At 45.0% G+C, this 139,068-nt stretch overlaps 14 protein-coding genes, 3 long non-coding RNA genes and 1 other non-coding gene across 22 annotated transcripts; 8 read left to right on the top strand and 10 right to left on the bottom strand.

Annotated features, from left to right (window-relative positions):
- Positions 1-3,604: 3,604 nt before the first annotated feature.
- LOC112903110 (laccase-15-like) lies at positions 3,605-6,424 on the bottom strand. The gene is made up of 5 exons (XM_025972325.1): positions 6,288-6,424; positions 5,782-6,029; positions 5,550-5,660; positions 4,453-5,448; positions 3,605-3,965 (listed from the first exon to the last, which is right to left on the bottom strand). The coding sequence occupies exons 1-5, from the start codon at positions 6,422-6,424 to the stop codon at positions 3,826-3,828; spliced, it is 1,632 nt and encodes a 543-aa protein (XP_025828110.1). The 3' UTR covers positions 3,605-3,825.
- A 3,219-nt stretch (positions 6,425-9,643) lies between these two features.
- Positions 9,644-12,656, top strand: LOC112902866 (laccase-15-like). Its single transcript, XM_025972050.1, has 6 exons — positions 9,644-9,762; positions 9,871-10,022; positions 10,287-10,534; positions 10,647-10,766; positions 10,848-11,882; positions 12,367-12,656. Exons 2-6 carry the CDS (start codon positions 9,886-9,888, stop codon positions 12,567-12,569), a joined length of 1,743 nt encoding a protein of 580 aa, XP_025827835.1. The 5' UTR covers positions 9,644-9,762; positions 9,871-9,885; the 3' UTR covers positions 12,570-12,656.
- Positions 12,657-14,614: 1,958 nt separating this feature from the next.
- Positions 14,615-16,838, bottom strand: LOC112903087 (protein DETOXIFICATION 19-like). Its single transcript, XM_025972301.1, has 6 exons — positions 16,476-16,838; positions 15,816-16,360; positions 15,646-15,732; positions 15,455-15,511; positions 14,969-15,326; positions 14,615-14,879 (listed from the first exon to the last, which is right to left on the bottom strand). The coding sequence occupies exons 1-6, from the start codon at positions 16,737-16,739 to the stop codon at positions 14,751-14,753; spliced, it is 1,440 nt and encodes a 479-aa protein (XP_025828086.1). The 5' UTR covers positions 16,740-16,838; the 3' UTR covers positions 14,615-14,750.
- An 8,627-nt stretch (positions 16,839-25,465) lies between these two features.
- Positions 25,466-30,698, top strand: LOC112902804 (laccase-15-like). The gene is made up of 6 exons (XM_025971985.1): positions 25,466-25,685; positions 25,815-25,966; positions 27,536-27,783; positions 27,989-28,108; positions 28,373-29,437; positions 30,275-30,698. Exons 1-6 carry the CDS (start codon positions 25,557-25,559, stop codon positions 30,466-30,468), a joined length of 1,908 nt encoding a protein of 635 aa, XP_025827770.1. The 5' UTR covers positions 25,466-25,556; the 3' UTR covers positions 30,469-30,698.
- LOC112902805 lies at positions 28,796-31,645 on the bottom strand. Its single transcript, XR_003230671.1, has 3 exons — positions 31,377-31,645; positions 31,119-31,250; positions 28,796-28,931 (listed from the first exon to the last, which is right to left on the bottom strand). It is a non-coding gene; the product is annotated as an uncharacterized LOC112902805 (long non-coding RNA).
- Positions 31,646-43,541: 11,896 nt separating this feature from the next.
- Positions 43,542-45,364, top strand: LOC112902810 (tryptophan decarboxylase 1-like). The gene has a single exon (XM_025971989.1). It carries the CDS (start codon positions 43,645-43,647, stop codon positions 45,190-45,192), a length of 1,548 nt encoding a protein of 515 aa, XP_025827774.1. The 5' UTR covers positions 43,542-43,644; the 3' UTR covers positions 45,193-45,364.
- Positions 45,365-49,058: 3,694 nt separating this feature from the next.
- Positions 49,059-53,280, top strand: LOC112902854 (laccase-15-like). Its single transcript, XM_025972040.1, has 6 exons — positions 49,059-49,193; positions 49,356-49,507; positions 50,730-50,977; positions 51,176-51,295; positions 51,555-52,616; positions 52,912-53,280. The coding sequence occupies exons 1-6, from the start codon at positions 49,074-49,076 to the stop codon at positions 53,118-53,120; spliced, it is 1,911 nt and encodes a 636-aa protein (XP_025827825.1). The 5' UTR covers positions 49,059-49,073; the 3' UTR covers positions 53,121-53,280.
- Positions 53,281-55,123: 1,843 nt separating this feature from the next.
- Positions 55,124-58,563, bottom strand: LOC112902086 (laccase-15-like). Its single transcript, XM_025971001.1, has 6 exons — positions 58,352-58,563; positions 58,051-58,202; positions 57,526-57,773; positions 57,218-57,337; positions 55,834-56,868; positions 55,124-55,427 (listed from the first exon to the last, which is right to left on the bottom strand). Exons 1-6 carry the CDS (start codon positions 58,457-58,459, stop codon positions 55,231-55,233), a joined length of 1,860 nt encoding a protein of 619 aa, XP_025826786.1. The 5' UTR covers positions 58,460-58,563; the 3' UTR covers positions 55,124-55,230.
- A 5,902-nt stretch (positions 58,564-64,465) lies between these two features.
- LOC112902808 (laccase-15-like) lies at positions 64,466-68,792 on the bottom strand. The gene is made up of 6 exons (XM_025971988.1): positions 68,658-68,792; positions 68,403-68,554; positions 67,001-67,239; positions 66,685-66,786; positions 65,557-66,594; positions 64,466-65,014 (listed from the first exon to the last, which is right to left on the bottom strand). Exons 1-6 carry the CDS (start codon positions 68,760-68,762, stop codon positions 64,830-64,832), a joined length of 1,821 nt encoding a protein of 606 aa, XP_025827773.1. The 5' UTR covers positions 68,763-68,792; the 3' UTR covers positions 64,466-64,829.
- Positions 68,793-71,229: 2,437 nt separating this feature from the next.
- LOC112902887 (laccase-15-like) lies at positions 71,230-73,988 on the bottom strand. The gene is made up of 6 exons (XM_025972078.1): positions 73,766-73,988; positions 73,497-73,648; positions 73,165-73,412; positions 72,884-73,003; positions 71,746-72,804; positions 71,230-71,545 (listed from the first exon to the last, which is right to left on the bottom strand). The coding sequence occupies exons 1-6, from the start codon at positions 73,853-73,855 to the stop codon at positions 71,343-71,345; spliced, it is 1,872 nt and encodes a 623-aa protein (XP_025827863.1). The 5' UTR covers positions 73,856-73,988; the 3' UTR covers positions 71,230-71,342.
- Positions 73,989-75,279: 1,291 nt separating this feature from the next.
- On the bottom strand, positions 75,280-78,780 carry LOC112902253 (laccase-15-like). The gene is made up of 6 exons (XM_025971220.1): positions 78,610-78,780; positions 78,310-78,461; positions 77,596-77,843; positions 77,267-77,386; positions 76,155-77,159; positions 75,280-75,645 (listed from the first exon to the last, which is right to left on the bottom strand). The coding sequence occupies exons 1-6, from the start codon at positions 78,712-78,714 to the stop codon at positions 75,437-75,439; spliced, it is 1,839 nt and encodes a 612-aa protein (XP_025827005.1). The 5' UTR covers positions 78,715-78,780; the 3' UTR covers positions 75,280-75,436.
- An 11,138-nt stretch (positions 78,781-89,918) lies between these two features.
- Positions 89,919-91,156, bottom strand: LOC112902256. The gene has a single exon (XM_025971223.1). It carries the CDS (start codon positions 90,869-90,871, stop codon positions 90,215-90,217), a length of 657 nt encoding a protein of 218 aa, XP_025827008.1. The 5' UTR covers positions 90,872-91,156; the 3' UTR covers positions 89,919-90,214.
- Positions 91,157-91,243: 87 nt separating this feature from the next.
- On the bottom strand, positions 91,244-96,500 carry LOC112902252 (F-box/LRR-repeat protein 4). The gene is made up of 8 exons (XM_025971219.1): positions 96,081-96,500; positions 95,224-95,487; positions 94,417-94,823; positions 93,709-93,894; positions 93,063-93,255; positions 92,831-92,907; positions 92,575-92,725; positions 91,244-91,802 (listed from the first exon to the last, which is right to left on the bottom strand). The coding sequence occupies exons 1-8, from the start codon at positions 96,399-96,401 to the stop codon at positions 91,506-91,508; spliced, it is 1,896 nt and encodes a 631-aa protein (XP_025827004.1). The 5' UTR covers positions 96,402-96,500; the 3' UTR covers positions 91,244-91,505.
- Positions 96,501-96,730: 230 nt separating this feature from the next.
- TRNAL-UAA lies at positions 96,731-96,813 on the top strand. The gene has a single exon. It is a non-coding gene; the product is annotated as a tRNA-Leu (tRNA).
- Positions 96,814-106,689: 9,876 nt separating this feature from the next.
- LOC112902257 lies at positions 106,690-107,328 on the top strand. Its single transcript, XR_003230526.1, has 2 exons — positions 106,690-106,770; positions 106,856-107,328. It is a non-coding gene; the product is annotated as an uncharacterized LOC112902257 (long non-coding RNA).
- An 849-nt stretch (positions 107,329-108,177) lies between these two features.
- Positions 108,178-114,122, top strand: LOC112902251 (laccase-15-like). Of its 4 annotated transcripts, XM_025971216.1 has the most exons (13): positions 108,178-108,312; positions 108,405-108,605; positions 108,702-109,092; positions 109,162-109,275; positions 109,349-109,675; positions 109,755-109,865; positions 109,946-110,024; positions 111,259-111,493; positions 111,701-111,852; positions 111,937-112,184; positions 112,346-112,465; positions 112,545-113,603; positions 113,804-114,122. In XM_025971216.1, exons 8-13 carry the CDS (start codon positions 111,371-111,373, stop codon positions 114,004-114,006), a joined length of 1,905 nt encoding a protein of 634 aa, XP_025827001.1. In that variant the 5' UTR covers positions 108,178-108,312; positions 108,405-108,605; positions 108,702-109,092; positions 109,162-109,275; positions 109,349-109,675; positions 109,755-109,865; positions 109,946-110,024; positions 111,259-111,370; the 3' UTR covers positions 114,007-114,122. The 4 variants fall into 4 exon arrangements, with proteins under 4 accessions (XP_025827001.1, XP_025827003.1, XP_025827000.1 ...); XM_025971218.1 differs by having other exon boundaries at positions 108,405-109,041; XM_025971215.1 differs by having other exon boundaries at positions 108,405-109,092.
- A 7,558-nt stretch (positions 114,123-121,680) lies between these two features.
- On the top strand, positions 121,681-126,581 carry LOC112902255 (laccase-15-like). Of its 2 annotated transcripts, XM_025971221.1 has the most exons (6): positions 121,979-122,014; positions 123,126-123,430; positions 123,541-123,788; positions 123,994-124,113; positions 124,378-125,442; positions 126,232-126,581. In XM_025971221.1, exons 2-6 carry the CDS (start codon positions 123,339-123,341, stop codon positions 126,423-126,425), a joined length of 1,719 nt encoding a protein of 572 aa, XP_025827006.1. In that variant the 5' UTR covers positions 121,979-122,014; positions 123,126-123,338; the 3' UTR covers positions 126,426-126,581. The 2 variants fall into 2 exon arrangements, with proteins under 2 accessions (XP_025827007.1, XP_025827006.1); XM_025971222.1 differs by lacking the exon at positions 123,126-123,430 and having other exon boundaries at positions 121,681-122,014.
- LOC112902258 lies at positions 124,796-125,624 on the bottom strand. The gene is made up of 3 exons (XR_003230527.1): positions 125,514-125,624; positions 125,187-125,402; positions 124,796-124,936 (listed from the first exon to the last, which is right to left on the bottom strand). It is a non-coding gene; the product is annotated as an uncharacterized LOC112902258 (long non-coding RNA).
- Positions 126,582-139,068: the final 12,487 nt, after the last annotated feature.

Here is a 139,068-nt window from a genome sequence, read left to right as displayed (position 1 = left end):
GAAGTGGTACTCTTCAGGAGTTGGTGACTAGGGTTTAGCCGGGAGTGGGCAAGCTAACTCGATTGTGGATCGAGGGCTTGGGGTGTGTATCTTGGCACACCCTACGGAGTACCTGTGGCGGGTACAACTTTGGTTACGAGCTTGAGGTGTTAGAGGCACCCGTTAAGGGTGCAGTTGCGGACCACCGTGGTGGATACGCTTTTGACGAAGATGCCCGCTTCGGCAGTTAAGGACCGGGTGAGAGTAACGATGATCTGTGGGAATCTGTTAAGTGTGCACACCACTTACCCATTATGAGGGTGGGCCCGGTCCGGGGTTAGCAAGCGCGGTACCAAGCCGGTAGGAGGATCGAGTATCGGTGCAGGGGAAGGAGGTGCTGACCTCATGTTCCCCGAGACGCATGGGAGGCTTCACAGTCCCGGGGCGACCTCCCGTGGGAGGATGCGCCCAAGACCCGGGAAAGCCGGATGGTGCCGTGGCTCCTAATTCCGTTTCAGTAGACCGGTGTTTCGTATACTAGTCGGCTGATCTCCGGCTAGTGTCGATTCGAGTGGGTCCAGGTGTACAACCCCTGCAGGGTGAAAACTATACGTATAGCCGCGTCCTCGGTTATGGACATCCCTACTCCTCTATTGCTCTTATTAGTTAGTGTTACTCATGATTTCTACCTCCCTCTAGAATAACTTCCTGCCAGGGGGCAGTTGAGATGCGAGGAGAGGGAGTTCTCGCATCGACTTGGTGGTTTTGGAAGGTGTGTGTTGACCGGGAGTCCGGGATGCCGGAAGGGCTCGAGTCGGGAATGAAAGGAGATGTGTACACTTATATATATATATATATATATATATATATTGCATGCATAGGGAAACCCCCAGCTTTACCTCTTGAATTCTGTTATACCCGTAGTATAGACCACGATAAAGCTTGCATTCAGATGGTGACGTGAACCTATCCCATTCCTTGGGGATAGCCTGGTACGATGCAGGATCCGATCCGGAGTTCGACCCCAACGACGACGGATGGTACGACTGAGGCCCGAGCTACGCTCAAGTCGCCTGTGGAGGAGGTTCCCGAAGATGACGAACGGCTGAAGACCTAACTACCGTTTTACGCCTTCTGCTTGTTCGACCTAGCCGAGAGGCTTGTAATAAATTCCGTACTACAGATCCTTTGGATTTATGTAATAATTAAACCCGTGTTTGACCTTTTAATGAGTATGACTGTGATATTATGCCTGAAATGAGTTCTGTATGTGATAGCGCTTGATCCAGGGACTATCACGATGATACAGGGAGTCGGATTCCTCGATTCGGGAATCCGGTTCGTTTCATGAACAGATTAGCAAGTTTAGGGACTTCGATGTGTATTTTCATAGTTTGGATACCTGAATGACACTCGGTTCATGTACCGCCCGTGAATTTTACTTTTTTTTTTACCATATCCGTGCATACAACTTATCATTTGTTCACGAAAAGAAGATGCATACAACTTAGATACTACCGCAAGACATCTTACCATTACTAATTGGAGGCTCCTTTTGAATCCTGCACGTGAAGCCACCTAGGATTTTAGGTGGACACTCTAAGAAAATAGAGAAATCCTAAAAATTCTCATAAAAATTAGAAACACCCGGCCATCAATCACACGACTTTAATCGTAATAATCATTGGATCTGTTATCTTTTCTAATAAATTACCCACCTCTACCATTATGAAAATAAAAAAAAATCTAAAGTAACCCCCTAATCTTCGTGTAAATTATCCACCTATGCCACTATAAAAATAATGCAAATAACCCCCTAAATCTGAATCTAAATTATATAATTATAACAAAATATTAAAGTGCACCAATATTAAATTCTAAATTACTATTTCTATCATTATTAATATATTATTTATATAAAAATACTACCCGCGGTATGTGTCACCATGTATTCAGATATGATGAAAAAGATAAGAATACCAATTCACAAACAAATGCTTCAATTAAATATATATCAAACACATATGGAGGTATGATGCAAAATAAAATTAATTGCAACTAGATAATGATAAATATGTATTTTAGAGTATGTGTTAGAATATTGAATAGATGAAAGATGGTGTGAGATAGATAATTATAATTATTAGCTATAAGCCTTATTTTTATATTAGTTCTAATTTGCCTTCGCGGGAGCAAAAGTTGATAGGGTAGTCGTTAGAATCTAACGGGAAACTACTTCGGAGAGGTCTCTTTCCTTAGCAAGAGATCCCATGTGAGAATCGCTAGATGATGGCCGACGGCAGAGTGGAACGTGCGCGGTTTTCCTTCTCGTTTCTTCATTCATTTCTTATGCCACCAAGCAAATTCTATTGAGGAGCCAACTCTTTTCCCATTTAGGTAGCTGCCTCCTTCCCGGCATCTATTACAAGTAGTTTATGCTACTTGAAATAATCGCGTAGCATGTCTCCTCTCTCGGAACATTTTCTTCCACTGCTAGAGTACTTTTTGCTGTTTTGTAGAACATTCGTATGTATCTACTGTTGCAACATCAGTTTCACCGGAAAAATTAAGCGGAAAATGTTCCAATAGAAGAGAAAAAAATGTTCAACCAAAACGGTAAGTGAAAAATGTTCTGAGATGGAAAACAATATTCCACCGGTGGGAAACCCATTAGAAACGTCGTGATTCCCCATTGCCGGATTTCATAATATTGACCTGCCTTCCATGGATTTCTGTCTTCCTCTCTGGTGCCTAGTTCCGCCCTGCACGATCTTGCCTCCGTGCCACCGCCTTTCTCGTGTGAAGTACGCTAAGATATTAATCCCAATGTAGCATCAGGCGAGTGCAATGGGTCAAAGTAACAGAGGGGCATTTGTGTTCTTATCCCTACTTTGTAATCTTACCCTTGTTTAATTTTATGATTTTACCTTTTACTATTCACAAGTCAATGCGATTTTAGCCATAGTCAATAGTCAAAATAGGGTTACATCCGTAAATGCCAAGGGAAAAATCGCATTAACTCATAAAAAATAAAGCGCAGAATCATAAAAATAAAAAACAAAGGCAAATTCATATATAGTTGCACTTCAAAGTAAGGGCTAGAACACCAAAATAAGGGCAGGAACCTTCTTCCAGATTTGAAATATTTTTTTAAAATTTTTTTGAATATTTTACGCTTTGGTACCGGTTGGTAACCGGTAATAAAGGTACTTTTATATCGGATCATGCAACCGGTACTGATGACCGAGACTTTTAGTCTCGGTTGCTTAGTACGGGTTGCGAAACCAGTACTAACGAGCCTTATAACCCGATAGTGATAGCCCATTCTCTAGTAGTGATCTTACATAGAAATTTAAAACTCTTATAAAGGCTAAAAACCTTTTTTTTTGCAAAGAGCATTGTAATAATCCTGATCAAAGGTAATTGCTTGGTGATTTCAATCAGCCCAGTCCCTGCAAGGTTTGCATAAGTAAGGATATATATATAATGTCCAAACGTCATGTGGACAGTCTTGTGTTCCTAAGATCACCCTTTTACCGATAAGAGAGCACTTAAAGCGTGGCCATATCACAACTATAACATGTGTCCGATATAAAGGATCTTGAAATACAGATGTTGACGAGTGAATACCGTACAAACATACAAACTAAATGTATATGTATTAGCAGACAACCTCCTGATTAACATTATTTAGACCAGCTATATATTTTTGATATTTCATATCAAAATACATGGTCATTATTTGTTTTCTGGCTTCTTTGAAAGCTAGTGCTTGGAGCCACCTTTTAGACTGCATCCATGAATAATACTACAATTTCCTTGGATATGGTAGAATTCATGTCATCCTTAGATATGGCCACATGATGGAAAACCCGCAGGTGGTGCCGGGAGGGATGTGCCGGCAGTTAACCCATCCTCTACGATGAACAAGGCTACCATGCCCATCGACAGATGAAACCCAAAATGGCAATGCATGTACCATATCCCTGCATACCATTACAGACCAAGTATTAGATACTGGGGATGCTGCTTCAAAGCTAGCAACAGAAAGTACGACGCACATCTAAACAAATCTACAGATTAAATGAAATGCAATAGCTTCAAATTCAACGGAAATTCAACATTAAATAATTTTCTTCGAAAGAGTTGTTAATATCGTCAAAGCTCAACCCTTGAAAATTTTAGACTTCATCAGGAGCAAATTGTTATTTCTTTTGGAAAAACTATTGGACTTATGGTAGTTATATTCATTAGAGCTATAGACTAATAATTACCAATATTTTCTTCGACATGATTTCCTTCTTCAAAATTGGCAGCTACGATGCTGAAACAAGTGTTCATGAGTCTAGCCGTGTTATTTGCGTGTGACAACGAGCTTATTATAGGATAATTTTTTTCCTAGAAATACCAGCTAATTAAAGGAACGAGTTTTCAAGTCACACAAGTAATACTCTAAGTCCTATATGTACGCACCTGGGTTATCCGCGACGAAGCGGATAGCGACCCACCCAAGCCTTGGGACATGCACGGTGTTCCTGATGGCTGGATTCACAAGGTTGTACCTTGCCACATCCCTCGCTGCATCATAGTTTCCTTCCCCCTGAGCGAGCACGAACACATCATGCCCGTGTAGGTGCATCGGGTTCGACTCACTCTGCAGCAGCGCGGTACCCTGGAACACCACCTCCACCACCGTGCCTTGGCGGAAACGTCGTGCAAGTGTCGCCTTCGATGTCGGCTCCAGCTTCGCCTCCTTGGGTCCTTGTGGGATGAGGGCTGGGTCGGTGTAGTTGAACACCCTCGGGGCCTTGTCCGGGAGTGCTTGCAGCATGCCCATGCGGTTGGTGTTGTGGTAGTGTAGCTCCAGTAGTGGCGTGGCTACCGACGGATGCTCGAAGGAGATGTTGTTCATGGTCGCCACCGTAATGGTCTCGTTACTCTGGCTCCTCTTGCAGGACTGTCCTCGCCGGCAGATGGTGCCCAGACCGAGTGTGATGAACAAGCTCTCATCAACTTGTGTCGGTACCGGTGTACGCTGAGGATGGCGTAGTAAGCTGGTCAGGTTGCGATGGAAGTGGAATGATGCTCTCAGGTCATCCTGGTCAGGCATCTCAGGTGACACTGGAATATCACTGGGGGGTGCTTGTACTCCGCGGTACTGCACCATTCCTCTTGTGATCAATACCGGGCTCTGCGGGTCTGGCTTTGGCGACTGGTTGGGCAGGGCTACCAGATAGTATCTGCCGGGAGCTGCGTCGGCGACCACAAGGGCATCCATCGTCTCGCCAGGTGCAATGGCGATGACGTCTGTGGTGTAGGGGCTAACATAGTTGGCGTCTGCGGCAACCACCGTGAACTTGTGGCCGGCGATCTTTAGGTAGTACTCGGCAAAGAGCGCGGCGTTGATTATTCGTAGCAGGTAGGTTTTGCCGGGTTCCACATCCAGCATGTATCCATCTTCAATGGAACCTGCAGATTTCAATTCAAGCGCAGTGAACATGGAGTGTCTTTCGACATGGTTACATACTGATACGGAGTTATATCCAAAGTAATTGACTGATTACCGGAGCAGTTGTAGAGATCTCCAAGCTTTCCATTTATCGTCGATGCACTGAAGTAAACATCGACGCCGTGCGCTATTGCCCAATCTGCCTGTGCAAGGTCCATCTGCCACCACTCACCTGCCATTACCAAGAACACAATAACAAGAGTTCAGCCAGAAGCATATAGTAGCATCATGCCTGCTAGGTACTTCTACAACAGTGCCGAATTCAAAAAAAAAGTTCAGCTTTCATATAGAACCTATAATGATGGGGATCTCCTTGTGAGGCTTTGGAAATGGATACGAGCTGGCCCCGCGTCTTGGCCGGATGACTATGGCGCCATGCACGGTTGCCCGGAGGAAGGCAACGTGAGCATGCCACCACAGTGTTCCTTCCTGCCCAGCAACGTTAAACCTGTACGTGAAGTTGTGGTTCGGTTGAATTGGGCACTGGGTGATCATTGGCACCCCGTCTGCCCAACAGTTGAGCCGCTGCTTCACGCCATGCCTGCATCGCAAAACATAGAGGAAAAGATTCAGATCGAAAATAAAGATGAAACTAGATTTTCCATTTCTCAAGTGCCAGAAATTAACCTATTTTTCAATCCTATCTTAGGCAGTGGATCAACGCTGAAGTATTTTTCAAGCACTTACACACTGACCAGATCATTCAAAAGCGGTGAAAGTTATGTACTGTTTTCTGCCATGGCGAAAAGTGTGTTGCTAGGTTGTTTTTATTTGTGACAACCAAAGGATTGGCAGTTACCAGTGGATTGTTAAGTTGTAGGGTGACATGTTGACCACATGAACGGTCACCGAATCTCCCTCTGTGACCTCTATTGCCGGCCCTGGGAACTGCCCGTTCACCAAAGTGACCAGCGTCTCATTGCACAAGTGCGACATTTTCACCTGGCTCACCTACATACATGCATGTTCCAACAAATCAAGCATGCAAATGTACATCTTCAGTACCTTGCCCAAATTTAGTACTGGTTCTGATCAATGACAAGCCGAAATGTTAGATTAGTGGAGATAAAACCATGGATGCTCATCATGCTTACAACAAAGGTGTGTTCGACGACGGCGGCCATGGCCGCTGGTGGAATAATGGCATTGAGGAAGAAGACAGCAGCAGCGGCGATTGCGACGGACATGCCTGGCAAACTCCAGCACTTCATTGTTTGCCAGTTTGTCTGGTTTGTTCTGCAGTGCACTTCTATGCAGTACTACATACATGTCTATATATAGTACTTCTCGGTAGGTATAAGTGGTCAAATAGCGGCTGTGTTTGGAAAACTACTGAAGTAATAATAAATGTCTGCCGTGACTTTGTAGTTGTTTCCAGCGTTGACGAAGATCTTGTAACCCTACCAAACCAGGATTTTTTTTCTTCTTATTTTAGCATGCAAACAAGCTAATGCTAGGTTGGCAGACGCCGTACAACACAAGGAGTTGCATGTTTGGATTGGCATATCCTCACTAGGTGTGATTTCAGATTGATGCATACGCAATGTTGGATTAGATTATTGCAAAGGTAGAATCAATTGATGGTCATTTTAATTTTGACATGTAATAACCTGGTCAAGTATAATGTTGTTTGCTGCACACCGAGCTTGTGCCGAATATTCAGCTGCATGACAGATAATGGAAACTTAATTGTATACTGATTCAGTCAGCACTGCTCATGCTTTCAAAATTTTTAAATTGCAATGAAATTAATCTTCCTTGCAAAAAACCGGCGCTAGAAATGAACATTTATAGAACCGATTACATAGCCCTAAAGCCCGGGCCTAGAAACACTTTTTGACCGGCCCTGGAAATGCTTTCTGGCATAGTGTTACAGAAAGCAGCTCAATCCCACAGCGGAGTATGGTTTTTATTGAACTGAAAACTGATAGGCACTGTACTGAATCCACCATCTTCTCGACTGCACTTTCTCTGAATTTGAATTCAGCAGAAGAGATGCATGGCGTTGCTCAGACGTGCGACCGATGCAAAGATCAGGTGCTACCAGTTGAGCTAGAACAAACTATAAATTAATCGCATTCTAAAACAGACAGATGTGTAACTATTTTAGCAGCTGTGACAATATATATAATCAGAGCTTATTTCAAATGTTTCAACAACATTACAACACCCGCCAGTTGAGTTTTGACTCTACAACTCAAACGAACTCTGTTTTCCATCACGAGCCACATGCTCAATATAATCAGAGCTGTTACCTCCTGTGGATTTAAACTTGAGTACGTATTGGTATTTGCTCAGTAACTGTTTCTTTGCAAGAAATCAAGGCCGATTACGGGTAAGAACAAGATCTAATGGAAAGCAGATAGAGATCTCAATACAGCAGCGGCAGAGAGCAAAATTAGTCAGAACTATGGGTAAATCCAATGTAAAGCATGAGTGGCTAATTAAATTTTTGATATACAGGTATATTACAGAAAAGCTGTTGAATTCTGGATGGAGTGTGTTTTTCTTGGTACTGAGAGCTGATATGAACTGTACTGAATCCCATCTTCTCGATGGTACTTTCTCGGAATTTCAACATTCATGGCGTTGTTCATGTAAGACGGATTCAGAGACCAATTGCTACCAGTTGAGATTTCACAACTATAAACTAATTACATGCTAAAATGGCATATGTGGAGTTGTTTTAATCGTTGTGACAAGCTATAAGTCGTAACTTGTTTCACACATTTTTCAAGTTCCAATCACGTCTGCCTTTTTGAGTTTTGACTACTCTACCACTCAAACTTGAACACGTGTTTTCCGCTACAAGCCATGCACGATACAATCTGAGATTTTACCAGTTGTGGATTCAAAATCCAGTAAGTATGGTATTTCCTCAGTATCTGTTTCTTTGCCAGAAATCTAGGTTATGAGTATGATGAGGTCAGAACAAGGTATGCTGGAAAGCAGATAGAGATATCAAATACAGCGGCGGTAGAGGGCTAAGTTAGTCAGAATTGTGGATAAACCCAATGTAAAACTAGGTAAACGCTTTCAGAGGTCAGCGTAGTGAGCTCCCTAATTCGGCCGTTACTGCAGGCGTGCGATTACAAGAGAGCTAAATTAGTCAGAAATGCAGATAATTCCAATATAAACTAGGTAATCACTTTTGGAGGTCCGGGTCCTGTGGGCGTGCGATACAAGAATTTCACCTACATGGGTGAAGATTGATTGGATCATAAGGAACTTTGTAGAAAATATTAATATCATATATATACTTTTTGGACAAAAAACTAGCATGATGTGAAGGAACTCCGATCCAAGTTGATCAGATATCTTTTTTTAATTTTCACCATGTTGAAATGTTGACAGGGCAGGACGCGGACAAACCACGGGCAGGTAGACTTGGCTCAGCAGGAAACTGGGAGAGGTAAACTAGCTTTTACCACACCCATGCAGCGAGCATACACACAAAATTTTAACCTTGTCAGCTGTTCATGAAAAGAAGATGCATAGAATTTGCCTCCTCAGCGAGCATACACACAAAATTTTGCGTAGCATTTGACAACCATGCTGCCTGGCAAATATGGTCTATGGACTCCTGTAATAAGCCTGCTTAGCCCAGCCAGCCAAGCTGTTCCAGACATGTATGCATGGTTTCTTTTTTTGGGTCCTATAAAACAAGATAAGATCGAACCGGCAGTAAATACATGATGTTTAGGGCACGCTAATTAATCCTAGAATCAACTAATTTATTACTTTAACTGTTTAAAACAAGATCTATGACCAAGAAAACTTCAAGTGGTACTGATCAGATCCGATCTGTTTCCGATATATATGTGATCGATTTTTGTAGTAACCATGCTGATGGAGCTGTTTGTTTAAATCAAGTTTGTGGACAAGCATCATGTGGTAGTGATCAAAACGAGTTGAAGATACCATGTGGCTGTTGTGGTATGCACAAAATTAGGACGATGATGTGGGTTGGTAGGGTGACACACACACTTAATGCTGTGTGATCTCCGTCAACGCTCAGGCACAATCTTCTATCTAAAACGCATCCACGATGTGGCCACTTGCCTAAAACGCATCCACAATGGCGTATAGATCACAACTTCATTGTAGGATATATCATCGCTGAGGAAACCGGCCAGATTACCATGTTGGGAACTATGAAGAGCAGGGGTGTCCCAGTGGTGCCTGCAGTGGCCGCCGCCGCGGCCATCATCTTGTTCGTCTTCACAGCAGGTCAGCCAGCGGCCACGGCCGCCATTGTCGAACACACCTTCATTGTAAGCATGCCGAAGTTCCATGTCGTCTTTGATCAACTTATTAAGGCACCGAAGAGTATGTTTGCAAGCTTTATATGTTGGGATATATATGCATGCATATATATGTAGGTAAGCCAGGTGAATATGACGCGCTCGTGCAAGGAGACGCTGGTGACCGTGGTGAACGGGCAGCTCCCGGGGCCGGCGATTGAGGTCACTGAGGGAGACTCGTTGTCCGTTCATGTCGTCAACAAGTCACCCTACAATATCACAATCCATTGGTAATGAAATAAGTGCCTTAATAATAAATCTTTCATTTGTTCTAAGCATAAAGCTAGGCATCCTACCAATTACAGCTGTGTAAAATTTTCACCACCTTGTCTAAGAACAATATACAAACTTTCACTACTTGCTGAACAGGTCAGTACTCTGTCCAGTCCTTGAACTATAGGGTCGACCATGTGGCTGGTTTTCGGCACTTGAGAGAAAGATCATTTCAATCTTAACTTCATAGTCCTTCCTTTCTTATTTTGTTCTTCGATCAGGCATGGAGTAAAGCAGCGGCTCAGCTGTTGGGCTGACGGAGTGCCGATGATCACCCAATGCCCCATCCGGCCGAACCACAACTTCACCTATCGATTCGACGTGGCCGGGCAGGAAGGCACACTATGGTGGCACGCTCACGTCGGATGCTTCCGGGCAACCCTCCACGGCGCCCTCATCATCCGGCCGAGACATGGAGCGAGCTCATACCCATTCCCAAAGCCGCATGTGGAGATCCCCATGATCATAGGTTCGTGAATTGTATGACATTTCTTGACAGCAGGGCATAGTTTTTCAAGTCAGCAGAGGTACACACCATGCTCTGAACTGAACTGTTGGATTGTTGTGCTCGTTGACACCAGGGGAGTGGTGGGACATGGATCTTGTACAGTTGGAGAGGAACATGGTGGATGGTGACTTTCGTGATAACCCAACTGCAATGACAATAAACGGCCAGCTTGGAGATCCCTTCAACTGCTCTGGTACTTCATACCTTTTATTTGACAACGAAAGTCATTATTCCTTCTTTACTAATTGATCATTGGAGTGCTTCAACTATGAAGGGATTGTAAAAGATGGCTTCGTGCTGGACGTGGAGGCTGGAATGACCTACCTGCTACGGCTAATCAACGCTGCGCTCTTCACCGAATTCTACCTCAAGATCGCCGGACACAAGTTCACGGTGGTGGCCTCCGACGCCAACTACGTCAACCCCTACACCAGAGACACCATTGCGATTGCACCCGGCGAGACGATGGACGTGCTGGTGGTTGCCGACGCGCCCCCTGGCAAGTACTTCATGGTTGCCGTAGCGCTACAGACGCCGAAGCCTGACCAGCAGATTCCGTTCTTCATGACGAGTGGCATGGTGCAGTACAGGAGCGGACACAGCCACAACAATGGCACCACAGGCCACCACAATGTAGCCCCGGTGGTGCCTGAGCTGCCTGACCAGCACGACACCATCACCACCTATTACTTCCACGGCAACCTGACCAGCCTACGGCATCCACGGCGACCGCAGGTGCCGGTGCACGCTGACGAGTACTTTTTCATCACACTTAGTGATGGTTCTATCTGCCGGCATGGTCGTCAGTCCTGCAAGAGGAGTGGTAGCAACGAGTCTATCCTCGTGGCGGCCATGAACAACGTCTCCTTCCAGCTCCCTGCATCGGTGGCGGCGCCACTGCTGGAGGCACACTACTACCACCGCAACAACACGGCTTCCATCGGTGGCGTGGATCTGTACATGCTGCCTAACTCGCCGCCGAGGGTGTTCAACTTCACCGACCTCTCGCTGGTCCCGTCAGGACCCAAGGAGGCGCAGCTGGAGGCGACGAAAAAGAGGATGGTCGGACGGCGGTTCCGGCATGGCACGGCAGTGGAGGTGGTGTTTCAGAACACGGCATTGATGCATACCGACTCCCACCCGATGCACCTACACGGGCACGATGTGTTCGTGCTCGCCCAGGACCACGGCATCTACGACCCGGCCAAGGACGTGGCAAAGTACAACCTTGTGGATCCACCAGTGAAGAACACCGTGGTTGTCCCCAGGCTTGGGTGGGTCGCCCTTCGGTTCGTCGCCGACAACCCAGGTACCTACACATATGTGCTGCTTCAGACTATGGTCAAGCATTTTCTCATGGACAGGTTATTAGATAACATAAAGGCATGCAAAATGTAAACGTCATAAATTTATGAAACGGAAGGTACGTGTAGATCACTATGCACTTGAGACACGTCTGCATCTGCTAACTCGGACTTATTAGAACCACAGGTTGTCAAATTCAGCACGCACCAAGATCCTAGCTAACCAACTGATGATCTTGCCGATAACGTCTGTCAATGCAAAACCTTAGAAATTCAATTCAAACATGAAATTTTCACTTGTGTTCTGATCAGCGCAACTTGAAATGTTATCCTTTTTCAGTTTTTCATGATGAATTCAGGACATATTGAAAAGGATTTAAATTTCTAGTTAATCTGCAGCTTTATTTGTTTATGTTTTAACGTTCATTAGAGTCTCCATGGTGGTGTTAAAAGTTTGAGAGATCTTATGTATTCTCTTTTATGCTACAGGAGTGTGGTACGTGCATTGTCACTTTGACTTTCATATGACCATGGGCATGGCTGCTGTGTTCATCGTAGACGATGGACCTACGGTGGCTTCAATTCTTCCTCCACCACCTGATGATCTTCCAAATTGTAACCATGGCGATAGTCATGCGTCTAATGAATTATTATACCCCCATGAAGGAAAAGGTAGTGTCTTGCAAAGTTAAAAAAATATATAGTACTATAAAATATGGTGTATTCAAATGATTGGCATAGCCCAACTGATCTGACGGATTGCATTAACCATTAGCTTATTAACAGTACAGTACAATGATTATGCATGCACTAGCCTATCAACCCGTGCTCCCGCACAGGCTAATTAGAATTAATATAAACTAAGACTTATAACTAATAATTATAATTATCTATCTCACGTTCTCTTTCATCTATTAAATATTCTAGCACATACTCTAAAATACATATTTATTATTATCTAGTTGCAATGGATTTCATTTTGCATCACATCCCCATGTGTGTTTGATATATATTTAATTAAACCATTGATTTGTTTGTGAGTTATTATTCTTATCTCTCCCATCATACATGAATACATGGTGACACATATTGTGGGTAGTATTTTTATATAAATAATAACATAAATAATATATTAATAATGATAGAAATAGTAATTTAGAATTCTGTATTGGTGCACTTTAATATTTTGTTATAATTATATAATTTAGATTCAGATTTAGGGGTTATTTTAACTTTTAATAATGATATAATTGGATAATTTATATACAAATGTAGGGGGTTATTTGCATTATTTTTTTAGTGGCATAGGTGGGTAATTTACACGAAGATTAGGGGTTTACTTTGGATTATTTTATAAAAGCAGTGGTGGGTAATTTAGATATACGTTTAGGGGGTTACTTTAGTCTATTTTCATAATAGCAGAGGTGGGTAATTTATTAGGAAAGATAACAGATCCAATGACTATTATGATTACACTTGTTGGGATTGAAGGCCAGATATTTCTGATTTTTGTAAGAATTTCTAAGATTTCTCTATATTTTAGAGTGTCCAATTAGGATTCTAAGTGGCTTCACGTGGAGGCTTCAAAAGGAGCATGCAATTAGTAATAGTAAGATAAGGCTGGAACTGGAAGGAAAAAGAAAGAGACAACAATAATGCTAGTAAATCAGCACGGTGCACTACTTCATAATGCAGATTACCTGCTGAACTAGTGGACAGTAGAACACAAATGCCATAAAAAATGCAGATTATATTACATCAACGGAATGACAGAACTATGATTCATGTCCAGCTACCATGGCACATTGTAATAACACATTTATCTATTCACGTCAATGCTAACACATGTTTCATCAGATCAAAAGGTAATAACACACTAAGAATTGAATCTCATCACATCTATGAACAATAATGTACATTGTAAACAAGTGCTCACCGAACAATCAATCCCAAATGGTTCATCGTCGTCCTCAGCATCGGTTTGCTCTAGATGTATTTCACTCCCTTCAGCTCGGGTAGCGCTTCCACTCCCTTTATAGCTCCATCATTAGCTCGAGGGGTTCGGGCACTCCTTGAGGCAGATTCGGAACCTCCACGCGCCTCTCTGGTACGTGCTCCAGCCGTAGGAGCACGGGACGGCGCCACGGACTTCCCCGCTGCATCTCCAACGGAGCGCGCAACCGCCGCCATGGCCATTAACAGATTTGCTGCCACGACGACTGCCGGAGCTTTGGTTTCCACCGGCAACCTCTGCACCAACCTCGGGCGATTCAAGAATTTCTTGGTACACAGATAAGTAGGGGAATTCAGCCCCCTGCGAGTTGAGGTGGAAGGACCATGCCCGTAGCCTTATTTAAACAGAGATGCCATCTATCGCTTCTTGATGCTTGCATGTGTATTAGCAATTAAGAGTGATCTATTTAATAAGATAATAATATCATTGGTCGATCTTGCAACAGCATCTACGTAAGTACGTATACTTACTCTAGTTTGCCAATAAGATAAGATACTGCATCTCTACCACCAGCAGCTCTGCCTGCTGTGTCCATGGCTGGAGCCGTCCTCCAAGATCGGTGCACGCGGTAGCACTGCTCCTCGCCAAATCTTATCGTTCAATTATTGGCAGATTTTGTTTGATGGGTTAGATCCAGCCAAAATGTCAAATTTAAGATTTAACATTATAATGCACGTTATAAATAGGTCTAGTTGTCCATGAACCACTGCAGACGCACTTGGCTTCTCTAGATAAGTTTGGTTCAATTTTGATACAGTTTTCGTAGAAAACAAAATTCCCAGACACTTCTTACAGGTCTGATCACGGCGTAGAATACAACTCCACTCCCCTTTTCGGGTCAAGTAAGATAGCACATGCGCTAAGCGACGTAGTTGGCTTTCTCCTCCTGCATGGCCTCCACGAGCTTAGACCACTTGGTGCGGACGGTGATCACCAGCAACGAGCAGGCTTGGCATGTCACCCCACAAATCAGCCCCGCCCACAAACCCTGCAGAGATAGCAGCAACATGTACAGTGGTTATGCAGCTGGGACATTGTTGGCAAGAGATCGAGGCACCTTAACTTTTACACGAGTACCTTGGTATAGAACTTGAGCTTGAAGGCGAAGAGGATGGCCAGCGGCATGCCGACCAGGTAGAAGGCCACCAGGTTGGTCATGGCCGCCAGGTGCTGCCACCCGCAGCCCCTCGAGACGCCTGACAGGACGCCTTGCGCCGAGTCGAGCACGATGGAGACCATCATGAGCGGCGTGATGGCCGCGAACCCTGACACGATCGCCGAGCTCCCGCTAAAGAGGCTCGCCCACAGGTTGTGGCCGAACGCAAGGAGCAGCACGAAGGAGAGGGCGAGGAACACTGAGAGCTTCATCGTCACGGTCACCGCGTTCCTCGCCTTGTCCACGTTTCCCGCACCGATCTCGTTCGCCACCCGTGTGCTGCAACCATTGATTATTCAAGCACCCACATTGCATAAAAACAATGTATGAAGAAGAGAGGAACTGAGGCTGCGAAAGCCGCAGAAGAATGCGTCTGACAAAGCCGATCGGGCTGCCATGTAACGCACCTCACCGCGGCACTGAACCCAACTGAGATCATGCAGGTAATCGCCTCCGTGCTAACGCTGCACACATCATTTTGCAGGATAAGTGATCAGTAGTTTGTTTCAAGATGATGAAACAAACTGATGGTACAACGATATTGTCAGTTTAATTTTCATCCAGAGATCAAGCAGTAGCGAGAACACATTTAGTTTACCACATGGCGATCAGCGGCGTGTCGACGGTGGGATGGGGGAGCAAACCGGCGATGAGCACCAGGAGCTCGAATGCCCATAGCTCCAAGCTGCAGCCGAAACGTCTCCCAGTCATGACTCAACAAGGAACAGGGTACTGTACGTGATACTGGCAAGAATTAAGTACACTGACCACACCATGATGGCGGACGGCGTGGCGAGCTTCACGGTGGGCAGCACGTACTTGAAGGCGTCGGCGGAGAACCCCCTCCACGTCTCGCTGAACTCCTCGGAGAGGAGCACGTAGGCGAGCAGCATCAGGCAGGACGCCCACAGCGTCGTCGAGACCGCGGCGGACGCGCCGGCGAGCCCCAGGCCGAGCACGTTCACCAGCAGGTGCGCGAGCAGGACGTGGAGGGCGAAGGGCGCCACGGAGCAGGCGACGAGCGGGAGCACCACGGACTGCGTCTGCAGGTACCGGAGCAGGCACTGCAGGAAGGCGAAGGCGAAGAGGCCCGGGATCTGGGCCCGGACGAACACCGCGGCGGCGCGGGACACGTCGGGGTCCTGCCGGAGGAGCAGCAGCACCGGCTCCGTGAAGCACCAGAGCACGGAGATGAGCGCCGACGCGGCGGCCGACATGATGAACGACGACTGCAGGTACAGGCCCAGCATGCGGTACAGCCGGGCGCCGTACGCCTTCCCGCACAGCGTCTCCAGGGCGCCGCTCAGGCCCATCTGGAGATCGAATTGCAGTGATCGATCATATCACACTTGGACCAGAGAATGAACTAACAGAGACAGAATGGTGAGCAAGAATTTCATCAGTTGTGGGTGGCTCCGTGCTACGTACCACGAAGGCGTAGCCGGTGACGGTGGCCCAGGAGTTGCCGAGCGTGGCGCCGGCGAGGTGGACGTCGCCGAGGTGGCCGGAGAACATCACCGACACCAGCGGGATGCCGTAGTAGGCCATGTTGGTCAGAACCATCGGCACCGCGAACCGCAGCTGCGCCGCCGCCTCCTCCGTGTCCACCACGCGGCCCAGCCACCTTGACCACCACGGTAGCTGCTCGGCCTGGCCGCCACCTTTGCCGCCGAGCAGCGGAGCCGACGACATGTCGCCGGATGGCTGGCGAGGAGGAGGAGGAGCTAGTGGGTGGATGGCCGGATTCGCCTCCTACGAGCCCTGCTACTGGCAGGCCACTGATCAGAGTTGCCACAATAGATGGTGTGGATGAGCACTTGATGAGCTCTCTCATGGACACGGCATGGAGCACATTTCTGTTACCTTTGCTAATTTTTTATTTAAACTGTTTGTTTATGAAGCTGGTCAACGTTCATTTACGTCGATTAGGATGCCGCTGGTGCGCTTGGCCCGCAAGATCAGGCCACTCTCACGCTTCTGTTGACCAGCATCTCGATTGGATCATCCGCCTCACGTGTTGGCCGATCTTCTCACGTGCCTCGGAGCCTCGTGGTGTCCTGATCATCAAAGGGGATCACGCTGGGTTTATTTATTTATATATTTATATGTTGCACATTCTAGAGAAAATCGCATTCATAGGACAGTAAACATTCCAAGAAATATCATCCGAGCTTATATTGTTAACAAACTAATATCAGTGAATGTGAAACAGTATATATGTGACTGTAGTGGGAACACTATAATTGTGCATCCAATGAAGAAAAAGCATGAAATAAATCATGAACACTCATGGGGCACAAGTTTATAAATATGAAAAGAAAGTTGTACACAAAGAACAATTGGTATAAAAATTCATGGAAACAATATACACATAGAATAAATGATAAACAACCATGAAACTGAATTTTATGCAGTTAGAATTAAAATTTATACACCAGGAAGAATCTATACAAACTCGACATGAGACATGCAGGAGAAATCATCAACACTTGTAGAACAAAATTCTATACATCTAAAAGAAACATTTCTACGTCAGGAACAAAAAAATTACAAACTCGGGGAAAAACAAATGGAACAAATCAGGAACTGTGGAATATCTAGCGCTCTTGCTGGCATCGAGGCACCTGGGCTCTTGCTGCAGTACGCCGTGGTTAAGGATTGAACTTAACTGCCCAGTTTTTAATCCACGGGCAGCAGAACTTGACATGGGCCTCCCGTGTACTGCTCTAGGGCCATAGCCAGTTTGGGCTGAACACAATATTTTCTAGGCCTACACGGTGGTTATCATTTTTTTTTGTTTTCTGGCTGCTGTTTCATATATATAACTCAGGTTTCCAATTGTTTTAGCGCTGTGAGTTACCAATAATCTGATATGATTTTTTTTTCAAATTTTGTGGTATGCACGAATTAGACTATTTTCTAGAAAACTAATCATCACAAAAGTTATGAAATTAGTTCACGGAGTCGGAATGTGCTGCTACTCAAGAAGGGCATACACGGATTTGTCCATGAACAACATCTTTCGAAAGATTTCTAGGCTATTTTTGTAAATGCGTCTAGGGCCAAAACTTACCGGACTTAGGCAAATACTTATGGGCTGCGCATAATGATAATTGACCATAAGTTCCTATAGCCCAAATTTAGTTTTGGGATCAAATATTATATTTATCATTTCCCTTTTTAACTCTTCAAAACAAGCAACAAAATTTATAGTAACTGTCTTCTAAAAATAATATCAACCATAGCAATGCACGAGCACTATGCTAGCAGTTATTACATGTATAGCAATATGATAAAACCTACCGTCTCTGGTCTACCGTAACCTACCTTCTATTACTAGCTAAAATAATCGTCGAAATACTGAACTAAATTTACCAAATTACTGAAAAATACTTAGTACTAAACTACTAAAAAATTATTCAGTAATTCTGATCAGTTTAGCTATTGGTGTAGAATAAACTGCTACACCTAAGGTGTAGAATAGCATTTTGCTATACACATTTAGATTATGTTTAGTGTATAGAAATTCTAACATGACCTGTATAATATCTAGAATGGAGGGAGCACGGGCCAACCAATGAATTAATATGATACAATGCCTAGGGATTGACTTTACGTACCACAATCTCGTAACATGTACTCATTAATTGCGCTTCAGTCCACAACCATCAATGATTTGTGTGCGTGGCTATATTACTGCATGGCGGCTAAAAAACACATGGTCCTAGGCATTATATTTGCGACTGCGCTATGCTCTATGCGTGGACAATGTACACGGCAGCCACGCGGATGAGCATAATAAAAAGGAACAGCATTCGAATACCGGACCCAAAAAAGGTCAAACCAAACATAAAACTCTAGAGATTCTAGCAAGATGCTAACGTTGAAGGTGGCACGAATTTCTCGCACATGAGTGACGAGCGTGGCTGGTCGATCGATGGTGCAAGTAGCAAGCTTGTGCGGGTGATCAATCAGAAGCGATGGGTGTGCATGGTGGCGTAGTTCGCGGCAGGGCCACGAGATGGACTTGTCCATTGTGGAAAGAGAAAGGAGTATGCCTGTTGGACTTGTCCATCGTGGACTCAGAATTTTCATTGCTGGGTGTTCAATGCTGGTGCTCAGCGGTGATCGGTAGATGGAGTCTGGACTCGACATGTCACATGTGGTGGTATGAGTTTGTGCATGCATGATGATTCCATGCACTATCGGATTCAGGCCCTTTGCCGAGTGTCCAGACACTCGGCAAAGCCCCGATTACACTCGGCAAAGGCTTTACCGAGTGTAACACTCGGCAAGGGGCACTCGGCAGCGATTTTATCGGTAAAGACGTCTTTGCCGAGTGCCTTTTGTCGGGCACTCGGCAAAGGCTTTGCCCAGTGTCCGGGACGGCACTCGGCAAAAGAAAGTAGCCGTGATGGCGTTTGGGGCCATGACGGCATCTTTGCCGAGTGTCCTTGAGTTGGCTCTTTGCCGAGTGCCTGGGACGTGGCGCTCGGCAAAGACTAGGTCACTTTGCCGAGTGTCTGCCCTTGGCACTCGGCAAAGTTTAGGTCACTTTGCCGAGTGCCTTTCCTCTACACTCGGCAAAGTATTTTTTAAGATTTTATTTTGTTTTTTCTCCATAACCGGATGGGGAGCCTCCATTTTACACAGGCACGTATTCACACAGGCATATTATTTGAAATTTCACATACACAACCAAATTCACCCAAGTCTTATCATCACACAACCAAATTTACCAAAGTCTCATCATCACACAACTAAAATCACATACACAAGTTCACCACACAAGAGTTAACAACGATAAAGGTTCTCAAATGCCAAGTCTACAAAGTGCAATATAAGTTTTACAACAACCAGTCTCTTTGCCATCGCCAACAAATCTTTCCAATGTCAAGTGAAGGTTCTCAAATCCCTCTCTTTCCTGCATAGACAGTGTACCAATATATTACGAAATTAAAAGGCATTGACTACAAAAGATTTCATACTCTTTTTGACTAACAAGCATGCATAATATTAGGAATGCAGATTTGTAACCAAAATGATAAGGATATACCGATTTCGAGAACCATCACCAAGGTGGCAGATTTGGAGATGGCTGATTTGGAGTTGCCTGATTTGTAGATGGCGTAGCATGCTGATCATTTGATGCCGCCGATTGTCTCTACATAGAGGAGAAGAGATTGCATATGAGACAAGATAAATGATGATCATACATAAATACAGCTTATCCCCACTCATAGGAGTAGAGTACGGATCAGGTGGTGGAGGTTGCGCAAACAGAGAAGCTGGCGGAGGTACACCCGTTGCAGCTCTAAGACTCTGCATGTAAGTAAGTACATCACTCATCCTTTGCTCCAACTCCTGTCGTTTCCTCATCTCTTCTTCCAGCCGGCCCTGCACAGTTTTCACGCCAATGTTACAATAATGCAAAGAAAAGGTATGTAATAATCAACGAACGATGAATAAAGAAGGAATAACCTGGAGTGCCTGTATCTGATGGCGTGAAGTGTCCTGCCGAGGTCGTATGGCTGGGCTCGCACTCGTGCTCCTTGCTCGAATCTGAGAAAGAGTAGGAGTAGAGGACGAGTCGATTGTGCCATCGGCAATCCAGTACCGTCCTTTCTTCTTACCTCCTCCGACCCTCATGACGATCTCTGTGTCAAGGTCCTCTGTGGTGGGATCATATTCTGGGCCATGGACCTCCCTTGCCATCAATGTGTACTCACTGAGGCGGGTGTGGATGCTCGCATTGCTGTATGCCTCGGACCCGTCCTCCAGGTTGTAGCTGATGTCGGAGGTCGCCTTTCCCTTGTGGGACAGAGCAAATGTCGTGAAGAGGTTGCAAGGCTAGCCACCATGTGACGATGACTGCGAGAAAAGCAACAAGGTGATTAGAAAGCATGCATAATTGAGTGTTAGATGAAATAAATGTATTCGTGTAGCCATGCTTCGGTGTATCCGCTGAGGTTGCGGCTGCCTTGATGGTGTGCTACACCTGGCATCATCAAACGTCGCTCCCGAAAAGCAACGTGATTCTCCTCCCACTCCTCGGAGCACCACTTTTGCACTATGCGTCACCAGCAATCGGGATACGAGATGCACCAATTAGGAGTCACCTACAAGATACCAAATACATGCATGACGTATTAGAAGATGAATTAAGCCGTCCTAATGTAGAAAAAGAATCAAGCCACGGTGTTCTGTTCTTTACCTGTATGTACTGCTCCGGAGTCAAATAAATTGTTCTTGCTTCTTCTTTGGTGACCCTCAGTCCAAGGATGGTGGCGTGGTAATTTCTGACGGCTTGGATACGCGCCTCATAGTGCATCTCCAAGACTAGTTTCTTGCAGCAGTTGGTGATCACCACATCTGTCTCACCCTCTTTACCAGCCTCGCATCTGAAGAAATCCTACATATACAAACACAATGGATCTCATTCATTTATGGTATAAAATTGTGCAATTAATATGCGATTTATTGAGCACTTACCCACAACTCTTTCTTCACCCGCTCCGCCTTGTTGCTGAATACCCTGCCCTCCCGATCTTCAGCATCGGGGGCCGCGGCGCAGTGCTCGAACGTATAGGCCGGCTTCCACACTCCGCCGTATTCAACCATGCCAGGGAAGTGTTGCCTGCATAGAACACCGATGATGCCATTGACGGTGCGCTTGTGAGAAGCTCCAGGGTGCACAATCTTCCAGCCCCTGCACAAGTGATTAAGAAAAATCATTAGTTTCGATTCCAGATTTGAACATATAATATGTAGAAGCGGTGAAAACATTTAAAGTTACCTGTCCTTATCGGGAGTAATCAGCGGGCGCCTGTCACGAGGTATCGGTCGGTGAGGGAGACTCGAGGGACCTTGCAAGTAGACTCTCAACGAACCAGAGGCTGTGGAACCAGAGCCCGCGGAACCAGAGGCGGTGTGCTGCGCCTCCTCGTCCTCCTCCTGCGACTCCTCGTCCCTCTCCTGCACCTCCTCGTCCCTCTCCTGCACATCCTCGTCCTGCGTAGGCAACTGTGCCTCCTCCTCCGTGTTGTCCTGCGAGGGCCCCTGTGATCTCCCCTCCCCCTCCCCCTCCCCCTCCCCCTCCGTGACGACCCCTCTGCTACATCGGATGGTGCCGGGGCACTCCTTGCCCTGGAGTAAAGGGACCGTACGTTCCTCAAGTAACAACCGCCCACCATCTTTATTCAATCACCTAAAATTAAGAAGAGTAAACCAATAAGTACAGATAAACATGACATACTTAGAAAGAGATGCAAAATAATTGAAATATAATTATATAATAATATAGTATTACATTGATTAAAAGTAATCTTCATCATCATGATTAGCTGGATCATAAGTCTCATCATCACTATCAACCATATCATAATTAGCATTATCCGAAGCATAACTATCATCATTAACATTGCCTAAATGTAATGCTTCTAGCATTTGTAAGTCTTTCGCATTTTGCACCTCCTCCTCCTCCTCCTCCTTATCAACAACCATTGCAACTTCTGTTCCGATCACTTCGGTTAAGTCTATCTCAAATCGCCCTTCTAGCCCCTCTTCTTGAAAGAACTCTCCATCATATGTGTTTGGGTCTAAGTTGTAATCCTCATCGATTGGGACAGGTACTTTGCCATACGGTGATACCTCTTGCACAATGTACCAACCCTTAAGATGCTCCTTGGTTTGGCACGCATATGGGAGATAATAAACTTGTATGGCTTATTGGGCCACAATATAGACATCGTCTCCTGGTAAGACGGAATCCTGTCGGACCTCCACTAGCCCAAGATTAGAATATGTCCGTCTCGTTACCTCTGGATCAAACCAATGGCATTTGAATATGACGGGATTGAGAGATTTGGAACCATGAAAACTGAGTTCGTATATTTTTTTAATTCTTCCATAATACTCGACATTATCAAGGCCGGGAGTAAAAACTCCAGAATTTGTGGTCTTTCGATTGGGTCGACTTGCCTCGTGGCTTCTCGTCCAAAAATGATATCCATTAACGTCATAACCAGAATGCCCCTTGCAGCAGCTGCTGGCTAGACAGGGGGTCCAGCTGCTCACACGCGCATCCTCTGCAGATGCTGCAGGCCGGCCGGACAGGGGTGGAACTCCTCACGCGCGTGTCCTATGCAGCAACTGCAGGCCAGATAGGGGGTGGAGCAGAGGAGCTGCGTGGAAGGTTCGGCAGGGGCCAGGCCGGCGCCAGCCAGGGCACTAGTGCGCGGTTGCGACCTTCGCAAGGAAGAAGCTAAGGAACAAGCGCCGCTGCCGCCGCCGAGTCCTTCGCGTGCCTCGTGCCTGGAGGCCGGAGGGTGGGGATTTTAGGGTTTTGATGGGCTGGAAAGGTAAATGGGCCGGCCTCGGGTAAATTTTGGACCAGGGCGGTCGAGGGCGCGGCGTGTCCTATCGAGCGAGTGAGCGGTGTGTGAGCGAGTGTGTGGATAACGTCGAGTGCGCCGGTTCAAAGTCACATATTCACCCTCTTTGCCGAGTGCCCCAGATCTAGCACTTGGCAAAGGCCCCTCTTTGCCGAGTGCCCGGATATGGCACTCGGCAAAGAAATTCAATTTTTTTTAAATATTCACATTCTTTGCCGAGTGCCTTGAGTGCTACACTCGGCAAAGGACCTATTTGCCGAGTGCTTATCCTTGCACTCGGCAAACAATTTTTATTTTTTTCACTTTTTGGCACCGAATTTTTTTTGTTGTGATACTTACATTATATGTAACAGTATGTGCAATTTGTGCCCATTGCTCGAAGTATTTGCTATATTTTGTTAATTTATTTCATTTTATTAAATTTTTTGTAATTATTGAAATTTGAACTACAAGTCACACGAATAATGGAAAACAATGAATGAAAAAAATGATATTCACGTTCTTGAAGCATGCGTTGAGACCTTATCGAGAAAAAAACCAAAAATTTCAAACTTCTTGTCCACGAAACATGACGACGAACTTCTTGTGCAGTTGTTTTTAAAATGTATAAAAAGCAAATATGGTCTGAAAATCATGAAACTTGTCGAGATATAATGATATCATATGGGGAAGCTGTGATAAAAATCTAACGAGGTTTCATGAAAGTTATAACATACGATGCTTACAAACTGAAAGTTCTCCAAAGAGGCGTATGATTTTACGTGAAGCCCGATTAGGTGTTAAGCTTCGTAGATGTCAAACTTTCATGAAATCTTATAAAAATTTTATCACAGTGTCCCCACATGATAACATGACATCTCGACAAGTTTCATAATTTTCCAACCAAATTTGCCTTTTATACAATTTAAACAAGACTTGAACACAATTTAGTCACCATGTTTCATGAATAGTAGGTTTGAAATTTCTGGTCCTTTCTTCGATAAGGCCTCAAAGCATGCTCATTAACATGAATAATAATTTTTCATTTATTTTTTCCATTATTCGAATGACCACGTAGTTCAAATTTGAATTATTCAAAAAATTCAATAAAATAAAATAAATTGATGAAATATAGCAAACACTTCGATAAATGAACCTAAATTACATATGTTGTTGAGAAGAATGTAGGATGACAAGCTTGTGCGGATGATCTATCAGAAGCGATGGGTGTGCATGGTGGCGTAGTTCGCGGCAGGGCCACGAGATGGACTTGTCCATTGTGGAAAGAGAAAGGAGTATGCCTGTTGGACTTGTCCATTGTGGACTCAGAATTTTCATTGCTGGGTGTTCAATGCTGGTGCTCAGCAGTGATTTGTAGATGGAGTCTGGACTCGACATGTCACATGTGGCGGTATGAGTTTGTGCATGCAGGATGATTCCATGATGACACTTCAATTTTCTGGCACAGCCAAATATACATGGCAGAAAAGTGGCCTCATATTAGATAAAGAATTTGTGACACCTGGTAGACGCATAGGAAATATGGACGACAGGATCGATGACCTTTCGTGTGTAGTAGTAATGCACAGTACATCTGTCACACGCCAGTACGTAGTAGCATGTTGCTGCGTCGACTTGACCAACAAAAGAACTCAGTTCTCAAGAATTGATAACTAGCATCTTTGTTTACAGTGGAGTCTACGGTCGAGCTCATGAATGCAGCTGTTTGTTTGTTTTTAAACAAGTTATAGCCTGAATAAACAATATGACGTGATAACATGGTCCGATCCGGGACCAGCCGTATCAACTACGTGTACCTATCCATGCAGCCAATGCATACAAATGGCTAAACAAAACATTGAAAATATAGAGCTGTGGGTTGTTAGGGTGACACTCAATTAATCGTGTGCTCTCACCGTCAACGCTGATGAGGATCACAACATTCATTGGCCACAGATACCATACCTATCTATTGTATTCTTCTTTACGTAGCAAAGAATCTATGGTCAGGCCACTTCACGTGCCAAGCTGCTATAGTACTACTCCTACATACAGGTATACCTTGGAAAGCTTTCAATGCTAGCTGCAGCATTCCGTTGAAGAACTTCACAGAGCAAAGAAAGCAGCCAGGGCGAGCATGGAGGGCCGGATCAGGAGCCTCCCCGACGCAGCCGCGGCCGCCATGGCGCTGGCAGTCGCCATTGTCTTCCTCTTCTCCGCCGCCGCACCACTGGCGTCCGCGGAATCCGTCGAGCACACTTTCGTCGTAAGTACGGGGGATGCTTTTTGATCTTGCCTCTATTTGATCCATCTCTCTACCGTTAATCGTATCCATAAGCAATAATCCCCGAAAGAATAATACTTGATTTGTTGGAACATGCATGCACACATGTAGGTGAGCCAGACAAAGATGACGCGCCTGTGCAAGGAGACGCTGGTCACCGTGGTGAATGGGCAGCTCCCAGGGCCGACGATTGAGGTCACAGATGGAGACTCGGTGACCGTTCATGTCGTCAACAGGTCACCCTACAACATTACGATCCACTGGTAATCTTCGATGGCTTAAAAATAAGCTCCTCCGTTTCAGAAAATACGGCTATATATTGTGCTGTTTGTAGAATTATATTGTTAAGACAAGTTAGTTAATTGTAGGCTCCCTCCGTTGTAGAGTATATGAATTTTAAGCTAAGTTGGTTAGTTAATTTTCTAAACTACTTAGCCAGCTTTAAGTGTTATATCTTTGTAAACAGAGGAATTATATACATAAGGATTAACATAACTAGTTAGCAATTACATAATCAGATGTTAAGGTAAACTGCACAAGTTTTTTTATAGTAAGATATTAAATTTTTTCTAGATATTTATAATATGGTTTGGATGGTCAAACCTTCTTGTACAAAAAGGTACAGCACTCCATGAGATCTAAAAGTTTGTAGTTGACAATTGACAACATTTGAATCGAAGTCATTTAATACCCAATTAATAGTAGCAAATAAGGACCCTAAAGAATAAAACTTAGTATGCAATGTTTTATAAGAAAGATAATAAAAAGGACCGTGTGAGGGAGGGATATGGTTGTGGGTTTGATTCCTGGGAACACATACGTGTGTATTTCGCATGAAAAAACAATTAATGACTTGCGGTACTTGCCCGTGAGTAGTTTGGTGGCGGTCTGCAGGTCTAGATTTTTTTTACTAATAACCTTTTGATGTTTTATAAGAAAAAAAAACCTAGCGATTGTTCAAACCTCAAGCTATGAGAGAGATGAGTTTCTGTCATAGCTAGTTATCAGAATTAGAAAGAATGGGTTATCACTAGTTACCTTATAGAAGAGAAGAGTTGCGACCCGTGGCAGATGACACTAGCTACATTTATGCACCGAGAGATTAAGAACAAAAATAATATAGCTGTACAAATGCTAAACCACTCGATCAAACAGGAACTTGTATGCTAATTTGTCTTGACCGCAGTAAAAGAAAAAAGAAAATTTCACTTAGGGAAGCAGTCCGACTCCGCATGAAACACATTCAAGCAACGTAACCCAAATGAAGGACATCATTTGGGAGCTCAATGTCAACCGCATTGTTTTTTATGGTAGGATAGGATTATTTTCTGTATACTCTAATCATCATAATCCTCTTTCCACAATACAGAGTTGATAAAATATAGACAGAGACCATGTTTAATTTCTTTTGGTCACGTGGACTTTCCGGGGACATAAACATTAGCATCTGTTGAGCTGGTTTGCAGCGTAGATTAAAGTGCTCTGTGTATCTCAATTTCTTGTCCGTTGGGCTCACAACCCAGCAATAGCAACATCAAACTGGGAACACATGGCTAATGTGGCTACATGTTCGCCTTGAATTTGATCCTGTACTTCTTACATAGACAAACGGTGTAGATCTATTTGTCGATGTGGACTCTGTTTTTATTTGAGGTGTCCAGATGGACTTCTATCTCACAATTGATCTTCACCATCATAATCTTGATCCATTGGTTAACATGGTAAATTCTAGCCTTTGGTATTAAACTTCAAGCTGCTTTTTTTTGGCCAAATACAAAGACGATAGGTCTTTTCAGATTACTTCAACACGTTCTGTGTGGTTCCTGATGCAGGCACGGAGTGAAGCAGTTTCGGAACGGTTGGTTCGATGGGGTGCCGATGATCACCCAATGCCCTATCATGCCGAACAAAAATTTCACCTACCGGTTCAATGTCGTCAGGCAGGAAGGCACCCTATGGTGGCACGCTCACGTCCCTGGCCTACGGGCAACTCTCCATGGCGCATTCGTCATCCGGCCAAGGCATGGGGCCGAGTCGTATCCATTTCCTAAGCCTCATAGGGAGGTCCCAGTCATTATAGGTTTGTGTGCCGCCATTCAGAAATCGATTGCCTACGACATGGGAACATAAACTTTCTTGTGGAGAAAATTTTCATTGGGCCCTATTTATTTGGAGAAAAGAAAATATGTCATATTCTATGGGAATTGAATTGTTTTTTCAAATTTTCCATGGTTGTCCATGCAACTATCTAGTAGATGCACGTGAAATGATCCAGATGATTACAGGGGACTGGTGGGAGAAGGACCTTGTCGAGGTGGCCAAGAACATGACGAAGAACATCTTTACGGCATATGCCAGGGCATCCACAGTCAATGGCTTGGTAGGAGATCTCTTCAATTGCTCCGGTAAGCAAGTATTCTGTTGGTCTAATAATAAACAGCAATTTAGCCTGTTTAAACACCATTTAAACGCTGCACAATAGCAAACTGGTGGTTCTGTTTAAATGCTCGTGTTGCCCATTTAAATGGCAGTTCAGACACCATGGTTAAACAGCCGTTCTGTCTGATAATTTGATAAAAAAAATGGGTGATCGACTGTTTACAACTGTGTTAAGTAACCGATTACCGATATTTTTTTTATTGAACCAAGTGCTTCAATGCAACTCTCAGGTGTCGCTAAAGAAGGCTATGTTCTGGACGTGGAGCCTGGCAAGACCTACCTGCTACGGATAATCAATGCTGGTCTCTTCTCTGAGTTCTATCTAAAGATCGCTGGGCACAAGTTCACTGTGGTGGCTGCCGATGCTAACTATGTCAGCCCCTTCACCACAGATGTCATCGCCATCGCACCTGGCGAGACAGTGGATGCTCTGTTGATTGCTGATGCACCCCCTGGAAGGTACTACATGGCCGCCCTGCCCAATCAGGCACCATTGCCTGACACCCAGACTCCGGAGTATGCCACAAGGGGGATGGTGCAGTACAAGGTCAGCCAAGGCCCCTGCAGTGGCCCAACGTCAGTGAGCTCGAGCCGGGGTACAGAAGAAGAAGGATGCCGAGGTCCATCATCAGGAGATGTGCCGATAGTGCCTGAGATGCCTGATATACATGACACAGTTACATCCTTCTACTTCCACAGCAACCTGACCAGCCTGCGGCACCATGCGCGCCTTCCGGCGCAACGAAGAGTCGACGAGCGCATGTTCATTGTGCTTGGCCTTGGCACCATCTGCAAGCAAGGCCACAAGTTCTGTAAGAGAGGCGACAGTAAGGAGGACATCCTAGTGGCTACCATGAACAATGTCTCCTTCCAGCCCCCTGCAGTGACGTCGACACCACTACTAGAAGCACACTACTACCACACTGGCCCCTGTGGAAAAGTGCAAGATCTTCCAAAGATGCCACCAAAATTATTCAATTTTACTGATGAAGCCTTAATCCCGTTTGGACCCAAAGAGATGCGGCTAGAGCCGACTTACAAGGCGACGTTGGTCCGGCGGTTCCAACATGGCGCCATCGTGGAGATAGTCTTCCAGAGCACCGCAATGCTACAGGGTGACTCAAATCCAATGCACCTACACGGGCATGACATGGTCGTGCTTGCACAAGGGCTTGGCAATTATGATCCAGTGAAGGATGGGGCCAGGTACAACCATGTGAATCCACCAGTGAAGAACACTGTGCTCGTCCCAAATCTTGGGTGGATCGCCGTCCGATTTGTTGCCAATAATCCAGGTGCGTATAAGATTTAAATGCTCGTTTTTCATGTGCATGGAAAGAAAATATTCTGTGGAGGAATCGCTTACCTTAGTTTGAAAAAACATGTTCATATAGAGGAAATAAAAACTGGCAGCATCCCACATAGGGGTTTGTAGAAAAGTCGCTGCCAGGAAAGCTTCAGAGCCGCCCAAAAACACTTCTGGTGCTATGAAGTTTGACAAAATCCTACTAATAAAAAAGAGAAATATTGGTCTCATCGGCATTCTCCATATATCAGAAGAGTGTAGTGAACTCATTTCTATATGATGTTTAGTGAGAATCTTGGTAAAATGAGAAGTTTGGGCCTTGTTGACAGTACAGAATTATGTTATTAGTTCCTTTTGTTTATTAACCATGAATTTCATCATGACATTCAAAGTCCCTCTTGTTAGTTATTATGCCGTGCAATATCATGCTTGAACTGGGTCTGGTAGGACATGAAATTCTGAAACAAAAACAATGTGCGAATAGCCACATACATTTATACTTGGGATCTGAAGTCAACCTGATAATTAACTTCATATAGTGATAAAACAGGAAAGTTAAGCAAAAAAACATGTCTTGAAGTTTCGACTTTTATTTGGTGCACTGTGACAATAGTCACAAACATTTACAGTTGGGGTCCGAAGGAGTCAATTTCTAAGGATTCCACGACACTTCAATCAAACTAATTCCATATTTGTTTTCCTAGAAAATTGTTTAATGATATTTATGATGTTGTCTAGTTTAGATTGGCGTTCATATTTATTTATCTTAGTTGCATGCCCATCTACGAAGGCCAACAACTCATTATTTGTATTTTATGGTATGCAGGCGTATGGTTCATGCATTGTCATTACGAGTTTCATTTGTCGATGGGCATGGCAGCTGTGTTCATTGTAGAGGATGGGCCAACAATGGACACATCTCTCCCTCCGCCACCCGTGAATTTTCCTACTTGTGGCCATGACATTGATCTCATGCCAAAGATTTCTACCTCCATACTAAGGAAAGTGAAACCTAGCTAGCTCAGAAACGGAGTATGAACAAAAATATCTGGCCACTTGTTTTTAAATAAATGAGTATGAATAATGAACGTGTGGTATGAGATAAAATACGTTGCATAGATCTACTACTGCAGATATCTGTGCTGGATCTTGAAAAAGCCCGACACAAATAGTGGTGCTAATGAATATGATCGAGTCATGTAATTAAGTTTTTTGTGATGATAATATATGACTATCGTAGCGTTAAGTTATTTGATGACAATATGTTATATACCATGTTAAGATATTGCTGGCTACTGTGGCATATATATGACTATGACTATAATATTTAAGTAGTATTACTGTTTGCTTTCTGTATCTATGTTAACTATCCGTGTCCGTGTGCTACAAGGACCGGTACGGATAAGTAGCTATATGTGCCGGCGTAATATATGGGTTGTCATGAATAAGTAGCTATCAGTGCCGGTCAATATATGATCAGTTGCATGTATATCAATCTATGCTGTGTTTAGTATCCATGTTGGCGTATGTAGTATAAAGCTGCTAAATCATGTTACATGTCAGAACCATACAACTGAGGGTCTGCTGTTGGGGTATCGACCATGGCATGCCTATACCTTGCATTGTAAGAAAAAAGTAAAGCCCATTCATGAGCATGTAAGGACACTGACCTTTGTTCCCACACCATGGGTGGAGAGAGGACCCAAGGTATTATGAGAGGCGACCAGGTAGCTCCCTAGTTCCACTTCAGTTTCCCTCTCCTCTCTCTTCTCCTTTTTTTTGGATTATGGATATATTTCCGTCTTCGGGCATGGTTATTACAAGAAGTAGGAACATATTTATTCCAAGAAACATGTAGCCAAGACATAAAAAAACCATTGATGTACACTCTTAAAAGAAACAAAGAAAATGAAAAAAAGGAGACGAACCAAAATACTCAATTTGGAGCTTCGCAGGCTGTTGCGTAAGGTAAACTCCAAGTGAACCAGTTATCTCAACTTGGATGAAAAGCATCCATAGATCCCCCGGCCCGTTGTAGCATAGGGATCAGGGCTACACCGCCTTGGATCAGCAGCTGCTGCCCATCGCCATCACATCCCTAGGAGGAGGAGATAGACCCGAGGGATGAGGACAAAGCACTGCTGCTGCCGTCGGTGCGGACGCAGGCTTCCAGCCTGGGGTTGGATCAGCCAGATGGGAAGCCGAGCCTGGAAGGAGGTTCAGGAACAGCTGATAGGGAGGCTAGTTCCGTTCATATGGCTGTCTATGGCGTTGGGTTAAATCTACTTGCCGCTCTCTCCTCTCCTGTTTGTGAAAAACCTAAAACCCTAACGCATGTATAACATGTAGGTTAATTAATTATCAAACTTCATTTCTGTTCATATGCAGCCAGGCACTATTACTTTATTCATATTTCATGACTCTTCGATCTATTGGCAATTTGGCATCCAGCAGATATCATGTGGATCCCATGCATGTTGTGGAGCATTCTTGTATATTTGAAGTCTATGATGGCCAAATAGAAAAAATATACCATGTTGAGGGATAAGCAAAACACAACGTTAGTAGTGAAATGGAAAAGGCAGCAGAATTGGAGGTTGGTGGACAGACACACAATTAATGAGGTTTGATTTCCGTCAACGCTTCTAAGAATCTTGCGAAGAGACGCACATGACTTCTTTGTCAACTTTTCGTTCATCACCACTTGGCAGCCACCAACTCTCCTAATAGCTCTCTCCAAAACGCACTTAATGGTGGCTTGCACGTTCTCTTCGGCAGCTCATAGCTCCTACATTCAATGTCCGTATCCAGGAGATGTGGCAACCACATGATCAAGACGAGCTCAAGGCCTACTAGTAGAGCTCACCAAGGTGGTCGAACGTCTAGTGATCCTGGCCAGCTGGACAGATCTAAAGGAGCATATCGTGAAGATCGACTAGCCTCTCCTGCATCCTCCTCATCTCGATCTACACTAGGGATTACCTGTAAAAGATGGCGTTGTCGCGCACACATGTGCGAGACAAGAACCGAGGATGAGTTTTGTCTATGTTGCACCTTTGATTTTGCAAACAAAACTTGTTCTTTGGTGGTCCTTGCAGCTGGGTGCTGAAAGTGTCTCATGCAAATTCAACATTACATTTAATGTTTGAACAAAAAATATGGAGTAGAAATACCAAACCTTATCAAAAAGATTTTACGGTAAGGTGGTATTGCAACGGGTTATCAAACAAACATTAGGGGTTATAGGTTCCCATGGTGATGGAACAGAACAATGATGATGTGCACTGTTTAATTGGTATGTCCAAATCAAATCTGTTCAATAATGTAGATTATCTTAAATCTGCATGAGAACAACTATAAAATTATTCGCATGTGGCAAACACAGTTTGTTTATAGTGAAATGGAGAGAGATAGGTAACAGTTTTTTAGTACCAGGTTGGTAGGTGAAGACTTTTGACTTTGAACGCCTCTGCGAGGCAACATGCGATCGAGGGCATGTATTATGTCTAGATGCAAGAGTGAAATAAAATAAACAGTTTCGCTATTTTTAATTGCCCCATTCCAAATCTATTCTGAATCACCACCTTTTGTGCATTTGTTAGAAAAGAGAACTGTTTAACATATATTGAAAGCTAATAGGTGGTTTTATCATCCCTACACTTGCAGTTTATACCTACTTTCAGCATCTGAGCATCATTTGTGATCTCATTCCATCATGCATGACCAATGATCTTAAGTTTCTTTATTAGGTATACCAGGTGTACTTCTGTGACGCCCCGAAAATTCACTTAATTAAATCATGCGCTAGAGTAGTTCGTAAAAATGATTCGTTGTCAAAACCCTAACTCTAACTGGATCGCTGTTCTGTTCCGCATCGCTCGATGGCTTGTTGCCCACGACCGCCCGACGGGATTAGCGCCGGCGCGACTCCTTTTCTTCGTCACCTCGCGCGAATACCGCGCGCGTGGCCGACCGGCCGCGGCTGCGGCCGCGATTGGCGCCGACGCGTCTTCCTTTCCCCCCCCCTCGCTGTTCTCCTCGCGCTGCGCGCTTCCCCGCGCATGGCCGACCGGCCGCGGTCACCGCCGCGACCGGCGCCGGCACTCCTCCCTCCCTCTCTTTCTTTCTCTTTTTCTCCCCATTTCTTTTCTTTTCCCTTCTTCCTTTTCTTTTTCCCTCCCCTTTTCTTTCTTTTCCCTTTTCCTTCCTTCCCTCTCTTTTCCTTCCTCCTTCCTTCCTTCCTGTTTTCCCCTCCTTCCCTTCCCTGGCTGCGCGCCCGTGTACTGCCGGCCCCACCCGGCCGTGCCGCACGCGCACGCGTGCCGCGTGACCACGCGCCGCGCCGCGCGCGCACGCGCGCGCCCGGCTCCGCGACGCCGCGCCGCCCGCCGCTGCCGCGCCCGCGCGTGCCGCGCCGCCCGTCGTTCGCCGCGCCGCCCGGCCTCTGGCCTCGGCCGCGCCGCCTTGCCTTCACGCGCACGCACGCGCGACTGCACGACCGCCGCGCCGCCCGTCGCCACTCGCCGCTGCCCCCCTGCTGCGCCGCCCTGTGCTCGCACAGCGCCCGCCCACGTGCCCGAGCCGTCACGCCGCCCCGGCCTCGCCGCCCGCGTCGCCGCTCGACGACACCAACGCCGCGACGCGGCCGCCATTAAGGCGCTCCGCGCCGCCCGCCGGCCTCCGCACCGGCCACCACCGCTCACTCCCTCTGGCCACCTATAAATAGGCCTCGCGCGGCCCGCTACCCCCCCACGACTTCCACCTCCGCCTCTGCCCTCTCTCCTAGCCCGCAGCGCCGCCGCCGCCCGTGGCACCATCGCCGCCCGCCGCCCGCTGTGGGCACACCTCCCTGCTCCACCCCAGCCCGTGGTGAGTGGGGGAATCGACTCCCCTCTGTCCCCTCTCTCTTTTCCCCCTCAACCCCGAGCCGCCCCGGGCCCCGGCCGCCGGAATTTGGCCGGCGCCGGACCTCCCCCTCCCCTCCCCTGTTTCCTGTCAACGGGAGATGAGAAGAAAGGGCATTATGCCCATAACCCCCTCCCTTTCCCTGTTTTTCCCCAAAGAAACCCCCCATTCACTCCCTTTTACAAAAAGAAGCCTCACCCTTTCCGTTATTTCAAAACAAACCCTCGATACATAAACCAAGATATATTTGATACTTTTTAGCATGCATAGGGTATTTTTAGGATAAGCAAATAAGCCCTTACCCCTTAGATAATTACAAACAAGTCCCTGGACCCTCGTTTAAGCCCTAAAACCCTCTTTAGCGCGTCATTTTATGTGCGAAACGACCTCCGATCGACCCGAAACTTTACCACGCCCTTTCTAGTATAGTTTTAGCCATGCCATTAAGAAACCACCCAAAAATATTAACCCTATCTCTATAACTAAATTATTTCCGATTCACGCTTAACGATAAAGGCTTTTAGTTCCTGCGCTTGATTGTGTGTCTGTTTGTTTGTGACGTAGGACACGGAGTAAACGAGGAAGGTCCCGACTGCGACCAAGCGAACGAGGACCAGTTCCGTGACTCCGAGCACGAGGGGCAGTGCTACGATCAGGACCTCCCGCAAGAGTTCGACGATGGCAAGTTCAATCCCGCCCTTTGATGCATGTTTCTGCCCTAGTTTTTATAAACACAACCCGATGGCCTGTTTTATAAAATTGCATGGTTTTGCGTGCCGTAACCAGGGTAGGATAGCCACCCTTGTTGTGATAACCATACCTGGGACACCTGATTTTATAAAGAAAATGCGTGTGTGTGGGAAGGGGTAAAATGTGGTTTTGAAAAGTGAGTTAGACGGGATGGATGGCATTTCTGTGTGAATTGCCGTTGGTGTGCTCGTACCTGTGTGGTTGAGCGTGGAAGGGAGATATCCATCTTGTCACCCCTAAGGACCGAGTTGATGTGTCGTCTCACCTAGCTTCCTGTCGTGCAAACCACTTGACCGTTGTATGGGCAACGGCTTGGCCTAACCCCACTAGTTAGTCTGATAGCCATCAGGAGGGCTGGGAGCAACGCGTGATCAAGGAGACGGGATAAGCTCTGTGTGACTTATGCCCCGGTTAAACCTCGGTGATAGGTCGAATGACCCCTTGGTAGATCCCGTGGTGGCTAGTCAGGTCTAGCTAAGGTGGGTAACGGCTTTGATGGGATCTGCACCGGCACTAAGGTGTTCGTGTTGTGGTACCCCACCTGTGGGTAAAGTTGCACACCTCTGCAGAGTTGAAAATCTATTCGAATAGCCGTGCCCACGGTATTGGGCAAGTTATGGTGTGGTCACATAACTAGTGTTTCTCTTGGGAATGAATGGGCAGGTGTGAGTCGTTTGGAAAGTGTTCGGCAGTTGTGCCGCATGCTACGGCGGACGGGGAGTCCAGTAGCGGTTTAAATTTGGATCCGTGTGGATCAACATCGTGTGCCCCTTGGTGATGGGAAAACTTGTTTTGAAAAGTGCTTTTAAAACGAACCCCTGCATACAACTGTGTTTTCCGCAAATGAACCGTAACCTTATCCTTGGACTACCCTGTGCATTAAATTCTGCTATAACCCCTCCGTGGGTATGATTGGACTTGCTGAGTACGTTTGTACTCACCCCATTCTTACTTTTACAGTGGAAGACCCAGACTACGTCCCCGAAGACAACGAGTAGGGTTTCGTCCTGCACCCAGTCTTGCCTGTGGTTGAGGCCACCGTTGGATTCCGCATGGCGCAAGACTCTGATGATCCCCTTTTCGTAACTAGTGTAGTGGTGTGGGTTTTAGTTGTAATCCTCGCGATAGTGGCGCTTCACTGCTCATTACCGCGAAAAGTTGTACGGTGATGTACCATCTGTTGTAATAAAAGTGTTATCAGCCTCCTGGGACTGATAAATTACACTTTTAAGTCTTCCCTGATGGGGGGACGCTTCAACTTCGCAGGCGTACAAGTCGGCCTTCATGTCCAATACTAAGAACCTATGTACATTCGTTGGGTACATTGTCAGAGGTATAATACATGACTTGGAGACGCTAAAAATAAAACTTAGCTATTTTGCAATAAGGTGAGTTGTACCTTACTCGTATTTATATGCATGACACACGATGCGACACCTTTAAGGTGAGTGACATGCATGACACAGTACATTAGAAATAGCCTTAGTGGGAAATGAGGATCTTGATTTGCATGACAGTCAGCTCTTTTTGACAACCATATATATGTATAAATACAATTTTAATATCTTCATGGATCAAGATCTCATTTCACTTCTCACGTTAGAGTTTATTTCATTGTCATACAATTACTCTATGCGTCTTGACATTTCAGATCGATCAGATCTCTCCTTTTCTTTCTCCCTCTTATATCTTCGGTCAGGTGCAACAGACCGAATACTTCTCCAAGACCACATCTCAATAAAAGAAAAAAAAAGCACAACTAGCTGGTGATCTCCGTCGTTGTATGCTAAACAAATAAACATGTTGGTACACCATAAAGTTCGTTGAGGGGATAGTTTCACATGCATTGAGGTTAGTTGAGACCATGTGGATAGGTGCTTCAGTTGACTACAAAAAATAAAAAAGAGAGAACAGATGGACAAATAGTAAGTTTTCTGCGCGTGGCAAAACTCAGCGTGGTGTGTGCGTGGGCCGACACCCTCTGATTCACACAGCACCAAAAGCTGTATAAAAAATATAAAATGCCTGTGCAAATGAAGGACGAAGGAAACAGAAAACGAACTCTGGTTTAATAACAAGCTGCAAGTACAAACCTTTGTTTCTTTATATATTTAATATATAAAATACATGTGATAATTATTCTTTCTGCATGTTGTCTGCTGCTGGCAAATTGCATTGTCCTATATCTAGCTCCAACTTGTTTGTGGGGTCAATGCTTCCTACACATCTTACATGACGCAACACGTGCAAACCGTATTTCCAGTTTGTAACCACTAAATGCTTAGCCAGTTGTAGTCTGTAAGCATCCTGCATGCATATACTATGCTAAATAGGCCTCTTAAAAATCCTTAAGTGGATGACTACAGTTTTACGATCGGCCAATAGTACCTCTAATTGCCATTAAGGACAACATCAGCGTGGTTTACGGTGTTACACATTTGACCAGCACTTTCTATGAAGCTATATATTTTTATATAAACATAATGTGCATGATGAAATTAACTTTTCACGTTAATTCTATCAACACTAACCATATCTTTCATCTATCGATTGTCAAATCCGAAAGTTTGACAAGAGGGAGTTCTTAAAAGACCTATATTTGTCATTGATGCTATGTGACAGATCTACTTGATTACCACTAATAACTTATATATATGGTACACTAGTTGGTTACCATGCCACAGCTGTCAAGGCCTTACTGCACATATTGTTGACAGATCTCTGATCTATGATCAATTTGCAATCTATGAGATTACCATGCATATCAAGTTGTACCTGTATAATAGTAGATATGGTAGTAGTTTAATTACAAGTGTTTCTGAACTCCAGTTTGATGAACGTGGATGACAGTTGACCCAGATCGATCCCACATCGATCTGAACCAAAGTGTAGACGTCTTACTTCATTTAAATTAATATAGAGGTCTTAATTGATTCTTATTTTCTTAATTCTCATTCTCTCCTTTCCTTTCTTTTCTCCTACTGGAAGTTGTTGGCACTCCCCAAGGTTGGTGCCATGATGTTTCCTGATCTTCGATGCTTGAGGTTTCCTGATCTTTGATGCGCTTGTGTGGTTCAGGGCCGGGATGAGTCCTGCCAGTGGTGGAGGACGCGATAAAATTAAGGTGTTGCTAACGCGAAGAGGACAAAATTTACAACACAATCTAGACCAAACTAATATAAAAAAATATACAATAAAAGCGGAAAATACCTTATAAAGAGGTCATCGTGATCATTATCCATTTACATTAGACTATAGCTCTTAAATCTGAAAAAAATATGAGTTAGGCAATTATATTTATCTAGTGAAATCTATAAAAAAACGTTAAACTTGTGAAATAAAAAATACCTCTAGTTACGTCTAGGTCTAGGAGACCTAGGCAATTGCATTTGTCTAGTTTTCTTATTTTGAAATGCCTTTTTAATTTGTTGAAGATCAAGTCCTTTGAATATTTCTCTTTCTATGTAGCACACCATCAAATCATTCAACCATCCATCGGCGCAATTCAGTCTTAATAATTTTCATAGCCGAGAAAGTCCTTTCAACCGTTGCGGTTGCCACTGGTAACAACAACGCCAACTCAATGAGATGATAGACCAATGGAAACACAATATGTCTCTCAAGTTGAACCATTATTTTTGATAGACTCGCAAGATCATAACAAGCCTTGAATTCTTCAACTCTTCGTACATGAATAATGAAAGTTCTTAGTTGATTTTTTATAATCTTGCGGTCATCAAAAGAGAAATTCTCATGATAGATATCTACAATCCGAGCAAACTTCTCCACATCAAACTTAGAGAATAAATTTCTTGGATCAAGGCAAGCAAAACACACAAGCAACTCTGAAGATAGCTCATTAAAGCGATGATCAAACTCTATGATGATAGAATCTATAGCAGCATAGAAGGTATCCACACGATAAAAATGTTCTTGAGTGATATTATTTCTCCCACCTTTCCTTGATCGGCCAAACCGTGGCACAACATCACACATATTTGGTATCGGGATATCATTTGCAAGGCAAAATGCTTTGGTTTCTTCCAACAATGGCTCCCAACCCTCACTTCTCAAATTAATCAAACGTGTTCTCACATCCACAACCAACGACATAGCTTGGACAACATTTTGATCCTTTCTCTGCAAGAGAAGAGAGAGCTCATTTGTGATACGGAGGATTTGCAACATCATCTTCATCATAAACACAAAGCTGAAACACTTCATTTTTCCAACAAAGCCACCTGCACCAAATGGATTGCGCTCATCTTGATGCACAATTTCTAAGACTTCTATTACTGAATCCCACATTGATTCAATACGAAGCAAAGTCTTATAATGAGATCCCCATCTTATATCTCCGGGTCTTGACAATGTTGTTTCTTGTTGTTTGCCTCTCCCTGATGAAATTTCTCCACTCTCCAACTTAGATAAGAGATTCAAGCGATGCTTATGCAACAATAAATCCTTCCTTTTGCAAGAAGCACTAGTGCTATTTACAATCAATGTTACATACTCAAAGAAATCCTCAAGAGATGAGCAACATTTTGAGACAGCAACAACTACCAATTGCAATTGATGAGCAAAGCAATGGATATAGAAAGCATATGCGTTCTCATCTCGAATTAAGTTTTGAAGACCATTAAATTCACCTCTCATATTAGAAGCACCATCATACCCCTGCCCTCGAAGTTTTGCAACAACTAATCCATGATCACTTAACATCTCAACTAATGCTTTCTTCAATGACTCTGATGTTGTGTCCTTCACATGCTTGATACCCAAAAATCTTTCTATTACTTCTCCTTTTTTGTTGACAAATCTCACAACTATAGCTATTTGTTATTTGACTGATATATCACGGGATTCATCAACAAGAACGGAGAATAGACAATCCCCCATTTCTTCTTTTATTGCCTGTGTGACTGCTTCAGCACAACAGTTTGCAAGTTCTTTTTGAATCGTTCCAGAAGTTATTTTGGCATTTTTCGGACACAACTCATCAAAAGCTTTTCTAACCTCCTCATTTCTTTGTCTGTACCAATCAAGAAATTCTAAAAAATTGCCCTTATTTAAGGAAGTGCTAGTCTCATCATGCCCCCGAAATGGTTCACCTTGCAATGCAAGATAACTTACAATACCTAAGGAAGCTTCCAACCGGGTCTCATATTTGACCAATGCATCTTGACTGTAACTTGACATTTTATGACTTACACTTGACCTTTGGTTACGAAAATCATGGAATGCTGTTGTTGCAATATTGTGTATGCTATTAGGCCCACCAACATGTTTTGAAAATGCCGTGTACACATTCCTCCACTGTGAGAAGCCAACTTTTGTAAATGCATCATGACAAAACTTCTCATCCATCCGATCATGTTTGAAAAGATAACAATAAAAGCAATAAGCCTTATTCTTCTCCAAACTATATTCCAACCAACTATAATTCCTAAACCAATGTTTTTGAAAACTCCTCTTATCATGTGACTGTGGAAATATATGACCAATTGGTTGAGTCGGACCTTTAGCTATGAAAGCTCTTCTAACTTCATCTCTAATATTAGTTGCAAAACGATCAATCGGAATACGAAGTCCCGGATCAGAAATAATGTGATCCGGGTTGAATTCAGTTATACCTTCCACTTCTTCACCGTTAATTTCTTCATCATTGCCTTGATCATGTGCATTTTCTTCGACATTATCCTCTTCAACATCAACATGTACATCCTCTTCAACTTGTGCAAGTGGAGGAGCAATGTTTTCTTCCACTTCTTCAGATTCGTGATAAACACCACTACCATGAGTGCTTGGTCCACTAGCATGGGTGCTTGGTCCACCTTGACTACTGGAAGTAAAATAGCTGTAAATCCCTGTAATCAAACAACAATATGTATCAGACATTACAGCAAATCCGAAATCAAACTCATGGAATGGATCAATGGAATCAACAATTGCTATCAAATGGCAAATATACCTCTGGTTCTTTGCCCAATTCCCCTCCCCCTGCCCCTTCCCCTCCCCCTCCCCTGGTTCTGGTTGTTTCCGGACATGGGAACGGCCGAACGGGGGATCTCCAGAACTAGTCCACACCTCGAAGAAATTCCTAGGGCAGATTTACATCCCTGACATCAACTGGGTCCTTCTAGTTCTTTGCATTGCTATCACCGCTGGATTCAAGAACCAAAGCCAGATAGGAAATGCATATGGTAAGTTTTCCTCTGGAAACCAAAAACCAAAATCATTTCTGAAATGAGAAATGACCTGCCACGGGCGGCGGCGGCCTGGCGCCTGGCGGCTGGCGCCCTGGCGGCTGGCGCCCTGGCGGCTGGCGGCGTGCGGCCTGGGGGTGGCGGGTGGTGGCCTGGCGCGTGGGCGCGTGGCGCAGCCGCGCAGGAGGGGCGGTGGCGGCCTGGGCGCCTGGCCACGGGGGCGGCGGCCTGGCGCGTGGCCGCGTGGCGGCGTGGGCGCGCGGCGCAGCCGCGCAGGGGCGGCGGCGGCCTGGCGCCCTGCGGCGTGCGGGCGGACGGCCGGACGGGCGCACGGGCGAGTGGGCGACGGCGGCCTGGGCGGCTGGGCGCGTGCGGCGTGCGGGCGGATGGCGGCGTGCGGGGTGCGGCCGTGCGGACGACGGGCCGGCGTGCGACTGTGCGAGCAGGTAAGACCTAAGCGCTACCCTTTTTGGGCTGGGCCAAGGTATTGCCCAAGCAATACCGGGCCACATTGGGCCCTCCGCCCATGAGTCCTGCCACATCAAAGATTAAGACATGCACTTGCACCAAATAATACTAGAAAACAACTCATTCATGTCGGACCAAAGTGCCATCTGTGCTGGCCTAGCAGCCATGCAGGGACATGGATACAATGACAGGCATAGATGCACAATATCCATGCCAGCGCTGCTCTCAAAGAAGCCCAGTAGGGGCATCCATTAGTGCTGACACTGATACTCTCTAAACGTGTCGGTTGTTATTTGTCGAAGCCCTAGTATGGGTAAATACGGTTCAGGCTGTACCGTGCCATTTTGACAGACACGGGTGCCTCGGCAGCACTTTTTCTTTTTAAGAACGAAGCCGAAGCGCACAAAAATTATCTTTTTGCACAATGTGTACTTGCCTATATATGTGTGTCTTTATTTTCGTCAATTTTCAGAGAAGCTGATAGATTGAGGAGACCTACGACAGAAGCGACTAGCTAGGAGCATAAGAATCAATAAGGAGCAAGTAGCCTGTAAAGGAGAAGGCGAGTAGTAGTGCATCTCATATCATACCTGTACGGTTGTTTTTCCTAGCTAGTAGTGATAAATCTTTGCATGGAATTGTATCTTTTGGGATGATTTTTTCCCCGATGGTGACGATTTTCGGCCATGGAATTAAGTTGTGTTCTTAGCACCTCTTCTCCATGTTGGTGCAAAGACCATGGTTATTGTGCCATGAAAGGTTTTAATGCACACATGCATGTTTCTGTAATCAAAACATGCTCCTTCGGTCTATTGAGTCCTCAATCAAGGAATGGAACAAAGCCAATACCCAAACCTATTCATTTCCTCAACCGTCAGACCACCTCCTCCAATTCATTGCAAACTTAGTCCTAGCAAACGTTGCTTCTCTTGCTCTGCATCCTTGTGACCTATTAGACAGACAATGCTAAGTTATAGTATTGACAAACACAATACTATGACTTCCTCAAATTCATTGCAAACTTAGTCCTAGCAAACGTTTTCACTCACAAAGGTGACAAACCTTTTTGCTATTTTCTCGGAGACTCATCGGTAGTCGTACCCGGGAGTGTAGGCCACGTTTGCTGCGACTCATTAGTAAATGGTACCACGGTGCCCCTCCCTAGTGTGGTTCGTTTTGCTGTGGCATTCTTCTATTCCCGTGCTTTTCTCTAATCAAAACTGGCCTGATCGATCGGGTGCGTTGGCATGCCAGCATTACCACCTATGCGTTTTCTCTACACCTCGAGGAGCGTTGATTATGAGCGCCTGTATGCAGATCTGTCCTGATCCACGATGTATGTCAACTGAACTTTCTGCAGAGATAAACCTCTATAAGCACTTGATGATCATCGACTCATCAGAGCGACACATGCATGCAGCAGTTGCAACTCGATGGTGATATACTATGAGCACTTGACACTACTCCATGCAAGCATGGGTTATTGAAAACAAGGGCCACATTAATGACGGATCATGCATCATGATCTCAGTCAACTTATCGGCTCCACTTGTGTCACAGCTAGGGATAGACGACGATGCCAAGCACATCGCAGCCGGATCCAGCCATGATGCATGCTCCACGAGGCTCACGCGGCAAGTCCGTCCAGCATCTCGATCGCCACGCCGCTTCCCAATCCCCGCGGATCGGCTCGGTTCGATCCTACATGCCTACTACACTATATAAAACCCCCAACCAGTCCCCATGGCACCAACACCTTCGAGCTTTCGATTCTCAGTTCACTCGAGCTTGGTAGGCAACAGCCACCTGTTGCTTACACAGCGCCGTCAAGCTACCTAGGTCATCAGCTACCAGCCAATCCACAGACATGGGAAGCCTTGACAGCAACCCTGCCTCCTTCGACGCGTTCGCCGCCGACGCCGAGGGCTTCCAGCCGCTCAACGCCGACGACGTCCGCTCCTACCTCCACAAGTCCGTCGACTTCATCTACGACTACTACAAGTCCGTCGAGTCCATGCCCGTGCTCCCCGGCGTCGAGCCGGGCTACCTGAGCCGGCTGCTGCAGTCCGCGCCACCCAACGCCTCCGCGCCGTTCGACATCGCTATGAAGGAGCTCCGTGAGGCCGTGGTGCCGGGGATGACCCACTGGGCCAGCCCCAACTTCTTCGCCTTCTTCCCGGCGACCAACAGCGCCGCGGCCATCGCCGGGGAGCTCATCGCCTCCGCGATGAACACCGTCGGATTCACCTGGCAGGCGAACCCCGCGGCCACCGAAATGGAGGTCCTCGCGCTCGACTGGCTCGCGCAGCTCCTGCGCCTGCCCGGCAGCTTCATGAACCGCACCAGCGCCGGCCGAGGCACGGGCGGTGGCGTCATCCTCGGCACGACCAGCGAGGCGATGCTGGTCACGCTCGTCGCTGCCCGTGACGCCGCGCTGCGCCGGAGCGGGTCCAACGGCGTGGCCGGGATCACGAGGCTCACCGTGTACGCCGCCGACCAGACCCACTCCACCTTCTTCAAGGCGTGCCGCCTCGCCGGCTTCGACCCAGCCAATATCAGGTCGATCCCCACCGGCCCGGAGACGGACTACGCCCTCGACCCCGCGAAGCTGCTAGAGGTCATGCAGGCTGACGTGGACGCTGGCCTTGTGCCAACCTACATCTGCGCCACGGTTGGCACCACGTCATCTAACGCTGTCGATCCGGTTGGCGCCGTCGCCGATGTTGCCGCCCCGTTCAAGGCCTGGGTTCATGTGGACGCCGCCTACGCCGGTAGCGCGTGCATCTGCCCGGAGTTCCGGCACCACCTCAACGGTGTGGAGCGTGTGGACTCCATCAGCATGAGCCCGCACAAGTGGCTCATGACGTGCCTGGATTGCACCTGCCTGTGGGTGCGCGACACGCACCGCCTCACCGGCTCCCTGGAGACCAACCCGGAGTACCTCAAGAACGACGCCAGTGACTCCGGCACCGTCACCGACCTCAAGGACATGCAGGTCGGTGTCGGCCGCCGCTTCCGTGGGCTCAAGCTCTGGATGGTCATGCGCACCTACGGCGCCACCAGGCTCCAGGAGCACATCCGCAGCGATGTTGCCATGGCCAAGATGTTCGAGGAATCCGTGCGCGCCGACGACCGATTCGAGGTCGTCGTGCCGAGGAACTTCGCGCTCGTGTGCTTCAGGATCAAGCCCCACACTGGCATGTCAGAGGAGGCCACCGAGGCGGCTAACCGTGAGCTCATGGAGCGCCTGAACAGGACCGGGAAGGCGTACCTGGCGCACACCGTGGTCGGCGGCAAGTTCGTGCTGCGGTTCGCGGTGGGGTCGTCGCTGCAGGAGGAGAGGCACGTGCGAAGCGCGTGGGAGCTCATCAGGAAGAAAACCACCGAGATCATGAGTGGAGAGGTGTCTGTGTAGTGATTGTTTGTGATGTTGTTCTTACATATGTTTGATTAATTGTTGGTGTCGTAGTCCAGGGAGTTGGTGTTAAATAAAGAATTTTGCTGGTGCTTGCATGTATGATGAATAAGGGAGGTGTATTACCATACCATGAGGAATATATATATATATAGTGTCTTTTTTTTTGTTTTTTCTATGGTCTTAGAACATATACACCACATTTTTATTGCAAACACACACATTTAAAAAAATGACGCGAAACAAAATTAAAATGTAACGCTAAATTGACGCCATGGAAGATTTGAGATGAGACCTCTCATTTATATTGTGGACTGTTGCAACTTGCAGGCTGCTGCAAGCTGCAGTTTGTAATCTAGAAGCTAAAACAATCAGGGCCTGAATAAAAAGAACCTGCAAAATAGCCCATACAATTGCGCTCATAGAAAAAAGGTAAGATGACGAACATGAATGAGCATGATCAATGCGAACGGCGGTGCGATATGATGTAGGATGATTGGTTCCAATGCTGCACCAACACACTTCACTGGACCATGGGAGCAATGGAGAACTGAAGCTTCAGTTCCTAAGAGTATATCGATCTGTATACGTGAAGTTTCAGTTCTGCATGTACTTATGCATATTGGAGGACAGGTGGGTAAGTACTTTATGAAGCACACATGGACCTGACAAACTTCTACTACTACGAAGACGATACACAGAGAACACTGGATCATGATCAGATCACAATGACAGTCGCTGTCGTCCTTCCACTAGTTGAATCCCCCCCAGCTGCCGAGACTTGCAACCAAAGATTAATTCTAAAGGATTCATGCCTACAGATGAGTGATATGAAGTATATTGTACCCACTTTGTTAGCCTTTCAGTTCGGGGGATCATCAGAATTAGTGCTGATGGATAGTTGAGTTTAGTAGAGCTTCAGAGTTCCTGCCAAATTAAACGGTACAAGCGAAGATATGACGTCTGAAGCCACTTAGTCTGAATGTCCGATTCACGTAACCTGCTTTGGCAATTGATAGTGCAGTGAAAAGAAAGAATATTTACTGGGAATTAATGGGAAAATGCAGAGAACCTATCAACCACCACAGTTATAGCACTACAACATGCTGATTGTGATAATGCTTCAATGAGATAAAATGATACCACTTGCCAAGCTTGTTCATGTATTGAAAGAGGCTGAATAAGACCTGGAAGTGGTGTTCTTTCTGTGTTTGCCTGCTTGTTCAGGTGTTTAGTGCCAAAAATCTGTCAGTATCGGACATTCAATTCGACATGCGGCTTCATATTCATACTGTGCCCATCAAATAACCTTTTGACCTTATGATATAAGTGGCAAAATAAAATCCAGAGCGCAACCCCCCACCCCACCGATGCAAAGGCGCGGCGTTAAAACACAGAGTGCTGGCAATGTTCAGCTGAATATCCAAATCTGCACCGATCCAGATCCTACCCCTGACTTCCATTTGGAACAGACAAAAGTGTACTGTTCCTATGGGAATGATATTGAATGTGCAACTAACTAGCACAGATTTGAAATGGTTGGCCCCAGTTCCTGAGCCGAACTTGTTTTTCTGAATGGTCCGGATAATGGCAGCTGACTGGTGGGCGCTGTACCTTGCACAGCTGGCCAGGAACATGATGGATGGTTTCTGAAAGAGATGGAGAATTGATCGGCAGTTGTATTCATCATCTCAGTACAGGTTTTATACATGTATACAGGCAGCATGCGTGGCCATCAGTTAGCGAGGCTGTTAGGAGAGAGATTGATTCTCTCGGTTCTGTTACATCTAGCGCCTAGTCTTCAGCATGCTCTCACCGTCCCCTTCTGATGGCCACGCATGCTGTCTGTGTACATGTATAAAACCTGTACTGAGATGATAAATACAATTGCCGATTGATTCTCCATCTCTTTCATGGTATCAGCTTAGTCTCGATCCTATTCTCACGCCATGGCTTCTAGCCCTTCTTCCTCCGACGCCTTTGCTGCTCAGGATCTCAACCCCTTCCACGCTCCTGCTCCTGCGCCCGTCGCCGCCTCCATGATCCAGCTCGTCAACATCCGCTCCCATGTGCCGGAGATCTTGGATCTTCAAGACTCCAACTACTCTGCCTGGAGCACCTTCTTGGGAGGGCTGCCCGTTGATGGTGGCGAGGAGCTCGGGCGGCGCGACCTATCCCTGCTGGATCATGCCAGGGAAAGCCGAGCCGGCGTTGGACGCCATCATGGCATGTGGAGCAGGAGCGCCGGGACGAGCCGAGGACACCAGTGGGCGGGGAGCGCCATTGTGGCATGGGCCAAGCTTGGACAACGCCCGTCCAGGGATTGTATGCCAGCCCCCACGACGGGAAGGGCTGGCCAGCCGGCTGCTGGGGCGCGGCGGTGCCAGAGTTATTGCGGTTCCGGCAATCTGACTGCTTGCGCTTCTTTATGCGGTCAGAGCCGGACTTGGATGGGGAGAACGTGGCTGGCGTAGAGGTTGTCGATGATGCCTGCTTGTACTGGCCGCCGGTGGCCGATGAAGAACCGGCAGCGACAAGAGTAGTGGAGGCCTCCATCTTGTGAGTACGTTCCAGGTACTGTTCTTCCTGAAGAAGGAAGGAATGCACGTACAGGAATGTTAGTGGAGGGTTCATAGTACCAATGACGCCGAGAGAAGAGCAAAATTTAGAGTTGACGCCGCGCAACATGTTGACGACAAGTTCCATGTCGGAGATAGGGTGGCCAACGTCGTTGAGAGTGTTGGCAAGTTTCTTGAGCTTGCCGCAGTACTCGGAGACACTCATGTCCCCCTGGTATAGACTGTGAAAGTCTTGAAGGGTGAACACAGCATGCTGCATGGCGTTGTTCAGGAAGAGGCCGCAGATCGATTGCCACAGAGAGTAGGCGGTGGTGCGGCCCTTGAAGACCATGGTGCGAAGATCCGTGGTCAGGGTGGTGTAGAGCCACGAGACGATGCAGTGGTCGATCTGAGTCCACTCAACATCATAGATGCGCGCGTGATCGTCGACATGGTCCATGATGCCGAACTTCTGGAACGTCAGCTCAAAGAAGGTGCTCCAGGCGGAGTAGTTGGAGTCTTGAAGATCCAAGATCTCCAGCACATGGGAGCGGATGTTGACGAGCTGGACCGTGGAGGCGGCGATGGGTGCAGGAGCAGGAGCGTGGAAGGGGTTGAGATCCTAAGCAGCAGAGGCGTCGGAGGAAGAAGGGCTAGAAGCCATGGCGTGAGAATAGGATCGAGACTAAGCTCATACCATAAAAGAGATGGAGAATCGATCGGCAGTTGTATTCATTATCTTAGTATAGGTTTTATACATGTACACAGGCAGCATGCGTGGCCATCAGAAGCGGACAGCGAGAGCGTGCCGAAGACTAGGCGCTAGATGTAACAGAACCGAGAGAATCGGTCTCTCTCCTAACAGCCTTGCTAACAGTTTCGTTAATCATATTTTTTCCGCAGTGCATCCACAGCCAACGGCAAGCTCGGAGATCTCTTTAATTGCTCTAGTAAGAAATTACGTCATGCACGTCTATGCCAACCCTTGAAGATGTATTAAGAACATGGAACATGCCTTGGCAACTAACGGGCAGAAAAAACATAAGAGATTCATTGTAAAAAGTAATCCTATGGCTTTGCATGAAAAAAAATATAAGAAACATGAAAGGACCAGATCCTTGGCACCTTGTCCTTGGTCAATGCGAAAGGACACATCCCACATGCAACGCCAACGATGGGGGCACATTCTTCTAGGTCAATGCAGCAGACAAATCCCAATGTTGGGATGAGATACCTACCAAGATTCAAGAGCCTGACATATATACTACTACACAGATCAGAGGCACATCGCAGAGCAAACCAAGCCAAACAAAGCTGCGAATAATGAAGAAGCGCCGGAGCATCGCTGATGCAGCCCCAGCAATTGCCGCCGCTGTCATCTTCTTCCTCACTGATATGGTTCTACCCCCGGCAATTGCAGGCATCGTCGAGAACACCTTTGTTGTAAGCATAATGCTCCTCCCCAAGGCTTTGATCTTCATAGTTGATCCTTTCTGCACACAGAAGAGCAGCATCGATCCTTTGCAGATTTTGAACAAGGAATGCAAAAGGATTGTATATTTGCTTGCTTGTTTTAATATGGTGGAGAATATGTGGTGTATGTAGGTGAGCCAGGTGAATATGACACACTTGTGCAAGGAAACGCTGGTCACCGTGGTGAATGGGCAGCTGCCGGGTCCAGTGATCAATGTCACCGAAGGGGATTCAGTGGTGGTTCATGTCGTCAACAAGTCACCCTACAATATGACAATCCATTGGTAATACATAACATCCCTTGTTTACTAAATAGATTGATATTCCTACCAAGGTGGTTAGAAAAATAAAGAGAAATAGCCTAGAAATTCTTACAGAAAGCAAAATATGTGTCTCTATGTCCAAATTATCTTATTGTTGGAAACAATTCAATTCAAGCATACCTATCCTACTTATCCCTTCGAAACATAAGACAAAACAAAAACTTACTCCCTAGTTCCTATATTTATCTCTACACACGGATCGTATGGTTGAACACGTAGTAGATAAGAGGAATGAACAAACGGAGTACATGGGTGACCGATTGTTCTAACAGGTAGATGAATGGGGAGAATATGATTTAGTGGAAAAGCAAGCAACATTGAGATAACTATATTTGCAGTCTACAGTTTTAAAGCAGCTCTAGTTCGCTAAGTATCACCGGAGAGAAAGGAGATAGATCTAGTGATTTTAATAAGACTTCATAACAATAATGCAGGAAATTTATTAATTATGGATTGCCCATGTATTGAATTTATTTATATTTGTGGATTTGCTGTTTATTTTTCATCCCTCAAGTATTGCAAAAGTGTGACATTCGTCCCTCATATTTTATTTGGTGCAAATCAATCCCTTAACTAACTAAACTATGCATTTATCATTCCCATCTTAATTTAATAATGGTTTAGTATCATATAATATTTATTTAGGCCATGTAATTAACTTACTAATCATTATCTAACCACATTTAATGTTAAGTCAATCGCTATAGTAGTTCGATGTGAATCGATTCCGTTAATTTTTTTGGATAAAACTTTTACCGGCTACCCAATTTAGAGGATTCACTGGTTTTTTTGCACTACATCTTCAACTCAGCATGTTACATCGCTAAGCATGAATTAGTGAAATTATTGCGTGACATAAACCGCCATTAGATAGCATTAAACCATTGTTAAATTAAGGTGGGGATGATAAATGCACCAGTTTAGTTAGTTAAGGGGTTGATTTGCACCAAATGAAACATGAGGGATGAATGCCATATTTTTGTAATGCTTCAGGGATGAAAAATACACTTTTTCCTAAATGCAATATATATAGCATCACATGTCGTCATATTGTATTATTGTTGCATATATCAAATACATATGTATGTTCTATATATATAGCTGTGTGAAATTGTGTAGACTATATAATTGTATTAATTGCTTTCCCAATCATATTTCCTTTAGAATATATTGTCTCCTGTAGGCATGGAGTGAAGCAGCGGCTCAACTGTTGGGCTGATGGGGTGCCAATGATAACTCAATACCCCATCCTCCCGAACCAGAACTTCACCTACCGGTTCGACGTTTCTGGGCAGGAAGGCACCCTGTGGTGGCATGCTCATATCCCCTGCTTGCGCGCAACTGTGCACGGTGCCATTGTCATCAGGCCAAGACATGGACCAAGCGTGTATCCATTTACCAAGCCCCACAGAGAGATCCCTATCATTATAGGTTTGTGAATTATCTGCCGTCTTACATATTCTCTAAGATATGAGCATGTGGCCAATTTACACGTGATGTAAGGTCAGGTTTCTATGGGAGCTAAGGTATTGTCGACTTTTTAGTATGTTGCACAACTGCGAGCAGAGGCGCGGTGTTTCGGCACAAGGTTCTAGCTCAACTGATGTTTGTGTATCTTCGTAATGGCAGGGGAGTGGTGGGAGGTGAACCTTGAAGAGCTGGACATGGACTTACGGTATTTTGTAAATGATCATTTCTTCAGTGCATCCACAATCAATGGCAAGCTTGGAGATCTCTACAACTGCTCAGGTAATCATAATGCTGGATATATGTCCATGTGGAAAAAGCTACGCATTCCTTTTACTAGAGTTTTTTTACCACCATCATGAGGTCCCGGCCCCTGTATTTTCATAACATGAGAGGCACTTCATCACACTGGGTACAAACCTTTTTTTCTGCCGTAAATTAATAAAGAGATATCCTTGTGCCTCTCAAGGGGCTGTAAACTAAAGAGATCTATATCTTCTGTTTTACTAATTGATGTATGTGCTCCAATTCAACTCTGAAGGTGTTGTGGAAGATGGTTACGTGCTGGACGTTGAGCCCGGTAGAACCTACCTACTACGGGTGATCAATGCGGCGCTCTACTCCGAGTACTATTTCAAGATCGCCGGGCACAAGTTCACGGTTGTTGCGGCTGGTGCCAACTATGTCAAACCCTACACCACGGACGTTATCGCCATCGCGCCTGGGGAGACGATAGACGCCCTAGTAGTCACTGACGCGCCCCCCGGCAGCTACTACATGGTAGCCCTGCCGAGCCAGCCGCCAAAGCCTGACTTCCAGAGCCCAGTGTTGGTCGCGAGAGGCACGGTGAAGTATGATGACAACCACAGCCCCAGAAATGGCACGGTGGCGCTGAGCTCATATCGTGGTCAAGGAGGAAGAGGAAGTCCAGCTGGTGACGTGCCGGTGGCTCCTGAGATGCCTGACAACCACGATGCGTCGACATCGTTCTACTTCCACGGGAACCTGAGAAGCCTGCAGCACCCCCTGCGCCTGCCGGCGGTGCCGGCGCAAGTCGATGAGCGCATTTTCATCACGCTCGGCCTGGGATCGGTCTGCCGCCGAGGCAAATTCTGCAAGAGGGGCGAGGGCAATGAGGAGGAGTTCATGCTCGTGGCCACCATGAACAACGTCTCCTTCGAGCTCCCTGCGGCGATGACCCCATTGTTAGAAGCACAGTACTACCACGGCAGCAGCGTGGAGACCCTGCATGAACTGCCTGACAGGCCACCAAGGGTGTACAACTTCACTGACCCTGCCTTGATCCCGTATGGACCCAAGGCGGCTCAGCTGGAGATGACGTCGTCCAAGACAATGGTGGCCCGGCGATTCCGGCATGGCACCACGGTAGAGTTGGTGTTCCAGGGCACTGCACTGATGCAGGCTGAATCAAACCCGATGCACCTGCACGGCCATGACATGTACGTGCTTGCTCAAGGTTTCGGAAACTACGAGGCGGAGAGGGATGTGGCGAAGTACAACCTGGTTGATCCGCCTATGGTGAACACCGTGCTCGTCCCAAGGCTCGGGTGGGTCGCTGTTCGATTCATCGCAGATAATCCAGGTGCGTACATGATTTTCCTATAATGGAACAAATTCATTAGAAATTAAACAAAAAACTCTCTCATCAGTTTAGCTGGTTGATCCGTAAGTAGCTATCTTACATGTGACATTTAGATCTCATTCACAGCACTATAATTACGTGTCCATCCATGAATTTGATAGTCTAGCTTATGTCAAGGCCTCGGGTCTACATGAACATGAAAAATTCTTGAACTCAAAACTGTACACATGCACATCCCAATAAACAAACAGTACCATCACACCATATCTAATGCCTTGTCTTATATGTTACACAGGTGTATGGTTCATGCATTGCCACTTTGAATTTCATTTATCAATGGGCATGGCGGCAGTGTTTATCGTAGAGGATGGGCCAACAGTGGACACGTCCCTCCCTCCACCGCCGGTGGACTTCCCGACATGCGGCCATGCCGATAATCCCACGCCAGATGAATGCTATCTGAAAACTAAGAAAAGTGAATCGTCACGCGTGAATGTATTCTAAAAGGTTATGTTGGACCACTAGTTGTTAGTGCTTATTGATAATATAATGAATGCACTTCGAGATGAAATGTAAACACCTTAATTTTCACGTATACAGTCTAAATAACCATTTGGGTGTCAGTCTCATGCTCCTCTCAAGACAACATAAAAGGCTGAAGGCATACCTGTGTCTACGCATACCCTTGGGGACGATGTAATAATAATCCTAATCTTGCTGCTAGTGCCCGTACCACTAACAGGTCGGTGGACCCACGACCAATGAAGTCATGGCCCAGCCAAACTGTTTTCTTTTTCAGATATATGTGGATATGTAATTTCGGCCTAAGCCTCCTAGAGAAATCCTCCATAGTTAAAAGTTGAGACTAGCCTGGCGACACAGCTATTGAGCTGGCAGCGGAGGCCGGTTATGGTGGTGGCGACGAGCTCAAGCTCTGGGAGTTAAGAAACCAGCTACGGTGAAGCTGACAAACGGGTCCTGCGCCTCAGCCAGCACCGTTGCCCGGTGGGAATCAGTGGTCAAAGCCTCAAAGGAGATGCTTCAGAGCGCGTAATTGGACAGGTTGATTGATGAAGCACTCACTTGTGCCGACAAGTGCGGCCAGGGAGGCCATCATGGTGAAGCAGGCCCCCCACCCCCACCCCCCCTAACTCTATGCCATGTCCCTTGAAGATCCTACTTGATGAATATTATACAGTGCCCAAGGGCTAGTCTAAGAATTAGGCGTTGATTGAATCTTTTACTACCAATTGATGTTTGTTTGGGCATAGAATTTATTCAAACAAAGAGCTGCATGTGCATGGTCAGACTTCCTGTAAACAAATATGTGATCGGTTCTTGATGACTGTGTAGTAGCGGTCAAGTTACTGCTTCACTGGATTTGTGTGCAGATCGTGAGGCTAGCATTTATGTACATTTGACGTTCAAGTATGCTAGCAACAACTTGCAAGTACTCTCATGTGAGATTTATTGTGTAGATGCCATGTGAACAGCGTCTGACTAGGTGAAATTCCAGCGCATTGCTGCTGATGCTGTGAGGGTACTACCAGAGAAGAAGCATTACTTCCGTTCGGAGAACCACTTAAATTAAAGGAAAATGAACCGGGAACAAGCACCCGGAAATGATGCTAATGGGGCATCAGTACTCTCAGTTTCGCAAATGGTGTGCATGCAAAGGGGTTTCGCTCCCGGTTATCGTAACCGGTATTGTATCATGGTGCGCCATAACCTGTTTGAATCACCAAACAGTTATGTGATTGGCTTCGTAGAAACTAAAATTCCAAATCACCATATCATATTTAGAATGCAGGTTTTGAAACTCCTCTACAACCAGTTATTGTTTGTCATGCGTGTCTAGATTGTTGAATTCTATATCTAATTGTTCTTTATTTTTGAAATTGTTTGTAAATTTAGCTCTTTAGCACAGTAATCTTTGTTTCTGTTGGTTTTCTTGTTTTATTTAATGGTTGGGTAGATTATTTCCGCTTGTATCACATATTGATTTGTGGGGTTAAGGTATTTACATGTCTTGCATTCTAACACTATCGTGCTAAATTTTATGGCAAAATATAATATGTTCTAAATTGTCACACTTGGTTTTAAGGACTATACTGAATGTATAATTATATGTATGTTGAGATTAAGTTTCATACATATAGGGACTTCATAAGTGAATAATAGAATTACAGCGACTTAAAGTCTATCATAGATATATAGCTGGAAACAAAGTCTTCAAACTTCACAGGCAATCGACCGGGGGTGTAGACACCTAAAACTTAGCATCATCTTCAGAAAACTTCACATCAACTTCTTATTCTGAGCAGCAGTTATAGCAAAAGTGAGTACACTTATGGTTGGTACCCAGAGTAGAAATAATATGACACGAAAGGCTATTAACAAGGAAAGACTAGTTGATTGAATGCAATAAGCAATTTTAGTTGGTCAAATTTTATTAGCACCTAATTACTCACACCCACAAATTAAATATTTTGGAGGTGTAACATAAATTTAAGTAAACATTATGAAGCGAAAGATTTTATAACAATAGATATATGGATTACATTTGAATACATCAGCCTTATTTCAAGTAAGCTGTCCCTGTCATAATCGGTAATTATGCTGGAGACACAACTTTATTGTCCAACAAGTATAATTCATTCGCCTTGAGGCTGTTGACATGACCGCACTTCGGATGGTTAAGAGGCGGTGGAGGAAGAATAGAGTCTACTGTTGGGCCATCCTCTATAATGAACACTGCAGCCATACCCATCATCAAATGAAATTCATAGTGGCAATGCATGAACCACACCCCTGTACAAAAAACAAGATGAACAATCATATCCCAAGGTGTTACATCAAATAAAGAAAACCATTAGAATTAATATAGGTACATATGTCTAAATAAAACCACTAAAATTATGCGAGGACTTAAATATCTATTGGGCTTTATATTTTTATGTAAACATGATTGTGAGCATTGAAGAATTTAGTTTTAACATATATATTGGTACTTTGTAAATAGGTAAAGTGAACCAAGATTCCGCATCCTACAGTTTTCATTTTCAGCGGTGGATTTATTTGTGCCTAACTCTAAGAGTTTCAAATTTCACGTGCACTTTTGACAAATCTACTGAAAAATATCATAATCCACCTATTCTTTTCTAATTTTTTCTTGAAAAAAGTGAAATCCTAGCTGAAGTGTACCTAGCCTGCGTACCTGGATTGTCCGCGACAAATCGGATGGCCACCCACCCGATCCTAGGGACGAGCACAGTGTTTTTCATCGGTGGATCCACCAAGTTGTAGCTCGCCACGTCCCTTGACGCATTGTAGTTCCCACGTCCTTGCGCGAGCACAAACATGTCATGCCCATGTAGATGCATTGGGTTGGAGTCAGTCTGCAACAGCGATGTGCTTTGGAACACCATGTCCACCACGGTGCCATACCGGAACCGCCGTACCGCTGTCGCCCTTATTGTCCTCTGCAGCAGCGCAGCTTCAGAGCCATCCGGGGTCAAGGCCGGGTTGGTGAAATCGAATGGTCTCGGTGGATTGTCCGGCAGCGTGTACAACTTGATGCCATCACCGCTGCTGCTTGTGCTATTGCAATGGTAGTATTGTGCATCGAGCAGTGGCACTGCCATATCTGCGGAAAGCTGGAAAGAGACATTGTTCATGGTCGCTGCTCCCATGGACTTCCCTCTCCAGCGCTTCTCACAGGACCGGCCATGGGGGCAGAAGGAGCCCAAGCCAAGCGTGATAAACATGTGCTCATCAACTTGCACTGGCACCTTCGTCCGCTGAGGTCGATGCAGGCTAGTCAGGTTGCCGTGGAAATAGAAGGAGGTTGTGGTGTCGTGCTGGTCAGGCATCTCAGGCACCATAGGGACATCGTTGGATGGATCTCCTTCTTCTTCGCCATGGTTGTTGTCAGACTTGTAACTCACCATCCCTCTCGTGATGAAGACCGGGATCTGCGGGTCAGGCAATGGCGCTTGGTTTGGCAGACCGACCATGTAGTATCTACCTTGGGGCGCATCAGCTACCATGAGCGCGTCCACCGTCTCGCCTGGCGCGACTGCGATGACATCCGTGGTGTAGGGGTTGACGTAGTTGGCGTCGGCGGCAACTACCGTGAACTTGTGCCCGGCGACCTTGAGGTAGTACTCGGAGAAAAGAACAGCATTGATTATTCTTAGAAGGTATGTCTTGCCAGGCTCCACGTCGAGCACATAGCCATCTTCCACTGCCCCTGCAAAGTTGAAGTAACAGTTAATAAGGATACCAAAAGGAATTATCACCCAAACTTGCCAAAGAAAAAGTCTGTAGAGAGATAATTATAAAACAAGCTAGAGAGATATATAGGTGCGCACTAGTCAGGTGTGTGGGTGTGGTGTACATGCATAACGATGCGTCCTTGTAACGAGAAAGAAGATGTTTACTAATAATATACGAGTATACACATCTGGATTTTTATGCTAATGAATATTTCTGTGAACTAGTGAGATTCATCATACAGGGTTATATGGAAAATGAACTCTGCTTTTAAATTTAGTCATACAGCTTCCATCGTTAGATCAATGGAATGCAACTTTAATTACCGGAACAATTGTAGAGATCTCCTATCTTGCCGTTTATTGTGGCTGCAACAGGTAGATCATCAACAATTTCTTTCTTAAAGTGCTTCTCCAGCAGTGCAAGATCCATCTGCCACCAGTCCCCTGCCATTACCAAAATCACAACAGCCACAGTTCAGGCCCAACCTTCTGCAAAATTACTCGCTAGTTGTTCAACCATGAAAAATTGAAAATAGTTCAATTCATATATAGAACATCTTATTTCTTTCCACAAGCGGTCCGAAATTCAAATGCAGATTTATAATCAATACAATGCCAAATAATTCACAAACCTATGATGATGGGAATCTCCTTATGCGGCTTTGGAAATGGATACGAACTTGCTCCATGTCTTGGCCGAATGATGAAGGCACCATGCAGCGTTGCTCGGAGGCCGGGAACATGAGCATGCCACCACAAGGTGCCTTCTTGCCCAGTGATATTGAGCTGGTAGGTGAAGTTGTGGTTCGGTTGGATAGGGTATTGGGTAATCATCGGCACCCCATCTGCCCAACAGTTCATCCATTGCTTCACTCCATGCCTTCATGAGATCGATGTCACAAAATAAATATTCCAAACACATGTATGAAACCAAATCTACTATTTCCAAGAGCTGGAAAATAAGTTATTTTTCAATCGTGATCATTGGTTCTTGCATTGAATCAACACTAGGTTCCGAGCACATAATAAACCAATTGGATCCAAAACAATTCCCTTAAAAAACCATATTGGTTAAGTGTGATAAGATCATAGGTGCCCTTACTTTCGCTGGAACAAAGGAATTAGCGTAGTAATTGATTAGGTACATAATTGATTACCAATGGATTGTTATGTTGGAGGGTGACTTGTTGACGACATGAACGACCACCGAATCCCCTTCAGTAACATCTATCACTGGCCCCGGGAGCTGCCCGTTCACAACAGTGACCAGTGTCTCCTTGCACAACCGTGTCACATTCATCTGGCTTACCTGCGAGCATATACATGTTCCAACAAAATCAAGCATGGATATGTGCACTGTCATTGGCCCTTGATCATATTCACTACGGATGATGATTATATGCGAATAGTATTCAGAAAAAGGGTCAAATCAAAGCGATAGAAGGGTGTCATTCTTACAACAAAGGTATGCTCTACGACCGATGCAGCCACCGGTAGGGGCGTGGCGGAGAAGAAGAAGGCAATGACTGCCATGGTAATGGCCGTGAGAACTCTCCGTGTCTTCATCGTTTGCACCTTTGTCTGATCTACGACTTTGCTCTGCAGTGTAACTACTTTAGTAGCATGTATTGCCTTTGTTTGGGATGCCGGTCATGCAAGGCTTTGTTTCTTGCACTGTCTAGGTATATGTGATATGAACGTTGCAAAGTTGCGTTGACAAAGCACGTGATCCGATCTCAGACTGACAATTCCATTATCTTTTTTCTTGCACTGAGATATGAACGTTCATTGTCACATGTGTCTGAATGTGCCGTGCATGTAACCATCCAAGGGAATCTGCTCAAGTGGAAGTAACAGTTGACTTTGAGGGCAGGGGAGAAAAATTCAGAATCGGTATCGCCATTTCAAGCTATAGAGACAGTAAAATCTCCTCAATTGACTTGACGGAAGTGGTGTACTTGTACGTACCGCAGGACATAACACTTCCTAGACATTATACAGTAGACAGAAATGCAAAAATAAACTGCAAACATGAACACACGACAAGATCAGATAGGCGGCCGGAAGAAACAACACATTCTTCAGATAAAGAAAACTTAATTCACTATTGGAACTGCACTGAGCAGGAACTATTTGGCCCTTATTAGTCTTTGCCAAAACCAATAATGAGAAACAATATGACTTTAAGGTCTTGATTCATAATGGACCATTACAGAGCATGCTCCTAAACATCTAACCATAACCAGCAAATATCTCCATGGTAATGACGTTCAAATTACGGCACAACAAAGAATTTTTTTTGAGGCCTAACTTAAACGCAGAACAAGATAATAATAATGGTCCGAGTCATGTGCGTCTATCCTTGGTAGCATTGACCGATATCACGCAATTAATTGTGTGTCACCCTACCAACCCACAATTCTTAATTTTATTCATCTTGCCTGTTCTTTATCAGTTTTTTTCTGGATGGTCTTATTTTTATTTTTTGCTTATTAGTTTGACTGGCTAGGGGTATCATCTATTGGCCTACTATCTGATCGGATCCAGCCAGTAGCACATGATGTTTATTTTTCCTAGACTTTGCTTAAACAAAGTGCTCCATCTGCATGCATGGCCAGGGACACATGACTAAGAAATGGCGTGGTTAGCATTACTAATCGGATCGGATCTTACCATTGCTTGATGAGTTAATCTTGGCATGCACTATTGTTTAAATTAAACCAAGAGCTGCATTAGAATGTGCACATGCTCGCACTTACACATGTATCTTTTTTAATACAAGCAAGTCTTCCTGGAAAAAAATACAAGCAAGTCAGACACACACACACATGTGCTCACAAGTCACACCCACAGACTATATATATGTACTCGCACCCACACGCACGCGGATCTGCCCTATTACACATCTAAACCAAAAAAAAAAAAGAAATGTAATTTTGCAAACTATAAATTAAAGGCGTGCTAAATCATAGCCACAGCCACCACAGAAAAAAAACAATGCAACAGATGGACGGCTGCAATAACCGTCAGAGGAGACTGCAGCTCTTCATATCGATCGTTTTCAATTGTCTAGTTTAGTTTAGTCTGAAAACTTTAGTAGTATATATTTTCTGGTTTAGAGTAGTGATGACTATCTCTAGGGCTTTCTGGCTGTTACTTTGGTAGGTACGTGATCTGAACGTTTATTCTTGCATGTGACTGTTGAAGAGAGAAGAAGATCGGACCTGACTGATGAGTAACTCTTGAGTGCTGAGTAACAAGATTGGATCTGAACGTTACAAGACGACCATTCCTCTTTGCACGATGCCTAGTGCCCCATTTATTTCCCTGTGCAACTCCCAAGGGAATATATATGATGAAGTAAGTAACAAACTTCGAGGCCCCGGTGACAGAAAATGAAGGGGGGAAACTATAACATTAATTCATTATCTTGTTCTTGAAAACACATAGTTATGATTTATCTACCACTCTTGTTGTTCTTTTATTTCACCATCTAACACTGTCACACCCCAAAATTTTCAATTTGGATGTATCTCGTTTACCCATCATTTAGGGTTCTTCAAAAATTATTCGGTTTTTTATGAAATTTATCGTCAATTTATAGAGCTTATTTATTTTCTCTTGATGAAAAAAATTTATTTTCTTTTATTTCTTTTTTCTTTTCTATCTATTCTTCCTTTTTTTCCTTTCTCCTTTTCTCTCCACCGGCCCACTCTTTTTTTCCCTTTCTGGTCACCACTCCATCGGCCCACACTTACTGTGAGGCCACCTCGCCCTCATGGCACTGCCAATTTCTCGGCATGCTGCGGCTGCTAGACTCTGCGCCTCCTGCGTAAGAACGACTACTAACAAACAAACTAGAGATATCTAATTAATTAGTCAAGGTCAGAGCCCATTGATTCTTATGGTTGCACTATTATCATGGGTGGTTGCTCCATAGTTTAATTGATCATGATCATTAAACAAGCCAATTGATCCATGGAAGAGTAGTAAGCAGTTGTTTCAGTATTATTCATCATCATTAAACCAGCCATAATCAAAATACAGTAGCTAAGCATACTACCTAGCAATAAAGATAAAAATCTAGCATCAAGGATATAGATAACAAATAAATAGACCCCATCATATTAATTCATATTAATACTTGCATACATAGAAATAAATTAACGTTATTAGGATGAAAGTATGATTAAGGAAAATACTTGCCTTTATTCCAAAGAGTAGTTTCTTAGAGTCTTCAATACTTATTCTTGCAACTATTAATCTTCAACTCTCGAACCATGTTCCTTCTACCCGCAATAAGAATCGGCACAAATATAGAACAAACAATCAAGATACAACTAAGAACATCACAGCAAACAGAAGAAAAGCGTTAAAAGAGCACAATAAAGGGTAGGGCTCATCATTACGATCGTCAGAGCGCAAGAAATGCTAAAAATGAAGGTGTGGTTGAAAAGTTGTGAAGTCATAACTATCAAAAGATTTATATTATAACAGAAATGAAACTATAAGTTGGATTTATTTTAACTACGAAACACATCTAAAGGATATTAGAAATAAATACCCAATATTAGAATTAACTCGATTTAATTTATATTTATAAAGATGAAGTAAAACTTAATCATATTTTTCTATTAAGTTTCTATATAAATTATGCCAAATAATTATTAAACCAAAAAAATAAAAGGAGTTGCAAGAACAAGAATTGAAGATTCTTGAAATAAAGGCAAGTGTATTCCTTGATCATACTTGTCCTAATAATATTTATTTATTTCTATGCATTGAAGCATTAATATGATGAGGCTTATTTATTTGTCCTTTGTTATCCATGTTTTTAAAGTTGGGTTTTTATCTTTATAGCTGGGTAGTATGCTTAGCTGTTGTACTTTGGTTTGATTATGGGTGGTTCAATAATGATGAACAATACTAAGACAATTGGTTACTACTCTTCTCCACGGATCTATTGGCTTGTTTAATGATCATAATTAATTAAACCATGGAGTGACAATCTAGGACAACAGTGCAACCACAACAACTAATCGGCTCTCGTCTTGACAAATTAATTGGATATCTCTAGTTTGTTTAATTTGTTAATAGTCAAAGGTGTACACTTTTATTTGGTTTTTGTTCACCCTTTGGAGGAGGTTCTCTCACGTAGCGGCTGAAACCTTAGCGGACTACTGACTTATTAGACAGTCTTTGTGAATTCCTCGTAGCATACCCATGCAAGCATACTTCGGAAGTATGATGATAGTGACTGATCGGCACTACGTGACGGTCGACGTGACTTGTGGGTAAAGTTGTACAACCTTTGCAGAGTGTAGAACTGATATATCAGTCGTGCTCAGGATTAAGAGTGCCCTGGACCCTCGCATGACAACTTAATTGGAGTATGTTCTTTAATTCAGTTATTTAATTCATCCAATTTCACTTTATTGTTGTTTATCTCGTTATCATAAATGCGGGAGTAAAATGCACCATAGATCCCCCAAACTTGTACCGTTGTCTCAGTTAGGTCCCTAAACTCTCAAAATGTACATTTGGATCCCCAAACTGTGTAAAGGAGTCCATCGCATGTCCCAAACATGCCACTCGAGCTCCCGATGATAACGTGTCATGCCATGTTGGCGAGAATATATAGAAAACCCCCTCCAATTTCTTCATCTTTTAACTTTTGAAACCATCTGTTCTCCCCAAGCGCCTTCCTCCTCCTCCGCTCAGACAAGGCTGCGCCAAATCCGCCAGCCACCGGCCTTCTCCGAAGCTCCATCAGCTGCCCTCCATGCCACATCACCCCCTCCTTCCCGAGCTCTGGCGGTCACCCTCCCCGCCGCATCACCCCCCCCCCCTCTTCTTCCTAGGTTCTAGCGGTCGTCTTCCGCGCCGAATCACCCCCTCCTTCCCGAGCTCCGGTGGCCGCACTCCCCACCGAATCAGCCCCCTCCTTCTCGAGCTTCGCAAGTGCCCGAGCACGTCGTCCAGGCACGGCTTGTCGTCCGTGGGCGCCTGCGCCGGCTACGAGCACGCGCGCCTTGGCCGATATCCGTCGCCGCCATGTAGTTGGGCACTGCACCCGCGTGGTGGCGCTGGGAGTGTAGGCTCCGTGTGTAGCTCCCACCATCGCGGTCCACGCACGGGCTTGGCAGCTCGCAGACCGAACTTGGATCGAGGGCCGCACCTTGCCCGGTGATGACATCACCGGCGAGTGCCTGTGGCTGTGCCCGTGGTGCGCACGGTGCATCAGCAAGGATGACGTCAATGGAGAAGGGTCATGCCGTGTCGATCTCTAGCATCTTCACAGCTCATGGTGGTCCAAGGACATGCGCCCGGGTAGCGCTGCCACCGCCGCTGCTTCACGGATGCTGCTCTGGTTCGTGTCGAAGGACGCGCGCAACCACTCTTGGAACCAGACCAAATCAATTAGTAAGATGCACACAATAAAGACTCCATTTCTTTCCGTCTGATAGCAAGAACAGCAATGGCATATGAGTACTCGCGATGGCGGCGGCGGAGGAGGAGGAGGAGGAGGAGGAGGAGAGGTTGGCGTCGAGTGGAAGGGGATGAGCGAGAGAGGTGCTCAGGGAGGACCGGTGGACTCAAAAGTTAAAAGAATAAGAAATTCGAGGGAGTTTTTAGTATATTTCTCACCAACGTGGCACGACACGTAAGCATCAAGAGTTCGCGTGGCACGTTTGGACCTGCGATGGACCCCTTTACACAGTTTGGGGACCTAAAAATGCATTTTAAGAGTTTAGGGACAGAGCGGTACAAGTTTGGGGACATATGGTGCATTTCACTCTAAATGCGGATAGGAAAACACTTATATCATAGTAATTAGGTTGCTAATAATTAATATTTGTTAAAATGCTAACCACAGTTAGACAGCCAATCATAATCCTTATTTAGTCTTTCATATCATTTATTTTATTATACACTTGTTGAGTACCAACCATAAATATACTCACCCTTGCTAAATTAGTGCTGCTCCGAAGTGAAATTTGCTGTGAACTTTGCTAAAAATATTGCTGAGTTGTAGGCATACACAATCCCCGATCGATTGACTGTAAAGTTTGGATCGGCCTTCGTTTCCAGAAGAAGTTGTATCTAGTCGTTGTAAGTCTATTTTTCGTGACACTATTACGGATTATTCCATTATGACGTCACTATGTATAGAACTTAATCTAGCATACATCTATTTATGCATTCGATTTTGTTTTAAAAACCGGGCATGACAAACACCCTCTAAGTTCTAATTACCGCTCACCTTGCAGCTGTTGTCACGATTGGAAACCGAATCTTTCCTGACGGTGCAAAAACCGAGAGGAATATACAAACTACCAACAGGAAACATAAAAAAGAACATTTCCCTTATGGTGAACCCACAGGAAAATACCGACAGCGCTAGCTAGACATGGAAAACGGAGTTTTCCTTGTTGGTTCACCACCAAAAATAATTTCCTTGTCGGTTTTAATTGATGTCCGCTAGGTCTGGAAAGATTTGGAAATCTATTTCCCTTTCCCTTTTAGCATTCAACCACCAAATCAATCTAACATTTCTCGTCGACAGTGAAATCGAACTTCAAACAGCATTAAATTGATTAAAATTTGATCTACAATTCAAACAGTTAAATATAATGTGCTACAAATGCCACATTTCAATAATTATTCAAGCTCATTTAATTTTGCATCTCACACACACCAGAGTTGATTCAAATGATTTTACCAAGAATCTGACAAAAGAGTCAACTATAAAGATAGAAGAACACATTCTTCACAATGTGCAATGCTAGAGGTATCATGGCCTGCTGCGAGAAACTTGAACTCAAAGTTTATGGCATTGGGTCAGCTACATTTTCATACTTTTTTTTCTCAATACATCTTCACATGGCTCATAAGCTTCTTTTACTGAAAGGCCCATCATGTCTGGAATCATCTTCTAGATACCATTTATTTGTGGGAGTTTGGTTTTCTCATTTTGAAGGTTGTATTCATCTGACACCAGAAAATCCACTGGCGGTGAAGGGAGCGATGTGCTCTCTGTTGGTCCATCCTCCACGATGAACAATGCTACCATGCCCATTGTTAGATGGAACTCATAGTGACAATGCATGTACCATATCCCTATATATACACCGAAAAATAAAGCATTAGATCTAGGGTTACCATAGCTACAACTGAAAATATGAGCACATGTCTAAAGAAATCCACAGTTTAAGTGAAAAGATAATAAATTTTGTACACGAGAATTAATCACGAAATATTTGCTTCTAGAAAAGTTGTTGGTTACTTATGAACTTCAGGCGAATAATTTTTCATGGGCAATGCAATAAGTCTACTCCTTTCTTCCTTAGTATTCGGTTTTAGGCTGCATTGAAACTTGGAATAGGACCATGAGGTGCTTGCGCTTCTATACCATTTCTCTATATATATTTTGAACATTGACACGTGGTAAATGTTATGAATAAAGTTACTACATTGACACGTGGCATTTTGAACATTTTAAGCCTCATGCATGTAAGTCAAACTTGGAAACTCATATACCATAGGACAGATATTAATAGATCTAGTGCCCAAACAGAAATAGCTGTTATGTGGAATAGTTGTTATGTTCTACAGAATTGTATCTTCCTTGGCAAAAAAAAAAAAGTAAATCACATATGCACCTGGATTGTCGGCAACAAATCGGACAGCCACCCATCCAAGCCGTGGCACGAGCACGGTGTTCGTCACTGGCGGATTAACCAGGTTGTACTTCGCCACATCCCTTACCATATCGTAGTTGCCATGGCCTTGCGCGAGCACAAACATGTCATGTCCGTGCAGGTGCATCGGGTTGGAGTCACTCTGCATCAATGCTGTGCTCTGGAACACCACCTCAACTACAGCTCCATACCGGAATCGCCGTGCTAACGCTGCCCTGGACGTCGGCTCCAGCTTTTTCTCCTTGGGTCCTGTTTGGATCAAGGAAATATCAGTGAAGTTGAACACCCGGGGTGGCACGTCCGGGAGTTCTTGCAGCAACTCCATGTTGCTGGTGTTATAGTAGTGGGCTTCTAGCAGTGGTGTGGACACAGTGGGGAGCTGGAAGGATACGTTATTCATGGTTGCCACAATGAGGTTGTCGGTGGTATTGTCGCCCCTTTTGCAGGACTGGCCTTGCCGACAAACGGAGCCAAGGCCAAGAGTTATGAACAGGCGTTCGTCGATTCGCCCTGGGACTGGCAGGTGTCTTGGGTGGTGCAAGCTGGTAAGGTTGCCATGGAAGTAGAAGGATATCATATTGTCATGGTTGTCAGGCATCTCTGGTGACATGGGAACATCACCAGACGAACTTCCTCCAGCTCCTCCTCGCACTAATTCATCATGGCCGGAGCTGTGATTGTTGCTATACTGCACTATGCCTCTGGTGACCAAGACCGGGCTCTGAAAGTCGGGCTTTGGTGGCTGGTTGGGCAGGGCGACCATGTAGTATCTGCCAGGAGATGCATCAGCGACCACAAGGGCGTCGACTGTCTGGCCAGGAGCGATAGCGATGATGTCGGTTGTATACGGGCTGACATAGTTGGCATCCGCAGCAACCACTGTGAATTTGTGCCCGGCTATCTTCAGGTAGTACTCCGACAATAGCGCAGCGTTGATTACTCGGAGCAGGTAGATCTTGCCAGGCTCCACGTCCAGCTTGTAGCCTTCTTCCATGGCACCTACAATGTTCAATGAACTTCTTCACTAAATCAATAAAAATAGGTTATCTCGACGTGAACGTATATTAATTAATCTAATAATTAGGTTACCTGAGCAGTTGTAGAGATCTCCAAGCTTGCCATTGATTGTGGACGCACTATTGTATTCGGCGGTTGTGTCTACGAATGCAAGGTCCTCCACCCACCATTCCCCTGCCATCACCCGGAACACAACAGCTAGTTCAGCCAGAGCATTGTGAAAAGAGTGTTACACATCTGCTACCTATATGTGCAACCATGACAAATGGAGAGTAGTTCATTTTTCTGAAGTCGATTCAAATCTTTCTCCAAACACAATCAAATACAAAACCATTGTGCAGTTTTATGCTTATCATATTAGACTCCGAAATGCCGAACATTTACGAACCTATAACGATAGGGATCTCCTTATGAGGCTTAAGAAATGGTGCCCCATGCCTTGGCCGGATGATGAAGGTGCCATGCACTGTTGCACGGAGTAAGGGGACATGAGCATGCCACCACAGGGTACCTTCCTGCCCGGAAACATCGAACCGGTAGGTGAAGTTGTGGTCTGGAAGGATGGGGTGCTGGGTTATCATCGGCACACCATCAGCCCAGCAGTTGAGCCGCTGCTTCACTCCATGCCTACAAGAAGAAAAGGTCCAAATGATGGATTCTCTGAAATACCAAAAAAGAAAAGAAATAGTGTGTGTCTCATTATCAATAACTAACTGATATTCCGTTTATCCTGTAATGATATTTTCTAATTCCTGAAAACAAACTAATTTTTACAACCATCCAGTATGCAAACAAATCGTTTATATAGGGCTGGTCAAAGCTCATTTTTAGGACTGGATTTAGCAACACCTGCTATGTAATCGGTGCTAAAATAAGATATTATTTCTGGAGCAGGGTATACAGCCAGTCCTCAAAATCTCTGAAAAATAAAAAATAAAAACACCCAGCCGCCGCCTAGCCTAACGCTGCTGGTGCTGCATGGCCACCTTCGCCCCGTATTGTCGTTCTGCACGGAGAGGAAGGAAATGCATGCTTCCCCGGAGCTCCACAGCCGCCGCCGCCGCCCGTGACCTCCTGCGACTCCCTGCGAGCACCGATGCCCACGCCATCTTGGAGCTTCTCCGCTAGAACGCCGCCGACTCCCATGCCTCCCAATGGCCTTGACCATCCCCACTTCCTCGTGGAGCACCACAGGCTGCACTACTTCCTGCCCGCCCATCCTCACGAGCATCCGTCCTCACCGTCGTCACCCTGTGGAGCTCCGATCCTCCCATGATGCTGGATGCTGCCACCACCCAGGGCTGCCCGTTCTGGGTCACCACCACCAGGAGAAAGCTAGAGAGATGGTGGAGGATATATAAGGGAGACAAAAGAGAGATACGGGAGGGTGATGAGAATATATGTGGTTATTTCTTAGATAAGGGAGAGAGAGGGGCGAGCAGTACCCGCGCAAAAATATTGGCTTGATCTTGCTGCCTTACGCATACAAACCTGTATATATTTTTAGAGCCAGTTCTTCTTCACGAAACATGCCAATTTTTAGGGCTGGCATTTCTCTAGGACCGGTCCCAAATTATGACTGGTCCTAAAGAACCAAAGCCTTCTCACAAATTGTTTCTGGCATAGAGATATTAGTCGCAGTTGAATCAATATACTTGGTTTCAAAAACATGAGACAGCAATGGGATCCACGGAACTGGTGAAATTTCTACAGTTTGAAGTGTAATTGCAAGGTTTTTTTCCTTGTAACAAGGAATCATTTGTGTAATTTACTAGTACTTAATTGATTACCAATGGATTGTCATGTTGTAGGGTGACTTGTTCACAACATGAACGACCACCGAGTCTCCCTCCGTGACATCTATCGCCGGCCCAGGGAGCTGCCCATTCACCACAGTGACCAGCGTCTCCCGGCATAAGTGCATCATATTCACCTGGCTCACCTACATATGTACATGTTTGAACAAATAAAAAATGCAAATACATATATGGACGTTGTGGTTTCATTACACTGTCCAGATTAAGAGCAGTACGCTTATGGCTTACCACGAAGGTGTGCTCGACAACGGCTGTGCCCACCGAGAGGGCCGCGACCGAGAGGAAGAAGATGGCAGCAGTGGTGGCTGCCAGTGGAAGGCTCCTGCTCTTCATGGTATGCAGATTTGGCTGGCTCTATTTGCTCTGCAGTGTGCCTCTAAGTAGCAATGTGTATTAGGATAGAGGTAAGCGATCGCTGCGTTGACGATAAAGAGGGTGGCATGGATCTCTAACACCTCATGATTTCTTTATCCTTTTTTTCTTACAGAGACATAAGATATGTCCTTTTACCAGAGTGCCTCGTGCTCACTTTAATTATTTCAACATGTGACAATCCCAAAGGCCCTAAATGGTTGACTTTAATTACTGCAGTCATGTTTAGTTCCTTCATCGATATTTCACTCAATCTTCCTACGGTCTCGCAACATTGGCATGCACGCTCAGGATTAATTGGGGATTTTTGGTAGGGTTAGTATGTCTGCAAAAATCCTTTTTGTAGCAGTGTTCTAGCCCTTTAGACTGAATGTGGGGACTTGTTTTGTTGGTCATATATACTAAATTAATAGAGTAGTATAATAAAAAAATTCCTTTACTTGCAAATTCACTTACGGCTATAGTTCATATGATTTATTCTTACTGAAAATATGACACACTCATGTATAATACTCTCTGCATGTTTCTCCAGTAATATAATACTATTTAAGTACGCATATGCAGCCGATGTGAATGCACTGAGCCACAACTAGTATATTTAATGTCTCCTTCGGGCGGTCAACTTTGGTTTGCTGGCAAGATCCAAAGCAAGATGAAACCAAAAACGCAGATTGGACAAGCTGGATCTGGATGATCAGGGTCTGGTTCGCTAATCCGGAGGAGGAATATCCAAACCAGGTTTCCAACATGTGCGAAGCCCTACAAGAGCTTACCTCATGATTTCTTTATTCTCCATCTGACAATCCCCGTGGTGATCTATTGAAGCAACCATTAACCATGAGTGTTTCGGGGCCTGCACAGTAGATCTCCACTCCATTATCTTAGGGCAGCGCGTGGTACGGTTTACTATAATATATACTTGTATATAAGAAGTCACTGAGAGTTTCACCGACACAATAAAGCAGGTTCCTTGTTTCAAGTATCGGGTTTCCATTGCCACATAATCTCAATCTTCTTTTTTTAGGAGAAAGGATATGATAGTCTATTTCATTAAACTTATCCTTTGTTCCTTGTGAATTGATATAAACCTCAAAATACTCATAGAGAAAAGTTACAACAATACCAAATTACCAAGCCCTTGCAGGGTAAAGAGTTAGCATAGCTGGTGCCAAGACAACCTTTTATGGCGACTATGAGAAATGAAAGTACCCTCTGGTCGATGACTTGCAATACACCCCTAATCTTTAAATTCATGCCGATGCCATCGTTGGTATGGATAACTAGAGTAGTTTATGTTCTAGCCTTTAGTAAGTCCCAGCATGGAAACTATCCGTGCTACCCATCTTTTGCATCTAATACGGATATTCCACATCTGCTATCGGGCTGGCACTGAAGGGCCATTTGTACCAATGTGCTTTGGGCTGGCATGGATGACGTGCTATCCAATAGTGTTTGTCGGATGGAAGAACTAATTTAAGTAATTTTTTTGCATAACTATGGAGGATATGACCCAATGGCTCAGGACTTTAGAGATCTTTGTAATATATGTAGTGATATATAATTCCATTGTCTATTTTTCCTTATTAACACTTTTAACAACTCCTTTTATTTATGAAAAAAATCACAGCGGGTGATTCCCGTCCTGTTACTAATACAAAAACAAATCAAGATTTTTAAAAAAATTATTTGCTCATATAATGCTCCCTGAGGTCAACCATGCATATATTGTATCCTTGTTTTCTCTTTTAGAAAATCATCCCAAAATAGTTCATGAACATAATACGGGAACATTTATTTGTCAGTTCATTTCATCCATTAGCTTAGTATTTAGCAAACAAGAAAAGTTTCCTTGTTTCCTCTATCTTAAGATCTAGAAATTGCCATGTTAATTAGAAAATAAAAGGAAATATATTATGAAGCACTTCCATTGAGAAAAAAGTATAATATAATGCAATGCCTATTTTAAATTGTCCATTGTTGTCAATATGAGGAAATTAACCAAAATATCCATATATCCTTCCGTAAGTTACCTGATACTTCCTTACGCAAATATTAACCTCATATCAAGCATTGGCGTTAGTGAAAAAATAACCAAAGTATAAACAATTTATAAGTTAATTAAGAACCATTACCACTATGGAAATTATACATGGTTCTTCATAGCCCATCTCTGCCATTACTAAAAAAATAACATAATCTAACAATTGCTTATGTTTACTGCATATTAAATGGAGCTTAGAGATTAAAATTGCAATTCACTATGACGTGAAATGTAATGATTAAAAGAGAAGCAAAGGTAGGTGTACAAGGACATAAGGAGATAATGCACAAATAACATAATCTTCTCTCCCTACCGCACATGTGTGGGCCAATGTAAATTGTTCGGGTAGTAAAATAAACTTTTTCTAGCAGAAAAAAAGACCGATTGTAAGATAAGCCTCAAATTATTGATTGATCAGTATAATACATCATTATTTGCATACTTGAATAATGATAGTAGCATCACAGTTGTGTGGGCCGACCAGTTAGTTTCTCTGGAAACTAACTGGAGTTATGTTCACCTTTCATATTTTCAAGGCGCAATTCATATGGCAGGACATTATCACAGTTACCAAAACATGTTGGAAAATCTACAGGTGGTGCCGGGAGAGATGTGTCTGCAGTTGTACCATCCTCTACAATAAACACTGCGGCCATGCCCATGGCCAAATGAAACTCATAGTGGCAATGCATGAACCATACCCCTGCAAGCCATAGAATATTAAGCATTAGATCTCAGGGTTCCTACTTTGGCACCCAACTATAAAGATACCAAAACTTCAAAAAAAATTGTTTTGAATGGATCAAGAGTATAAAAGAAAACGAATTTCTTTGTCATGTTTACGTTAATAGAATTTGAAGTTTTTCTGGCAAAATAAAGAGGGAAAACAAATCTTATACGCACCTGGATTGTTTGCAACAAACCGGATGGCAGCCCATCCCAGATTTGGGACGAGAACGGTATTCTTCACCGGTGGATTGACCAGGTTGAACCTTGTCATGTCTTTTGCTGCGTCGTAGTTACCAAGTCCCTCTGCAAGCAGAAACATGTCATGACCGTGTAGATGCATCGGGTTGGAGTCACCCTGCAGCATTGCCGTGCTCTGGAACACCATGTCCACCACGGCACCATGCCGGAACCGCCGCACCACAGTGGCCTTGGACGATGGCTCTAGCTGCATCTCCTTTGGTCCAAAGGGAATCAAGTCAAGGTCAGTGAAATTAAACACCCTTGGCGGCTGATCTGGAAGTTCTTCCATGGCATTTCTGCCACCAGTGTGGTAGTAGTGCGCTTCTAGTAGTGGCGTTGTCGCCACTGGGTGCTGGAAGGAGATGTTGTTCATGGTTGCAACGACGATGGTCTCGTTTTTATCTCCCCTCTTACAGGACTGCCGGCCATGCTTGCAGACTGAGCCAAGGCCGAGGACGATGAACAGGTGCTCATCAACTCGCTGAGGGACCAGCGGGTGGTGCAGGCTGGTCAGGTTGCTGTGGAAGTAGAACGACGTAATTGTGTCGTGGTGGCCGGGCATCTCAGGCGCTACTGCCACATCTCCGGATGGTCCTTCCTCCTCCTCTTCTTCTTTTGCGCCGTGTGTTGACATTAGTGCCGCTGCACCATTGGCACCAGAGCGGCTGTGGTTCCTGCTGTACTGCACCATGCCTCTGGTGGTGTACTCCGGGGTCTGCGTGTCTGGCAATGGCGCCTGGTTGGGCAGGGCAACCATGTAGAACCTGCCAGGGGGCGCATTGGCAACAACCAGGGCGTCCACCGTCTCGCCGGGCGCAATCGCGATGACATCAATGGTGTAGGGGCTGACGTAGTGTGCATCAGCAGCAACCACTGTGAATTTGTGCCCAGCTATCTTGAGGTAGAACTCGGAGAAGAGCCCGGCGTTGATTACTCGAAGCAAGTATGTCTTGCCGGGCTCAACATCCAGCACGTAGTTATCTTCAGCGACACCTTCAAAGTCACACACTTTGTTCAGAAAAAAGAACATGTTGTTGGCATATATACAGACATGCATTCCGTGATTGCTTACCGGAGCAATTGAAGAGATCTCCAAGCTTTCCATTGATTGTGGAACCTCTAGCGAAGAAATCAAAGGAACCATGCTTCATGTTCCAACCCACCTGTGGAAGGTCCAGCTCCCACCAGTCCCCTACGACATGATCAGGATATTCACAAAAAAGTTAAAAATTCATCAGCTCAGAAACTGGTGCCGAAACTTTTCACATCTCTCTGGTAGCTAGTTCTGCAACCATGCCATCAGAGTCGAAGACAGTTCCAAACAGGACAGCTGAGCCGAATAATTTCACTAACCTATAATGATTGGAACCTCCCTATGAGGCCTTGGAAATGGATAGGAGCTCGCCCCATGTCTTGGCCGGATGATGAGAGCACCATGCAGGGTGGCCCGGAGGAAAGGGACGTGGGCATGCCACCAGAGGGTGCCTTCATGCCCGATGACGTTGAACATGTAGGTGAAGTTGTGGTTCGGCAGGATGGGGCGCTGGGTGACCATTGGCACGCCGTCAGCCCAACAGTTCAGCCATTGCTTCACTCCATGCCTATGCGTCAAACAGCACAAAAGATGGTCATCAGGCACATGAAAACCATGGAATCAGTTGAGTAAGGTCCTCGAGATTAATTACCAATGGATTGTTATGTTGTAGGGTGACTTGTTAACGAGAAGAACGGCCACCGAGTCTCCCTCTGTGATCTCTATCGCTGGGCCTGGGAGCTGACCATTCACCACGGTGACCAGCGTCTCCTTGCACAAGTGCGTCATATTCACCTGGCTCACCTACATGTGCATGTTCAGACAAATCAAGCTCCATGCTTACATCGTCGCTGCATTGTTCAAATAATCGATAATGGCTCAATGGTTGAGAGCAAAACCATGGAAATGCTTCATGCTTACCACGAAGGTGTGCTCGACCACAGCAGCGGCGACTGAGACGGCCATGGCGGAGAGGAGGAAGATGACGATGATGGCAACAGCAGCCGCCATTGGGATGCCAGCTCCGGCTCTTCACACTTTGAAACTTTGTCTGGTCTAATTTTGCCGATCTCAGACACTCATGGTTTCTTATCTTTCTTCCTTTTACCACACTTGCCTCGTGGTCTCTTTGTTTCACCATGTGACAACCCGCAAGGGAATCTATTGAGTTGAGGGCACGGCTGACTTGCTACCCAGCCCACCTTATGCCACAATGAATCCAAAGATGCGAAGACTAAAAAGACATAAATAAATAAATTAAATGTAGTTCCCTAGGACAATTAAGGACCATAGATCTGCATGCAAGGCATTCCAATGCTCGTTGATCCGGGTGCTAGCATACGTGGTCATTTAATGCCCGGAAAGCAAGATAGATTTTTCTATTCCAACATTCAACACAATTCAAATAAAAGATCCTGAATTTAAAATAGATTCAAGTTCACTATGATAATATTAGAAACTTTGAACTCAGAACCACAAAACTTTCTGCATCCCTAACTTTCAAATCCCATAAAGTCTGCACTAAATTTAGAAGAACTTCCAAACCACATGGTGAAAACTTTCTACATGTCAACTTAGATCATATTTGCAAAACATCACATTATATTTTGAAAAGATTTCAAATGAAAGGTTCCAAACATTTAATGTCCTAGCATTAGACTCACCTAACTTTACTATTTGAAATGCATCCATCGTCGCATTTGCGAGATTGGGAGAATAGACCGATTGCAAACTGGAGACCAGATCAGCTGCAACTACGAGACTAAATTAAACTAGTTGCAACTCGGAGGATGGGTACAGAATACAACCTGATGCATTATATATATATTCTGGTGGGTGTATTATATAGCAAAATATGGATTTAGTTCATCTAGCTAGAGAAAGCTTAGAGTCTTTGGACAGCCTCCTGAAGTTTGTCATCAGTCTTCATCACAGAACAGAGCAGAACATAAATGCACATCAACTAGATGAATAATGAACAGTTTGGCATTGTAAGTCCAGTCCTGTTCCAAGCAATCTGTCGTTCACGGTTGTGAGCTTTACCTCTCAGAAAGAACAAGCTCCTTTTACTTGAAAACGTACAAATCTCAACATTAAAAACATTAAATAACTACAGCCTGACAGCCTCACATTTTACTCTGCGTACTTTTCTGGGAAAAAATCGTTTGCAGTTTCATTTTCTATATTCTCAGCTGCTACATTCTGAAGCCTTTTGTTGGAATCCCAAAATAGTTCTCTAATTATTTTTAAAATTCATATAATCCTTTCTTATTGAAAAAGGACACTTTAATATAATATTTTCTGCATATTTCTACAGTAGTATTGTTTAAGTATATATGGAGCCCGTGGAATGGATGTCAGCACGTGGCCATGGCTAGTAAATACACGTAAACATGTATTAAACCCTAACTTTTCTTAAGAACAGTAATATGAGATTTAGAGGCCAGGTCAATAAAAATGTTCATTTGCATCGGGGGAAACATACCAATAATGTAACAAATATTTAGATCGGCTACATTCATTAAATCAAGATGTCCGAAACACATTTGTTATTTATAAGCATTTTTGGAAACTAGTGGCTGGAGTAATATTTTAAATTCCATTTATGCTTGAGGATTCACTTTTCTTAGTTTGGAGGTAGAATCCATCTGGCATGAGATTATGGTCATTGCCACGTGTTGGGAAGCCCATAGGCGGTGGAGGGAGGGACGTGTCCACCGTTGGCCCATCTTCTACAATGAAAACCGCCGCCATGCCCATGGCTAGATGAAACTCATAGTGGCAATGCATGAACCATACCCCTGTACGCCATTCAAGATAAAGCATCATCAGCATCCAAGTATGCATGATATGTAGACAAACATGGGTGGATATGTAAAGAACACAGTATATAATAGAATAACATCACGTAATGACAATAGAATACGCACTAGATTGCATGCCAAAGGTAATAAACTCTCTTGTTTCTCGTTTTCAATCCTTTTGATTTATAAAATTGTTGAGACTTTCTTATATTGGCTACACTCCAGATATTAGAAACATGAAATTCATTGCTGGAGAGAATAAAACAAGTAATAAAATACAAGTAGGTAACCATTGGTGTTCTCGGTGGTTAAGTGACTAATTATATGGCGTGCTGTTTTAGTTTATTTTAGAAAATTTTCGGTTGACCTAATTGCCCAGAATAAGTGGAACTTGCATCCCTAAATGAGAACTATACATACATCTATTTCACTGATCTACAGCCAAACCAAATGTGGTTTCTCAGGATTCCTGGAAAATGCAACGGATAATAAAACCTTATACGCACCTGGATTATTTGCCACAAATCGAACAGCAACCCACCCAAGGTTCGGGACGAGCACGGTGTTCTTCATTGGTGGATTCAGCAGGTTGTAGCTCGCCACGTCCTTTGCGGCATCGTAGTTGCCAAGGCCTTGTGCGAGAACGAACATGTCATGCCCATGTAGGTGCATTGGGTTGGAGTCGCCCTGCAGCATCGCCGAGCTTTGGAACACCATTTCCACCACAGAGCCGTGCCGGAACCGACGCACCACCGTCTCCCTTGAAGACTGCTCAAGACGCCTCTCCTTGGGTCCAAACGGGATCAAGGCAGGGTCAGTGAAGTTGAATAGAACCGGTGGCCTGTCAGGGAGTTCTTGTGTCTTGTTTATGCTGCCGGTGTGGTAGTAGTGCGCTTCCAGCAGCGGGGTCATTGTTGCCGGAGGCTGGAAGGAGACATTGTTCATGGTCGCCACGAGGAGGTTGTTGCTACTATCAAAAGCGCCTCTCTCGCAGGTCCGGCCTTGCGGGCAAACAGCACCAAGGCCAAGCACAATAAACAGCCGCTCATTCACATCCACCGGCACCGGCGACTGCTGCCGGTGGTGCCGGCTCGTCATGTTTCCGTGGAAGTAGAGCGATGTAACTATATCATGTTGGTCAGGCATCTTAGGCGAAATCGGTGCTGGTGCACCGGTGCCGGGTAAGTGACTATTCCCGTACCTCACCATCCCTCTCGTGGCATGCTCTGGGGTCTGTGTGTCCGGCAATGGCGCCTGGTTGGGCAGCGCAACCATGTAATACCTACCAGCGGGAGCATCGGCGACCACTAGGGCATCCACTGTCTCCCCGGGCGCAATCGCAATGACATCCGTTGTGTAGGGGCTGACATAGTTGGCATCTGCCGCGACCACTGTGAACTTATGCCCGGCTATCTTGAGGTAGAACTCGGAGAAGAGCCCGGCGTTGATTACTCGTAGCAGGTAGGTCTTGCCAGGCTCCACATCCAAAACGTAGCCATCTTCCGGGGTACCTTCATTGTAGAGTCGGCGTGCTTCTTTCATCAGTAACAAATCAAGGAATTTGTCTCCCTCGGCAGGCATCGATTAGTAAGTATTCATATATACAACAATTTCTCACCGGAGCAATTGAAGAGGTCTCCGAGCTTGCCATTGATGGTAGATGCACTGGCAAAATCATCAAACAAGCCATGCATCATGTTCCTGCCCACCTGACCGAGATCCATCTCCCACCAGTCCCCTGCAGCAACACCAAGTTCATCGAAAAACAACACTAGTTCAGATGGGACGATGGTGCGAAAACATTGCACTCCTTCTCGCTAGTTGTATGCAACCATGCAAAATCTATAGGAGCTTAGTTTGTGAAGGAACGAACACACTTTCTGTAATGACATCGTACACTTGTTCCCATATGCTTGACAATCGAAAGCCAAATAACTTATTACGAACCTATAATGATGGGCACCTCTTTGTGAGGCTTAGGAAACGGGTACGAGGCGACCCCATTTCTCGGCCGGATGATCAAGGCACCATGTAGAGTTGCACGTAAGCAGGGGACATGAGCATGCCACCATAGGGTGCCTTCCTGCCCAACAACATCAAACCTGTAGGTGAAGTTGTGGCTCGGTTGGATGGCAGGTTGGGTAATCATTGGCACCCCATCAGCCCAACAGTTCAGCCACTGCTTCACTCCATGCCTACACGTGACAACATGAAAGAAAACATGAACAATAACCATATCAATTCTAATATTCTTCGGCTATCATCCTTGGCCCTTGAATCAACACTAGGTTTCAAGCACTCGACACACCATATTGTTCCATGTATGGTGACACTTTTGCCATTAAAAATTAACTGAATACTACTCCCTTACCCTTAGTTAATGGAGTTGATGAGGGGTAACATTGGAAAAAGGAGGCCAAAACTACCTCAAGTTGTAAAACAAGTGTTGAAAATCCACTTGGAATAGTTAATGGTTGAAAGGGCTTAGAAGAAAGCTTATAAATGGATTGCATGGTAAACAGCAAATGCATGCTTGTACTTAGTTCCACACAAAATTAAACATTTCCCCAGTAACAACTAGATGTAATATAGTATAGTTTTCCATTTTTCCCTGGAATCAAAAAATTGATTTTGTAATGGAATATGCACTAAGTTGATTACCAGTGGATTGTAATGTTGTAGGGTGACTTGTTGATGACATGAACAGCCACTGAGTCTCCTTCAGTGACATCAATCACTGGCCCCGGGAGCTGTCCATTCACAACGGTCACCGGCGTCTTCTTGCACAGGTGTGTCATATTCATCTGGCTCACCTGCATATACACATGTTCCACCAAATCAAGAATGCAAAAACATTGTTGTCACACTGTTCAAATTCTGAACGGATGTCTATCAATGGTATTGCGCAGTAAAAGCTACAGTGTAGATCAATGCCACAAAAAGCACGCGCGCCATGCTTACAACGAAGGTGTGCTCGACGAGGACCGCAGTCACTGGTAGGGCTGTGGTGTAGAGGAAGGACATGATGGTTATAGCAACCGCCGGGAGGAGGCTCTGGCTTGCCATAGTTAAGTTCGTAACTGTCTGGTTTACTTTGCTCCACAATGTGTTTCTATGTGGTTAGCATATATATAGGCCCTTTGGATCTTTAGGTAGGGAACTTCTCTGAATGGCTAGCTGTTGCATGTGCCTCCGTTGATGAAGAAGTAGGATCTGATTCACTCATGATTACTATATCTTTTAATTTTATTCTTTGAAAGTCAAAAGAATCATTATACATACCATGTTTGCCTCGTGGTTCTTTTGCTTCACCAATCACCGGCTATTAGCACCCTTCAGCACTCGCCATTGCAGCTGCCTTTCTGTGCTTGCATCTTCTGTGATGGCTGTGAATCTGTTGTCACCCCTCAACTCTTATTCAGCCCTCTCCATCTGTATGGTGAACTCGTCTTCCTCTCTTAGCTCCCTCCAGCCTGGCTGTGGCTAGTTGCTTCCACCACCACCATTTTCATACCCGTAAGTTGTCTTCTGCCTGCTCATGGACAGTTTGTTCCCCGAGAAGCACCAATAGCTAATCGCACATGCCGAATCATTATTTTTCAAATGTTCATTCTGTACATTCTAATTTTATGAATTAATAACTGAAAGGATTACATGTACGTCCACATGGGTTATGGGTCTCAGGTGACCAGGATGATCAGATCCAGATTAGGAGTTTCGTTGGAATAATAACTAATCGGAAGGAGGAAGGTCTACACGTGCGAAGCCTAGCAAGAGCTTGCAACATGGCTTTAGTGGCATGAACAGGCTGATCTCCCCCGTTGACTTAGTGTGCAGTGCTTCATGTTACTCGCTGAGAGTTTCACTGACGCTATCCATTATTGCCACCGAAGCGCGATCCGGTGATCTCGGAAGCGCTCTTCGAACATGGATATATAGCTAGCGCCTGCTCCACGGGAATCTTTTTTCTTTCCTGTTGATGGAACGACCGGAGAGGGCGCTGAAGTTGTCTATGGGCACCCTTATTGTTTTCTTAAAGCATCCTGTAGTTACCCAACTACTGTTTTCTACTGTTTTTATGCATGTTATTGATCAAAGTTAGAAACATTGACTTAGGAAAAAACCAAGACCTCTCACATTTTAGAACGGAGGGACTATATAAAAAACAAATTACCAAGCAAAAATCATACATGGTGGAAATAGAATTGAAATTGGACTGGTCAAAATTAAAATTGCATAGAGAGTTCGAAGCTAAAATGTAGAGAGGAAAATTGAATCAATTGGCGTGGGCAGTATAGCTAGAAAAAATCAATTGGAGTGGGCAAAAAAATTGAATGAGCATGGCGAGTGACGAATATTAGGATCAAGTACCCATTAATCACGTACTCAAACAGGTACCGAAGCTAGCTAGGGTTCTAGATTACCAAACCATGGCTCAAGATCTGCGGGGTCCAAAGACATTACTCAGATATGATGAGGAGTCCTTACCATCTACAAACAAGATAGGCGGTTCTCAAGTCTCAGTAATAGGCCAGACACTTGCAGTAATGCAGAACAGCCAATCCACCAGAAATCGATCTAGAGAATTATTTCCCACATGAAAGGCCTGAATCTACACACGACAGGCTCTTTTCTAGCTTCATGTGTCTTCTCCATCCACGATATGTCAGTTCATAAATTGCATCTGACTGTGTTCTAAATTTGACATGGTATTGAAGAAAATATCATATGTGTTCAATTTCTTGAACCAACTGTGTACAGGACAGTCCTGTACTAGTGAGAGCCCTACGTAAATCAATATGGGCTTGAGGGGTGGTAACCGATTATCACTACCAGAGAATGCATCTTTACCGAGTGCAAAAATTTTTGCCGAGAGCATTTCGTCGGGCACTTGGCGAATAAGACCTTTGCCGAGTGCCGTACTCGGCAAAAAGAAACACTCAGCGAACAATAGATTTGCCGAGTGTCAAGCGCTCGGCAAACAATAACACTTGACAAAATCTGTTTTGCCTAGTGCCCTACACTCGGCAAAGACAGACACTCGGCAAAGCTCCGTCAGCTGCGAACGACAGCAAACGGCCGTTAGCTTTGCCGAGTGTCGGTATCGCGGACACTCGGCAAATGTGTGATTTGCCGAGCGCTTTTTCTGGGCACTCGGCAAAACATATTTTTTTTCCTTTTTCCACCCAAACTTTTTCTATTGTGATTCTAGATTACCTTGAACTACATATGCAAGTTTGGCACATTACTCGAATTGTTTTCTATATTTAGTCAATTTATTTCATTTGATTGAATTTCTTGGAATAATTCAAATTTGAATTGCAAGTCATTCAAGGAGTGAAAAAAATGAATCGAAAAATGATATTTATATTATTGAGCCTACTTCGACACCTTATCCATGAACAGACAAGAATTTCAAACATCTCATGTTCATGAAGCATGACCACAAACTTGGGATCCGGTTGTTTTTAAATTGTATAAAAAGCAAATTTGGTCAGAAAATTATGAAACTTGCTCAGATGTCATGATATCATATGTGGAGGCTGTGATAAAAATTTGGCTAGGTTTCGTGAAAGTTTGTCAGCTACAATATGCTTCTTAGATAGGGTGCGGGAAATGGATTGCCCGATTTCATTTCTTGGTTCAAACAGCAGGGCCATAGGATGAGTGCCAAGTTGAGACAGGTTGCCGATGGCTTTGCCTATAGAGTCAGGTCATATTTTGTTTATGACGTGAATGGATATCGTTTTTGTACAACAAGCTACGAGGCATGTCGACCCAATTGAAAGACCACAAATACTGGAGTTTTTACTCCTGGCCTTGATGGGGTCGAGTATTATGGAAGAATTGCAGAAATATACGAACTCAGTTTTCATGGTTTCAAACCTCTTAATCCTGTCATATTCAAATATCATTGGTTTGATCCTGAAGTAATGAGACGGATATATTCTAATTTTGGGCTAGTCGAAATTCGACAGGATTCCGTCTTACCAGGAGACGATGTCTATATTGTGGCCCAACAGGCCATACAAGTTTATTATCTCCCATATGCGTGCCAAACCAAAGAGCATCTTAAGGGTTGGTATGTTGTGCACAATGTATCACCGCAAGGTAAAGTACTTGTCCCAAACGATGAAGATTATAACTTAGACCCTAACACATATGACGGAGAGTTCTTTCAAGAAGAGGGGTTAGAAGGACGATTTGAGATAGACTTAACCGAAGCGGACGGAATGGAAGTTGAAATGGTTGTTGATGAGGAGGAGGAGGATGAGGTGCAAAATGCGAAGGAATTACAAATGCTACAATGATTACATTTAGGCAATGCCAATAACGATATTGATTCTTCGGATAGTGTTGATTATGACATGGTTGATAGTGATGATAAGACTTATGATCCAGCTGCTCCCGATTATGAAGATTATTTTTAATCAATGTAATACTATATTATTATGTAATTATTTTTTATTTATTTTGCATCTCTTTCTAAGTACGTCTTGTTTATCTGTACTTATTACTTTACCCTTCTTAATTGCAGGTGATTGAACAAAGATGGTGGGCAGTGGGATGAGGAGCGTTAGGTCGCTTTACCAGAGGGCTAGGTCCGCTGAAGCTGGGTTGTCTGAGAGGAGGAGGGGGAGGAGGAGGAGGAGGAGGGGGACAATGCAGGAGGCCACGGAGGAGGAGGCGCAGGTGGCCTCGTAGGACGACATGGAGGAGGAGGCGCATGTGGCGCAGTAGGAGGACGAGGAGGCGCGGGAGGAGGACGAGGCGCAACAGACCGCCTCTGGTTCCGCGGCCTCTGGTTCATCGAGCGTCTACTTGCGAGGTAAGTAACTTTATATGTTTTTATTGCTTCTTCATGTTATATGTTCAAATTCGAAGTAGAAACTAATATTTTTTCTTAATCACTTGTGCAGATCCCGCGAGTCTGCCTAAGCAACCGATACCTCGTGAGAAACACCCGTTGATTCGACCCGAGAGGGAAAAGTAAGTAAATTTTTATGTTTTCATTGCTACTTCATGTTATATATTCAAATTCAAAGTAGAAACTAAAAGTGATGGCTAATCTAAAAGTGATGGCTAATCATTTATGCAGGTCCTGGAGGATTGTGGAGAGTGCAGGTGCTGCTCACAGATGCTCCGTCAATGGTATCCTCGGTCTTCTGTGCAAGGAACACTTCCCTAGCCTAGTTGAGTACGCTGGAGTGGTGGGGCCGGCCTATACGTTCGACCAATACGCCACCGCCCCCCGATACTGAAGATCGGGATGGTAGGGTATTCAACAATAAGGCGGAGCGGGTGAAGCAGGAGCTATGGGTAAGTTGTAAATACATCGCATTCATTGCACATTCTTGAAATAATGAATGGTATACATCGTGTTTGCATGCATGATTTCTTCAGATGCCAGGATGGGTTTGAGGCCAAGGCTGATGTGGTGGCTACCAGATGCTGTAAGAAACTAGTCGTGAACATGCACTATGAGGCGCGTCTCCAGGCCATTATAAGTTTCCACGCCACCGTCCTTGGAGAGAAGGTCACCAAAACGGACGCCAAAACCATGTCATTGACTGAGGAGCAGTACTTGCAGGTAAATATAGAATATTAATATTTATTCTTTTTACATTAAGTATTCATTCCTTTTTACATTAAGTACGATTAATTTCATCTTCTAATATGTCATATACTTATTATCCTGTAGATGATTCCTTATTGGTGCGCTGCGCATGCCGAGTGCTAGCAACAGATGGTGCAAAAGTGCTGCTCCAACGAGTGGGAGGAGTCGCACAACGATTGCCGGGAGCGGCGTTTGATGATGCCTGGTGTACCACACCATCAAGGCAGCCATAGCCTCAGCGGATACGCAGAAGTATGGGTACACGAATTCATTTATTTAATCCAACACTCAATTATGCATGATTTCTAATTGTCTTGCCGGTTTTCTCGCAGTCGTCATCACATGGTGGCCAGCCTTGCTCCCTATTCAAGGCATTTGCTATGGCCCACAAGGGCAAGGCGACGTCCGATGTCAACTACAACCCGGAGGACGGGCCCGAGGCATACAGCAACACGACCGTCCACAGCCACCTCAGTAAGTACACATCGATGGCAAGGGAGGTCCATGGTCCAGATTATGATCCGAACACCGAGGACCTTAACGGTGAAGTCGTCACGAGGGTCGGAGGAGGTAAGAAGCATGGGCGGTACTGGATTGCTGACAGCGCAATCGACTCGTCCTCTACTCCTACTCTATCTCAGATTAGAGCAAGGAGCACCAGCGCGAGCCCAGCCATACGACCTCAGCAGGATACTTCACAGTACCGGATACAGGCACTCCAGGTTATTCTTTCTTTATATGTCGTTTATTGATTATTATAGATCTTTTTTTTGCATTATGGTAATATTGGGGTGAAAATTTTGCAGGACCAGCTAGAAGAAGAGAGGAGGCTACGTGTGGACTTGGAGGCGAGGATGAGGACCGAGCGTGAGGCCGAGCGGCTGGCCGAGCAGCAGAGGATGAGGGAGATTCTTGCTTACATGGAGAGCCTTGGCGCCACAACGGGTGTTGCTCTGCCAGCTTTGTTGTTTTCACCACCTCAACCTCCACCTCCACTTCCTGATCCATTTTGTACTCCTGTGAGTATGGATAAGTTTTAGTCATGTATGATCATCATTTTTCTTGTCTCACACATGTAATCTCTTCTACTTTGTGCAGAATCAATCGGCGGCCTCAAATGATCCTCATGTTTCTCCAAATCAGTCTAATTGGCCAACTTGGTGATGGTTCTCAAAATCAGTCAAATGATCCTTTGTTGTGCACTTGTTGTAATCAGTGGTTTTGAGAACTGTTTGGGAACTTTGTGAATTTATCCGTTGAACTCTTGTAAAACTATTTTGCATTGCTTGTTAACTTCGTCGTTAAACTCTTATAAAACTTGTGGTCGATCAGCTTGTTTGATGCATTTGTGTAGCTATTGTAAACTTGTAAAACTATTATGTGAGGCTTCCCAACCGGAGAGGGGGAGAAAACAGGCGTTTTCAAAAAAAAATTATACCTTTGCCGAGTGCCTCTGACGCGGCACTCAGCAAATAAATCTCTTTACCGAGTGTCACTCCACCAGCACTCGGCAAACTCTTTGCCGAGTGTTTTTTGTCGGGCACTCGGCAAAGACTTTGCTGAGTGCCTAAGCCTGCTCTCGGCAAACTCTTTGCCATTTCCTCTTTGCCGAGTGCAACACTCGGCAAAAGGTTTGCCGAGTGCTTACGTTGTTTTGCCGAGTACGTCAGACACTCGGCAAATGAGGCCTCTCTAGTAGTGTATGGCCCTACTGCTCTATTCACAATCCAACTTAATGCTTATATATTTTTAGCTCAAAATTGTATTAGATTATTATCTGGTACTTAGATTATCTAGGCTAGATTTAAGGCCTTTTACCACCCCTTGCCTGGAATTATTGAATGAAAATGAATGAGCACCAGATCTAGAGAATACACCCTTGTGGCGCTTAACTCTCAAACAGATAAAATAATGCATGATAATATGGAAACCAATTGCAGAAACCAAAGGAGTACATGTGTGTCCACATGAGTAATGGATCTGTTGTCCTTTTGGCAATTCTGCTTGTGTGTGATGCCAGATCCAAATCAAGATGAATACAATCACAGTAAACAAAGACCTGACAGATCAATAGATCTCGATCTCGAGCCTAGTTGCTTGGAGCCACTGGACAGGAGGAGGAAGATCCAAATAAGGCTTTCAAAATGTGAGATGCCCTGGAAGTGCTTACCTCGTGGTTACTTTTTTATTTCTCCATCTGACAATCGCCATGGCGATCTCTTGAAGTACTGCTGAACGTGAGGGTTTTGGGCCCTACATGCATGGAGCGGTTTACCCTCCATTGACTCAGTGCCGTATTTTACTATAACATACATGTCCCTAGCTGGTTTGGTGTATTGGGAGTATGAGTTACAAAGTGGAGGAAAAGAGGTAGCTAATCTCCCCAAGTCCGGCCTGACCCGAGCTTAGCTTGACGAAAGCACAGAGCAAACCAAAGATGGAGTCGAGAGAGTCTTCAATCGCAGAACCTCCTCCTGGGCTGGTGCTTAATTCTCTGCTTATAGAGATAGGATGAGGGCTGCATGGTTGACACATAAGAGAAGGGAAAACAGCTGATGTAGTAAGAGTACAACACCTATACTTGGACAGGTGGGCAACATGTAGAGTACACATTCTTGCCTACCTCTTATGGCACCTAAATATAAATGGGTTAGCGGTTACGTGAAGCGATGTATCCTCTGCTTGATTGGCTTGGCGTTCGGATGAACGTTTAAGGAGTGCTCGATCAGCTTCCTCGGGACACAAGGCACATCGGTGATTTTCCAATATGTCCTAGTTGGACCTTAGGAAACTAAAGAGCTCGTCTCCCTATTTGTCTTCTAACCCTGCTCCCACTAAGGCTTTCTTGGATAGAGGTCAGCGAGTTAATTTGAGGCCGCGATTGCTTCTGTGTCACTACCCGGCTTCATGCTGGACGAGGCCAGACTTCCTGGGCAAGCTCTTCTTGGTGTCCTTTGCAACCGCCGGCGGGGCAATGATGGCAGGTGAAGTGTTGCGGCGAGGTCAACGCTCTCCGTTCACGATCCTAGGAGATATATGGTGGACGTCAATTTATGGTATGGACTTTGGGACGTGGACCAATCAACTTGCATACTCCCTGTCGGAGACCATGGAACAGAGGGCCGACACCATCTGCCGCGTCTAGCCGGGGTCATCTCTCTCTCCCTCTCTCTCTCTCTCTCTCAACGCGGTCACCAAGTCGCCATCGCATGTTGGCCTACACCACCACCAATGGTGTGGCCGGCCAAGCTCACGCATGCCCTACATGCTCCTCCAGCCTCCCATTTCTATATTCTCAGCTGCTACACTCTGAAGCCTGGGTCGAATCCCAGAAAGCTCTTCACGTCCATAATCCATATAATTTAATTTTATTAAAAAAATTGGCACTTCAGTATAATACTCTCCGCCCGCTTCCACAGTAGTACTGTTTTAGAGCATATATATGCGGCCTATATATGAGAACGCACGAGGCCACGACTAGACAGTAGACGTTCACACATATTAATTAAACTGTAGGCCTCGTTCGTTTGCGTCAGATTGGCCCGTTCTGGGTGGATTGCTGCGGTCCGTTTTCAATACAGATGTGAATTGGAATGGTTGTTCGTTTTGGTCTAGCCTGGAAAGAAACCGAAAGCCCGGATCAGAGCCTCGCGTCTTACCCTCCGGATCGGATTTGAAGCAGATCAGGATCGAGTGAAGCAAGGGGATCCACTCAATCATGTTCCAAAGCAACCGAAGGAGGCCTTAATTTTTCTTAAGAACAGTAGCATGAGATTGACAGGCTCAAGTAAAAGTCCACTTATTTACGCCGGACAAAATTAACATACTAATAATGTAAAGAATATTTAGATGGGCTACATGAATATCAAGATGTGTACATTTCATGTCAAAAGAGCATTCATTGTTCATGAGAGTTTGATTGGAAACTAGCTAGTGCTTGGAGTTAGACCCTGGAGGTATCTTTCAGATTCCATTAATGCTCGAGGCTTCACTACTTTTGTTAGTTTGGAGGTGGAAAATCCACAGGCGCCGGGTGGAGGGGGGAACGTGTCCTTCGTTGGCCAATCTTCTACAATGAACACGGGCGCCATGCCATGGCCAGATGAAACTCATAGTGGTTTGTTTCGGAATCTTTTTTTTTTCAAACTTGACATGGCTCATGGCACCATGCAAGGCAAAACTAAAATGTGCAAATGAAATTAAGATTGGAACAGGTGGAGGCACGAGGTAACGAGTAATGACTCCATAACCAAAGGTTTATAGCATAGTGATTACAATTTAGAAGCACAATTTATATCATTCACGGCATCAAGCGTGCTTCATCCATTAACTAGAAAAATGCAAGCTTAAGAGGGTATCCAACGTTGTAATTGTGTATCATATCATGCTGGTCAGGCATCTCAGGAGAAATTGGTGCTGGTGCACCGGTGCCGGCCAAGTGGTTATTCCCGGCCGTACCTCACCATTCCTCTCGTGGCATGCTCTGGGGTCTGTGTGTCAGGCAATGGTGCCTGGTTGGGCAGGGCAACCATGTGATAAAACTTACATTAGTACGTAGATTTACATTTACAGGATCTACTAAGCACCTAAATGCGTAAGCACAACTTAAACAAAACATGAACAAGGCTGGGCGACTCGGCGAACCGCCGCCGCCACCCAACAGCCCGCCCTCCTCGCTCCCTACCTCGCGCCGCCGCCGGAGAGCTCCGCCGGAAGCCCGCGTAGACTCGAGAAAGATGGCGGCCGGGCAAGTGTTTCTCCTTTCCTCCCCCCTCCTCTCCAGCCATCCCATCTTACTATTGAGCCACAGTGCCATGGTGATCCATCTGAGCCTCGATCTGTTCCCCTCCTGCCCGAATCCGGTGATCCTGCTAGCCGGGATAGCAGATCCATGCGTGGGGTAGGGATTCACCTTCCCGAACCGGCACTAGCATCGTACGGATCGTCCGGTGGTGGCTGGGTTCGTGCAGGCTCCTCCCCACCCGCCCGATTTGGACCCTGCTGGGGGCGCATCGCCGTCGAGGCGCAGGCGCTCTATCCGGACGGCTGCTACAGCGGCAGCAGGGCTCCTTTTGCCTCCCCCTCTCCGCGTGCTTGATGGCGGTGGCGGGCCTCCTCTCTGTGAGGCCGGCGGTGGTGAGGCATGTGGTGCTGGTGAGGCCGGCGGTAGGGTGGCTGCGCATGTCAACCCTGCATCCTCGGTGCGTCCTCAGTGACCACGGTGCCGACGGAAGGGGTCGGGAGGCTGATGCCTTGATACCCCCTTCGCGTTATGAGGCGGTTGGTTGACAGATTTCTTGCAATGATGATGATGTGGTCATGCAGGAGCATCGGGCGAAAGCTTTACCCGGATGTATATCAGTGTCAACAGCGACGGCGTCGTTTTCCTCCCTTGAGGCGATTGTTGTGATGCGTTCTACGAGGTCAGAGGTCTTCTAGGTGAAAACTTTACCCCAGCTCGTCGGATGGGCGATGACAGCTCGTCGGATGGGCGATGACAGCGTCTTGACGGCGTGTCCTTCTTGAAGGCGTCGCCTTGGAAGTCCTTTGGCTCGACATTCATTACCTAAGGCGGAGTCTATTGGGTGAGAGATAAAAGTAAGTCCGACTTCAAGTTTCTAAGCAAACGAAAAATGAAATGGACTGAAGATGCATGACAACGCAAGGTCGACGCATGGACAAAGAAGAAGAACGAAGCTTAGTCTTCTAATTTTTTTCTTTGTCTTAGAGTTTTTTATCTTATGTTTTTGAGCTCCTCATAGTTGAAGATTAGAGTCTAAGAAATTTTTGTAACGTTTGGATGTATATATCCACAATGTGTATATAGAAGGCCGGATTTTATCTTTAATCTAAAAAAATATGAACAAGAGCTAAGAGTTGGACCGGGAGTGACATCCGGCCATGGTTCGTGACAGGGTTGACGTAGGCGTTCCCGTAGTCATTCTCGGCATAGTTGAAGAACGTCGCGGGTACCGCCGTCCTTCAGGCGTCCACCTTGTTTGCTCGACAACGGCGACGGCGGGTTGGCGGCGGACTTCAAGTCACTCCAGCGCCGCCAGAGTTGGGTGGCTGTAGGGTGGCGGATAGAATTTTAGCTAGGTTAGACTAGATTCTAGAAATGTCGGGTTCCACTATTTGTTTTGGCACTGGGCGATCTGGACCTCAACCACGAGTCGGAAACCTTCTTCCGATAATATTCATGGAAAAAGCGGAGGTAGTGCTGAAGTGGAATCTAGTCTCCCGTTTTTATACATTTTATTGATCAAACTTAATCGGGATCGGGAGCCTGCATCGAATCACTGAATAGGAGGAAGATTTAAACCTGACTTTCAACATGTGAACGGACCTGCAAAAGCTTATCGCATGGCTTCTTTATTTCTCCATCTGACAATCACCATAGTGATCTACTGAAATATTGTTGAACGTGAGCGCTTCAAGACCTACCCGCCTCCGTTGACCTAATGTGGTCACTACTAGTACCGAGAGCGTTTGTGTTGCATTGGCTGACAAAATTGGCTTGAGCTGGTGGTTCTGCCAGCACAAATGGCCTTTTGTGTTGGCTGGTGCCTGACCGCCAGTTGTAGACATTCAACGAGCGCTCCTCCAACCCAACAGCAAGGGCAACGGATACCCTGCACCGAGATCAACCATGTCAACATCCAACGGCCACAATTTTTTTACAACTCACATATATGCGAAACCCATGACCTCATGGTTGACGGGCCATGAAGTCCATTCGCAGGTTGTGATCGCCTAGAGCATTTGTTGATCCATCCAAATCTGACGATGTCGTTACATCTATTCACAGTTTTGATTGGCGATCGAAGCCCGTCCATTGTAGACATCGTCCAAACACACACAAACACGCGGATCGTCGACACGCACACACTCGATGAGAGAGCATTAAGCGCATTGCAGCGGCGAGCGGTGCTCCGGCCGGCTCATCGTTCACTTGTCCGGCGCCGCCTTGCCGCCGCGGCCGCCGAAGCCCCTCCTGCGCTCCTCGATGAAGGTGGAGGAGCGCTCGTTGATGTTGGACGGCACCCGCAGCACGGGCGGCATCCGGCTCCGCCTCGGCACCCGCTGCTCGTCCCCGCCTCCTCCCGAGGCCGACGCCTGCCGCTTCTTGAACAGCGACGAGATCTTCCGCTCCAGCGTCGCCGCCGGGGCGCCGGCGCCCTCCTGCTCGGGCCGGTCCTCCTTGATCCTCACCGTCTTCCTCACCTTCGTCGTCTCCTCCACCGCCACCGGACCGTCGTCGGCCGCGGCTCCCGTCTTCTGCTCTGCAGGAACGTCCCTTGCCGTCGTCGTTGCCACGGCGCTCTCTTCCAGGATGGTCGCGGCGCTGCCGTCGCCATGGCCGCCGAACTCGTAGTCGAACTCGGCCCTCTCGATCGGGATGGCGAACTCGTCTTCCTCCCCGGCCTCCTTTCCCCCCTCCGTCGGCTGGTGGCCGCCGCCGGCGCCGTCCTTCGGGCCGTCGGCGATGCTCTTCACCCTGCTCATCGTCAGGTTCTTGGCCAGGAACGTCAGGAACCGGTCGCACATGCCACCGGCCGCGCTCGTCGCCCGGTCGCCGCCGCCGCCGCCGCCTCCTTTCTCCATTTCTGCTGCTTGTGTACTACCTGATGATTCTTGATGCCAAGATGGACGACGTACACTTTATAGATGCCTCGACATGGATGAGTTCAGATAAGGAGCAACAAAGTAGCCGAAAGCGTAGGGACGAAGCAGGCAGTGAGCAGCAAAGAATCCATGCGTTCCTTGCAGCTGCAAGAGACGTCTGATGTTACCTGACGAACATGTCTCAAATGGGAGACAAAAGACAAGAAGCGATTCCAGATTCTACAGACGGCAATCCGTTTGGAATAATCACATGCCAAAGCGATACAAAGAAGCAGGAAGGATCTCGTTGGCCACTGGAATAAGGCAAGCCGGCAACTAGCCCCTCTGGTGAAAAGCACTTGACATAGTTAATAAAAATCCCATCAAAGCTTCAAAACTTTCATTTAACTATTCAGTGTACAATGGAGGTCATACCAGTTTATTCATCTGGTTTTATTTTCTGGGTAAATAGTTGGTACAGCAATTTTATTCTGTGCAACACTTGTGAGTAAAAAGTTCATACAACACTTTTTGAGGTAAAGATGCTATTGTATACAGCACAGCAACACAACACAATGCAAGCTTTTTCCGGTAGGGAGTTGATACTGCACACAGATTTATTTCCATTCCGAACCTAAAGCCCGGTACAGAGGAAGGACAAGACGGGTCCTGCTCTCCGCCGGGTCCTCTCGCTCACCTTCCACTCCTCGACGAGGAGCTTCTTCAGCCTGGAGCAGCCTGAGATGATGGTTGCCACACCAGCGCTGGTGATCTGCCGGCAGTAGACCATCTGGCATGACTCCACCTGCAGGCACCCTCTGGCTAGATGGCCCAGACCGACGTCAGTCACCTCAGGGCAGTGGGAGAGCGCGATTTCTTTGAGCTTGGGGCAGCCTTCGCCTATCTCAGCAAGTGCTATGTCACCTACGACCTGCATGTTGAAGCAAGATGACGAGTCATCAGACAAGAGGATGGAATAAGGATGCTCATGTTGCTAAGTGTATGCACATAGAACTGTTTATGAACACGCTGCTATATCAGAGCAAACAAAAGTATGTATCCTATTTCGCTAACTGTGGTTGGTTAACAAAGAACTGTTTATCAAAGCAACTTAAGAATATTCAAGAAAAATTTAAGGGGAATGTATCATGAGGTAAACATGTTCTTTCAAAATGAATAGTTTCAGTTAGAAGCTACAAGTTTTAAACAGCTAGACACTGATGACATTGCTGTTCCATTGCATGAAAGCGACTAGTCCAAGGCAAGATGTGCTTGTTGGCCTGTTGGGTGATGCAGAATAAATCATTTCTTGACAAACTTTTTATTTGCATAGCTGTTATATTTTGTCTCATAATTCTTGTATTTTACAGGGACAAAATCCTTTTGTGTTTCCATAATCTTCATTCGTTATGGATCCCCTATAGATGTAAAGGTAACAATTCAAATTCTATATTTGTGGGTTACTGTATACCAGAGCCAAGATATAAAACTTGTGAGTTGTACCAGGTCTATTACAGTGAAATGTGCTTCAAGTATTCTTTGGGGCAAAATGGAGGCAATTTTCTAATTTGAAATCCAAACAGCCTATTTGGTTGCCGCATAGACAGCTTAGTCAGAGTAAAGTGAAGCAGCGTTATTTCTTTTTACTCAAATTTTGGACAATTTTCGAATAAAGAATGCAGTGACATAGATAAAACACATACCCGGAGAACACTTATATCCAGGAAGACTAGATCAGGGCATCCTCTGGCAATTGCAGTCAGCCCACTATCAGTAATTAGCGTGCACCCACACAAGTTTAACTTGTGCAGAGAGCAGTTTTCTGCGATTGCAAACAGCCCAGCATCAGATACCCTGAAAAGGGAGTTGAATATTCAAAATTAAAATAAAGTGGACGATACACATCAGAATGCCAAATAAATAAGACACGACACATCATATATTCATGATTATATTTACCTCTCACAAAATTGCAGTGTTAACTCTCTAAGAGATTTACAATTCTCAGCAACAGATATCAATGCTTTGTCTCCTATCTGCATATCAAATACATAAATTTTAAGAATACAAACAGAAAGTCGTTTAAAATTCCAAAGTGAACAGAACCAAACACAGACTGTAATGAAAATATTGCTATTTATCACCATGTTTTCTGAGCTTGCACCAAATCAATGCAAACTTGGAAAATTACCTCATAACCACGCCGAATAGAAAGTTCTGTTAAGTTCTTACAGCCTTGAGCTATGTGGCACAAGGCACCGTCACTTATTCTTGAACAGTCAACCAAATAAAGAGTCCTGAGAAGGGAGCAGCCTCTACCAATCTCCAGAAATGCGCTATCTTGGATCCTTGGGCAAAAAATTAGAGAGAGCTCCAAAAGGCCCCTGTTTGAATTGGACTTTGAATCATATATCGTTATTGAAACAAAAGTTATCAATATTGATAAAAAAAATGCAGCTAAACAAATGAAAGAACTGTAGAAGCACAACAATTACATTTTCACTCACATTCAAAAATGTATGATAGCCTATGTGCAGTTTTAAACTTGATAGGAAGCCAAACTGTGGTTACATTATGGATCCATTCTTTTAACATATTTGTTTAGTCAGTACCTTCTTCCACTTACTTTAACTACAGCACATCTTGTTAATATAGGAGGAACTGTTCCAGAATAGGAGAATGAATGCCTAGGAGTGTTAAGTGAAGTAAGGAAATTCCAATATATCAAGTTATCACCAAGGAAATTGCAGACAACTTCAACTAAAGCAAATATATTAATATAGGAGAACTGTTCCAAAGGAAATTTCAATATATCGAGTTATCACCAAGGAACTTACGGACACCATCGTCCAATATGCTCCAATGCAGCAGTTTCCATGTTCTGACAACCATTGATCTTCAACTGTGCTAACTTTTTGCAGTTACGAGCTACAAATTCAAGGCTGCTGTCAGTTAGTAACTGGCAGTCATTGAGAACAAGATCTGTTAGATTCTTGCACCCTTTCGCAATGGAAGAAAGGCTCCTGCAATTGAAAAAGTTGGTCATCAAATCATTAAGAGAACTCAGAAATTAGTTGATGCACAAGGTACAACAAAGAAGTTTTAATGGATCATCAACACCTCCAATTGCAGAATACTTGATTCCATGAGAAGCATTAAATAGGGATACCTAACATCCTAGTTGCTTTAGATCAGTTCTACTACCATGGTTCACAATGTTTTATTCTCACTCATCTTGTAATTCTGGTGTGTGTGTGTGTGTGTTTTTACCCTTGTTGGCTCTTGTGTAGTTATCCTTGAGGTTTGTTACTAGCCCTAGTAAAAATGGTTTTGCATACCTTCAAACATTGACTATACCTATTAATTCATTTAGTAAGATAAGCCAAGCTTAAATTTAATGTACATCAAGATGGGAAATTGTATATATGAATTTCTTTACTGTAGCATATAGAGATCAGTAAAAGTTGATACAGGAAAAACAAAAACGGACTTCAGGCATTTATAAATCATAACATTACATTAGAGAGTGCAACTAAATTGACTACCTGTCTGTAAATCGTTCAAAGTTGTTGAGCGACAAGCTTTCTAAAAGCGAACAAAATAAGCCAATAGCATCTAGGGCCTCATCCCCAGCACCAATACATTGTAGCTTTAACTTTTTTAACTGTCGGCAACCTTTAGCAATAGATATCACTCCGTCGTCTCGAATACGATCTGATTCCACTGACAGGATTTCTAGGTTAGGGCAGTGGGATCCAACAGCACTCAACGATGCATCAGTCAACCAAACACAAGTTGCAACAGAAAGAGAGACCAGTGATTGCCCACAGCTCTTTACTAATCCAATCAAGCCTTCATCTGTGGTGCCTTCAACAAATCGCATGTTTAAATTCTTAAGTAGCTTGCATCCTTCCCCAATAGCAATGAGTCCTGGATCTCCAATATAGCAAGCCTGCAGTTAAAGTTTTCCTCAAGTTTCATCCAAAAATATATTATAGGTCTACTTAAGAAAAAATATATGGATTGAGATTTGAGATGAATAGCAAATTGTGGACGGAACTAGACAAAAGGACCTTCGTAGCAGATTGCAAATGCTGTCATGCAAATAACTCTTTTGACTTAACTAATAAATAATAAGGAAAAGCAATAATCACCATGTCACCAGGAACAAAGTCTCCAATCAAATATTTCAAGATAATGGTCCATCATACATATCATTACATGGATACACTACAATAGATATTAACCCTTGATTCATAGTAATAACGTTTGATGTCCCTAGAAGAAGAAGAAAAAAAAGACCCGAACTTCATAACACAGCAAAAGCTGTAGAATAGATAATATTGAATTACCTGAAGCTCCAAAGAAGTCAAATTCTTGCAGTTCTCCGCTATCCTCACCAACCCTGTTGAGGATATGGCAGAACACCATATTAGACTTAATTTCTCAAGCCCTCTGCAACCCCTTGCGAGATGTGCCAAGCCGACATCAGTCAAACAGCTGCGCTCTGATCCATCATCAATGGCTGGCTGGTCCAAAGGGAATGGGGCTATATGAACAGCACTTGATGCGACGGGAAGCCTCCTCCTGCGCCGAAATGGGCTAGTTCTATGCACCTGCATTCGAGACAAGTACTGAGTGTATCATAACAAGGGAGTTGAATAGCTTTGGCAGAGACTTTATTAAAAATTCTAACTGTACTGCACAAGACTTGGAGACCTTTTAAAGAAAAAAGCAAACTAATTGTACTAAAAAGATGCCAGTAAATTAAGGTAGTATCTCCCAATCTTATGGAGCAAAGTAGTTTCTACTCTAGAATTGTGGCGATTTTTCGACAGCCAAGGCACTTTCAAGCTAGTTAGTGAACAGATACCAACGATACCGTAATCTGAACAAAGTGCATTACTCTTACACAGTCATTATACATTACAAATTCCCCTGCCGAACCATTGAACATACAAAGTCACGGAAATACTACGATATTTGGGGAACTGGTGCCAATTTCTGGCAAAATCCACTACATTCGCCAAATTTATCTAAAATACGATGCAGCAACAGCTCAAAATTCAGAAGTTCCTATGGATCCTGATCCGTATCACTATATCATCGCCTGAAAGACACAACATTTCTCACGCCCCGCGCGCGGCAGCACCAGCGGCAACCAGGATCCAGGGGTCTCCACGGGGGGGAGGAGGGGGGAGGGACTGACCGGGCGTGCCTGGCGCGGGCGGCGCGACCTGGGCACGGCGCCGACGACGCCCGCGGCGGTGAGGCGCTCGTCCACCGACACGTCGGCGAGCGCCGGGAAGCGCTCGGCGACGAGTCGGAGCACCTCGTCGGCGCGCTCCCCGGACGCCGCGAGCCGCGCGGAGCGGCGGGAGGCGCGCTCGAGGCGGCGCCAGCGGCGGCAGACGAGCGCGCAGGCGTCGAGGTCGCGCTTGCCGCCGCCGGGCCCCGCGCCGACGCGGCGGATCACGTCGTCGAGGAGCTCGTCGGGGAGCGCCGGGTTGATGAGGTCGGCGCCCCGCATCGCCGGCGGCCGGAGATGAGGGGTGGGGCGGTGGGCGGTGGGGGATCAGGGGGTGGGAGGAATTGGGAAGCGGTGGGCGAGGGTGTGGAGTGAGGTTCCGAGGAGTTGGAGGGGGCGAAGTGGAAGAGGCGTGCTCGCGCGGTAACGCACTTGGAGGTAGTTTTGCGGTTTGGTCCTCGAGGCATGCGGAAACTCCCTTCCGAGATGCTTGGAAGACTCGGTGAGGGCGTGAATGGAATATAGGGAAACACGTGTGGCTGGAATGCTACATAGTAATAACTTGCATGTTTAAACGTTGTTACTACTGTTTGGGAAGGAAATTCAACAGAGCTGGTTTGCCCGAGTGGTTAAGGGGGAAGACTTAAGATCTTCTGCACATAAGTGCGCGTGGGTTCGAACCCCACAGCCAGCACATGTGTTCTTCTGAATGAATTTTAATCTTGTTTGTTTTCTTAACATTTTTGTTCGCCAACATCTTTTGCTTTTCAATTACCATACTACGCGCGAAGCATCGACGCACCCAGATGGAGACAAACCACAAGTTTCAACTAGCGTACGTACCACGCACATAAACAAAATCATCTGTGCTACTTTAATGGTTTACGGTCGGTTATTATGTTTTCTTATATCATATTGTACAATTTCATGAGGCACCAATTAGTCCATACTTGTTACAATTCAATTCTAAGCGGAATGAACAGCAAAACTAAACTAAATGGTCATCCATGGGCGGCAAAAGAAAATATAGCGCCGTCGTCTCCAACATACGACGCACCTGGATCAACAGCTCTTGATCCAAAATTTGTTGCGACTGACACCAAAATCGGAGCACCTCTAAAAAAGACATGCAAAAATGTTTTAGGTTCGGTTGTATCAAAAGCAGTATCTTTTTTTTTGTATGTTGGAACTATCATCAGGTTGGTCATAAGAAGGAGTACCTGTTAATATTTTGTTGCTGTTGTTGTTGATCACGTGCACTGACTTTTTACGGCCTTGTTACTCCACAATTTCGCTCTGATTGTTTTGGTAGTCAGCAGTTCCAAAGAGGGCCCCCATCCATCCATCCATCAAGCTGCCCAGGAAAGCGTTGTTCTGTCAAAACCGGCCCTCCTCCGGCGTACTTAGTTTGAGTTGGGCTTCGCCGTCCCCTTGGGCCGACCTCTGTCTTGGGCTAAACCTCCCTCTACAGCCACCGTCTGTCTAACTGCAAAGTCCTGCCGATCAGCACCAGCTAGCATTCCTTGTTCATCAGACTGTCGTAGCCTGTCGATCTTCGGGGTTCGTCAGTCTTCGGAAGTGGCCAGAAATAGGTAGTGGAGTTGCATAGGTTAGAGTGCATTGACAATTTAGGTTTATTATTAGAAAGATGGCACGCTACTCCGTCTGTACCAAATTATATGTCATTTTAGCTTCTTATTTAGGTATATAATTTTTTCTATACATCAAGACGTACACGTTATGTTTAGATATATAACAAAATTAATGTATCTAGAAAAATTAAAACAACCTATAATTTAGAATAGAGGAAATCAGAGTAGCAAAAATTAGACGGAAGAAGGGAAAGGTGAGGGTGGTGCTCGGTTGCGGCGTTGTTTTTCTCAGCGAGCTGGCATCCCAAGCTGTTGAAAGTACGTGCTCCATATTTACTGTGTGCATGTGTGAACCGAGTAACACACGGTATCAGGATATAGAAAAAAAAAGTTAGCTACGTAATTGCGTTAGTCACGTACTTACTATATATATCTAATTAATATATAATTTAGAACGGATTGAGTATATTTTTTGTCGATTCAGTTAGAACGACGTGTAGTACCAGGTAATAAGAGAGCATTTGACATTACGTGCATCCATCGTCGAGCACGTCTTTGTTGTAAGCATAAATGCATGTTTGGTCACCATTAATTTCAGCGACAGTACACCTTCAGAAAGATGACATAAATTTTTAGGTAGTGGAGTCACGTACGTTAGAGAGCATTGACAATTTAGGTTTATTACGAGAAAGATGATATGCTATTTTTACTGCTCCATTCGTTCCAAGTTATATGTCATTTTAGTTTTTTAGGTACATAATTTTTTGCTATACATGCATCAAGACAAACGCTTTACATGTGATTTTCTTGGGGAAATTAAATAATTAACATTTCTTCTGAGTAGAGTGATTCTGTGGCTAAGAAAAGTCGAACAAACTATATAGGAAATGAATCGGCCGGGAGTGAACAAACTATAGGTTAGAGTGCATTTTAGTTTGTTTCAGGGAATCATGCATTGCACGTGGTGATTCGACCAGCACAGCCAGGGCCCATCGATGTGGTAGCATAGTAGTGCCGTAGATGCCTCGATCTGGCTACCACGACACTGCAGATCGATGCATGGTTCCAATTCAACGTACGTAGCGAGGTGACAGTACCATAAAAAAGGGTTGCGCGCCACCATTGCTGACTAACCGTAATAAGATCAATCAGAGGACAACACTGCAACAGAACAGACCGGCAAGCAAGGCTCACTGCCTGCTGCGACGGGGACGGCACGCACGGTGGTCGTCGTGGCGGAGGACGGCACGGTGGCCTTACATCTGAGAGGCTTACGTACTGAGATTGGACATGCACTCTTCTGCATGCATTGATAATTTAGGTTTATTACTAGAAAGCCGACGAAACTTACTACGTTAGAGTGCATTGATAATTTAGGTTTATTACTAGAAAGATGACATGCTATTTTTACTTTTACTGCTCCATTCGTTTCAAATTATATGTCGTTTTAGTTTTTTTAGTACATAATTTTTTGCTATGCACATGCGCATTACATGTGATTTTTTTGGAGAAATTAAATAATTAACATTTCTTCGAGTAGAGTGATTCTGTGGCTAAGAAAAGTCGAACAAACTATATAGGAAATGAATCGGCCGGGAGTGAACAAACTATAGGTTAGAGTGCATTTTAGTTTGTTTCAGGGAATCATGCATTGCACGTGGTGATTCGACCAGCACAGCCAGGGCCCATCGATGTGGTAGCATAGTAGTGCCGTAGATGCCTCGATCTGGCTACCGCGACACTGCAGATCGATGCATGGTTCCAATTCAACGTACTAGCGAGGTGACAGTACCATAAAAAAGATTGCGCGCCACTATTGCTGACAGTGTTGGAATATTTGGCTCTAGTCCACGTAAATTCAAATAATTTTTATAAAATTTTAAAGGTCTATTATTGTATAAGTGCATGGTAACAAGTTAGTCCCACGTTGCTAGTGGAGGTGGAGGGAACCTAGCTTAAATAGTTGGATACTCTCCATGCTCTTGCAAGTGTGGGTGAGAGGAAGAAAGAAAAACACGCGCGTGCTCGCTCGCCTCGCTGGGCTCGGGCTCGGGCGCGCGATGTGCGCGTGAATGGTCCGCCAAAATCCGGGTCCAACTCTTGCGGGAAATCGGCTTTCTTTTGCAGATTTGTATTCTGTTACGGCTGTAAAAAATCGATTGTTCCCATGATCGGCTCTCCGGTCTCGTCGAGCGAAGGGCGCGCGACGTGCGCGTGAAAGGTCCCGAAATCGGCTGTAGAAAGCCGATTGTTTCCCGGCGGCTTCCTTTTGCCACTTTGAATCTGTTACGGATTTCACGCGCGGAATTTTTGGGACTCGTAACCGACTAGGTTTTTGGGACGCCAAAAACCCTAGCGGTTCTCCTTATAAATACGCACGGGTGCTGGCACAGAATTGATATACAGAAAACCTACAACACACAACACGCCTCAACCTGCCTGCTGCATCGCCGCGTACGCTACTTCATCCCGTTCGTCAGTGTGCACCGGCGATCGGGAGAGCAGGTCTCCGGAACCTCATCCCTCAGCGATCCTGCACTAGGAGAGGGCGAATAAGGTTTTTGGAAGCGCGACTGCTCGAACGCTTCCACATCGCCGTCCTCTACGTCCTCATCACCACGGCTCGTCTACCTCCTCGTCAGTGAGGCGCGACTCGGCGGCGTCAAGCGCGTAAAGGTGCTGATCGTCGCCGTCGTCTTCTTTGCCTGGTTATTCCGGTCGAACAAGAAACGTACAGTTTTCTGTCCTTAACTATGCCTTTCGTACCTAGTATGATCTGGTTAGGGTTGATCTTGCTGCTGCAATATTTTATCTTAAATTACATTATGAGCATGTTTAGATCTATTCGTTTTCTGTACGCTATTATCGTCATGGTCATGATTTATCTTCAGATTAATTTAAAACTGAAACTCTTTTTTTTCTTTCAATCCAAAAACCTTATTATAGGAACTTCAGTTTCATAGCTGGATTTGTTGATGCTCTGAGGCCCGAGAAGTTCTCTAGCGAGCACTTTAAGAGATGGCAAACGAGAGTGATTCTTTGGCTCTCTGCCATGAACGTGTTGTTGGTGTCTAAGGGCAAACGTGAGGGGACTCTTACCCCTGATCAGGAGAAGGCCTTTACCGAGGCCAACACACTTTTTGTGGGCGCTGTGATCAGTACACTTGTAGATCGCCTACAGGATGTGTACCTTCATCACACAGACGCTAAAAAGTTGTGGGACGCCCTGGAGGCCGACTATGGCGGCACAGATGCTGGTGCTGAACTGTACATCATGTAGCAATACCATGACTACAAGATGATCGATGGGAAATCTGTAGTCGAGCAGGCTCATGAGATACAGTGCATGGCTAAGAAGCTTGAGCACCTCAAGATCAACCTACCCGACAAGTTTGTGGCTGGTGGTATCATTGCCAAGTTGCCTCCTTCAAGGAGGGATTTCGCCACTACTCTCAAATATAAGAGGATGGATATATCGGTGTCTGATCTGATAGCATCTCTTGATGTTGAGGAAAAAGCTCAGGCTAAGGATGAGCGATGCAAGGCTGTTGAGGGCCAGACTAGTGCCAACATGGTGCAGAAGTCTCACGGTAAAGGCAAGGGCAAGGGAAAAAAGACCAAGCCGCAGCCTACCACTACTTTCAAGAAGAAGAAGTTTAAGGAAGGTCAAGGCTGTTTTGTGTGTGGATCTACCGATCATTGGGCAAAGAAGTGCACACACCGCAAAGGAAGGAAGCCTTCACCTGAGCAGAAGACTGCGAACACGGTCACCATGGCTGGAGTGGAAACCAGTGGGTATAATTCTTTACCTTCGGTTTTTTCAGTATTTCAATCTACTAGTTGGTAGCTTGATACTGGTGCAAATGTTCATGTGTGTTCTGATGCTACCTTGTTTTTTCTTACCAGACCACTCGGGATTCTACAGTGATGATAGGCAATGGGTCGCATGCTACTATTTATGGTGTTGGCACGGTCAATCTGAAACTTACTTCGGGAAAGATCGTGCAGCTGAAAAATATGCAGCATGTCCCTACTATCGGCAAGAATCTAGTTAGTGGATCCCTTTTGTGTAGGGATGGTTTTAAAGTAGTGACTGAGTCCAATAAATTTATCGTGTCTAAGTGTGGACAATTTATCGGTAAAGGCTATGAGTGCGGAGGCTTGTTCCATTTTTCAGTTTCAGATTCTGCAATAAGTCCGTGAACTTAATTTCTCATGGTATAAATGAGAGCGATGCATCTGTTTGGTACTCGTATTTATGTCATCTGAATTTTGGCTCAATGTTTCGACTTTCCACCATGAGTTTAATTCTGAATTTTTCCATAGTCAAAGGTTCTAAGTGCCATAGTTGTGTGCAATCTAAGCAACCTCAAAAACCTCACAAGGTGGCAGAGGAGAGACATTTAGCACCTCTATAACTCGTCCATTCAGATATCTGTGAGATGAATAACGTGTTAACAGAAGGTGGAAAAAGATATTTCATGACCTTGATTGGCGATGCATCTAGATTTTGCTATGTGTACTTGTTGAAAATGAAAGATGAGGCTCTTAACTACTTTAAAATCTATAAGGCTGAAGTAGAAACCCAACTTGAGAAAAAGATCAAACGACTTAGGTCCGATCGAGGCGGTGAATATTTCTCTAACGATTTTGACTTATTCTGTGCGGAACACGGCATTGTTCATGAGAGGACGCCTCCCTATTCACCCCAATCAAACGGGGTTGCCAAAAGAAAGAATCGCACGTTGCCTGACTTGGTTAACGCCATGTTAGACACCACTGGATTATCTAAGGCATGGTGGGGGGAGGCAGTATTGACTGCATGTCATTATCTGAATAGAGTTCCCATGAAGAATAAGGAAAAGACTCCTTACGAGGAGTGGATTGGGAGAAGATCTTCCCTCTCTTACTTGCGCACATGGGGTTGTTTGGCCAAGGTGAATGTGCCAATCAACAAGAAGCGTAAGTTGGGATCTAAAACTGTAGATTGTATCTTTTTGGGTTATGCACATCATAGTATTGCTTATAGATTTCTAGTAGTTAAATCTGAGGTGCCTGATGTGAATATAAATTCACTACTTGAGTCTCGTGATGCTACTTTCTTTGAGAATATTTTTCCTATGAAAGACTCGCATGTTATATTTTCATTACCTATTTATGAAACAGTGAATACAACTCCTGAATCTGTTGAATTTTCTGAGCATGATGAACACACACTTGAATCAAATCATGAGGAGATTCACAGTGATCCTCCTAGGAGGAGCAAGAGGCAAAAGATTGCAAAGTCTTTTGGTGATGATTTTACTGTTTATCTTATAGATGATTCTCCCAAAACAATCACTGAGGCATTCTCATCTCTTGATGCGGATGATTGGAAAGAAGCTGTCCGTAGCGAGATGGACTCCATTCTCTCCAATGGAACTTGGGAGCTGGTCGAAAGACCGTATGGTTACAAACATGTGGGTTGCAAGTGGTTGTTCAGGAAGAAGCTTAAGCCTGATGGTACTATTAATAAGTACAAGGCTCGTCTTGTGGCTAAGGGTTACACCTAGAAAGAAGGTGAAGTTTTCTTTGATACTTACTCACCTGTTGCGAGATTGACCACTATTCGTGTTCTACTCTCCCTGGCTGCCTCGCATGGTCTTCTCATCCATCAGATCGATGTTAAGACAGCTTTCCTCAACGGAGAGCTGGAAGAGAAAATCTACATGTCTCAGCCTGATGGTTTTGTAATAGAGGGTCATGAGGACAAGGTGTGCAAGTTGTATAAATTTTTGTATGGCCTGAAGCAAGCACCTAAGCAATGGCATAAGAAATTCAACTCGACACTCATATCAGCAGGCTTTAGTGTCAATGAGGCTGATCGATGTGTGTATTACCGCTATGGCGGGGGTCAAGGAGTTATATTGTGTTTATATGTCGATGACATACTGATCTTTGAGACTAGTCTTGATGTAATCAATGAGGTCAAGACATTCTTGTGCCAAAGTTTTGATATGAAAGATCTTGGTGAGACTGATGTTATTCTCAACATTAAACTAATCAAGGGAGAGAATGAGATTACTCTTTCGCAATCCCATTATGTGGAGAAAATATTGAATCGGTTTGGCTATAAGGATAGCAAATCTAGTCCAACTCCCTATGATCTGAGGTTGATCCTTCGAAAGAATAAAAAAATTGGCAGAGACCAATTGAGATATTCATAAATGATTGGTTCACTCATGTATCTTGCGAGTGCAATGAGGCCTAACATCTCTTTTGCTGTTAGCAAGTTGAACCAGTTCACTAGTAATCCGGGAGATGATCATTGGCGTGCGCTTGAGCGCGTAATGCACTACTTGTTGGGTACTATGGAATACGGGATTCACTATTCCGGTTTTCTTGTAGTACTGGAAGGATACAGTGATGCTAATTGGATATCGGATCCAGATGAGCTGTATGCCACTAGTGGATACATTTTCACTCTTGGCGGTGCTGCTGTTTCATGGAGATCATGGAAACAGATGATCCTGACAAGATCTACTATGGAGGCTGAACTCACAGCACTAGATACAGCTACAGTGGAAGCCGATTGGCTTCGTGAGCTCTTGATGAACTTACCTATTATCGAGAAACCATTGCCGGCAATAATGATGAACTGTGACAATCAAACTGTAATTGTTAAGGTAGACAGTTCAAAGGACAATATGAAGTCTTCAAGATATATCAAGAGACGATTAAAATCAGTTAGGAAAATGAGAAACTCCGGAGTTATCACTGTGGGTTATGTGCACACTGAGAAAAATCTAGCTGATCCGTTCACTAAGGGGCTGTCATGCAATGTGATAGACAATGCATCCAAGGAGATGGGTTTGAGACCCGTATAAGCTATTCCCTAGTGGAAACCCAACTTATGTGATCGGAGATCCCGTGAATCAGGATCTGCGAAGAACAAGCTAGAGGTTAGCATGAGAGTAATCTTTTAACTCACTCGAGAAGGATGCAATACTCTCGATTACTGCATGGTAGGTTGGCATTAGCCTTAATGTATTCTGTTGGCTTTAATTAGCAAAGACGTTATCCTGCAGAACGTTATTGAAAGAATACACCTATACGAGCCCGACTATTGAACCGTCGCAGTCTGTGAGATTCAGGTGATCTCTATTAAGCTCATGAAGAGACTAGGGAGTACGACCTATATGCTCCAACTGCGAAGTAGCCTACTGGAGATCAAGTATCAGTTTGACTATAAGTGAAACTCATTTGCACAAAAGTTGCAATTCAAGACTTAGTCCATTGTTAAAGTTGTGAATAAATGTAACTTGCTGTTCTAGATGGAAGTTCAACTTAACAGTCTCCATTGAAACACTGGTATATCAAACAACAGTGGATTGAGGCAAAACTATAATGAGACTTTCAGATCTGGTGGGGGATTGTTGGAATATTTGGGCCTAGCCCATGTAAATCCAAATAATTCCTATAAAATCTTAAAGACCCATTAGTGCATAGGTGCATGGTAACAAATTAGTCCCACCTTGCTAGTGGAGGTGGAGGGAACCTGGAATAAATAGTTGGATGCTCTCCATGCTCTTGCAAGTGTGGGTGAGAGGAAAAAGGAAGAACACGCGCGTGCTCGCTCGCCTCGCCGGGCTCGGGCTCGGGCTTCGGGCGAAGGGCTCGGGCTCGCGATGTGCGCGTGAATGGTCCGCCAAAATCCGGGTCCAACTATTGCGGGAAATCGGCTTTCTTTTGCAGATTTGTATTCTGTTACGGCTGTAAAGAGCCGATTGTTCCCCATGATCGGCTCTCCGATCTCGGGCGAAAGAGCCGATTGTTCCCCATGATCGGCTCTCCGGTCTCGGGCGAAAGAGCCGATTGTTCCCCATGATCGTCTCTTCGGTCACGGGCGAAGGGCGCGTGACATGCGCGTTAAAGGTCCCGAAATCGGCTGTAGAAAGCTGATTGTTTCCCGGCGGCTTTCTTTTGCCACTTTGAATCTGTTACGGATTTCACGCACATAATTTTTGGGACTCGTAACCGACTAGGTTTTTGAGACGTCAAAACTCTAGCGGTTCTCCTTATAAATACGCGCGGGTGCCGTCACAGAATTGATATAGAGAAAACCTACAACGCACAACACGCCTCAACCTGCCTGTTGCGCCGCCGCGTACGCTACTTCATCCAGTTCGTCGGTGTGCACCGGGGATTGGGAGAGCAGGTCTCCGGAACCTCGTCCTCAGCGATCCTGCACTAGGAGAGAGCGAATAAGATTTTTGGGAAGCGCTCTGCGCCACTGCTCGAACGCTTCCACATCACCGTCCTCTATGTCCTCGTCACCACGGCTCGTCTACCGCCTCGTCAGTATGGTGCGACTCGGCGTCGTCAAGCGCGCAGAGATGCTGATCGTCGCCGTCGTCTTCTTTGCCTGGTTATTCCGGTCGGACAAGGAACCTACGGTTTTATATCCTTAACTATGCCTTTCATACCTAGTATGATATAGTTTATACCTTTCATACCTAGTACGATATAGTTAGTGTTGATCTTGCTGCAATATTTTATCTTAAATTATATTATGAGCATGTTTAGATCTATTCGTTTTCTGTCATGGTTATGATTTATCTTCAGATTAATTTAAAACTGAAACTCTTATTTTTTTATTTCAGACAGTACCATAAAAAGGGTCGCGCGCCACCATTGCTGACTAACCGTAATAAGATCAATCAAAGGACAACACTGCAACAGAACAGACCGGCAAGCAAGGCTCACTGCCTGCTGCGACGTGGACGGCACGCACGGTGGTCGTCGTGGCGGAGGACGGCACAGTGGCCTTACATCTGAGAGGCTTACGTACTGAAATTGGACATGCACTCTTCTGCATGCATCGCTGGCATGCATGCTTGCCAAGCTCAGATGCTGTCGAGATGGTAGTCGTCGTAGAGCCGTGTACATGTTTAAGCACGGTTGGCGTGCACTGTCATCATCCAATCCATGGGAGGTTTCAGTGACCCTCTGCTTGTACCAAACATCAGGTTTGCCAATGGCGTATTAGGTGGGATCTCAAAACTAAAGCGACATGTGAGGTGTTTCTCGCAGTTTTTTTTCCATGCAAAGAATCACACCCTCGATCAGTCACTCATAAACCTCATCTTTTACTGGACAACGCAGCCACACGTTCAGGCTGTGCTTTACCTTGCCTGCTCGCGTCGTCCTATATGCAGCTACACAGAGAAGACATAGTAGAGCAAAGAAGACAGATCGATCGATCAAGTTGCAAACAATGAAGACCCGGAGCCTCAGCCTCGCCGTTGCAGCTACAGCGGTTGCCGCCGCTGTCATCTTTGCTCTCTCTGCTACAGTCCTCCTGGGAGCAGCCGCTGCCGTCGTCGAGCACACGTTCGTTGTAAGCATGATATGATACTGATCGATGCTCTTCCATGTTTTAGATCTCCATGGTTCATTGTTGTTTAATTTCTTCGTATTACTAGTCAGCGACTCAGCGTCCTTATGAATACATGGCTACAACTACAAGAAAGAATCTACATGCATGTATGGATACAAGCAAGCACGCTTGATGATTTAACTTGTTCGAGCATGTACATGTGTGTAGGTGAGCCAGATGAATGTTAGACACTTGTTTACAGTGGAGTCTACGGTCGAGCTCATGAATGCAGCTCTTTGTTTGTTTTTAAACAAGTTATAGCCTGAATAAACAATATGACGTGATAACTTGGTCCGATCCGGGACCAGCCGTATCAACTATGTGTACCTATCCATACACACTACACTAATTTCGTGGGCCACCTCTAATTTTGTCGGCGGCAAGCCGATGAAAATTACCAAATTACTTCATCGGCTTGTGTAAGCCGACGAAATTGGACGTATTTTTATCGGCTTGGCCCGGGCCGACGAAACAAAATCTATATTTCCGTCGGCCTAGCTCGGGCCGACGAAACAAAGTCTATATTTTCGTCGGCTTAGCTGAGGCCGACGAAAATACGTCTAATTTCGTCAGCTCAAATCAGGCCGACGAAAATAGCGGTGCCCTAAGTAGCTGCCTCCCCACGTTTTGTTTGTCTGCCTTACCTGCGCCCGCCTGCTCCCCCGCCACCGCCGCCCCAGCGCCCCCCGCTGCCGGCCCTGCGGCCCACCACCTCCGGCCCCGCATTGTGGTATGGCTCAGCAGTTCTGTTTAGTACTGTTGTTTGTTTTATAGGTTATGCTGCGTTTTGCGATATCTGCTTACATTGAGATATTGGCCCACTATTTTGGCAGTGTGAATGCTTCTGTATTCTTTCTCAACCCCCGCGCGCAGCATTTTGCCAGCCGAGCGCATCCTCCAGGTATGCCTGCCCCTTCTCTTTCCTGCTAGTTTAGAGATGGAGGTGGAGAGGGAGATGGGTGCGAGGAAAGAGAAGAGTGCGAGGAGAGAGATGGAGATGCAGAGGAGGAAGAGGAGGATACTGCTGCTCAACCTATATTCAGATACTTATGATCATTTTATTAAAAATTTTATATGAGCTAGCTAACTAATACGATACATTTAGATTTAGAGGCAACAATGTGATAGCTCCTGCAGCAACCAATCCGGCAAATCGTCGACAGATTAGGCCATATGGGGATTGGTAAGTAATCTATTTTATTGTTGTGATTGTTTCATTCAATATATTATATAGTTTAAGTAAGAAACATGATGGGTATCATATTCTAATTGTAGGCAGTGGAATGATATTTGTTGGGAGGGATGAAATAGGTTAAGACCTGTGAATGCAATATTGGGAACACTTTGTCGGTTTCAGTACCAGGAATGGTCACTATTGGAGGTGTACTTCAGCCTGCATTGAAGTGCGAGCACTATAAGCTGCAATCGGATGATCAGGGCGTCATGACTACCACGAGGGTTTGGAATAAGTTCTGGGTACATTTTTATCATAACTTGTATAACTTGTATAACTACTATCTATTTGATTCATTTATAAGTTGTCTAACTAATTTATTTTTCTTTTTATGAGAGGTATCGTTTGCCGGAGGTGGAGGAGCAGTGCCTACAAGTTAGGGCTTGTTCTGTGTTTGACAAGGCAACGACGAAGGTGGTTAGGGATATGATATCCAATGCTCGTATACAGTGTGTTTGCTTATACTATAAGGAAATAAAACTGCAAGACATGAACAAGAAACTGGGCGCTTCTGAAATATATCTCCGAGAGGATGAGTATCTTCAAGTTGATATTAGCGGTTTGCCTTGGTTGAAAAAGTGTCCAGATGCTTGGCGAGCACTTTGTGCTTATTGGGCTTCACCCACCTTTGTGGAAAAATCCAAAATGAAGAGAGCTAATCGTCAAGCAGGACCACAGGTTAAACAAAGATATGGGGCCGATGGACACCTTCGTTTGGCTCGTTGAATAGTATGTGTTTATTATTTCAATTTGATTATAATGTACTTGCTTGCAATATCGCAATTTCTTTTTTGCCAGGAGGCACAAAGTGGGATGGCCCCAAGCTATATTGAGACATACATTCGAGGCCATCACGGCGCAGATCCTACACAGCCAGAGTTGCTTTGCAGTGAGAATGCCATACAGACTCTGGTTAGTAAAGCAATTTGATTTCAATTAAGCGATGATTCGAATATTATCTTAATATTGCTTGCTTGAATGGTAGGTGAGATATGGTGATGAAATGGTGGCATGTCATCAGGAGGAGTACGATTGGAGGAGGAGTGATGTGGATGTTGGTGCCTTATACTCAAACGGGGGAGGGAAGAAGCATGACAGGTTCAGCATGTTGAATGACATTACTGATACAAGTGGTGCTTTGAGTGAGGCAAGATCTTCTCAGTCCTCTCGGAGTTCTCAGGGCTACGAAACGGAAAGTCGACTGCAGGAGGAGATAAGGCAGCATAGAGAGGGGATGCAGAGGCAAGAGGAGTGGGCAAGGCAACAACACGAGTACATGCAAGATTTTTTCGCTCAGCAACGACAGCTTCAGGTACAATACAAGTTGATATTTTTCAAGTCGTTGTGCACTTTTCATTCTATAAGATACTTAATCTATTATCGGTTTTTAGGAAATGTTAGCTGCTACCCTTGGATCACAATTTAATTTGCCACCTCTTCCTTCGCCTCCTCCACCACCGCCGACTTTTGTACCATACATGCATCTATCATCTCTACAAGTGGTAATTTTTTCGTATAACTAGTAATGCTCAAATTTTCTTATATATAAGGACTATATACATTTAACTTTGTCTATAATCAGGGTTCGACGAGTAGTCATCCTCAAGGAGTTTCTGGCAGCCCGTCCACGCCACCATCGACAGCGCGTAACATTTATGAAGGTGACGGCGGCAGCGGACATAATATTACCCCTTATTGAATTGTGCTTTTGCATTTCGTTGATATATATAGATGTCATTTAGACTATGGATTTCACGATTGCACGTATTTGATGTATTTCATGATTGTGTGATGATGTATTTCATGATTATACTTATGCATGGCTATTTTTATGTTAGTTAACTGTTATTTATAATTCTGGAAAACTATGGAAAATGCAGCAGCTGTTTTTTAGCAGGTGGCCGACGAAATTACTGGAGCGTATCGAATATTTTCGTCGGCTAGGAAAGCCGACGAAACTTACTACGTTAGAGTGCATTGATAATTTAGGTTTATTACTAGAAAGATGACATGCTATTTTTACTTTTACTGCTCCATTCGTTTCAAATTATATGTCGTTTTAGTTTTTTTAGTACATAATTTTTTGCTATGCACATGCGCATTACATGTGATTTTTTTGGAGAAATTAAATAATTAACATTTCTTCGAGTAGAGTGATTCAGTGGCTAAGAAAAATCGAACAAACTATATAGGAAATGAATCGGCCGGGAGTGAACAAACTATAGGTTAGAGTGCATTTTAGTTTGTTTCAGGATTCATGCATTGCACGTGGTGATTCGACCAGCACAGCCAGGGCCCATCGATGTGGTAGCATAGCAGTGCCGTAGATGCCTCGATCTGGCTACCACGACACTGCAGATCGATGCATGGTTCCAATTCAACGTACGTAGCGAGATGACAGTACCATAAAAAAGGGTTGCGCGCCACCATTGCTGACTAACCGTAATAAGATCAAACAGAGGACAACACTGCAACAGAACAGACCGGCAAGCAAGGCTCACTGCCTGCTGCGACGGGGACGGCACGCACGGTGGTCGTCGTGGCGGAGGACGGCACGGTGGCCTTACATCTGAGAGGCTTACGTACTGAGATTGGACATGCACTCTTCTGCATGCATCGCTGGCATGCATGCTTGCCAAGATGCTGTCGAGATGGTAGTCGTCGTAGAGCCGTGTACATGTTTAAGCACGGTTGGCGTGCACTGTCATCATCCATTCCATGGGAGGTTTCAGTGACCCTCTGCTTGTACCAAATATCAGGTTTGCCAATGGCGTATTAGGTGGGATCTCAAAACTAAAGCGACATGTGAGGTGTTTTTCGCAGTTTTTTTTTCATGCAAGGAATCACACCCTCGATCAGTCACTCATAAACCTCATCTTTTACTGGACAACGCAGCCACACGTTCAGGCTGTGCTTTACCTTTCCTTCTCGCGTCGTCCTATATGAAGCTACACAGAGAAGACATAGTAGAGCAAAGAAGAAAGACCGATCGATCAAGTTGCAAACAATGAAGACCCGGAGCCTCAGCCTCGCCGTTGCAGCTACAGCGGTTGCCGCCGCTGTCATCTTTGCTCTCTCTGCTACGGTCCTCCTGGGAGCAGCCGCTGCCGTCGTCGAGCACACGTTCGTTGTAAGCATGATATGATACTGATCGATGCTCTTCCATGTTTCTGATCTCCATGGTTCATTGTTGTTTAATTTCTTCGTATTACTAGTCAGCGACTCAGCGTCCTTAGGAACACATGGCTACAACTACAAGGAAGAATCTACATGCATGTATGGATACAAGCAAGCACGCTTGATGATTTAACTTGTTCGAGCATGTACATGTGTGTAGGTGAGCCAGATGAATGTTAGACACTTGTGCAAGGAGACGCTGGTCACCGTGGTGAATGGTCAGCTCCCAGGCCCAGCGATAGAGATCACAGAGGGAGACTCGGTGGCCGTTCTTCTCGTTAACACGTCACCCTACAACATAACAATCCATTGGTAATTAATCTCGAGGACCTTACTCAACTGATTCCGTGGTTTTCATGTGCCTGATGACCATCTTTTGTGCTGTTTGACGCATAGGCATGGAGTGAAGCAATGGCTGAACTGTTGGGCTGACGGCGTGCCAATGGTCACCCAGCGCCCCATCCTGCCGAACCACAACTTCACCTACATGTTCAACGTCATCGGGCATGAAGGCACCCTCTGGTGGCATGCTCACGTCCCTTTCCTCCGGGCCACCCTGCATGGTGCTCTCATCATCCGGCCAAGACATGGGGCGAGCTCCTATCCATTTCCAAAGCCTCATAGGGAGTTTCCAATCATTATAGGTTAGTGAAATTATTCGGCTCAGCTGTCCTGTTTGGAACTATCTTCGACTCTGATGGCATGGTTGCAGAATTAGCTACCAGAGAGATGTGAAAAGTTTGGGCACCAGTTTCTGAGCTGATGAATTTTTAAAATTTTTGTGAATATCCTGATCATGTCGTAGGGGACTGGTGGGAGCTGGACCTTCCACAGGTGGGTTGGAACATGAAGCATGGTTCCTTTGATTTCTTCGCTAGCGGTTCCACAATCAATGGAAAGCTTGGAGATCTCTTCAATTGCTCCGGTAAGCAATCACGGAATGCATGTCTGTATATATGCCAACAACATGTTCTTTTTTCTGAACAAAGTGTGTGACTTTGAAGGTGTCGCTGAAGATAACTACGTGCTGGATGTTGAGCCCGGCAAGACATACTTGCTTCGAGTAATCAACGCCGGGCTCTTCTCCGAGTTCTACCTCAAGATAGCTGGGCACAAATTCACAGTGGTTGCTGCTGATGCACACTACGTCAGCCCCTACACCATGGATGTCATCGCGATTGCGCCCGGCGAGACGGTGGACGCCCTGGTTGTTGCCAATGCGCCCCCTGGCAGGTTCTACATGGTTGCCCTGCCCAACCAGGCGCCATTGCCAGACACGCAGACCCCGGAGTACACCACCAGAGGCATGGTGCAGTACAGCAGGAACCACAGCCGCTCTGGTGCCAATGGTGCAGCGGCACTAATGTCAACACACGGCGCAAAAGAAGAAGAGGAGGAGGAAGGACCATCCGGAGATGTGGCAGTAGCGCCTGAGATGCCCGGCCACCACGACACAATTACGTCGTTCTACTTCCACAGCAACCTGACCAGCCTGCACCACCCGCTGGTCCCTCAGCGAGTTGATGAGCACCTGTTCATCGTCCTCGGCCTTGGCTCAGTCTGCAAGCATGGCCGGCAGTCCTGTAAAAGGGAAGATAAAAACGAGACCATCCTCGTTGCAACCATGAACAACATCTCCTTCCAGCACCCAGTGGCGACAACGCCACTACTAGAAGCGCACTACTACCACACTGGTGGCAGAAATGCCATGGAAGAACTTCCAGATCAGCCGCCAAGGGTGTTTAATTTCACTGACCTTGACTTGATTCCCTTTGGACCAAAGGAGATGCAGCTAGAGCCATCGTCCAAGGCCACTGTGGTGCGGCGGTTCCGGCATGGTGCCGTGGTGGACATGGTGTTCCAGAGCACGGCAATGCTGCAGGGTGACTCCAACCCGATGCATCTACACGGTCATGACATGTTTCTGCTTGCAGAGGGACTTGGTAACTACGACGCAGCAAAAGACATGACAAGGTTCAACCTGGTCAATCCACCGGTGAAGAATACCGTTCTCGTCCCAAATCTGGGATGGGCTGCCATCCGGTTTGTTGCAAACAATCCAGGTGCGTATAAGATTTGTTTTCCCTCTTTATTTTGCCAGAAAAACTTCAAATTCTATTAACGTAAACATGACAAAGAAATTCGTTTTCTTTTATACTCTTGATCCATTCAAAACAATTTTTTTTGAAGTTTTGGTATCTTTATAGTTGGGTGCCAAAGTAGGAACCCTGAGATCTAATGCTTAATATTCTATGGCTTGCAGGGGTATGGTTCATGCATTGCCACTATGAGTTTCATTTGGCCATGGGCATGGCCGCAGTGTTTATTGTAGAGGATGGTACAACTGCAGACACATCTCTCCCTCCACCACCTGTAGATTTTCCAACATGTTTTGGTAACTGTGATAATGTCCTGCCATATGAATTGCGCCTTGAAAATATGAAAGGTGAACATAACTCCATTTAGTTTCCAGAGAAACTAACTGGTCGGCCCACACAACTGTGGTGCTACTATCATTATTCAAGTATGCAAATAATGATGTATTATACTGATCAATCAATAATTTGTGGCTTATCTTACAATCGGTCTTTTTTTCTGCTAGAAAAAGTTTATTTTACTACCCGAACAATTTACATTGGCCCACACATGTGCGGTAGGGAGAGAAAAGATTATGTTATTTGTGCATTATCTCCTTATGTCCTTGTACACCTACCTTTGCTTCTCTTTTAATCATTACATTTCACGTCATAGTGAATTGCAATTTTAATCTCTAAGCTCCATTTAATATGCAGTAAGCATAAGCAATTGTTAGATTATGTTATTTTTTTAGTAATGGCAGAGATGGGCAATGAAGAACCATGTATAATTTCCATAGTGGTAATGGTTCTTAATTAACTTATAAATTGTTTATACTTTGGTTATTTTTTCACTAACGCCAATGCTTGATATGAGGTTAATATTTGCGTAAGGAAGTATCAGGTAACTTACGGAAGGATATATGGATATTTTGGTTAATTTCCTCATATTGACAACAATGGACAATTTAAAATATGCATTGCATTATATTATACTTTTTCTCAATGGAAGTGCTTCATAATATATTTCCTTTTATGTTCTAATTAACATGGCAATTTCTAGATCTTAAGATAGAGGAAACAAGGAAACTTTTCTTGTTTGCTAAATACTAAGCTAATGGATGAAATGAACTGACAGATAAATGTTCCCATATTATGTTCATGAACTATTTTGGGATGATTTTTTTAAAAGAGAAAACAAGGATACAATATATGCATGGTTGACCTATGGGAGCATTATATGAGCAAACAATTTTTTTTGAAATCTTGATTTGTTTTTGTATTAGTAACAGGACGGGAATCACCCGCTGTGATTTTTTTCATAAATAACAGGAGTTGTTAAAAGTGTTAATAAGGAAAAATAGACAATGGGATTTATATATTACTATATATATTACAAGGATCTCTAAAGTCCTGAGCCACTGGGTCATATCCTCCATAGTTATGCAAAAAAATTACTTAAATTGGTTCTTCCATCCGACAAACACTATTGGATAGCACGTCATCCATGCTAGCCCAACGCACATTGGTACAAATGGCCCTTCGGTGCCAGCCCGATAGCAGATGTGGAATATCCGTATTAGATGCAAAAGATGGGCAGCACGGATAGTTTCCATGCTGGGACTTACTAAAGGCTAGAACATAAACTACTCTAGTTATCCATACCAACGATGGCATCGGCATGAATTTAAAGATTAGGGGTGTATTGCAAGCCATCGACCAGAGGGTACTTTCATTTCTCATAGTCGCCATAAAAGTTTGTCTTGGCACCAGCTATGCTAACTCTTGGGCTTGGTAATTTGGTATTGTTGTAACTTTTCTCTATGAGTATTTTGAGGTTTATATCAATTCACAAGGAACAAAGGATAAGTTTAATGAAATAGACTATCCTTTCTCCTATCTCCTAAAAAAAGAAGATTGAGATTATGTGGCTTTGGAAACCCGATACTTGAAACAAGGAACCTGCTTTATTGTGTCGGTGAAACTTTCAGTGACTTCTTATATACAAGTATATATTACAGTAAACCGTACAGTAAACCGTACCACGCGCTGCCCTAAGATAATGGAGTGGAGATCTACTGTGCAGGCCCCGAAACACTCATGGTCAATGGTTGCTTCAATAGATCACCACGGGGATTGTCAGATGGAGAATAAAGAAATCATGAGGTAAGCTCTTGTAGGGCTTCCCACATGTTGGAAACCTGGTTTGGATATTCCTCCTCCGGATTAGCGATATGAACAGATAAACCAGACCCTGATCATCCAGATCCAGCTTGTACAATCTGTGTTTTTGGTTCCATCTTGCTTTGGATCTTGCCAGCAAACCAAAGTTGACTGTCCGAAGGAGACATTAAATATACTAGTTGTGGCTCAGTGCATTCACATCGGCTGCATATGCATACTTAAATAGTATTATATTACTAGAGAAACATGCAGAGAGTATTATACATGAGTGTGTCATATTTTCAGTAAGAATAAATTATATGAACTATAGCCGTAAGTGACTTTGCAAGTAAAGAAATTTTTTTATTACACTACTCTATTAATTTAGTATGTGACCAACAAAACAAGTCCCCACATTCGGTCTAAAGGGCTAGAACACTGCTACAAAAAAGATATTTTCAGACATACTAACCCTACCAAAAATCCCCAATTAATCCTGAACATGCATGCCAATGTTGCGAGACCGTAGGAAGATTGAGTGAAATATTGATGAAGGAACTAAACATGACTGCAGTAATTAAAGTCAACCATTTAGGGCCTTTGGGATTGTCACATGTTGAAATAATTAAATTGAGCACGAGGCACTCTGGTAAAAGGACATATCTTATGTCTCTGTAAGGAAAAAAGGATAAAGAAATCATGAAGTGTTAGAGATCCACGCCACCCTCTTTATCGTCAACGCAGAGATCGCTTACCTCTATCCTAATACACATTGCTACTTAGAGGCACACTGCAGAGCAAATAGAGCCAGCCAAATCTGCATTCCATGAAGAGCAGGAGCCTTCCACAGGCAGCCACCACTGCTGCCATCTTCTTCCTCTCGGACGCGGCCCTCTCAGTGGGCACAGCCGTTGTCGAGCACACCTTCGTGGTATGCCATAAGCGTACTGCTCTTCCATATGCATTTGATCCCCAGCATTGACCTGTTCTTAATCTTGACACTGTAATGAAACCACAACGTCCATATATGTATTTGCATTTTTTATTTGTTCAAACATGTAAAGCTGTTACTCCACAATTTCGCTCTGATTGTTTTGGTAGTCAGCAGTTCCAATGAGGGCCCCCATCCATCCATCCATCAAGCTGCCCAGGAAAGCGTTGTTCTGTCAAAACCGGCCCTCCTCCGGCGTACTTACTTTGAGTTGGGCCTCGCCGTCCCCTTGGGCCGACCTCTGACTTGGGCTAAACCTCCCTCTTCAGCCACCGTCTGTCTGACTGCAAAGTCCTGCCGATCAGCACCAGCTAGCATTCCTTGTTCATCAGACTGTCGTAGCCTGTCGATCTTCGGGGTTCGTCAGTCTTCGGAAGTGGCCAGAAATAGGTAGTGGAGTCGTATACGTTAGAGTGCATTTTACAATTTAGGTTTATTATTAGAAAGATGGCATGCTATTTTACTACTCCATCCGTTCTAAATTACATGTTATTTTAGCTTCTTACTTAGGTATATAATTTTTTCTATGCATCAACACATACACATTATGTCTAGATATATAACAAAGTCAATGTGTCTAGAAAAATTAAAACGACCTATAATTTAGAATAGAGGGGATCAGAATAGCAAAAATTAGACCGAAGAAGGGAAAGGTGATGGTGGTGCTCGGTTGCGGCGGCGTTGTTCTCAGCGAGCTTGCATCCGAAGCTGTTGAAAGTACGTGCTCCATATTTACCGTTTGCTTGTGTGAACCGAGTAACACACGGTATCAGGATATAGAAAAAAAAAGTTAGCTGCGTAATTGCGTTAGTCACGTACTTACTATATATATCTAATTAATATATAATTTAGAACGGATGGAGTATATTTTTTGTCAGTTTCAGTTAGAACCATGTGTGGTACCAGGTAATAAGATAGCATTTGACATTAAGTGCATCCATCGTCGAGCACATCTTTGTTGTAAGCATAAATGCATGTTTGGTCACCATTAATTTCAGCGACAGTACACCTTCAGAAAGATGACATAATTTTTTAGGTAGTGGAGTCACATACGTTAGAGAGCATTGACAATTTAGGTTTATTACGAGAAAGATGATATGCTATTTTTACTGCTCCATTCGTTCCAAGTTATATGTCATTTTAGTTTTTTAGGTACATAATTTTTTGCTATACATGCATCAAGACAAACGCTTTACATGTGATTTTCTTGGGGAAATTAAATAATTAACATTTCTTCTGAGTAGAGTGATTCTGTGGCTAAGAAAAGTCGAACAAACTATATAGGAAATGAATCGGCCGGGAGTGAACAAACTATAGGTTAGAGTGCATTTTAGTTTGTTTCAGGGAATCATGCATTGCACGTGGTGATTCGACCAGCACAGCCAGGGCCCATCGATGTGGTAGCATAGTAGTGCCGTAGATGCCTCGATCTGGCTACCACGACACTGCAGATCGATGCATGGTTCCAATTCAACGTACGTAGCGAGGTGACAGTACCATAAAAAAGGGTTGCGCGCCACCATTGCTGACTAACCGTAATAAGATCAATCAGAGGACAACACTGCAACAGAACAGACCGGCAAGCAAGGCTCACTGCCTGCTGCGACGGGGACGGCACGCACGGTGGTCGTCGTGGCGGAGGACGGCACGGTGGCCTTACATCTGAGAGGCTTACGTACTGAGATTGGACATGCACTCTTCTGCATGCATTGATAATTTAGGTTTATTACTAGAAAGCCGACGAAACTTACTACGTTAGAGTGTTCTTCTGAATGAATTTTAATCTTGTTTGTTTTCTTAACATTTTTGTTCGCCAACATCTTTTGCTTTTCAATTACCATACTACGCGCGAAGCATCGACGCACCCAGATGGAGACAAACCACAAGTTTCAACTAGCGTACGTACCACGCACATAAACAAAATCATCTGTGCTACTTTAATGGTTTACGGTCGGTTATTATGTTTTCTTATATCATATTGTACAATTTCATGAGGCACCAATTAGTCCATACTTGTTACAATTCAATTCTAAGCGGAATGAACAGCAAAACTAAACTAAATGGTCATCCATGGGCGGCAAAAGAAAATATAGCGCCGTCGTCTCCAACATACGACGCACCTGGATCAACAGCTCTTGATCCAAAATTTGTTGCGACTGACACCAAAATCGGAGCACCTCTAAAAAAGACATGCAAAAATGTTTTAGGTTCGGTTGTATCAAAAGCAGTATCTTTTTTTTTGTATGTTGGAACTATCATCAGGTTGGTCATAAGAAGGAGTACCTGTTAATATTTTGTTGCTGTTGTTGTTGATCACGTGCACTGACTTTTTACGGCCTTGTTACTCCACAATTTCGCTCTGATTGTTTTGGTAGTCAGCAGTTCCAAAGAGGGCCCCCATCCATCCATCCATCAAGCTGCCCAGGAAAGCGTTGTTCTGTCAAAACCGGCCCTCCTCCGGCGTACTTAGTTTGAGTTGGGCTTCGCCGTCCCCTTGGGCCGACCTCTGTCTTGGGCTAAACCTCCCTCTACAGCCACCGTCTGTCTAACTGCAAAGTCCTGCCGATCAGCACCAGCTAGCATTCCTTGTTCATCAGACTGTCGTAGCCTGTCGATCTTCGGGGTTCGTCAGTCTTCGGAAGTGGCCAGAAATAGGTAGTGGAGTTGCATAGGTTAGAGTGCATTGACAATTTAGGTTTATTATTAGAAAGATGGCACGCTACTCCGTCTGTACCAAATTATATGTCATTTTAGCTTCTTATTTAGGTATATAATTTTTTCTATACATCAAGACGTACACGTTATGTTTAGATATATAACAAAATTAATGTATCTAGAAAAATTAAAACAACCTATAATTTAGAATAGAGGAAATCAGAGTAGCAAAAATTAGACGGAAGAAGGGAAAGGTGAGGGTGGTGCTCGGTTGCGGCGTTGTTTTTCTCAGCGAGCTGGCATCCCAAGCTGTTGAAAGTACGTGCTCCATATTTACTGTGTGCATGTGTGAACCGAGTAACACACGGTATCAGGATATAGAAAAAAAAAGTTAGCTACGTAATTGCGTTAGTCACGTACTTACTATATATATCTAATTAATATATAATTTAGAACGGATTGAGTATATTTTTTGTCGATTCAGTTAGAACGACGTGTAGTACCAGGTAATAAGAGAGCATTTGACATTACGTGCATCCATCGTCGAGCACGTCTTTGTTGTAAGCATAAATGCATGTTTGGTCACCATTAATTTCAGCGACAGTACACCTTCAGAAAGATGACATAAATTTTTAGGTAGTGGAGTCACGTACGTTAGAGAGCATTGACAATTTAGGTTTATTACGAGAAAGATGATATGCTATTTTTACTGCTCCATTCGTTCCAAGTTATATGTCATTTTAGTTTTTTAGGTACATAATTTTTTGCTATACATGCATCAAGACAAACGCTTTACATGTGATTTTCTTGGGGAAATTAAATAATTAACATTTCTTCTGAGTAGAGTGATTCTGTGGCTAAGAAAAGTCGAACAAACTATATAGGAAATGAATCGGCCGGGAGTGAACAAACTATAGGTTAGAGTGCATTTTAGTTTGTTTCAGGGAATCATGCATTGCACGTGGTGATTCGACCAGCACAGCCAGGGCCCATCGATGTGGTAGCATAGTAGTGCCGTAGATGCCTCGATCTGGCTACCACGACACTGCAGATCGATGCATGGTTCCAATTCAACGTACGTAGCGAGGTGACAGTACCATAAAAAAGGGTTGCGCGCCACCATTGCTGACTAACCGTAATAAGATCAATCAGAGGACAACACTGCAACAGAACAGACCGGCAAGCAAGGCTCACTGCCTGCTGCGACGGGGACGGCACGCACGGTGGTCGTCGTGGCGGAGGACGGCACGGTGGCCTTACATCTGAGAGGCTTACGTACTGAGATTGGACATGCACTCTTCTGCATGCATCGCTGGCATGCATGCTTGCCAAGATGCTGTCGAGATGGTAGTCGTCGTAGAGCCGTGTACATGTTTAAGCACGGTTGGCGTGCACTGTCATCATCCATTCCATGGGAGGTTTCAGTGACCCTCTGCTTGTACCAACCATCAGGTTTGCCAATGGCGTATTAGGTGGGATCTCAAAACTAAAGCGACATGTGAGGTTTTTTTTCGCAGTTTTTTTTTCATGCAAGGAATCACACCCTCGATCAGTCACTCATAAACCTCATCTTTTACTGGACAACGCAGCCACACGTTCAGGCTGTGCTTTACCTTGCCTGCTCGCGTCGTCCTATATGCAGCTACACAGAGAAGACATAGTAGAGCAAAAGCAGACAGATCGATCGATCAAGTTGCAAACAATGAAGACCCGGAGCCTCAGCCTCGCCGTTGCAGCTACAGCGGTTGCCGCTGCTGTCATCTTTGCTCTCTCTGCTACGGTCCTCCTGGGAGCAGCCGCTGCCGTCGTCGAGCACACGTTCGTTGTAAGCATGATATGATACTGATCGATGCTCTTCCATGTTTCTGATCTCCATCGTTCATTGTTGTTTGATTTCTTCGTATTACTAGTCAGCGACTCAGCGTCCTTATGAATACATGGCTAAAACTACAAGAAAGAATCTACATGCATGTATGGATACAAGCAAGCACGCTTGATGATTTAACTTGTTCGATCAGTATAGATGGGATGGTGGGATACAAACAAACAGCCTTAAGGTGAGCCAGATGAATGTTAGACACTTGTTTACAGTGGAGTCTACGGTCGAGCTCATGAATGCAGCTGTTTGTTTGTTTTTAAACAAGTTATAGCCTGAATAAACAACATGACGTGATAACATGGTCCGATCCGGGACCAGCCGTATCAACTACGTGTGCCTATCCATGCAGCCAATGCATACAAATGGCTAAACAAAACATTGAAAATATAGAGCTGTGGGTTGTTAGGGTGACACTCAATTAATCGTGTGCTCTCACCGTCAACGCTGATGAGGATCACAACATTCATTGGCCACAGATACCATACCTATCTATTGTATTCTTCTTTACGTAGCAAAGAATCCATGGTCAGGCCACTTCACCTGCCAAGCTGCTATAGTACTACTCCTACATACAGGTATACCTTGGAAAGCTTTCAGTGCTAGCTGCAGCATTCCGTTGAAGAACTTCACAGAGCAAAGTAAGCAGCCAGGGCGAGCATGGAGGGCCGGATCAGTCGTCAACAGGTCACCCTACAACATTACGATCCACTGGTAATCTTCGATGGCTTAAAAATAAGCTCCTCCGTTTCAGAAAATACGGCTATATATTGTGCTGTTTGTAGAATTATATTGTTAAGACAAGTTAGTTAATTGTAGGCTCCCTCCGTTTTAGAGTATATGAATTTTAAGCTAAGTTGGTTAGTTAATTTTCTAAACTACTTAGCCAGCTTTAAGTGTTATATATCTTTGTAAACAGAGGAATTATATACATAAGGATTAACATAACTAGTTAGCAATTACATAATCAGATGTTAGGGTAAACTGCACAAGTTTTTTTATAGTAAGATATTAAATTTTTTCTAGATATTTATAGTGATTTGGATGGTCAAACCTTCTTGTACAAAAAGGTACAGCACTCCATGAGATCTAAAAGTTTGTAGTTGACAATTGACAACATTTGAATCGAAGTCATTTAATACCCAATTAATAGTAGCAAATAAGGACCCTAAAGAATAAAACTTAGTATGCAATGTTTTATAAGAAAGATAATAAAAAGGACCGTGTGAGGGATATGGTTGTGGGTTTGATTCCTGGGAACACATACGTGTGTATTTCGCATGAAAAAACAATTAATGACTTGCGGTACTTGCCCGTGAGTAGTTTGGTGGCGGTCTGCAGGTCTAGATTTTTTTACTAATAACCTTTTGATGCTTGGGCACTAATTTTTGCAAAAAAAAACCTGGTGATCGTTCAAACCTCAAGCTGTGAGAGGTATGAGTTTCTGTCATAGCTAGTTATCAGAATTAGAAAGAATGGGTTATCACTAGTTACCTTATAGAAGAGAAGAGTTGCGACCCGTGGGAGATGACACTAGCTACATTTATGCACCGAGAGATTAAGAACAAAAATAATATAGTTGTACAAATGCTAAACCACTCGATCAAACAGGAACTTGTATGCTAATTTGTCTTGACCGCAGTAAAAATAAAAAAGAGAAAAATTCGCTTAGGGAAGCAGTCCGACCCCGCATGAAACACATTCAAGCAACGTAACCCAAATGAAGGACATTATTTTCTGTATACTCTAATCATCATAATCCTCTTTCCACAATACAGAGTTGATAAAATATAGACAGAGACCATGTTTAATTTCTTTTGGTCAGGTGGACTTTCCCGGGACATAAACATTAGCATCTGTTGAGCTGGTTTGCAGCGTAGATTAAGGTGCTCTGTGTATCTCAATTTCTTGTCCGTTGGGCTCACAACCCAGCAATAGCAACATCAAACTGGGAACACATGGCTAATGTGGCTACATGTTCGCCTTGAATTTGATCCTGTACTTCCTACAAAGACAAACGGTGTAGATCTATTTGTCGATGTGGACTCTGTTTTTATTTGAGGTGTCCAGATGGACTTCTATCTCACAATTGATCTTCACCATCATAATCTTGATCCATTGGTTAACATGGTAAATTCTAGCCTTTGGTATTAAACTTCAAGCTGCTTTTTTTGGCCAAATACAAAGACGATAGGTCTTTTCAGATTACTTCAACACGTTCTGTGTGGTTCCTGATGCAGGCACGGAGTGAAGCAGTTTCGGAACGGTTGGTTCGATGGGGTGCCGATGATCACCCAATGCCCTATCATGCCGAACAAAAATTTCACCTACCGGTTCAATGTCGTCAGGCAGGAAGGCACCCTATGGTGGCACGCTCACGTCCCTGGCCTACGGGCAACTCTCCATGGCGCATTCGTCATCCGGCCAAGGCATGGGGCCGAGTCGTATCCATTTCCTAAGCCTCATAGGGAGGTCCCAGTCATTATAGGTTTGTGTGCCGCCATTCAGAAATCGATTGCCTACGACATGGGAACATAAACTTTCTTGTGGAGAAAATTTTCATTGGGCCCTATTTATTTGGAGAAAAGAAAATATGTCATATTCTATGGGAATTGAATTGTTTTTTAAAATTTTCCATGGTTGTCCATGCAACTATCTAGTAGATGCACGTGAAATGATCCAGATGATTACAGGGGACTGGTGGGAGAAGGACCTTGTCGAGGTGGCCAAGAACATGACGAAGAACATCTTTACGGCATATGCCAGGGCATCCACAGTCAATGGCTTGGTAGGAGATCTCTTCAATTGCTCCGGTAAGCAAGTATTCTGTTGGTCTAATAATAAACAGCAATTTAGCCTGTTTAAACACCATTTAAACGCTGCACAATAGCAAACTGGTGGTTCTGTTTAAATGCTCGTGTTGCCCATTTAAATGGCAGTTCAGACACCATGGTTAAACAGCCGTTCTGTCTGATAATTTGATAAAAAAAATGGGTGATCGACTGTTTACAACTGTGTTAAGTAACCGATTACCGATATTTTTTTTATTGAACCAAGTGCTTCAATGCAACTCTCAGGTGTCGCTAAAGAAGGCTATGTTCTGGACGTGGAGCCTGGCAAGACCTACCTGCTACGGATAATCAATGCTGGTCTCTTCTCTGAGTTCTATCTAAAGATCGCTGGGCACAAGTTCACTGTGGTGGCTGCCGATGCTAACTATGTCAGCCCCTTCACCACAGATGTCATCGCCATCGCACCTGGCGAGACAGTGGATGCTCTGTTGATTGCTGATGCACCCCCTGGAAGGTACTACATGGCCGCCCTGCCCAATCAGGCACCATTGCCTGACACCCAGACTCCGGAGTATGCCACAAGGGGGATGGTGCAGTACAAGGTCAGCCAAGGCCCCTGCAGTGGCCCAACGTCAGTGAGCTCGAGCCGGGGTACAGAAGAAGAAGGATGCCGAGGTCCATCATCAGGAGATGTGCCGATAGTGCCTGAGATGCCTGATATACATGACACAGTTACATCCTTCTACTTCCACAGCAACCTGACCAGCCTGCGGCACCATGCGCGCCTTCCGGTGCAACGAAGAGTCGACGAGCGCATGTTCATTGTGCTTGGCCTTGGCACCATCTGCAAGCAAGGCCACAAGTTCTGTAAGAGAGGCGACAGTAAGGAGGACATCCTAGTGGCTACCATGAACAATGTCTCCTTCCAGCCCCCTGCAGTGACGTCGACACCACTACTAGAAGCACACTACTACCACACTGGCCCCTGTGGAAAAGTGCAAGATCTTCCAAAGATGCCACCAAAATTATTCAATTTTACTGATGAAGCCTTAATCCCGTTTGGACCCAAAGAGATGCGGCTAGAGCCGACTTACAAGGCGACGTTGGTCCGGCGGTTCCAACATGGCGCCATCGTGGAGATAGTCTTCCAGAGCACCGCAATGCTACAGGGTGACTCAAATCCAATGCACCTACACGGGCATGACATGGTCGTGCTTGCACAAGGGCTTGGCAATTATGATCCAGTGAAGGATGGGGCCAGGTACAACCATGTGAATCCACCAGTGAAGAACACTGTGCTCGTCCCAAATCTTGGGTGGATCGCCGTCCGATTTGTTGCCAATAATCCAGGTGCGTATAAGATTTAAATGCTCGTTTTTCATGTGCATGGAAAGAAAATATTCTGTGGAGGAATCGCTTACCTTAGTTTGAAAAAACATGTTCATATAGAGGAAATAAAAACTGGCAGCATCCCACATAGGGGTTTGTAGAAAAGTCGCTGCCAGGAAAGCTTCAGAGCCGCCCAAAAACACTTCTGGTGCTATGAAGTTTGGCAAAATCCTACTAATAAAAAAGAGAAATATTGGTCTCATCGGCATTCTCCATATATCAGAAGAGTGTAGTGAACTCGTTTCTATGATGTTTAGTGAGAATCTTGGTAAAATGAGAAGTTTGGGCCTTGTTGACAGTACAGAATTATGTTATTAGTTCCTTTTGTTTATTAACCATGAATTTCATCATGACATTCAAAGTCCCTCTTGTTAGTTATTATGCCGTGCAATATCATGCTTGAACTGGGTCTGGTAGGACATGAAATTCTGAAACAAAAACAATGTGCGAATAGCCACATACATTTATACTTGGGATCTGAAGTCAACCTGATAATTAACTTCATATAGTGATAAAACAGGAAAGTTAAGCAAAAAACATGTCTCGAAGTTTCGACTTCTATTTGGTGCACTGTGACAATAGTCACAAACATTTACACTTGGGGTCCGAAGGAGTCAATTTCTGAGGATTCCACGACACTTGAATCAAACTAATTCCAGATTTGTTTTTCTAGAAAATTGTTTACTGATATTTATGATGTTGTCTACTTTAGATTGGCATCCGTATTTATTTGTATTTTATGGTATGCAGGTGTATGGTTCATGCATTGTCATTACGAGTTTCATTTGTCGATGGGCATGGCAGCTGTGTTCATTGTAGAGGATGGGCCAACAATGGACACATCTCTCCCTCCGCCACCCGTGAATTTTCCTACTTGTGGCCATGACATTGATCTCATGCCAAAGATTTCTACCTCCGTACTAAGGAAAGTGAAACCTAGATAGCTCAGAAACGGAGTATGAACAAAAATATCTGACCACTTGTTTTTAAATAAATGAGTATGAATAATGAACGTGTGGTATGAGATAAAATACGTTGCATAGATCTACTACCGCAGATATCTGTGCTGGATCTTGAAAAAGCCCGACACAAATAGTGGTGCTAATGAATACGATGGAGTCATGTAATTAAGTTTTCTGGTGATGATAATATATGACTATTGTAGTGTTAAGTTATTTGATGACAATATGTTATATACCATGTTAAGATATTGCTGGCTACTGTGGCATATATATGACTATAATATTTATGTTGTATTACTGTTTGCTTTCTGTATCTATGTTAACTATCCGTGTCCGTGTGCTACATGGACCGGTATGGATAAGAAGCTATATGTCCGTGTGTCCGTAGCCTGTCGATCTTCGGGATTCGTCAGTCTTCGGAAGTGGCCAGAAATAGGCAGTGGAATCGCTTACGTTAGAGTGCATTGACAATTTAGGTTTATTATTAGAAAGATGGCACGCTATTTTACTGCTCCGTCCCTTCCAAATTACACGTCGTTTTAGCTTCTTACTTAGGTACATAATTTTTTCTATGCATCCTAAAATGATCTCAAGATGCCTAGAGGGAGGTGAATAGGCTAATCTGAAACTTAAAACGCTTTACACACTGTCAGTAGCACAGGTGTCCAAATACTCTGGATATATGTCCGGATACTTCGGATTTTGTATCCGGAGTTTCCGGAAATACTGTCCAGAGAGTCCGGGTATGAAACAATGTATGCACTAACAAGATATTGATGCTGCAATTTAGATCGAATAAATTTAGGCAAGCTAGTAGTACCTTAGGAGTGTTCCTAACCAGTTGTCTTGCTCTAGAGACTAATATAATTGTAGATCGACCTCAAACCCTAGAAAGTTAGTCTCACAAGCATATATCTAATAAAACTAGTAAGGAGCACAAAAGAGAGACATAATTTGTTTTCCGAAGTTCACTTCCAGAGGAGCTACATCTCCGTTGAGGAAGGATTCAAGAGACGGTGCTCAAAAGCCCCTATGCTCCTCTTCCAAAGGTGAGACCAACGCTTAAACCCAAGGTTACTTACTATGTGTTCCTCCGAGAGGAATGAAGATCACCAACTTCTTGTGGTGCACACAACTTGCTTGAACACTCACAAGCGACGCCTAGCCATCTAGGAGCTTGAAGCTCCAAGAGTAATAAACTTGAATCCACTGGCTAAGGGTGTTGTGCTCAAGAGATGGAATAAAAGCTTACTAGCACGAATCTTTACTCTCGCAACAATCTCACTTGAATCCCCTAAGAAAATCACTTAAGAATGAAAGAGGGGAAGTGAGAGAGCTCTCCTTTTGCTTGCTGGCGTGTTCTGGTTCATGAGTAAGAGAGAGAGAAATGGAGGGGTATGGGGGTATTTATACCCCGTCTCACAGAAAACTAGCCGTTGGGTGAAGGGTACTCGGATACTCCGGGTATATGTCCGGATACTCCGGACATAAGGTCCGGAGACTCCGGTCCCAGAGAAACTTCGGAGGAGTAACAGTTACCCGGAGACTCCGGGTGACTGTCCGGATACTCCGGATCACAATGTTTGGACATTCCGGATATTGAACCGGAGAGTTCGGATAAACATGGATTTTCACAAGAATGCTGTTTTTAGTGGTAGGTTTGATTCTCATGGCTTTTGTAGGTTCTCTTAAGTACAACTACCACATCAACACCTGTGGATCAAAGTCTCTCTTAATAGTACGGTGTTCCTATACTCAATTTCAAAATAAAATCTAATTCTTCAAGTAAATTTGAAACACCGCTTTTCATTTCCCTTTTTGAGGGGTCATATTTTTGTAATACGCTTTGCTTCATCATTCTTAGCCCCTGCACACATGCTCGATAACATGATTAGATATACATGTACTTTGTCATCTTCCACCAAAACCCACTAAGGGGCTTAGATATCTTTCAATCTCCTCTTTTTTGATGATTGATGACAACCCACATGTATTTCATTTAATAATAATAAAAAAGTAAGCTTAAGCATATAAAGAGCTCCCCTTAATGTATGCCATGAATTTAAATTTCAAATTGACTTCTCAAAAGTTAAAGTTGGCACATTATGAAGAAAACATGAAAAACTCTTTATACATTTTACAGTGGGGTGAGCAAGTGTGTGCTAAAATAATGTGTGATGCAAATGACAGGTTATGCACTCAAGGAGAATTTGTGTTGGCTGCAAGAACCCCGGAGACTCCGGGTATATATCCGGAGACTCCGGACAGGATGTCCGGACAGGATGTCCGGACAGGATGTCCGGAGTATCCGGCTAAGTATCCGGAGTGTCCGGACCTTCTGCACAGACACAGAAAACAGCAAGTCATCACAAATTAAAAAACATCACACTATCATTCAACTCTTAGAACAGTTTTAAATATGACAATCAAACAATTTTGAACATAGAGTAGCACACATCACAAGTTTTTAAATACGATACAAGTTTAATATGATAATACAAGCCCAAAGGTACATAAATGGTCATCTTCACTCCCCCTTTGTCCTCAAGTGCCAAAAAGGGAATGAAAAGTGCAAAATGGTCTAGTCCACATCATCATCTTGGGCGCCGTCATCAGATATCTCTTCATCCTCATCCGAGTCGGGGATCTCACGGTAGTTGTGAGGTTCTTCTTCCTCGGTCTCCTCTTCTTCATCAAAAATCTCTTGGCCACGAGGAGGAGAGCGATGAGAACGGGTCGGGGCACGAGCGCGTCGACGTGGGCGAGAAAGAGGGGCATGAGCAGCAGCAACAGCAGCCTCATCCGCAGCATCCCATTCAGCGAACGGGTCATCAAATTCTGGCAACTCATGGTAGGGATCTGCCGGAAGTCCTAAGTGACCCTTGATCTCAATAATGTCATGGTGGTTTTCATTGATCTCATGAGTAGCAGTCTTGCACATGCTAAAGATGCTCCTGAGTGCCCGCTTGAGGAAAGAATCATGATGACCATGGCGAGAGGAAGAAGATACACCGGAATGAGATGGAACAGGATCAAATCTCGGATTCCTTGTAGCACCGACATGAAGAGGAGGTGCTCGTGGTGCATCACCGGACTAAGGATGAAGGTGAAGTGCTGCATGCTTGCAGTTCTTAGGAAAAATGACCTTGGTGACCCTTTCGATCATGTACATGAGATATGGAGCAGATGGTAGAAATTTCTGGGGTCATTCATCGTCCTCCTCAACTCATTCCAAATGAAATTCATAATTGAGAAGGGTCTCCCACTAGGCATGACACGAGCAAGAAGGTTGCAAGCAAAATATCTTAGTGCCGTAGCATCTCCATCCTTTGCATCAATGGTGGCACGAAAGAACTGATTCATTGTGTAGTAAAAGGGTTGAAGGGTGCTTGCGTTACCGGCTTCAGCTAGAATCGGATTGTAGAAGAGGACCGGTAGTTGATTTGGCTTCAATTGATTTTCCACATAAATTGGATCTCTCTTCTCATCCTCTGAGCCAAGTCCAAGAAGTCTAGAGAAGGTCATGTAATCCACCCCATACTTCACTCCCTCGGTTGTCCAAAAGAAAGCAATCATCCTTGCATCATAAAAGAGAGATGAGTGAAATTGAGCAAGGATATCCTCATTCCAATCATACCTAAACCCCATGATGTCATAGAGCCCGAATTCCTTGCACTTTGCAATGGCTTGATTGAAGAATGGATTGTTGAGCTTCTCAAAGTATGCCCAATCCACATACTTGCAAGGGACAATTGGAGCCTTCCCTTGCGCGTGACGACAGAGGAGTAGAAATCCTGATGCAACTGACACCAAAATCTTCTTTCCAAGTTTTCGGCCTTCTCATACTTATACACGTCCTCCTGCGTGCATTGGTTAATGCTACAGTTTGTTTGAAGTAATTTCTTCCCATTTCAACCGCAAACCCGGGCAGAATAAGAGGATGGGTGAGCTTCGGGCACCTGGGATATTGGCGTTGATCTTCTTTAAACTCGATTTGAAGACGTGGAGGTGTGCGAGGGCAGATTTCCCAAGCAATTCCCCTTCTTGTTGGATTGGCTCAGAAAGGAAGAGGCACAACCATGCTTGGCATCATGTAAGGAACCTGACGAGCTGCAGGAGATGGAGCTTGGCTGCTGCTTGCAGGTACCTTGCCGGGGCGATGGTCAGGTCGAAGCTCCCTTGGAGGAGGGCTCAGAGGGGAGTCCTCTTCCACTTGATGTTGTGGATCATGGAGATATTTTTGCTGTCGCTGCCCTGTAGGAGCATTTGCACGGTCTCTTCCCATAGCCTAGACATATGATTGAGCAATTAGAATCAATCTAGAAACAATAGAGGAGAAACGTGCTGGTTGGAATTCTTGAAATCCGGAGAGTCCGGGTATATGTCCGGATACTCCGGCCAAACTGTCCGGAGTATCCGGACAGTGTATCCGAAGTCTCCGCCATCGAGTTCCAAACCCTAGGTTCAAGAAATCGAAAGATTCTACCATGGGATTTGAGTAAAATTTGGGCTACTAGTTGCTAGACATGAGTGAAGATAATGCCCTAAAGGATATTCAATTTCATCAACTACATTGAGAGATTGGTTGATTTGAAGTTTGAATACCTTAATGGAGTTGAACACACGAGAAACTTCAAATCCAATGCTTTCCTCGGAGTTTTCGGAGGGGAGAATGCTCTTCCTTCAAAGATTTGTAAGATTTATGCGCTTGGATGATCGCCCCTTGGACGAGAGGGAGGAAGACGGAGGCGGCGGCGGTGAGAAAGAATTTTAGAGAAGGAGAACATTTTAACCGACCCCCTCCTTGGTATATACTGGATGGATTTACCATCTGGAGTATCCAGACAAATATCCGGAGTATCCAGACAAGTATCCGGATGTCCGGAGTATCCGGACAAAAGACCGGAGTATCCGACTCATCCCGAGCAGAATTTTAGAGAAGGATAGGATTGAATTTTGATAGAAATATCTCATGATGTGAGAGGCTCACTTAGCTTGAGACTAGCCAACAATCAATAATGGAAACAATAGTCTTAAGTAAGTAAGAAAAGATTCAAATTTTCTTTGAAAATTACTCTATAGTAATCAAACATGTGCATGATCTCAAACTAAGTTACGAGAATCCAATATATTTAGCTCACTCCTCAAGGTACAAAACCTTGCTCATCAAGTGGTTTAGTGAAGATATCGGCTAGTTGTTTATCGGTGCCTACATGACTCAAAACGATATCTCCTTTGGTCTCATGATCTCTCAAGAAATGGTGTCTTATATCAATGTGTTTGGTTCTTGAGTGGTTTACTGGGTTATTAACTAGCTTGATTGCAGTCTCGTTGTTACACAAGAGTGGAATCTTACTAAACTTGCAACCAAAGTCGCTTAAAGTAAATCTTATCCAAAGTAGTTGTGCACAACAAGCACCTGCAGCAACATACTCGGCTTCGGCAGTGGATAAAGCAATGGAATTTTGTTTTTTAGAACTCCAAGATACAAGGGACCGACCAAGGAATTGACAAGTCCCGATGTACTCTTCCTATCTACTTTGTAACCGGCATAATCCGAATTGGAGTAGCCAAGTAGATTGAAAGTGGAGCCCTTGTGATACCAGAAGCCAAAGTATGGAGTGTGAACCAAATATCTTAGAATTCTCTTAATAGCAATAAGATGACATTCCTTAGGATTAGCTTGAAACCTTGCACACATGCACACACTAAGCATGATATCGGGCCTAGATGCACAAAGGTAAAGAAGGGATCCAATCATGGAGCGATATACCTTTTGATCTACGGCCATGCAATCTTCATTTAGATCGAGATGTCCATTAGTTGGCATGGATGTCTTGATAGGCTTGGCATTCTCCATGTCAAGCTTTTTCAACATATCTTTAGTATATTTGGTTTGACAAATGAAAGTGCATTCCTTGAGTTGCTTAATTTGAAATCTAAGGAAGAAAGTTAACTCGCCCATCATGGACATCTCAAATCTCTTTATCATGACCCTACTAAAGTCCTCGCACCAAGATTGATTAGTAGAATCAAATATAATGTCATCGACATATATTTGACATACAAAAATATCTTTATCAACTTTACGAGTGAAAAGAGTAGGATCGGCTTTGCCAATCTCAAAACCTTTCCTTAAGAGAAAATACTTAAGACATTCATACCATGCTCTAGGAGCTTGCTTAAGCCCATAGAGCGCCTTATGGAGCTTGTAGATATGATTAGGAAACTTGGAATCTTCAAAACCCAGTGGTTGCTCAACATATACCAATTCGGAAATTGGTCCATTAAGAAAAGCACTCTTCACATCCATTTGGTATAGCTTGAAATCATAGTGAGTTGCAAAGGCAAGCAAGATACAAATTGACTCAATGAAGCGTCCCCCCATCAGGGAAGACTAAAAGTGTTGATTTATCAGTCCCAGGAGGCTGATAACACTTTTATTACATCAGATGGTACATCACCGTACAACTCTACGCGGTAATGGGCAGTGAAGCGCCACTATCGCGAGGATTACAACCAGAACCCACACTACTACACTAGCTACGAAAAGAGAATCATCAGAGTCTTGCACCATGCGGAATCCAACGGTGGCCTCAACCATAGGCAAGACTGGGTGCAGGACGAAACCCTACTCGTTGTATTCGGGGACGTAGTCTGGGTCTTCCACTGTAAAAGTAAGAAGGGGTGAGTACAAACGTACTCAGCAAGTCCAATCACACCCACGGAGGGGGGTTATAACAGAATTTAATGCACAGGATAATCCAAGGATAAGGTTATAGTTCATTTACGGAAAACTCAGTTGTGTGCAAGGTTTGTTCAAAAACAACTTTCAAAACGAGTTTTCTAATACCAAAGAGCACACGGTGTCGATCCACACAGGATCCAAGTTTTAAACTGCTACCGGACTCCCCGTCTGCCGTAGCACACGGCACAACTGCCGGACACTTTCCAAACAACTCACACCAGCCCAACCATTCCCAAAGAGAAACACTAGTTATGTGACCACACCATAACTTGCCCAATACCGTGGGCACAGCTATTCGAATAGATTTTAACTCTGCAGAGGTGTGCAACTTTACCCACAGGTGGGGTACCACAGCACGAACACCTTAGTGCCGGTGCAGATCCCATCAAAGCCATTACCCACCTTAGCTAGACCTGACTAGCCATCACGGGATCCATCAAGGGGTCATTCGACCTATCTCCGAGGTTTAACCGGGGCATAAGTCACACAGAGCTTGTCCCTTCTCCTTGATCACCCGTTGCTCTCAGCTCTCCTGATGGCTATCAGACTAACTAGTGGGATTTATGCTAAGCCGTTGCCCATACAACGGTCAAGTGGTTTGCACGACAGGAAGCTAGGTGAGATGTCACATCAACTCGGTCCTTAGGGGTGACAGGATGGATATCTCCCTTCCTTGCCCTACCACACAGGTACGAGCACACCGACGGCAATTCACACAGAAATGCCATCCATCCCGTCCGACTCGTCTTTCAAAACCACATTTTATCCCTTCCCACACACACACATTTTCTTTATAAAATCAGGTGGTCAAAGTATGGTTGTCTCAAGCAAGGGTGGCTATCCTACCATGTTTTCAACTCGCAAAACCATGCAACTTTATAAAACAGGCCGCTGGGTTGTGTTTATAAAAACTAGGACAGAAACATGCATCAAAGGGCGGGATTGAACTTGCCATCGTCTAGTCCTTGCGGGAGGTCCTGATCGAAACAATGTCCCTCGGGTTCGGGGTTGCAGTACTGATCCTCGTTTGCTTGGTCACAGTCGGGACCTTCCTCGTTCACTCCGTGTCCTACGACGCAAACAAACAGACATACAATCAAGCACAAGAACTAAAAGCTTTTATCGTTAAGCTTGAATCGGAAATAATTTAGCTACGGAGGTAGGGGTAATATTTTTGGGTGGTTTCTTAATGGCAGGGCTAGAACTAGGCTAGAAAGGGTGTGGTAAAGTTTCGGGTCGATCGGAGGTCGTTTCGCGCATAAAATGACGCGCTAAAGAGGGTTTTAGGGCTTAAACGGGGGTCCAGGGACTTGTTCGTAATTATCTAGAGGGGGTAAGGGCTTATTTGTGAATCTTAGAAATATTCAGGATATACTAAAGAGTGTCAGGTGTATCTAGGTTTACGTGACGAAGGGCTCGGGTTGAGATAATAAAAAGAGCGGGGTTTCTTTTGTAAAAAAAAGGAGTGTATAGGGGTGCTCCTAGAGAGAGGGGGGTTTCTTGGGGAAAGCAGGAAAACAGAGGGGGTTTTGGGCAAAACGGCCCCCCTTTCTTCCTCCCCTCGCTAACAGGAACAGAGGAGGAGTGGGGGGGCGCCGGCGGCCAAATCCGGCCACCTAGGGCCCGGGGCGGCTCGGGTGAGAGGAGAAAAAGAGAGAGGGGGTCACGGGAAACTCGTTCCCGTCCTCACCTCGGGCCGGGGTGGTGCGTGGAGGCGGGGCGACGGCGGGCCGTGGGTGGCGGCGGAGGTGTTCGCGGCGGCGGCACTGTGAGCCAGGGAAGGAGCGGGCGGTGGCAGTGAAGGCTGTGGGGAAGGAAGGAGCGGGGTGGGAGCCTATTTATAGGCAGGGGAAGGCGGTGGGGAGGCGGGGCCGCGCGGTGACCGACCTCCGGGCTCGGCGGGGCGCCATTAAAGGCGTTCGTCTGCTTGCCCGCGTCGTGACGCGGCGTGCGTGCAAGCACAGGACGGTGAGGCGGCGGCGCGCGCGGCGGGGCGGGACACGGCACGGCGGGCGGCGCGCGCGGCGGGGCGGGACACGGCACGGCGGGCGGCGCGTCGTCGCAGCTCGGCATGCGCGTGCAGGCGGCGTGCGGCACGGCGGGCGGCGCGCCACGCGGGGAAAACAGGGCGTGCGCAGGCGACGCGCGGCACGGCGGGCGGTGCGGCACGCGGCGCACGCGCGCGCGGGCGCGGGTGGCGCGACACGGCGTCGCGCAGGCCAGGGGCGTGGCTCGGCACGGCACGGCGCACGGCCAGGGGGGCGTGGCGCGGCGCGGCGCAGTGCACGGCTGTGCGTCGCGGCGCGGCCGGGCAGGGGCTGGCGCGGTGGTGCGGCAGGGGTGCGCGGCGCGCACGGGCACGCGCGCGTGGGTGCACGAGGGAGGAGGGGCCGAGGCTCAGTGCCAAGCAGGAGGGGCGGCGCTCGGGAGCAGGGGAGAGGAGAAGGAGAAGAAGAAGGGAGGGAAAAGAAGAAAGGGAGAAAGAAAAGAAGGAGAGGGAAAAGGGAAAGAAAAGAAAAGAAATAGAGGGAGAGAAAAGGAGAAAGAGAAAGGAGAGAGAGAGGGAGAAAGGGAGGGGCGCGCCGGCGCCGATCGCGGAGGCGACCGCGGTCGGTCGGCCGCGCGCGTGCGTCGTCTGCGTGTGGCGGGATTCGCGTGCGCGACGCGCGCACGCTGCGCGAGGAGATCAGCGAGGGGGGGGGGGGGGAAAGGAAACGCGTCGGCGCCAATCGCGGCGGCGGCCGCGGCTGGTCGGCCACGCGTGTGCGGCATTCGCGCGCTGAATCGCGCTGGCGCTAATCGAGGAAAGCGGTCGCGCGCGTCGACAAGCTACCGAGCGGTGCAGGACGGGACAGTGATCTGGTTAGGGTTAGGGTTTTGACGTCGAGTGATTTCTAAACGAAGCACCCTAGCGCGTGTTTTAATTTGGTGGATTTTCAGGGCGTTACAAACCTACCCCACTTAAATGAATCTCGTCCTCGAGATTTGGCTGACTTCTAAACAAATGGGGAAATTCCTTCTTTAGAGCCTCCTCGCGTTCCCAGGTTGCTTCCTCTACTCCATGTCTGCTCCATTGAACCCTGCATATCCGTACTTCGGAGTTTCTTGTCCTTCTAGTGACAGTGTCTAGAATCTTGACCGGCACTTCCTGGTATCGCAAATCCGGCTGCAGGTCTATTGTTTCCACCGGCACGTGTTCTCCCTCGGGTACTCTCAAACACTTTCGTAATTGCGAAACATGGAATACTGGGTGTATATCTGACATTTCTCCTGGTAACTCCAGTTGGTATGCCACGGCTCCGACTTTCTTCAGAACTCGATACGGTCCAATGTACCGAGGGGCCAATTTTCCCTGTACCTGAAATCTCCGCGTTCCTCGGATAGGCGAGACCTTGAGATAAACAAAATCCCCTGGGTCAAATCTTATTTCTCGCCTTTTCTTGTCTGCGTAGCTCTTTTGTCGCGACTGGGCTGCTTTCAATTTCTCGCGGATTTCCGCTACTTTTTCTTCTGCTTCTTTTATGAGTGCGGGTCCTACTAAGGCACGTTCTCCAACTTCTGACAACATCAGGGGAGTTCTGCACTTCCTTCCATAGAGGGCTTCGAATGGCAACATGCCCAAGCTGGCTTGGTAGCTATTGTTGTATGAGAATTCTGCATAAGGTAGACTCTGTTCCCAATCATTTCCATAGGTCCGGACACATGCTCTCAGCATATCTTCCATGACCTGGTTCACCCTTTCGGTTTGACCATCCGTCTGTGGGTGGTATGCGGAGCTGAAATCCAACTTAGTGCCCATGGCTTTATGTAGGCTTTTCCAAAACCTAGAGGTGAATTGAGTTCCTCTATCTGAGACAATTCTGCTAGGCACTCCATGTAACTTTACTATATTTTCCACATAAAGCTTTGCTAGCTTTTCCCCGCTGTAAGTGGTTCGTACGGGTATGAAATGAGCCGATTTAGTGAGTCGATCCACTATTACCCATATGGAATCGTGTCCCTTCTGTGTTCTGGGCAGTCCCACTACAAAGTCCATGCCTACCTCATCCCATTTCCAAACTGGAATGGGTAGGGGTTGCAATAACCCTGCTGGCTTTTGATGTTCGGCCTTGATCCTTTGACAAGTATCACAATGTGCCACAAATCGTGCAATAACCGCTTTCATTCCATTCCACCAATACTTTTGCCTTATGTCCATATACATTTTGGTGGATCCTGGGTGGATGGAGTAGGCCGAGTTATGGGCTTCGTCCATGATCATCTGCCGGAAGTCTCCATTCTGGGGCACACAAATCCTATCCTCGTACCATAATGTCCCCTTATCGTCTACTCTGAAACCCGGCGCTTGGTTTTCTCCAGTTTGTTTGCAAATCTTCATTAACTCTTGATCCAAGCTTTGAGCCTCTCTAATTCCATCCTCTAGTGTTGATTGGACGCTTAGCACATGGCTGGATCCTCGAGGAACAATGTGCACGTTTAATCGTGCCATTTCCTCGCGCAGATTATCATTCTTGGGTCCATAGGATTTCCGGCTTAAGGCATCGGCCACCACATTTGCTTTTCCGGGGTGATAATGGATTTCCAAATTATAGTCCTTGACTAACTCTAACCATCTCCTTTGTCTTAAGTTCAAATCCGGCTGGGTGAAGATATACTTCAGACTCTTATGGTCGGTGTAAATCTCACACTTATTCCCAATCAAGTAATGCCTCCAAATCTTGAGGGCATGCACTACGGCTGCTAATTCCAAGTCATGGGTCGGATAATTCTGTTCATGAGTCCTAAGTTGGCGGGAGGCATATGCAACGACTTTCCCGTCTTGCATCAGCACACATCCTAATCCTTGTCGGGATGCGTCAAAGTAAATGACAAAGTCCCGATGAATGTCCGGTAGGGTTAGCACTGGGGCGGTTGTCAACCTTTGCTTCAATTCTTGGAAACTCCTTTCACAAGATTCCGTCCAGGCGAACTTCTTCTCCTTCTTAAGAAGTTCCGTCATGGGTCGGGCTATCTTGGAGAATCCCTCGATAAATCTCCGATAGTACCCAGCTAATCCAAGAAAACTTCTGATTTCACTAACATTAGTCGGTCGCTGCCAGTTGGAAACTGCTTCGACCTTCTCTGGGTCCACTGCTACGCCTTCCGCGGTTAGGATGTGACCAAGGAAAGCTACTCTTTCCAGCCAGAATTCACACTTGCTAAACTTGGCATATAGCCTATGTGCCCTCAGCTTTTCCAATACTACCCGCAGATGTTGCTCATGTTCCTGAATACTCTTGGAGTAGATAAGTATATCGTCGATAAAAACCACGACAAACTTATCCAGCTCGTCCATAAATACCTTGTTCATGAGATTCATAAAATAAGCAGGGGCATTGGTTAGTCCGAAGGACATTACAGTGAACTCAAACTGCCCGTAGCGGGTGACAAAAGCGGTCTTAGGGATGTCACTTTCTCTAATCTTGAGCTGGAAATATCCTGACCTTAGATCGATCTTGGAAAAGTACTTGGCTCCTTTCAGCTGATCGAAAAGGTCATCAATTCTGGGGAGAGGGTACTTATTCTTAATGGTAACTTCATTCAGTGCTCGGTAATCCACACACAACCTCATACTCCCATCCTTCTTTTTGACAAACAGCACTGGGGCTCCCCATGGTGACGAGCTTGGTCTAATGAAGCCAATTCGTTGCAGTTCTTCTAGTTGCTTCTTTAATTCCGTTAACTCAGAAGCCGCCATCCTATAGGGTCTCTTGGCTATCGGAGAGGTTCCGGGAATAAGGTCTATGACGAATTCTATATCCCTGTCCGGCGGCATACCGGGAAGCTCTTCGGGGAATACATCCGGGTATTCGTTTACTACCGGGACTCCTTCTAAGG

The sequence above is a fragment of the Panicum hallii genome, chromosome 8 (genome assembly GCF_002211085.1).
Source record: "Panicum hallii strain FIL2 chromosome 8, PHallii_v3.1, whole genome shotgun sequence".
NCBI lineage: Eukaryota > Viridiplantae > Streptophyta > Magnoliopsida > Poales > Poaceae > Panicum > Panicum hallii.
Note: the sequence above shows the minus strand (reverse complement) of the source record. Positions and strands in the feature narration are given on the sequence as shown.

Coding starts and splice junctions, on each gene's coding strand:
- LOC112903110 (XM_025972325.1), bottom strand. CDS start 6,424: ATGTCGCACTTGTGCAATGAGACGCTGGTCACTTTGGTGAACGGGCAG. Junction 6,030..6,287: donor TACAACTTAACAATCCACTG/GTAACTGCCAAT, acceptor TTTGCGATGCAG/GCATGGCGTGAAGCAGCGGC. Junction 3,966..4,452: donor CTTCGTCGCGGATAACCCAG/GTGCGTACATAT, acceptor AATGGTATGCAG/GGATATGGTACATGCATTGC.
- LOC112902887 (XM_025972078.1), bottom strand. CDS start 73,855: ATGGCGGCTGCTGTTGCCATCATCGTCATCTTCCTCCTCTCCGCCATG. Junction 73,413..73,496: donor TACAACATAACAATCCATTG/GTAATTAATCTC, acceptor TTTGACGCATAG/GCATGGAGTGAAGCAATGGC. Junction 73,004..73,164: donor GGAGGTTCCAATCATTATAG/GTTAGTGAAATT, acceptor ATCATGTCGTAG/GGGACTGGTGGGAGCTGGAC.
- LOC112902251 (XM_025971216.1), top strand. CDS start 111,371: ATGAAGACCCGGAGCCTCAGCCTCGCCGTTGCAGCTACAGCGGTTGCC. Junction 111,494..111,700: donor TCGTCGAGCACACGTTCGTT/GTAAGCATGATA, acceptor ACATGTGTGTAG/GTGAGCCAGATGAATGTTAG. Junction 112,466..112,544: donor AGATCTCTTCAATTGCTCCG/GTAAGCAATCAC, acceptor GTGACTTTGAAG/GTGTCGCTGAAGATAACTAC.
- LOC112902804 (XM_025971985.1), top strand. CDS start 25,557: ATGGAGGGCCGGATCAGGAGCCTCCCCGACGCAGCCGCGGCCGCCATG. Junction 25,686..25,814: donor CCGTCGAGCACACTTTCGTC/GTAAGTACGGGG, acceptor GCACACATGTAG/GTGAGCCAGACAAAGATGAC. Junction 28,109..28,372: donor AGATCTCTTCAATTGCTCCG/GTAAGCAAGTAT, acceptor TGCAACTCTCAG/GTGTCGCTAAAGAAGGCTAT.
- LOC112902866 (XM_025972050.1), top strand. CDS start 9,886: ATGACGCGCTCGTGCAAGGAGACGCTGGTGACCGTGGTGAACGGGCAG. Junction 10,535..10,646: donor GGAGATCCCCATGATCATAG/GTTCGTGAATTG, acceptor CGTTGACACCAG/GGGAGTGGTGGGACATGGAT. Junction 10,767..10,847: donor AGATCCCTTCAACTGCTCTG/GTACTTCATACC, acceptor TCAACTATGAAG/GGATTGTAAAAGATGGCTTC.
- LOC112902808 (XM_025971988.1), bottom strand. CDS start 68,762: ATGAAGAGCAGGAGCCTTCCACTGGCAGCCACCACTGCTGCCATCTTC. Junction 68,555..68,657: donor TTGTCGAGCACACCTTCGTG/GTAAGCCATAAG, acceptor GTACATATGTAG/GTGAGCCAGGTGAATATGAT. Junction 65,015..65,556: donor ATTTGTTGCCGACAATCCAG/GTGCATATGTGA, acceptor GTGTATATATAG/GGATATGGTACATGCATTGT.
- LOC112902810 (XM_025971989.1), top strand. CDS start 43,645: ATGGGAAGCCTTGACAGCAACCCTGCCTCCTTCGACGCGTTCGCCGCC.
- LOC112902255 (XM_025971221.1), top strand. CDS start 123,339: ATGTGGACTCTGTTTTTATTTGAGGTGTCCAGATGGACTTCTATCTCA. Junction 123,789..123,993: donor GGAGGTCCCAGTCATTATAG/GTTTGTGTGCCG, acceptor AGATGATTACAG/GGGACTGGTGGGAGAAGGAC. Junction 124,114..124,377: donor AGATCTCTTCAATTGCTCCG/GTAAGCAAGTAT, acceptor TGCAACTCTCAG/GTGTCGCTAAAGAAGGCTAT.
- LOC112902252 (XM_025971219.1), bottom strand. CDS start 96,401: ATGCGGGGCGCCGACCTCATCAACCCGGCGCTCCCCGACGAGCTCCTC. Junction 95,488..96,080: donor GCCCGCGCCAGGCACGCCCG/GTCAGTCCCTCC, acceptor TCTCGAATGCAG/GTGCATAGAACTAGCCCATT. Junction 93,895..94,416: donor TTTGAACGATTTACAGACAG/GTAGTCAATTTA, acceptor TTTCAATTGCAG/GAGCCTTTCTTCCATTGCGA.
- LOC112903087 (XM_025972301.1), bottom strand. CDS start 16,739: ATGTCGTCGGCTCCGCTGCTCGGCGGCAAAGGTGGCGGCCAGGCCGAG. Junction 16,361..16,475: donor TCACCGGCTACGCCTTCGTG/GTACGTAGCACG, acceptor TTCGATCTCCAG/ATGGGCCTGAGCGGCGCCCT. Junction 15,733..15,815: donor CCGTCCGCCATCATGGTGTG/GTCAGTGTACTT, acceptor TTTCGGCTGCAG/CTTGGAGCTATGGGCATTCG.
- LOC112902086 (XM_025971001.1), bottom strand. CDS start 58,459: ATGAAGACACGGAGAGTTCTCACGGCCATTACCATGGCAGTCATTGCC. Junction 56,869..57,217: donor AGATCTCTACAATTGTTCCG/GTAATTAAAGTT, acceptor TCAACTTTGCAG/GGGCAGTGGAAGATGGCTAT. Junction 55,428..55,833: donor ATTTGTCGCGGACAATCCAG/GTACGCAGGCTA, acceptor TTTTTTGTACAG/GGGTGTGGTTCATGCATTGC.
- LOC112902253 (XM_025971220.1), bottom strand. CDS start 78,714: ATGGCAAGCCAGAGCCTCCTCCCGGCGGTTGCTATAACCATCATGTCC. Junction 77,387..77,595: donor AGAGGTGCCCATCATTATAG/GTTCGTAATAAG, acceptor GTGTTGCTGCAG/GGGACTGGTGGGAGATGGAT. Junction 75,646..76,154: donor ATTTGTGGCAAATAATCCAG/GTGCGTATAAGG, acceptor AATGGCGTACAG/GGGTATGGTTCATGCATTGC.
- LOC112902256 (XM_025971223.1), bottom strand. CDS start 90,871: ATGGAGAAAGGAGGCGGCGGCGGCGGCGGCGACCGGGCGACGAGCGCG.
- LOC112902854 (XM_025972040.1), top strand. CDS start 49,074: ATGAAGAAGCGCCGGAGCATCGCTGATGCAGCCCCAGCAATTGCCGCC. Junction 51,296..51,554: donor AGATCTCTACAACTGCTCAG/GTAATCATAATG, acceptor TCAACTCTGAAG/GTGTTGTGGAAGATGGTTAC. Junction 52,617..52,911: donor ATTCATCGCAGATAATCCAG/GTGCGTACATGA, acceptor TATGTTACACAG/GTGTATGGTTCATGCATTGC.